Here is a 144179-nt window from a genome sequence, read left to right on the forward strand (position 1 = left end):
TGACACCAAATCAGTTGTAGAGAGTTTCATCGTCTTCACTCCATATGACCATTTTACTCATAGGATCTTAAGAAAACTTTAAACACCGTCAATCCTAGAACGTCATTGTAAAAAACGATATTCAAAGTAGGAACAAAAGCAGGAAACATGTGTTCGAGCAAAAAAGGTTGGCGACTTGACAATGGTGGTCGTCAAAATCTAGTCAAGATGATGAAATTCAAGAAAGGGTTGCTCAAGCAACTATCACATACATGAGATTGAGAATGAGAAAAAAAGATTTTGGGGGCGACTAAGTGAAGAAAATGAAAAATATGAGATTTAAGGTTTTTTGTTATCTTATTCTAATAATAATGATGATGATGATGATAATTATAGTAATAATAATATTATTATTAATAATAACAATAAGAATATTAATATTAATAATAAATTGAACAAAAAATATTTATATATACACGCACATGTTTCAAACATTTACATTTTAATTCCCATTTATATGTTTCTTTTTTAGTACAACAATCCATTTTTATATGTTTCTATATGAAAAATTGAAAATATAAAAAATATGAAAAAAAAAGGATCAAATTAATTTGATAATAATGTGTATAAAATAATTAAAAAAAATATTTAGATACAATTGAATTTGTAATCAACATTTAAACCAATCGAAAGTTAGATAAAATCAAATTCGATAATTAAAGATAAATTCAAATATAAATTGGAGAGAAAAATGTAGAAGTTTTTGTTTATTGTGATTAATTCGATAAATAGTTAAATAAAATCTAATTTGATAATAAAATATAAATTCAAATATAATTCGAGGGAGAAAAAATCAATAAGGAAACTTGTTTATATACAATTACACTGTATTCATAATTCATTTTCATTCAAACTTCAACAATTACATTGTATTTATAACTTCATTAAACACAAAACCTACGAAAGAAGCTTAACTCGTTGCAGAGGCATAGCAAAAAACAAAAGCAAATACTTATTTGCTGGACAAAAACACAAATTAATGGTATAGTAATATAATAAGATGATGATGGATAAAAGGTGATTTAAAAATTTAAAGAAAAATAATGAAATTTAAATGAAATATACAGTTTGTCAGATGATAATATGTATAAAATATTAAATAAAATCATAATTAGGATAAAAAAATTTAATCTGAATTTAAAACAATAAAAACCGAATAATGTAAAATCTAAAGATATATTATAAATTAAAATCAAAATGATGATAAACAAATTAAACATTGATTAATTCTGAATATTTTTGAAAATTGGTTATATCAAAACAAAATAGATATGAAACCGTCAATTCAAATTTTAAAATAAGAGAAAACTCCGACACTCTTATCTCTCTTGAATCCGTTAGATTGAAGTCTCATAATCGACAGTTCCATTTACACTATATTTCTATTGAAAATTGATACATAGTCTCATAACAGACGATTTCCATTTATATTGTATTTCTATTGAGAATTTATACATAGTACAATAATTATATAGTACTTGAAAAAACTTTTGTTATACCATATCAAGAGCAATTTGGGATTAATATATATATATATATATATATATATATATATCATGTGCACACACACTTTTTGCCAAAAATCTTATTATTTTCATTTTTTTTTTCAAAAATCAAAAGTCACACCCCAATTTTACTATTTCCTCCAATTTCCACAAAAAAAGAAAAAAACCTATTGCCACATCACATGAATGGGATTTAATAAGCCTAAAGTCCAAAGAAAAATCCTTAACCCGAAATAATATTTCTTTTCACTTTTTACACTATCCTTTCTTCCCACGCACAACCGCCTCCTCGATTTTGCTCTCCCTTCTCTCGATGTTGAAGTTACACGCTGACCACCTCTCTCTACCATCATCTAAGTTGTTCAACTTCCTCGTTGACTACCCTTCTCCAACATCGTCGTCCAAGTTGTTTAACCTTCCTCCGCCGGTTGTTTTGGAAGGTTTTTGCTCGTATTCTTTCTCTTGAAATTTTTTCTTGATTTTATTTGGGTTTTTAGTTTGAAGCGAGTTGACGATGGTTAAGGAAAGATAACCTAAGTGGGGGAAGAAGATGAAGGGTTTCTTTGTTGATGATGGTGTTCCAGTCGACTGAAGTCCTTTTAGCTTACGTTAGTTGTGCAGCCGAAATAAAGTGTACAAATATATATGCAGTCTTTATAATATATAAATATATCAAATATGAAATTTGCTATAAATAGAATATATGAAATGTTCTTTATTCATTCATTAATTGATTTTGAACAAAAATGAAAAGAAAATAAAAAAATAATGAAAGAGTGTGAACCTCAAGAATATAAAATAACGTTTTCCTTATTTGTATTGGTTGCCAAGGACAACAGGCTTAGTGGAGAGGAAGATTGCTCCGTTCCTCGGTTGATTAATGGAAAGGAAGATCGCCTAATTGTAGTGGGAAGAAGAAGTAGAAAATGGTGATAGCTTGTCTAAAGAGCTAACAAACAAGTGGGAGAGATAGGGTTGACAAAAATCCCTATGCAATTGGGTCCTCTTGAGTAACCGCCTGATGGTAACTGAGAATCTCCAATTTTACAAGAGATGGGGTCAATTTGGGGACAAAAAATGAGTCCACGGTAAGGTATGGGGAGAGTTTTCCCACCTTGTCCTCGACCCTACCCCAACCCCTTGCTATCCTTAGGGAGAGGGTGGGGGCAAAAAGGGACCATGTTTTGGACTAAAATAATTTAATCAATTAATTTTAAAAATATCACGACTTTCAATTTTGTTAGAAATATATATCATGCCTTTAATTAATGTTGTTAATATGTATTTTATAATTTTAAGAAAACAATTAGCAGATTTTTGTGTGTAGCTTTTTCTGGCGGGGTTCCCTCTACCGAACCCTTTAGGTCACGTTTTTTTCCAAATTCCCAGTTTTTTATACTAATTTCTTTTCTACATGAAATGAGTAAAAAAAAAATCTAAATGCACTATGCTTGTGCTCTTGGCAAACTCATTCAATGTTTTTTCCCTCTTCTTTAACTACTAACACAACACCTTCATAGCTTGATGTAGTTGATGTTTGGTCCTTCCTACATGTTATCTGAAGTTTTGTTGATGTTTGCTCGCGATACATGTGGATTTAGTTCATTTCTAATAAATTTAAGGCTATTTTTACTTTTATTATATTTAAAACTGTTTTGGAAAACTTTTGAGTCACTCATTCTTCAATTTCAAACTGATAGGGGTGGGGAATTCAAATCTATTACTCCTTTTCTTCAAAACATGGGACTGAGCATAGACTTATGCTGTTGTGTATTCAAAATGGTTGCAACTCCTTTCCTCTCTTCTCTCTCCTTCTTCCACCCCCTCCGTCACTCTTAGCCCCATATGTTGCATCTTCAGTCAGTTTTTGTCAGCCTTTTCCAGTGAGTCAGCCAGCCTTTTCCGACGAGTCTCTTATCCTCTCGTTTTTTTTTTCTCAATTATACTTTTGGAGGTCTAGTTTATTTGCTGGTTGATTTAATGATGGAAGTCAAAAGTTGTTGCGTACGTGACGTTTTTTTATATGTGTGGAAAGATAAGGAGTGGTTTTCTCGTTGAGGATTTGGCTTATGACTAGATAATTTCATCATCTATCTCTCATCTCAGTTGGTGTGAGAGTTTCGTGGTTAAGTTTTTACACTTCCCGATTAACTCAAGATTCATGAAGAAAAATATGGATGCTTTCGGTACTCTTTGTATAAACAAATTGTGGTCTGATCGGGGATGGCTCTTTGAATGTACCGTTTGGCCTCCTCTAGGGGACATAGGCGATTGGGTGTTCCTACTAGTCCACAAAGATGATCAATAGTGAGTAATTTAGATCTGGAGTTAGGAATGGAAGATTGGGTCCAAGATTGCTTGTCCTCAGTGCTGCTTGTGAGGTTTTCAGATGGATTTTGGTGGAGAAGAAGGTTAGAGTCAAAGGGAGAAAAACTCGTTTGTTCATTCCATAAGGACCTAAGGAAAGAGGTTGGAGTTTGAATATAGGAGAGCTCACTAGGATCTTGCCTTTCCCTTCCTCAGTGCCTGTAACTAGGAAGCGAGAGGTGCCAAAGGGACCCTTGAACTTTGTCAAAACTGTGGGGAAGGAATAAGGGAGGGAAGAAGTTGCATGCAGATTTCCAGTGGTCACGAACATTATGGGTATGGACAAGGAGTATTTTTGCGATTGGGTTTACGATTTTGCTTATCATCTTCAATAGCGATTTAGTTGGAATGATTGAGGAATAAGTTGAATTGGATCTAGATTAAGAAGTCTTTGGTAAAGAGAGTGAGTTAAAGGCATGTCTGTTCCTTTTATTGAGAAGAAGATTAAAATGGTGTTTTTAGGAGTGATAACTCTAAATCTCCAGGTCCGGATGGGTTTCTTTGGCTTTTTATCAAGATAATTGGCCTCTGATAAAAGGAGAATTTAGTCAAAATTTTCCAGGAATTTTATGAAAAGGGAATCTAAATAATTCCATTCTGAAACTTTCATTTGTCTGATCCTGAAGAAGGAGAATGTGACTAAGGTAAAGGACCTTCGACCAATTATGCTAATCATGAGTGTGTACAAAATCATTGCAAAGTGTTGGCTAAACAGCCAAAGATAGTGGTTCCATCAATTATATTGGACCCGTTAAGGGCTTTTGTGGTTGAGAGAAAATTCCTGGATTAAGCCTTATTGCTAATGAGGCGATTGATGGATACAAATCAAGTAAGAAGGAATGAGTGTTATTTAAGATTGATTTTGAAAAAGCCTATGATCAGGTTGTTAGAATTTCTTGGATAAGATTATAGAGAGGAAAGGTTATGGTTATATGTATCGAATGTGGATGTAGGGCTATTTAAGAAACGTGAGCTACTTTTTTCTTATCAATGGGAGTTCTAAGGGCAAAGTGGTGGCGATGAGAGGTCTTAGACAGGGAGACCTTTTTTCCTTCTTTCTTTTCATTCTAGTGGTTTACATCCTTAGTAGAATTGCGAGTAAGTGCATCGAAGGCAATGCCATTAAGCCTTTTGAGGTGGGAGAGGATAGGGTGGTCCTGTCTCATCTTCAATCTGATGACACTCTTTTCTTCTGCTCTGGTAAGGAAAACTCATTTCTTATATTGAATCATGTTCTTGCCTTTTTTTAAGAGATGCCGGGGTTGAAGATTAATAAAGGGGAAGTGTAATGTTTTAGGATTCTAAGTGTTATTAGAAAAAGCTTAAAAGACGGGCTGAGTGGGTTAGGTATATGATATTGTGAGCCTCCCTTCCTCATTCTCTGGCCTTCCTTTTGGAAGTAATCCTAAGTTTGTTTATGGGAGTCTGTGGTGGATAAATTTAGAAGTATATTAATATGTTGGAAGACATGCTTCTTTTCTAAAGCTAGCAAGTTTATCTTGATTAAGTGTGCCTTGAGTGACATTCCAGTTTATTTATTTTCCCTTTTAGGATTGAAGAGGTTGATGTGTGACTTTCTCTAGAATTGGAAATTGGGAACCTCGGGATGCGTTACAAAGCCCTTTTAGCTAAATTGTTGTGGCACTTTTTCTCTAAGCCCAATTCTTTGTGGAACAAGCATAGCTAGTAAACATGACCCATCTTTATGAGTGGTTGGCTAAAGGGATTAAAGGCATTCATCAAACTCTATGGAAACATATCTCGTAGTAAAGAAGTTCATTCAATAAGAAAAGGATGACAAACACCAAAATTGAGTGATGCATATTATGCCATATAGTAGAGAAGTTGGACACGTGAACAGTAACCTTTCTTCTTTCTGTTACTAATTATTTTTAGTTTTTAAAATTGAAGAAAATATATTTTTCTCTCAGCTTATAAAGTCCTCTCTCTATGGTGATTTTCAAAGAATGAAGAAGAAATTATTTTGCATTTAAATGAAAAAGGAAGAAGAAGACATAAATTATAGTGGTTCGGCAACAGAGGTCCGTGTCCACTGTACAGGGGAACAAGTTTATTTGATGATTCTTGAAGATCTTCCAACAGATAAGTCTCTCAATCTTTGACTCTAAATCTTTTTATTCCTCTCTTTTTCAAATTTACTTTGAGCTATATATATAGAAGTAGAGAGAGTTAGTTAGAGAGTATTAAAAGAAACATTATTTATTGATTGCTTTCACAAAGTGGAAAATCCTTCTAATGTTATCAGTTCTCTTTCCGATAGGGAAAGATGAATGTGGTTGCTCTTATTTCTTTACTTGAGAGTTTTCCTTTTAGAATCGGGAGAAGGGATGTCAGATTTTAGGGTCCCACTCCTTTGGAAGGGTTCTCATGCAAACCTTTCTTTCAATGTTTAGTTAATCCTTCTCCCTTAGGTGTGTTGGTCTTTTCGGTGCTTTGGAGGATTAAGGTCCCTAGAAAGGTGTACCTGATAGGTTCTTCACACTAAGTTAGCATGTTGGACAGGCAAGTAAGGAAACTACCTTCGCTAGTTGGGCCTTTTTGTAGTATTCTTTATTGGAAGGTGGAGGAAGATTTGGACCACATTCTCTGGTGCTGTGACTTCACAAGTGGAGTCTGAGATTCTTTTTTCCATATGTTTGGTTTGATGTTTGCTCATCGAAAAGATATCATGGCTAGAGGAGTTCCTCCTCAATCTGTCGTTTGAGGAGAAAGGTCATTTTGTGTGGCTTTCTAGTGTGTGCAATTTTATGGGTTTTGAGGGGAGAGTGTATTAGTAGGGTGTTTACAGGTGTTGAGAGGGATCCTAGGGACTTCGATCTTGAAGGTTTTTTGTAATTATTCTATAGACATGATTTTGTATTACTGGACTCTCTTATTATAAAAGGAGTCCCTTTTTGTGGGTTTGGTTTTTTGTATGCCCGTGTATTCTTTCATTTTTTTTTCTTAATAAAAGTTGTTCTAAAAAAAATGAACACCTTTTTCGTGATTAAACTAGACTATAAAATGTTCAAAGCTTTTGTCTTATTTCGTTTTCTTCGAATGTCATCCTGATTTTTTGTTGTGTGAAGTACAAAACTAAATTTTCCTCGAGGGAACAAACACTCCATGAAGGATTGTACAAGTTTAATCTCTCACCACGATCTTCTATGATTCATACTAGTTTTCAAGCTTCCTCGAAGTCCTTTTCTTCTACAAATTTTGCCACCACAAGTATATACCTTGTGGTTTTAGTACTACTTTAAATTCCTCGGATGGAAATGTTTCTTTGCTTGATACTTGCCACAGGAGACTTGGCCATCCAGATTTACCTATTATACAAAACATTGCTCGGATTTGTAATTTTTCTTTACCTTCTTGAATAAATTTGCATTTTTGTCATGTTTATGCTATTAGCAAATATCATTCTATGTCATTTCCCTCTTCTTTAACTAGTTACAGATCACCTTTACAGCTTGCTGTAGCTAATGTTTGGGAACCTTCCCAAACGTTATATTGTAATTTTTTTTTTTTTTTATATTTTCTTGCGATACACATGGATTTACTTCCTTTCTAATAAATATGAACCTTTTTCGTATAATGTTTAAAATGGTTGTGGAAAAACTTATGAGTTGTCCTATTTTTTTGTTTCAATATGATAGATTGGGGAATTCAAATCTTGCACTCATTTTCTTAAAAAACATGAGATTAAACCTAGACTTTCTTGTCCTTATAACATGTCTATTTATTACTTCTCACTTTTAAAGGCTCCAAATATGGTGATAAAGGAGATGGAGAAGATGAGATTAGAGACCTCATTTAAACTAAAAAAAAAAAAAAGAAAGAGAGAGACGAAACATATGAATTATGAATTAAAATAGACGTTAATAATAGAAATATAAGCCATCACCGACCATATTACAAGCTTATGTGAGAGAGCCCATGTTCTTCAAGAGTGAATATTTTGACTCTAATTAAGAAAACCTTTAACTAGAAGTTCATGTTTAATAATATGCAATGTAAGCCTTCCCTTTTTGCAAAATGAAGATTTGTGGTTTTACTCAAGGGGTTGGTTAATCGAATAACATGAGATTTAATCCACACAGACAAAAAATAATTATCTTGTGTTAAGAAATTGAGAAATAAAGATAACTAAGAAATTTAAATGATAAATAATCGACTTTATTTAAAAATCAAAATTCTAATGGAGTATCTAAATTGATTCACTCGTGTTTTTCTTTGTTTTCCTATGTTCTTCTTTGGAACTCCTTTCATTCTCATCCTTTTTCTCCTCCCCGCTCCATACCAATTATCGTCCTTTGTCGTGCTATGACATGATTCAGATTCACCATCACTTTTAGAGAAGAAAATAAATTAGTTAGTGTAAATATAAATTCTTGGGGGTCTTGGAAGTAAATAATGAATTAAATTAGATTGTCTAGTTTGATTATGCAGTTAGTTCGAATGTTGCTCTCATTCTCATTCTGTAGCATACTTCAACCTCAAGTAAAATAGTTGGAGCGCAAACCTTCCAACAATGATGAAGAAGTGTGAAATTGTGTTAAAAATTGATAGAGAAGAGATTAGAGAAGATGAACATGAGAGTATGAAAGGATGAGGGTGTGAAATTGTTGAAATGCAACGAAAATAATGAAGAAATTTGTAAATAAGATAAAAATATGGGAGTGAGAAAATAAAAATAAAAATAAAATGGAATGTGAACGATTAGAAATCAATTAGAAAGAGAAAATGAAATAAATTAAAATCAAGTATATAAAAAAATAATATAAATTAAAGATGGAGACAGAAAGTTGTTAGTTGAAAAAAAATGGGAGAAAACAATTGTTTAAAACTATAAATGGGGTCAGGTAAATTTAATATAAAAAAGTATAATGGTGACACATGTCACTAACGGGAGAGAAAAGTATGGAAGAGTCCATAGGACTAGAAATTTTTGGAGATTCGTCTGATTGGGTAGCTGGGAACATAGTTACATAAGAAGGAATTCACTCCTTCCCCGATGTCGGGACATGTTGATAAATTGCTCCTTTAAGGGTTGATTCAGGGGCTGGAACAATATAGCGTCACACCCTTTCCTGGCCCGAGAAGGGTTTGGTCATAGTTGGACTATGATTTATTGTTCATTAGAGGGATCAATGGTACTTAAGGAGTTGGATGTAACTACAGGGGCAAAACGGTAATTTTGGTCTAGCTGTATTTACGAGTAATTTTTAAAGGGTCATCGTACTGTTGATTGGTTATATCCAATGGACACAGAAATATATCTGTAGCACGAAGAGTGCAACTTTCGGTCTTTAGTGTAGTGCCCGACGGATGATAAATAATTTAATTAAAGAGTTTAATTAATTATTCACGTACCGTTCGAGCTTCAAGCTATAGGTCCATGAGGTCCCTTCGGTAGCTCAATGGGATTTCACGAGAATAAGTTTTTGGAGTAATTTGAATTGTCCAAATTAATTGAGGGAATTAATTATATGTGATATAATTAAGTTAAATTAATTATATATGATATAATTATTATAATGTATTTGATACATTATAATATAAAGTTTATTTGAGAGGAAATAAATATTTGAATATTATTCAAATATTAATTATGTGAATTGGATTCATATTATTAAATTTAATATAAATGTGATTTATATTAAATGTCATTAGTAAGAGAAAAGAAACTATATGTTATATCGTATATGTTACAATATTAAAACTATAGGTTATATGTTATATTTGATATAACATATAGTTTAATATATATTATATGATACGATAGTTATCATATTAATATATATTAAATTATTTATTTAATTAAATATATTTATTAATATTTAATTATTTTAAATTAATTAAGGAAAGAAGTCGTAACTCTCTCCCCTTTTTCCCTCTAAAAGTAGGAAACTGATTGGTCAGTTCTTCTTCTTGCAAAAGGATAAGTGATTTCAGAGAAGAGTTACAGTCTTACCTTCATCTCTTCCTCTCTATCCCTTTTCCCTCTAAAAAAATCCAAAATAGTCAAGCTTACTCCTCCTGGGATCTCATCCCAAAGAATACCAAGATCTATTTGCGGTGGTGCCCAATTGGCCAATTTTATTTTCTATTTGTAAATTTCACAGAGGAGGAATTCGTGAAGATTGTCTACAAAGGTGAGGTTTACTGTAACCTTTTATTTTTTTTAAAGCATATTGTATGTTTATTCATTTAAATGCATATATGTTTTTTCTTCTCTGTAAGAATTTTTTCTATAAAAGAATCAAGATTTGGGAGATCCCTCACTGTGGATTCTTCATATGGTTCGGAGAATGTTAGAGTTTAGTCTTAGAATTTAGTCTCTATGATCTGATAAAATCCTATAAAATAGTTCTTCTCAAAGATTTTATATGACATAAGACTAAATTCTAAGTATTAATTAATTAGGAAAGATAGGGTAGATTATTACATTGTGAGGGTGAGAGTTGCTTCACCACATTTTCGAACATGTTCTGTGAATAGACTGACGTTGACCATCTGATAAAGTCCAATTCCATAACCCCAAACACAAACATCATTCATTTCATTTTCAAATGAATATATAGATATGGTATTACTTAGGTAAAATTGGAGTAATATTGTTACTTTTAAAAACAATAAGTGAAATATTGTAGTTTTGAAAATAATTAGAGAAATATGCTAGTTTTGAAGATTTAACTTGTATGATTTTTTCCCTAATTGATGTATATCGTGTTTACGAAGCTCGAGTGTCTAAAACTCGACCATTATATAGTCAAGTGTTGAACACTCGACCCTTTTTTTTTAACACTATTCCTTTACCTTCCCTAAACAAGATATTCTATGCAAATTTACCGTTATATTTCTTAATAATAAGAAAAAGTCACCCTTGTATTTCTTAATAATAAGTAAAATTTACATCCTTAACTGTTAACTCTGAGAGACATCATAAAAAACAACAAATTCTCATTTTTTTTTCTTCTATATTAAACCTATTGTTCATAATTGAAAAATTATAAAACGTAAATTGAAACGTTCATATTAATACAACAATTTAATGTTTCTCATTCATTTAAAAAACAATAATAAAAAAAAATCATTGCTCTGGTAGCTCTTGTACCTTTGCAAGTGCTTCATAGTATAAATATTTGTTATACTCTTCGTCGTCATGCCCATGTCCATGTATGTATGAAGACAATGGACAGACCTTTGAATCATAATATCCTAAACCAAAAGCTGGCATCATCATCATTGGACTAGTATAACAAGTCTGGCTCTACGTTTGCATCATAGGAGGTAATTCTTCCACATTATGGTCGATCTCAGCAAATCCATCTTCTTTTACTCGAGCACGTCCCTTATGCCTAGGAATTGATGGAAGAGTAATAGGTATATTGTACATATAATATCTCCTCCATATAGCTCTCGTTATTATTGCATATAGTAAGAACTTGATATGGATCATTTGCAACATCACGAAGGCAATTGTTGCTCGATCTCTGTGAATTATAAAAAAATTAGTCAATATTTAAAATAAACTTAAATTAAAAATAATTAAATAATATTTAATTACGTACCAGATGACCCACAACTATTCCGGGACGAGTAATGTAACGACTTGTAATATCATTGTACCAAATGATGTGATTTAAGTTGCATCGATGTCCAATGCCCAATTGGAACCTCCTTTGCAATAAACCTTGCACAACAGCGCCATTGCACTACCAAATATGGAACTTTTTCAGATCAATCTCCAATTCTTAGGTCGATGTCATGCAGTAGAGATTTGGTATTGCATTCTGATAGGACATCCTGTTGGGACCAAATTTTCTGTTAGAAAAATGTTATTCACCAATGTGAAAACATGTGAGAGGAATTATCGTCTGCCATATGTTCTGACTATTTATACAGAAATTGGACAAAGTATCCATGACAGCTTTATAAGGCTCCCAAATAATCTAAAATATAAAATATTATATTAAAAATGTTAAAGACAAATACACTAAAAGTATGTATAAAAAATTCAATTAGTTTTAGGATTCAGTACCTGATCAGGTTGAAGCAGATTAAATATGTATTTATACTAACTAACTACATGGGAAGCTGATCTAGTTACATAAGATTCGTCTATCCACATATATTATTAAATTAATGTTTTAGATTTTAGATTAATTATACTAGCCATATAAAAAATATTTGTTAAATTAAATTAAGTTTAAATAATATACTGAGAACCGTAGGCTCATCTAGCTAATTGATCATCATTGACATGTCGGAGCTGTGGAGCCATGGTTGGAAATCGTTTCAAGTTCATAATTGTAAAAGTATCAGAGCCCCAACGATTTCACGAACATCAGGTGTTCTTACTTTGTATAGCTGTCTATACAGCCATGCCAAACATGCTCAATCCCCAGAAAATTGTCCCAATTCATAGAGGTTGGCTAACAAAGGTAGAAATATCAAGTGCACAAAATGACTTGATTTGTCAGAAAACAAACTTTTCACCCATCATCTCTAGTATGTATGCTTGTGTATATCTTATGACAACTTCCTCGTCTCCATCATCTGCAAGCTTATGAAATTGTGTCCCTAACCATGTTAAACTTAATATGGATTCTTTAATTTTATTAGTAGGTGGGGCATACTAAGTAACATTTGACAAATATTTAGTCAATCATCATGCATTACTTCAGTAGTTGGCTCGCCATCAACAGGTAACCCAAAAAGACTTCTATGTCCTGTAAGGTGATAATGCACTCTCTAGTAGGCACATGAAACGTAGGCATCTCAGACCTCTATCTCTCAACCAGTGCAATGATGAGATGCCAATATGACTGAATGAATCCTAATTTGGCCACTTCATAAAACTGGATGTACGAAGTAATGGTAGTATTCAAGGTTGAAGTGAGATAGTGCGATGAACAACTGCCTCTCATCGTCTACCGTATATCGCCTGTGTTATGTTCTTCCCATACAATTGATGATCAATGAATAAATTGATAGTACAAAATATCAAGATCAATCGGTCTTGGGTTTAAAGCCATGATCTAAAGAAAAAAAAATATTTATTTCTCGAGTAAAACATAAAAATAGTACACAACTTAATAAATTATAATAAAAAAATTAATTACCCAATAAAATATTAATTTCACAATAAAAATATTATTGCAAGATAAAAATATTAACAATAAAAATCTCTAACTGTCTGGAGTCTGTCTTTGTAACAAAGGACAATTCCTTCGATTGTGACCTAATTGGTTACAAAATCCACACAATCCTTGAGCGTTTGATTCTGTCCAATCCATCTCATTATGGTATCGTGAACTCTTTGTTCTACTAAGTTTCTTAATCAACAATGGGTCAGCATGTATGATAGGCATATTAGGATGCATGATCCAGAATCTTCATGTTTAAATTGAGGAGAGTAGCATGCAACATACGTTGATAGTTTATAGTAGTCCTCAATGAGATTTTCGTAGTTCATGTTAAATCTGAGCGAACCGTCATAAAATGCGAGCATGGAATGCCAAATGCATATCACTTGTTACATGAACAGTACTACTCAGACCTATTTAGCCTCAGTATTTAAACATTTCCTCCTTTAGCATTGAGGTTGTGACGTCCGATTTTCACATGAAACACATATTCATAGTAATCATATGACTATACTTTATGTTTACTAGATCTTGTAACCCATTTCAAAACTTTTTCGTGTGCATACTTGAATATTTACTCATTTAGTATTACAAGTATATTTGAAACAAATTGTTAATTACTAAAAAAAATTATTACCAGGTGTATTTATCTCGACGCTCCAAAGCAACTCTTATTTCTGTTCTAAAATCCTTGTATTGATTGCTAGCCATCATGTCTTCATAATCACAAACTGGTGCAACTGATTTAGGGTTAGGGTCAATACATTTAGTCGGATCTTCAAATTGACTAAAAGGTTGTGCATTTAAGTTTATATACAACACTACCCTATTCACATTAACATATAAATGCACTAAATTCAGGAGTGGCAATTGAGAACATCAGGTTTATTGTTTGTTCATTAGGAATAGGGAATGATATAAACCTTACGGATCCTGATAGTGTTAGATTAAATGTCTATATACTCTTTCTAACTGGTTTGCTCACATATCTACACCAAGTGACATCCCTACCATTTTAATGAATTATTCAAAAACAAGTCCAATGCTCACATTTATGCTAAAATCCTCATACGGTGGGTATAATCAACTTCATCAACACCATCAATCACATTACCAGTTGTAAATAACATAAATCCCAAACATTTGTCTGTCATTTTCTAGAAAAAAAAAAAGATACATTACTAATTATTTTACTAATTATCAAACTTAAATACAAACGAAAACAAACAAAGATAAAAAAAAATATTAAAAAATTAAAAAGATTTCACTTAATTTGAACATCAAACTTATTAAAAAACTAATACTAAAATAATAAAATATTATTAAAAAAAAACAAGAATACTAGACTTTTTATAATAAAAAACTTTGAACATCAAACTTAAATTAAAAAAAAATATCAAATATTATAAGAAATATATATAAAAAGTCACTCACATTAATAATTTTGTATTAAATAATAAAGAAATATTACACTTTTTAAACTATAAACATCAAAGTTTAATTTTTTTTAAAAAATCAAATAGTATAAAAGGGCAATTGCAACTTTAATAAAAAATTTAAAATTTGGCACGTGTCACTAGGTTTTGCTTTTTTGCAAACATGTAAAAAAAACTTTCGCCTGAAAAATTTGATTGCTATTTGATTTTTATGTGATTATTATATGATTGTTATATGATTTATATGTGATTGCTATACGATTGTTACACCTGCAATTAGAAGAAAGCTGAAGTCATGACTTTGGTTTCTTAAAATGTATTTACCAAACAATGTAATCTCTCTAATATAAAAGATATAAAAATTCATTCAATCAGGAATATTTTATTAAAAATAAACAAAAATACTAAACTTTTTAACTAAAAAATCGAATGTTAAGAAAAAAAAACAAACAAACAACGATATTTCTTTTTGTATTAAAAATAATAAACAAGGTGTAGAGAAAACTAGAACTAAAAAAATTATACTAGCAAAATCTAGTTCCTAAAACTCTAATACTAATTTCTTTTTCTCAAAAGAACACTAAACCTTAAAAACTCTCACATTAACAAAATAACTAATACTCAAATAACTAATATTATACTAAAGAAAATAACACTAATACTAACATTTTTTTTTTTAAGAAAAGCCAAATGTTAAAAATTATAATATTAACAAAATCTAATATTATTTAAAATGTAAAAGAATACATTAGCATGGTAGATCTAACATAATATAAATAATAATATTAAACTATATAAAAAAAACTACTAACATCAATATATAAATATTCTTGAATTCGACGACTATTAAAAAAATTAACATGATAGATCTACTAACATCAATATATAACAAATATCCAAAAACTACTAACATCAAGATATAAGGAATTAAAATGGTATATCTAACGTAATATAAATTTCAAAAAGTATTAAAAATAAAAAACTATATTAAATAAAAAGTAAACTCACGAATTCAATAGCAGTTCTATTTTTTTCCTCAAACTAACAACGATCTCTCTTTTATTTTTATTTTTTTGTTATATGTTATCCGATAACAAAAACTGCAAAATAATATATTAGGATGAGAATATTGATCTATAACTTGTTTTTTAATTTAAAAAAATAGAAATTTATTTGAGTGATCGTATACATTTTTTGGTTCTTTGTTTCCCAAACAATAATAAAAACTATAAAAAAATATATAATAGTATGAGAATAGAAACAAAATTTATTATTTTAAAAAATAGAAATTTAGTAGAGTGAATGTACAAAGCTCACAATTTGATGGACAAATGTGGGAAATAAGAAGATTTAATAACAATTTTGGGAAAAAAAAGAGGAAAAACATGTGGGGAGAAAGTAATATGTGAGTTTGTAATAAGTAAAAATCGAAAGAGAGAGAGTAATTACACAAAAGAGAAGAAGAGATAGGAGGAAGAGAGCAATTTGTGATATATGTGATCTGAGAAGTTGGAGGTGTGGGTTTAAAAACACGTAGATCGAGTGTTCAAAACTCGACCCACAGATTAAAAGCACATGTGCCAAGGTAGGTGAACGGATTAAAAGCGGATGTGACAAGGCAGGTGAGAAGCTGCAAGTCGAGACTTCAAGTCTCAAGATGGGCGGACAGTTGGTCGTGGCCGGGGGTAGGTGACAGTATGTCGAAGGTTAAACATTTGACCTATATAGGTCGAGTTTTCAACACTCGACTTAGTTTTTAATTTTTTTTTTACCCTCAAACTTCTAAAAAGGCGACCAAACTATCACAAATCTCTAAATATTTTTAAAATCCCCATATTTGCTAATTAATTTTTCAAATTGCAATATTAAAATATAACATCCTATTACTGATGTACAAATTTTTAATTTTAATTTAAATAATTCAAAATTTGACCTTGCTTTCTTCCATTGCGCAATCATACAACAGCCTTTTGTTCTCTCGTCTACTTCCGGTATGTTTTAACCATTGTGAAACAGCTTCAAACCAAAAAAGCAAACATCACAAAAAACAAAAGAAAAATGGTGTGGCGATTTAAATAAAATCCAATCCAAGTCCAGAAGGATTTCCCAAAGATTTTGAACAAAAATTGTGGAACCAATTGTCAAATCAACACACACCACTTAGATTATATTAGAAGTTATTTAGAATACTCGGTGCTCGATGAGATGATACTCGATGGTGATTATCAGAAATTCTTAAAATACTCGATGACTCGATGAGATGATACTCGATGGTGATTATCAGAAGTTCTTAAAATACTCGATGACACGATGACAAAATACTCGATGAATCGATGAGATGATACTCGATGGTGACTATTAGGAATTCTTAAAATACTCGATGCTCAATGAGATCATACTCAATAGTGAATTAGTAGTTCTTAAAATACTCGATGAGATGATACTCGATGGGTCTAATATGTTTGTTAAAGCCCATCTTCTTGTATAATATATATACTTATTATTCCTTTAATAAAGTATGTGGAGATATTCACTCTTTTGAATGTTGGTTGTTAATATGGTACCAGAGCGATTTTCCCTCTAATTTTTTTTTACTCTTCCGCTTTCTTCTTCATCTTTAACCTCTCGCCATGAGTAACGAAAGTCTTCCATTCAACACTGAACAACCAGTTGACCTTGTAATTATTCCTCCGAATAATTCCTACACATCTTCAACTTCTCAACATGATTCTGAAACTTACCTCAATCTTTATTATCTTCATCATAATGACAATACATGTCTTGTTCTAGTATCGAAACCTCTGACTGAAGATAATTACGTTTCTTGGAATCGAGCCATGGTGATTGGACTTTCTGTAAAAAATAAGCTTGGTTTCATTGACGGTTCTCTTCCTCGTCTAACCAATGAACTTCTTCTGGCGTGGATTTGAAATAACAACATCGTTATTTCGTGGATCTTAAACTCAGTCTCGAAGCCTATATCTGTTAGTATTCTTTTTGTTGATTCCGCACGAACTATCTAGCTTGATCTACAAGAATGTTTTCAGAAGAAAAATGCTCCACGAATCTTTCAACTCAAGAGAACTCTTGCAACTCTATCTCAGAATCAAGATTCAGTGAGTATGTATTTCACCAAGTTTAAAACTCTCATTGATGAATTAATACATATCGGCCTTCTTGCAACTATGGAACGTGTCACTATAGAAGTATCCGTGACATGGCCAATTTCCTTCAAACTGAGTACCTGATGGATTTCTTAATGGGGCTTAATGAATCTTTTTCTCGTGCCTGTGCATAAATCCTTCTAATGGATCCTATTCCCTTAGTTACTCGTGCTTTCTCTTTACTTTTTCAAGAAAATCAATAGAGAGCCATTGGCTCATTTCCTAATATTCCTCCTGCTTGTTGTCTCTACCAATAACTCGAAGAATAATTCATCAAGACAACATAAAGATCGACCTATTTGTTCTCATTGCAAATAATTCATCAAGACAACGTAAGAGTATTTAAATGTTAGGTTAAATATATTGGATATATTTAACACTTTATCCCAAAATCGAATTCGAAAACTTCGAATTCATGCATCACAATGTTCTAAGGTTTAGTCTGATATGAGCTAGTAGGGGAATCTAATGGACCTACAGATCATGAGCTCTAATGATCTGAGATTAACTAGATAAACTCTTTAAACTAGTTAACCAACATTCGTTAACTATCGAGACACTCCATTATAGTCCAGTAGTTGCATTCTCTTCATTGTACATATATTTCTATCCACTTGATATATCCATCATCAGTAAGTGACCCTTCATAGGTCGTTCTAATTACGATTGGGTCAAATATCTATTTTAACCCCATAATTACCTCTTGTTACTTAAGTCCCACTGATTCTCTAATGAAAAATTGGTTTGTGATCCAATCACTAAACCGAGTTCATCTCAAGCCAATGAGAGGGTGGGGCCCCTTGTTCAAGACTTAGAGTCGCCACTTAAGGGAATAATCTCTCTACTATCCCTAGAAGCAGGTAGGAGTAAATTATGTCTTGCACCCTTTGTCCCCAGCTATCTACCAAGTTTTACCCCTGAAATGGGAGGTATATTGAGTTGCGTTGATGAGTCATCCCCACCCATGCAGATCTAAGGATAATCTCGAATAAATAGGAATTCATAGTTAGCTCAGGATTAAGATCATGTTACCTAAGTCATCGTATTTGAAATAGTTAAAGATTAATAATGTTATAAAATAAGAGTGACTTATTTCTTGGTCTAGTCTTATACAAACTCTTTATATTGGATGCCTCCACTCACATGTCTTCACATGAACGATTCAGGATCACATCATCTGTACTAAATACAAAGTGGGGTGCATCCCATAGTGTCTCCAGAATAACGTACCCAGCCTTATCTATGTACTTTAGACTGTTTAGGCTATTTACTCGAAATTGATCCAGTTTTATATCTGTACATAAAATCCAAGTATTCATGTTATACCTATGGATCTTAGTCTATTGGATTTAGGGTTTTCTAAAACGAAATATGCCATTCACATATACAATAAAAACTTTATTAAATAAACCTTAGTAACATCTTTATTAGTAATTGAATATATTTAACGTTTACAAACTATGAGTTTTAGGAAATAAAACCCAACAGTTTTGGCCTAATATCTTGTCGTTCTTGGCATGGAAAGGATGTTTGGAGTCCTTGGAGGATTTGGTGTTACAGTCTAGCGTGGTCAGAGTTCAATTGTGGTAGGTTTTTTTTTGTAAGAATTGTGGTCACAAAGCAAGCCATACCTTTGGTAAATTATTTTGAGTTGATTGCCTGAATTGATGAATGAATTGGACCCTAAAGGTTGAAGTTAAATTTGGGTTTTATAGTTGTAGGTTTTTATTTGAGTATCAGTAATGAATTGATTACTCGGTGAACAATATTTGGGCATAAATCGAGGTAAGAAATTTACTATCGGTTCACCCTTGAACCCATGTAGGTGTTAAGTATGTGTTTGTGTAAGCATGATTTTGTAAGTTGGATTGAGATATGGTGTCTTGCTATGATTGTTAAGATGCTATGGAGTCTTACACTTATGCCATGGAAATTATGACTATATGTGGATGTTTCTGTGTGATTGTGGTATGGACTGTTGAGATTGTTCTGAAAACTATTAGACATGTTTGAGATTATGATTGTATGCTTATGACAAAGTAGATCGATAGTGACTATTATCGTTTTTATCATGCTATGTACATCCCATGCTATGAGTATCAAGTTCACACCTCATGACTATGTTTCAGTGTTCCCTTGGGATCGCCACTTATACTTATGATGGTGACCCTCGGGGATCACTACTTATGAAAGCTTGCCTTTGGGTCTGCCCCATATGCCTATGCCTATGCCTATGCCTACGATTTGTAATGTACATTTGAGTACCGATAGGAAAGTTAACAATTCACCTAGTGGGCTCAGTAGTGGATTGCTTATTGGGTATATTTATACATATTTTTTTCTCTTCACATTTTCAAGTAAAGGAAAAGACCAGACGGTAAATGATAGGAAGAATTCGTGACTCGGCCGATAGAACGTGAGCTCCGTACTTAGGTTTTCTTTTAATTAGACATGATTTGGATAGGAGTCTAGCATTGAAAACTCTTAGTTATTTCATTTATTCATTTGTTAATTTATTTATTTGGTTGATTTATTCTAAATTAGAGTCATCGGTATCCCGAACAATGTTTTTATGAATATATTATTTTAGATTTTGACTTAATATAAGAAAAGTTTTATTTCTTTTAATAAATTTTTCTTCAAGAAATATACTATCAAGCTTATGCATGCATGTAGTAGGGTTCTGGAAGTATAATAGAAAGTTGGGTTTGTACATTTAAACTTTTAAATGGACACCTAAACTCAAAAAGGTTCATTCTTACGACAAAGGGCAACATAGGAATTTACTAAAAATAAAAGGGAACAATAGGTATATAAAATTTATCCCCTTATAACCCATTTTATATATAGAATATATTTTAATAAATAAATAATTATGAATCTTAACAAATCCATGTAGATACCTTGTTGCTGTAATATCTTGGGAATGCTAGAAAATCCTATCCAAATATATTGATTCTTCACCTTTCTACAAAGCATCGAATGAAAATGAAAATTATTCATAAAAAAATACAATCAAATGAAAATTGCTAAAAACATGCATCTAAAAAAACAAAATAACAATAACCATTCGTTACCCCATCACTTCTTAAAACATTCATAATATCATAGACCATTGTCTCTCAACACCCACACAACGTAAGCCACAAAAATTCATTCAATTAACCAAAGTAAAAATTCCACGACCATTAACATTTTCTCGAACAAGTAATTAGAACAAAAATAAAAGAGAGGAAAAAAAATGGAATTTTTCAATTTTGAAATTCAACCTTAATTTTTCATTTTGGAATTGTCATTCGCTCGTATCAGAGATGGCGTAGATTTTGGAGTCATGGTCGCTCTGGTCCCATTTCGATCTCTAGTAATTTAGAAAGGTTACTTATGAACAAGTGAATAAACAAAATCCCACAAATATTTAAATTAAAAAAAGGTTAGGGTGGTTATTGTAGAAGGGATGGAATCTCTTTGTAAAAAGGTGCTTCAATGAAAGGGTTTGATTGATCTATTAGGAAGGTTTTAAGTTTTTGACCGAAGAGATATAATAGGGATAAAATGAGAATTTTAAAAATTTGTAAGGGCAAAAAGGGTAAAGAAAATTTCTCCCCTTGTTGCCATTTTTAATATAGTACAAATTTTCCCTTTTTAAAAAATGAAATTGAAGGGTAAATGTTAAATACATTTTTTACCCTTCAATTTTTTTTAAAAATTGTAACAAATTAATTTGTAGTATTTTTTTTATTTTTTTAAAAAATTAGAAATTTTGTCAAGAGTGGTAGATTAATTTTATGTATATTTTTTAAAAAGATACAAGATTTTTTTTTAAATGCCAAATTATAGAGAAATATACATAAAATTAATTTGTTTATTTAAAAAATAAAAATAAAAAAATACTACAACTCTTGACAAAATGGTGTTTTTTTTTTTTTTTTTTTTAAATGACACAATGGTTGATTGAAATGATAGGCTTTTTCTCAAATGACACAACCTCTAACTAAAGAGATGTAACTATATGTGTTGATGTCAAAGTCTCGATGAGGGAAAACATACTTGAGCTTCACGTGACGACAACAGTATATTTATAGTTTGGGAAAGAACGTGATATGTAAGATGAAAAGATTTGCACACCAATTTGGTGTTTGCACACACGCTCGTAAGTAGTTTCCAAGCCATATTGGGAGCCATGTATTTATCATTCCCTATTAATCAAGTTTGGAACCTCGACCTCATCATCTTTGGTTAAGGAGGTTGTTTGGATTTTTTACCCAAACCATCCTCATTTGAAGGCCCAAATTGGTCGTAGTGTGCTCCCTTCACTAAATCGAGAGTGTCGACCTCAGTCTTGTCTTTGGTTGAAGAAGACTACTTTATCTCAAAGCCAAATTAGATTGAGAAGGTCTCGGTACATTTTGTCACTTGTTACCTTAACATAATAGTTATATTATATTTAATACAGACATAAAAATTTTAAATGTAAAAAAAAAAAAAAAAAAAAAAAAACCAAAAAGGAAAACAAAAATCTTCTTTAGTCTATGAGTTATAATGAATAGGTGCATTTAAATGAATTTATTTACAAATTATTATTAGGAGACGAATAAATGAAAGAAAGCTAGTGTCTAATTGATTTATTTCTCTCTAACTTAAATGAATCTTTGCATAATTAAAGAAATCTTATACAAAAGTAATAGTTATTCATCAACATTTTTTAAGTCGACATTATAATAAAAGATAAAAATTAATACATGAGACAATAGAAGCAATTTTAGAAATGGTCAAAAATAGTCTCCTCAAATTTTCTTCTTTCAAAACCGACACTATTTCTAAAAACTCATTAGAATAGTGTTTCTAATTCATCGATTATTCTGGGCTTTCAAGAAATTTATATCAAAACTTATCTAAATTTTCAAATATTTTCAATATAAAAAATCTAGTATATGTCGGACAAAATTTACACCGAGATTCTATATATTTAGACTTTCTCGGTGGATCCATGGCAGATTAACACTGAGTTATATATATATATATATATATATATATATATATATATATTTCCAAGTCTTAATTTATTTTATTTGTAAAATTTGATATCTTACAAAATTTAAAAATTATGGTGTACTTGAGGTCCATTTGAAAAATTATAATCGGTAAATTCATTTAAAAATTTGAAAATTCATATAATTATGTAAATATAAATTAGGGTAAAGATTTGAAAATATATGATTGTGTTATTTAAACTTGGCTTTGTAATATTTACGTTTTATCAAACTTGATTTGAGAATATTTTGCAAATAGAGCATTGTCTGTGTTAAATTTATAGTCGTACCGGTGCTGCAACTATGATCAGATTTTGAATTTCTTTATGCACCATTTGAGCTCTTAGTTTCATAGTGCATAGTTAGCCATTTCTAAATTTGGTGTTTATTTTTATAAATTTGGCTGTATATGAAAAAGTCTTTATACTCTAAACAAATATCTTCCTACTTTATGTCGAAAAAGGAGGCTCACAAAGCAACGAAATTACTAAGAGTTGATCATAGGCAAGTCAGATTAATCTTGGATAAGAAACTCCAAGGATGGAAACCGGTGAATAGTAAGAAAAAGCCAATAATCATACTCTAAGGCTGGTGGATTTTATGTCCTAAAACTCGTAGATAGTAAATATTATTAATTGACCAAAATCAATAAAGAGTTATGGATGTTGAATCAATAAATGTTATTGTTTGTATTGTTGTCTAATTTGTCTTAATAATCCTAATCCAATAAAATAACATCCAAGGCTGCCTTATGAATCTTGAACTGTATATGGAGACTTACGGGGATCAGTATTCAAGATAACCTAAAGGGTCTACGTATAGGGATAAGGTTGAGCACCTTATCTTGGTAATACTATGGATATGACCCACTTTGTATTTGATACAAACGTAATGATCCAACACGTTCGTGTAGAGGACACGCGAGTGGGGGTATCCTTGGTAATGAGTTTGCATAAGACTGAACCGCAAAATAGTAACCACTAGATATAACACCGTTGACTAGTTTGATTCCTATTTCAATAGGATGACCTAGGTAACTTAGTCTTAATCATGAGTTTATTATGAATTCCTGTTCACGAGGGATTGTCCTTTGATCTGCATGGGTAAGGGTGGCCAGATCATCGATTCAATATGCCTACCATTTTAGGGACAAGACCAAGTGGAGAGCTGAGAACATAATAATACAAGATGAAATTCACTCTTTCCCTCCTTGAGGGTGAGTAGACGAGTTTTTCCTTAAATGGTGTCTCCAAGACTTGAACAAATGACTCTACCCTCTCATTGGCCTAAGAGAAGTATCTACTTATTGATTGGACCATAAACAGGTTGTTTATTAGAGGAGCACTAGTACTTAAGGGACCAGAGATAACCCAAGGGTAAAAGGTTAATTTGACCCAATTAGAGTTAGGGGTGCTAAAAAAACCGAAGACTTGAAAAAACTGAGCAACCCAACCCAACCCAACCCGTTTGAGTTGGTTAAGAAAAAATGGTTTGGTTTGGTTTTTTTTAATGAACCTGAATAAGTCGGTTTGGTTCGCAGGTTCGTAGGAAAAAAAGTTCGGTTCGAACCGAACCGACCCAAGAAGTATAAAGAATTGATTGTAATTTAATTTGTATGTAGACCCAGCGCCCAGTTCAGCTCAGCCCATTACCTTCCCCCTAGTCAATAGATGCCTCACCAGACAGAGATAGACCAGACGATAGGTCAGTGGCGCCATTCGCCCCTTTTTTTCGTCATGCCATTTATCACTCGTCCGTTCCGTCGAGTTGTCGACTCCGTCCGGGTTCCGACTCGTCCGTCCGGTTTGTCCGTCACTCCTAGTCCTCACTCGTCCGTCCGGTCCGCCATTCCCTTTTCCGCTTTTCGTCACTCGTCATGCCAGTCGCCAGTCTCTCCATCCGTCACTCCTCTCTGTCAGTGTCATCTTCTGAGTCACTCCTTTTCGTCACTCGTTCGAGTTCCGACTCTTCCTCTCCGTGAGTGTCATCTTCACGTTAGCCATTAAACTATTATATACATACATACATATATATATAATATTCCTCATGGTTCACCTATGCTCACAATTTTTTTATTTTTTATTTTTTATTTTTCTTTATTTGTTAATATTCTAGATGGAAAATAGTGAGTTGATCGACATCGACAATGAATCACCACCTATAAATATTTTCGTCCCTGATGTATGTTCTGAACCATCGGAAGTCATTGACAAGAGAAAACCAACTAGGCCATCATCTTCAGTGTAGGACCACTTTACAAAGATAGAAAGACATAACACCGAAGGTATAAGATGCAAATGTAATTATTGTGATAAAGATTACGCTTGTGACACTTCTTCATGTGGAACTAGTACCTTATGGAAGCATTTACGAAAACAATGCAAAAATTATCCATTTAGAGAGCAACCTAAAGGGCAAACCATAGTAAAATTTCAACCAAATGAAATTGATGCAAAAGGTGCTATCAATATGAATTTTTTGTCTACTGCTTTTAGTCAACAAAGAGTTAGAAATGCATGTGCTAAGATGCTAGTATTGTCTGAGGTACCATTTAGATTTGTAGAGATAGAGGGGTTTAAAGAATCACAATTGCTAGGGATATTTATCAGTTGTATGTGGATGAAAAAAAATTGTTTAAATCAACTTTAATCAAAAGTGGTCACAGAGTGAGCCTCACAACAGATACTTGGACTTCCTTACAGAACATCAATTATATGGTTCTTACAACACATTTTGTTGATTCTAAATGGAATTTACAGAAAAGAATATTGAATTTTTGTCAAGTGCCCAATCATAAAGGAGAGACAATTAGTAAAGTAATTGAATGTTGTTTATTGGATTGGGGTATTGATAAAGTTTTTTCAATTACCGTTGATAATGCAACTTCAAATGATTCACAATCTCATATATGAAGAGAAAACTAAAGATTTGGAAGTCTCTTATTTTGGATGGTGAATTATTGCATATGAGATGTTGTGCTCATATTATGAACTTGATTGTCAATGATGGATTGAAAGAATTGCATGATTCGATAGCTAGTGTACAAAATGTTGTAAGATATGTTAGATCTTCTCCTAAGCAAGTGAATTTTTTTTTAGATTGTGTTGGACATGTAAAGATTGAATCTAAAGCCCTTGTTTGTCTAGATGTGTCTACAAGATGGAATTCAACATATTTGATGCTTGATCATGCTTTAAAATTTGAAAAGGCTTTTCAATGCTTAGAAGAAGAGGATGAAGATTTTGTACATCACTTTACTAAAGATGAGAATGGAAAGAAAAGGGTCCACCGACCTTAGCCGATTGGAACCATGTTCGAACATTTGTCAAATTTTTGAAGATGTTTTATGATCTTACATTGAAGGTTAGTGGCTCAACTTATGTCACTTCTAATACATTTTTTCATGAACTTTGTGGGATTCAACGACGTTTAATAGGTTGGAGCCATATGTAAATAGTATGATATATACTATGGCTTCCAATATGAGAATGAAATTTGAGAAGTATTGGGGATCTCTTGACAAGATGAACAAAGTGTTGTTTTTAGCTATTGTGCTTGATCCACGTTATAAGTTGGATTATGTGTCCTTTTGTTTCATAAGTATCTATAGGGATGAAGTTGTTAGAACAATGACTGATGAGGTGAAAATTAGTTTGATGCAATTGTATGAATTTTATAAGACAAGTGATTCAAGTGGTCATGCTTTTGAACAACCATGTCACATAGTTGAAATAAGTGAGGATTGTGATGACATGGAAATGGATTTATAGTTGGAATACAAACGAAGAAGAAAAGAGAAAAATTTGAATGAAACAAGAAATGATGTGGAGAGATATTTTTCAGAACCTAATGAAGATTTGATAGAAAATTTTGATATTTTGAATTGGTGGATATTAAATGCTCCTAAATACAAAGTTTTATCACAAGTTGCTCGAGAAGTCTTACCCATACCAGTGTCAACAGTTGCTTCTGAATCAACATTTAGTACAGGAGGTAGAATATTTGACTCTTTTGGAAGTTCTTTAAGTCCTAAGATGGTGGAAGCTTTAATATGTACACAAAATTTGCTACGTGCGAAGCTAACGTTATTAGATCTTACTCCACAAACTGAAGAATTGGAAACTTGTGATCAAGTTTTATCAGGTAGTGTTATCTTTTATATATTTACTCTATAATCTATATTAATATATTGAAATTATGATAGTATTCTTATATAATTTATTGTTTAAATCTTGTTTAGGGTTCTTCAAGGAGCAAGTTTTGTCAGGATCATGAATGGGTCGTTGAAATCTATTAGATTTTGAAGACTTTTGTAGACATTACATTATAGTCTTACTTATGGATTTTGTAGACATTTGAAAACATTGTTGCTTATATTTTGAGTTTTGTAAACATTATGGTCTTTCTTGTGAATTTTGGAGACTTGTTTTGTTATAATAGATTTTGGATATTGTTCTTATGGGTTGTGGAATCTTATGTGTTTTTCATTGGTGATTCCATGTTTTTTTTTTTTTAAGGGAACCGATGGAACCGAACCAACACAACCCATTTTTTATGAGTTGGTTTAGTTCGGGTTCATAATTTAACAAGGGTTAGTTTGGGTTAGAAAAATACACAAACCGAAGCATAGGGTTGGGCCTAAATATCCTTAACCCAACCCAACCCAACCCACGAGCACCCCTAATTGGAGTTACAAAAACTTGTGAACTAACTTGTTGTTATTGGTTTATATCCATGGACACAGAAATATATATAGTGAGATGAGTACAATTGTGGATCTTTAGTGGAGTATACCCACAGTTAACAAATATTGATTAATTTAGTTAACGAGTTTTGCCAATTAACCTCATACCATTGGAGCTTCTAAGTTATAGGTCTATCAAGTCCCCTTATTAGCTCACTAGAGGATACTTAAAAAGGACAATTTGAATTATTAATTTGAGAAAACTATATATGAATGTGATCAATATATAATTAATTATGGATATGATCTATAATTAATTTGGAAAGTAATATTTGAATAAAATTAAAATTAATTAATTCAAGTGAATTAGATTCATAAATAATTAATTAATAGAGATGTATTGTACATATACATGCTATGTATATGATAATTAAATAGTTATTTAATTATTGTGCAAAATAAAATTAAATAAGTGTTATTTAATTGTGCATATTAAATAAGTGTTATTTAATTGAGCTAATTAATTAAATAAATGTTATTTAATTAATTATAGAAAAGGAAAATATATATTAAGAAAAGAAAAATATATTAAGGAAGGGTCACTATGGCCCTTTGTAAAACAACAACTCTCATACAATATCATTGTAGAGAAATTCTTACAATACACAACATGTTGGGGTCGATGCCCTAAATCTCATACTGTCCTATAGTTTGTAAACATTATTGAATAAAATCATATGCATTTAATAAAATATATGATATTTTAATTGCATTAACCACAAACCAATAAACTAACATCCAAAGTTATCTTTGTAACTTAGAGACGCCATTCATATTAGAGACTTACATTTCACTAAGATGACCATAGGTAACATGACCTGAATCCTGATTGAGCTGTGAACTCCTGTCTATAAGAGGAATCCTTTGATTTGTATAGGTGAGAGGAACCAGATCCCCGACTCAATAAGTCTACCATTTTAAGGATCTGTCTTATTGGGGAGCTGGGAACACAGCTACACAAGATGGAATTCACTCCTTCCCTGAGGTAGGGGTAAATAGATAAATTGCTTAAGGGCTGATTCCAGGTCTTGAATAATGTGGCACCACACCTTCTTCTGGCTCGAGAGGGGCTTAGTCATAGTTGGACTAAGATCTATTATTCATTAGAGGGATTAGTGGTACTTAAGGAGTTAGATGTAACTATAGGGGCAAAACAGTAATTTGGCCCAACTGTATTTACGAGCAATTTGTGAAGGGTCTGTTGGGGTTGATGCCCTAAACTCTCATTAGGTTCTGTAGTTTGTAAACACTGTATTGAACAAACGTTTGTGATGTAATAATAGATTATATTTTTCTTCACTATTGTCTATGAAACATGGGATGTTTTATTTGCTTTACCACAAACTAATAAACTAAGATCACTGGCTGTCGTTGTAACTTAAGCATGTATGTGGAGACATACAGGTGGATCATGCCTTAAGTGATAACCAAAATGGTCTGTAGTATATGGATAAAGAAGGAAAACCTTATCCTGGTGACACTACATATGCGACCCGCTTTGTAGAATAGTTACAAGTGTGGTGACTTGCTACAAATGGTCTGATCCTGATCATTCATGTGAAGACATGCGAGCGGGGGCGTCCGACCGGACCACGAAGTGTTATAGTCTCATTATATAACACCGTTCATAATAGAGACTTCACTTTACTGGGATGACCATAGGTAACATGACCTTAATCCTGAGTGAGTTGGGAACTCCTGTCTTTGAGGGCGGTCTTTTGATTTGCATGGGTACGAGTGGCCAGATTGCCGACTCAAACATACCACTTTGAGGATTTGTCTGATTTGGGAGCTGGAAACTCAGCTACACAAGATGGAATTCACTCTTTTCTAGAAGTAGGGGTAAGTAGATAGATTGCTCCCTTAAGAGCTGATTCCGGGGCTTAATGATGTGGTGCCACACACCTTCTCATGGCCCGAGAGAAGTCCACACATAGTAGGACTATGTTGTATTATTCATTAGTTGGATCATTGATACTTAAGGAGTTAGATGTAACTACAGGGGCAAAACAGTAATTTGGCCCAGCTGTACTTACGAGCATCTGTGAAAGGTTATCGTACTATTGATTGGTTATATCCGATGGACATAGAAATATATATGTGGTGAGAAGAGTGCAGCTGTCGGTCTTTAGTGGAATGCCTGGTAGTTAACGGATGGTGGATCTCGTGGCTAAAAAGCTTAGTCAGCTACTCACGTACTATTAGAGCTTCAAGCCACAGATCCATAAGGTCCCCTTTGGTAGCTCAATGGATTCAAGTTGAGAATCAATTTTTAGGTCAGTTTGAAGTGTTCAAATTGACAAGAGTGAGTTTGATTATATATGATATGATTGAACTGGTTAATTATATATGATATAGTTGACATGATGTGTGAGATACATTAACTGGAGGAAAAGGATATAAATATGATTTATATCTAGTGGAGGAGAAAATGACTATGTTTATAAGTTGCATATGATGTGATATTAAAACTATGAGTTATAAATATAATATGATTATATTTATTTTTTATTAAACAATTATAAGATAATTTTTGGTGTTTTTTCTCCATAACCGAACGAAATAGTGGGAGGTTACATTTAGTTTTCGTAACTGAATGATAAAATAAAAATAGTTTTCATTTTGCAAAGAGATCGGATAATCGCTTCACGACTAGTATACTGCCCATCGTCTAGTTAACGAGAGCATACACGATAGCTTAAATTGTCCTAAATGATCGCGTACACACACAGCTTTCCTGAATGATCGCGCGCGAGAGATTTTCTAAACGATCGTCTAAAAGATCAGCCCCATTTTACTAAACGATCGTGCACCCTTTGCTAAACAATCAAGCACCCGTCTATATGATAGACACAAAATCTCTCCCACTTGCTTGGTCATTGTAAACGATCGTAGTTTCCTCCTCCCCTCTACCAAATCCAATAGAGCCCACACCTCATCGATTCTCACTTCAAGAATACCGAGGTTACTGAGTGGTGGTGTCTTCCTTGCTCCTTATTCGTGTAGAAGATCATTCGGTGGTGAGCGACAGCGAGATTTGGTGGACAATAGAGTTGGCGATCATAACGACTGCGTGAGTTGCTGATCCTGACGAGAGCGAGAGATACACGGAAGAAGAGTTCTTCAAAAGGTATATCACTCGTTCCTTTGTATTTAAGTTTGAAAAACATGTCGTAATTTGTTTATAGATGCATAACTTGTTGTATGTTTGTGAATGCAGTATTTCTGTCACAATGAATTTGGAACGATCTTGCTTTCGCTCAAAGGTCCTCTTTGATAAGAGTTCCTTTAGGGTCATCGTACCGTTGATTGGTTATATCCAATGAACATAGAAATATATTTGTAGTACGAAGAGTGCAACTATCAGTCTTTAGTAGAATGTCTGACAGTTAATGGATGGTGAGTAATGTAATTAAAGAGTTTAATTAATTATTCATGTACCGTTGGAGCTTCAAGCTACAGGTCCATGAGGTCCCGTTGGTAGCTCAATAGGATTAATTGAGAATAAGTTTTTGGATTAATTTGAATTGTTCAAATTAATAGAGGGATTTAATTATATATTATATAATTAAGTTGATTCAATTATATGTGATATACTTGTTATAATGTATCCGATACATTATAGCTTAATGGAAGGAAATAAATATTCGAATGTGATTCAAATATAGTTTTTATGGATGGGATTCATAGTTGTTAAATTTAATATAAATTTCTATTTAAAAGAGAAAAGAAACTATAGTTTATATTGTATGTGATACAATATTAAAACTATAGGTTATATGTTATATTTGATATGACATATAATTTAGTACGTATATATATATATATATAATATGATAAGTTAGTTATCATATTTATATTTATATTATTATTACTATAATAATAAGGGAGGGAGTTACAACTCCCTTCCCCTTATTTTCTCTCCACCCACGTAGGTGATAGGTGGTTATTTTTGGCAAGTAGAAAAGAAAAAAATTCTTCTTCTTCTTGCTAAGGCTGTTGGACAATTTTGACAGTAAAAGAGAAATAATAGAAGAGTTCTATGTGTTTGAGTTTTTTAGAGAGTTCTCAATCTTTCCTCCTAAATATTAAGTTTTCCCTCATATCCAAAATAGCCAAAGCCCACCGCTCCTGGGTTCTCACCCTGAGAATACCAAGGAAACATTCGTGGTAGTGTTCAATCTTGTTCAAGGTTAATCTTGAAGAAAGTCTTCAAGTTGTTCGTGAACTGTTCGAGGAAAAACGTGAAGAAAGGTCTTTAAAGGTGAGATTTCTTGAAATTTTTTCTAAAGCTTGTTGTAATTTATAATTTACATGCATATCTTGTTACTTGTTTACTGTAAAATTCTGTATTCAATGAAAATGAAATTTGGTCGATCCGCTTCCGCTTAAGGTTCTCTCCCTCAAAAAGTTCCTTCACAACATCCAAATATTATTGTGGAAAATTTTCTCTGGGCCTCTGTACTCTCCAACACCCCTTAACGAGGTTACTCTCGTGGTAGTGTTCGAGATCGCTCAAGGAGTGTTTCGTGATTAAGACCGTTTGGAGATCCGTTCGTGGGAATCTTGGAGAGGCTTGTTTGTGATATTAGGGAATTTATAAAGGCAAAAATCTTTCTAATCCTTTCCCTAAAAGCATGCTAATATACTTGTTTATTTATTTTGTTTAGTATAATGGTTTTGTTTAATATAAAACCGAATCCTGGGATGCAAGGCATTCATAACGAAACAATTCCACTGTGGGAATCTGATTCCCTTCAAAGATGTGAGTGTTTAAAATAAAATAAAATGAGGTATTTTTTTATGAAATATAATTGAAGGGATCAAATCTCAGTGTAGAAGCAAGTGATCGCCTTTGTGTCAGTGAACTTGTTTTTGGAAAGCAACTTAAAAACAGAGGAATTACAAAACGACAAGGATAAACGTCCTAAGCATGTTGTTCTAAATGAAAAGGGAAGAACAGAAACTTATCCTTAAAGACTTCTCTTCGTGGTGTTTTCTAGATGAAAAGGGAAGAACAAAAACTTATCCTTAAAGACTTCTCTTCATGGTGTTTCCTCTCCAAGTCACAGACGATATGAGTTCTTCCCACGAACTCAACTATAGAAAATCTTCCCTCAAACAAGATAGTACAGTGATTGAGCTTCATTCGACACCACCACTCAGAGTCTTTGCTATTTTCCGGACAAGAGACAAGATGGATATGTGGGCTCTAAAACATTTTTGGCAGAGGGAATACAGAGAAAATTGAGAGAGATTGAGAGAGAACTTTTCTCTTAAATTTTCACGTAGAGTCATTTCTCTTCTTCTCTGGATATTCAAAACAGAAAAACCAATTCCATAGACCGGGGAAGGAAGGAGTTAATTAACTCCCACATGAAAAATAACTCCCAAGGGAGTTACTAATGTTATATAAAAATAATATTTGATATTATATAATTAATTAACTAACCATTAGTTAATTAACTATATACTATGTATTTTAATCTCATTAAAATGTAATTCTCTCTTATAACCTATAGTTTTAATATGAATCTCATTCATATTAATTTTAACCTATAGTATTTATATGAATCATATTCATATATTATATAGTATTATAAATCATATTTATAATTAACTATAATGTATCAATATACATTATATTAATTTGAACCTTATTTAAATATTTATCTCTCTTATTAATTATGAATCATATTCATAATAAAATTTAATATATCAATATACATTATATTAATTCTCTTATCCATTAATTATAAATGATATTAATAATTAACTATAATGTATCAATATACACTATACTTTATATTAATCATATTAATATAAAATTTTCCTTAAATAATTTGAACAATTCAAATTATTTAAAAAACAATTATCTCTCATTTTATCCTTTGTGAACTAGCAAGGGGACCTCATGAACCTACGAATTAGAAGCTCCAATTTTATAAGATTAATTAATTAACCAACATTCATTGACTACTGGTCATTCCACTAAAGACCGACAATTGCACTCTTCATACCATAAATATATTTCTATGTTCACGGATATAACCAACCAACAGTAAGTCGACCCTTCACGAATTGCTCATAACTACAGCTAGGTCAAATTACCGTTTGCTCTTGTAATTACATCTAACTCTTAAATATCACTGATCTCTCTAATGAACAATTATTTATAGTCCAACTATACTAGTCCTCTCTCTTGCTAGTGAGAGGGTGAGTGCCCTCATTATTCAAGACCCAGAATTAGCCTTTAAGGGAGCAATTCATCTACTTTCCTTTCCCTATGACCGGAAAGGAACGAATTCCCTCTTGTGTAAATATGTTCTGAGCTCCTCATTCAAACAATCCCCAAAATGGTAGACATATTGAGTCGGCGAACGTGGCCACTCTCACCCATACAAATCAAAGGATTGCTTTTATAGACAGGAGTTCACAACTCATTCAGGATTAAGGTCAAGTTACCTATGGTCATCTTAGTAAAATGTAAGCCTTTTCAAGTAACGGTGTTATAAAGAAAAACTAATCATTTTGCGGTCTGATCTTTTACAAACTATTTGTAAAGGATACCTCCACTCACATGTCTCCATATGAACGATTAGGATCAAATTGTTTGTTACAACTATTGTAACAATTACAAATTGGACCAAATTTGTAGTGTTACCAAGATAAGGTACCCAACCTCATCCATATACCATAAACCATTTAGGTTATTACTTAAACATGATTCATTTGTATTCTAACCACTAATGGTAAGCACAAACACACGCGTCAAATTATAAAATAGTAAAACGGTTAAGAGACCAGGTATCATTCTCTGAGGAATTTGTTTGACTTTTTTAGCTATTTAGAGATTCTTCTAATTTTATTTAGGGGACCAGATTGTGATGCGAACCTAACTAATCTAATTCTAAAAAAAGTAAGAAAAGATAAAACTGGGGTGAAACTAGATAAAGACACGTCCTAGGGTATAATTTCGTTAAATGGATTAACCAAATTAATTATTTTGACCTTAGATTGATTCATGCAAATTACAGATCTAGGAGTCTTTTATCCAGGTATCCTCTCTCGAGCTCAACCCTTTCTAATGACGAACCATCAACCCGAATCTCTTTTATCGCTTGACTAGCCACAACATTAAGTTCTTTCGTCGACAATCTCTATTAATCTCATATCACTCTCGTGCATACTCGATTAACAGTTTAACATGCTAGATCCAACTCGACACCTTCTGTCTCGAGACAGACATTAAGTAAAGAACATTCAATTAGTGATCAGTTAATCAAAAGCATTAAGAACAAATATGCTAAAATAATTATACATAAATTCAATCCAAGAAGTAACCAAATCAGTTTTTGCAATCCATAAAACTAGATCAACACCCTAGAAACACAAATCAGTCACTCATGGTTACAACACAAACATAAACCATTCATGAGGTTTCCAAACACAAAGGACGGAAAATAAAATAGGGAAGAAACTGCAAGCTGTGTTCTTGACTCTCGTCCTCGAATCTGGATTGTAAACTAACGATCTTTTCAAATCTTCGATCTTTTGAAGCTCCGAGATGCCGCCTCTGTCCAGAATTACACTCCCTAGGGAGGCCTCACCGAAATATTGCTTTATGCTCTCAAAATAGCCCTAAAAGTGCCTCCATTAGCCTCCACGAATGAAATCAGCCATAAACTGCTTATATAGGCAGCAATCGCAGCATTGCAACGCTTCAGGGTAGCCTTGCAACGCTAACGTGAAATCATCTATAGTGTGCCTCTTCTAATTGTAGCATCACAGCGTTGCGCTGTTGCCCTGTTTCCATGAGCTCTCTGTCTTGCATTGCTCTGCTTCCGAATTCCGCATTTTCTTTCCTTTTTCTCTTTGATCATCACCCTAGGTCAATATTTGACCTTCTTGGGAGTATTTTGGTCATTAATCTTCAAAAATTGCTTGTTCTCATTTAATTGCTCGATTTCCTACAATCAAACAATAAAAGCATCAAAGATCTCAAATTAAGCATAAAACTAACTAAATTCTAAGCCTAGAAAACACATTTTTTTATGTGTTTCAACCACATACATGTTTAAGTTACGTTAAATGACCTTGGATCTTGTTTTTTGGATTGAGTTATACAATTCTGAATGTCAAATAAAATAATTCCTTATTTTATTAAATAAATGAACTTCGTTTTATACATTACAAACCACGAGATTTAGAGCATAATCCCTAGCAATAATAAGATGAGGTATTTATTTTTTTTCATTTTCTTTTTATAAAAAAAATTATTTTTGATGAAATATAAGAAAAGAGAGACCAACACACAGTTTACGTGGAAACCCTAGAACAGGGAGAAAAACCACGATACAAAACTTTTTCTTATTATTTAATTTGATACACTGAATACAAGAGAACAGGGTGAATAAATAGACAGTAGAAAGCCCTATGGTAGAAGATAATTACAATAATACCCCTAGGGAAAAAACCCTACTTTCAACACTCCCCCTCAAGTTGATGCATAAATATCAATAAGACCCAACTTGCTAATACAGTAGTCAAAATTTGGTCTAAGTAACCCCTTGGTGAGAACATCTGCCACTTGTTAACTTAAGGGAATATAGGGGATGCAAACGCTCCCTTATCCAGTCTTTCTTTAATGAAGTGTCTGTCGATCTCTACATGTTTGGTTCTGTCGATTTTTACATGTTTAGTTATGTCATACTGGACTGGATTGTTTGCAATTCTTATTGCTACTTTATTATCACAAAACAACTTCATTGGAAACTCACTATCTTGGTAAAGATCAGACAACACCTTCTTCAACCAGATTTCTTCACATATCTCTAAGCTCATCGCCCTGTACTCAGCTTCAGCGCTACTCCTAGCCACCACTCCCTGGTTCTTACTTTGCCAGGTGACAAGGTTATCCAGACAAAGGTGCAATACCCAGAAATTGACTTTCTATCAATGACAGAGTCTGCCCAATCAGAATCGGTAAATGCTTTAATAGTCATTTTTTCAAACTTCCTGAACATCAGATCCTTACCAGGAGTCCTCTTCAAGTACCGAAGAATATGCTCAACCGCAGCCATATGCTTCTCATAGGGAGCTTGCATAAATTGGCTTACCACACTTACTGCATATGAAATATTTGGTTTTGTATGGGACAGGTCGATCAACTTTCCAACCCTCTGATATCTTTCCTTATTAACATGAACTTTGTTGTTTATAATACCAAGTTTTGCATTATACTCCACGGGTGTGTCCGCGGGTTTACACCCAGTCATACCTATTTCTTTGAGTAAGTCCAGTGTATATTTCTGTTGCGATACTAAAATACCTTCTCTTGATCGAGCCATTTCCATTCCAAGGAAGTATCTCAGCTTATCAAGGTCTTTAATCTCAAATTCTCTAGCCATTCTTGTTTTGATCCTTGTAATTTCACCCTCATCATCGCCAAACAGAACAATATCATCAACATACATTATGAGGACTGCAATCTTCTCGGAGTCGGACCTTTTCGTAAACAGTGTATGATCTGAGTGCCCTTGTTTGTATCCCTGTGCTTTAACAAATGTGGTGAACCTATCAAACCAAGCCCTTAGAGACTGTTTCAGCCCATATAATGACTTTCTCAGTCTACAAACCCTGTGCTTGAACTGACCCTCGAATCCATGAGGAGGGCTCATATAGACTTCCTCTTCAAGTTCTCCATTCAGGAATGCATTTTTAACATCTAACTGGCAAAGTGGCCAATCTTTGTTTACAGCAATCTACAGCAAAACCCGAATAGTGTTGAGTTTGGCCACATGAGAGAATGTTTCAGAGTAATCAACTCCGTAGGTCTGGGTGAAACCTTTAGCAACCAGTCTGGCATCATATCGGTCAATTGTTCCATCTAATTTGTATTTTTTGATGAACACCAATTTGCATCTAACTGTCTTGTGCCCTTCAGGTAAAAACATCTGTTCCCACATCCCATTTTTCTCAAGAGCCCTCATTTCTTCCATAAGAGTCGTTTTCCATTCAAAACTCTCCATTGCTTCACGAATACTGCTTGGGACCATGATAGTGTCCAAGCTAGTAGTGAGAGCTTTAAATTCGGGAGACAGATTGTTATATGTCATGTAGCTGTGCATAAAGTACTTCGCACATGAATGAGTACCTTTCCTCAGTGCTATTGGAAGGTCGAGAGAGGCATCATGATTTTCTAACTCTCTAGGTTTCTTAGCATGATTGGTCATCTGTATATTGAGGATTTCAGTAGAATCTTCCACTTCCTTATCAAAAACTAGCATTTTTCCTTTACTGCTATCATTCTTAGTTGTCTCCTCATCTGTCACATTTTCAGTATTGTCACCTCCTTCATATCTTCCCTGCACTTGTCAGTCTCCATATATATATCAACATCATTAGTTTCAGGAATACACGTACCTGGACCAGATGCTGGACCGGAGCCGGCTGTTCAACAGGTGGCATCCCTTCTTTTCTAAGATTCTTCCTATAGTAGGTTATCCATGAAATCTGGGTGGTAGGGAGGACAACACAGGCTTTTTCAGAACTAGGAGAAGAAATCGGGGCAGATTCCCCTAAAGGGATATCATAAAAGGACCAGTTAGGCTTTTCACTCAAGCTCTCCCCCTGAAGATGACTAACGAGGAAGAAGGGCTGATCTTCAATGAAAGTAATGTCTATGGAGACAAAGTACTTATGAGAGGAAGGATGGTAGAATTTATAACCACGTTGGTGGAGAGGATACCCAACAAAAACACATTTCTGAGCACGAGGGGTGAATTTTGTGCGATTTAGGCCATGAGAGTGGACAAACGCGACATAGTCGAAGACACAGAGGGGTACATTAGAAATCAGAAGAGTAGTTGGAAATGATTCTTTGAATAGGTCCAAGGGATTATGAAAGTCAAGGACACGAAAGGACATGCGATTAATGAGGTGAGCAATAGTAAGAATGGCATCTCCCCACAGATAGGACGGAAGAGTGGTAAACAACATTAAGGACCGAGTAGCTTCCACCAGATGACGATTTTTATGCTCGGCTACTCCATTCTGTTGGGGAGTATAATCATACGAGCTCTGGTGGACAATCCCCTTAGACATAAGAAAGTCATGGAAAGAGGTGTTAAAGAACTCTCTTCCATTATCACTCCTAAAAAATCTCAATCTTTGCATGGAACTGGGTTTCAACCATGGTATAAAATTGTTGAAAGATGGAAGACACCTCAGACTTATCAGTAAGTAAGAACACCCAAGTGAGGTGTGTATGGTCGTCTATGAAGGTGACGAACCAACGTTTACCAGTAGAGGTAGTAGTAGGTGAGGGTCCCCAGACATCACTATGAATGAGGGAGAAAGGACTGGACGCCTTATAAGGTTGAGAAAAAAAATTTGTTTGGCAAGAATATATACATCACAATTTAAAGACACTATATTAATATTGTGGAAACAAATATTTCATACGTTGAAAGTTTTGATGTCCTAAACGATAATGCCATAACATAAACTCATTTTTAGAAGTAGAAAAATTTAAAGATATAAAGCTAGTTTTATGATCCTCCCTAGAAGAAGCATCGTCAGAAAGGAAGTAGAGCCCCCTATCGTGTCGGGCAGTATCAATCATCATTCCCGACTTTTGATCCTAAAACACAATAGAATCTAGTGAGAAAATGGCCTTACAATTTAGATCTCTTGTAATTTTACTGACCGATAAAAGATTATATGAGATTTTTAGGCACATGAAGTGTATCACGTAGTACTAAACTATCAAAAGGAGAGGTATTACCTTTCCCTACATCCGGGGCAAAAGACCCGTCTGCTATTTTAATACGCTTATTTCCCACACTTGGACAATATGAAACAAATAATTCTAAAGAACTGGTGAGATGATCTGTGGCCCCTGAATCTACAATCCAGGGTTTCTTGCCATTAATGGTAATAAGGCCAAAAGATGGAAATGTACCTGATTGTGCAATGACACTCACCCCAACAGCCTCCAATTGGTCTTATTATCGGCTGAGGGCTGATGCTGTGTATTCTCATTAATTGGGTCACTTATGAGTGCACGCCCAGAGTTTGATTTGTCATGTGACTGTCGTCGCCTACTGTTTGGGGACCTGCCATACAGCTTCCAACATCGGTCCTTCGTATGCCACGACTTTTTACAATGCTCACAGACAGGTGTGGGCTTTTTATCACTATCGGCACTAGAAGCCTTTGTAACAAAGGCTGATGCATCAGTTGAAACAACTACAGAATTGTTCATAACATGTGACCGATCCTCTTCCAGTCGAACCTCTAAACAAACCTCTCTGAGAGAGGGAGTAAGTCGTTGACCCAATATGCGACTCCGAGCACTGTCAAATTTTGGATTCAGTCAAGCCAAAAACGCATACACCCGATCTGCCTCTTCAAGTTTCAAGTAATGGGCCCCATCTTGTGCGCAGTTCCCGATAACCTCTCGGCAAAGGTCCATCTCTTTCCAATACACTGATAATTTATTAAAGTAGGAAGTACCATCCATGGTCCCTTGTTTGCACTCATGGACCTGTTTGTGTAACGTGTACAACCAAGATGCGTTCTGTTGCTTTGAGTACAGATCCCTGGCTGCCTCTCAGATATCTCTAGCAGTTTCTGCATACACTAAGGGTCGGCCAATCTGTGGCTCCATAATATTGATGAGGACAGAACATAATAGAGAATCCTCCCCTTTCTAGATTTTTTTTAAGGATCGTCTAGGATAGGTTTCAAAATTTCTCCTGTCAAATACCCAAATTTGTGCCTTTCTTCTAGGGCCATTTTGATCGACTGGGACCAGGAGAAATAATTCTTCCCATTCAGTTTTTCTCCTACCAGAAATCCTGCAATATTTTTCATTGAATTAGTTAAGTAAGTTGTATTGGGTAAAATAGAGAACGAATTTACCAGATTCTCTATGGTGACTAATTGAGGGTTTGGGTCAAAGGCCGTTTCCAAATCTGAAATCTGCATTTGAAGATAGGCCAATTTGCGTCAAACATCGTCAGGGTACTGGGCCGAACCACATGATTTGGTGCGGCTGGAAAAAAGCCTTCGACCGGTGGCTGGTTGTGAGAGGAACCAGCTGGGTATGTTGGAATCGAGACGTCGGCCGAAGAGAACACGATCGGAGTCTGTGACGCTTGGAAAGGCTGCAACGGTGTCGGGTCGATAGCTCGGATCCACGCCTGGGAAAAACGCAGTTGGACAGAGGCAGATGCGATCGGCTGCATCAGTTCCTCTCCTCGGGTCGGCTCCCGAAGCGGTTGCGGCTGGGCAAAGAAAGGAGTGGCCGACGACTCATGCAGCATGGTCGGCACGAACGAGGGTTGTTGTGGCCCGATCTCACGATTCTGTCCTTCGAAGGAACCCTCGATCGACATCGACGGCGCCCCCTGCGCCGGCTAGACGACGACTATGGTGGTTGGAAGAAGTTGCAGTAGGGTAGATTGGAGGTATTCTTTTATAGCTTTCATGTCCATGATTGGAGCTTCGTCTGTAGAAGATGTCTGTGGTTGGTTCTCGTCAATGAAAACTAGGGTTTCGTTGCCATGCTCTGATACCATGATGAAATATAAGAACAGAGAGAAAAACCACGATACAAACCTTTTTCTTATTATTTTTAATTTGGTACACTGAATACAAGAGAATAGGTCGAATAAATAGACAGTAGAGAGCCATAGGGTAGAAGACAATTACAATAACACCCCTAGGAAAAAAACCCTACTTTCAACAATTTTAAATGTTATTGGAAAGAAAGAAAATTAATGTACCGAGATTCCAAGTACATAGATATGGTTTTATGGTCTACAATTTGTTTTATGTGTTTGTAAGACTTTTGTACCAAGTACAAGAGAAAAATAGTCTCATGGGATCTTAGACCTTTGTAGTGTTGGTTAAAAGAAACTAGGAAGACTTTGGTGGTGGAACTCAACTTTAGCACATGAATCTTTTTCCCAAAACAAAAGCACAAGTATGGACGATAAAAAAAAGTTGGAGAATGATTTAGTAAATATTTGTTGTGGATGTTGAAGGGATTGAATTCTAGTGTAGTAGCGAGTGATCACCTTTGTGTCAGTGAATTCGTGTTTGGAAAGGACTTAAAAACAGAGAAAACACATAATGATAAACATTATTCTAAGCATACTACTGAGAGTCAAAGAAGAGAACACGAGAAACTTACCCTTGAAGATTCCTCTTCGGGTGTTTGCTCACCAAGTCATGAACGACAGGATCTCTTCCCACAAACTCAACGTACATAAAATCTTCCCTCGAACAAGACAGTACAGTGATTGAGCTTTCTTTGACGTCACCACTCGGAGCCTTTGCTATTCTCCAGACAAGACCTTTTTTGTAGAAGGAATACAAAGAAAATTGAGAAAGATTGAGAGAATTTTTTTCTCTTGAATTTTCATGTTGAGTCCCCCTTTTCTTCTCTATATCTTCAATACAAAAAAAACCATTCCACATAAGGAGAGGGAGGAATGAGTATTTTTTCTCTTGAATTTTCACGTTGAGTCCCCTTTTTCTTCTCTGTATCTTCGATACAAAAAAAACCATTCCACGTAAGGAGAGGGAGGAATGAGTTAATTAACTCCCACATGAAAAACCACCACTATAACTCCCAAGAGGGTTATTAATATTATATAAAAAAAATATTTGATATTATATAATTAATTAACTAACCCTTAGTTAATTAACTATATAATATGTACTTTAATCACATTAAAATGCAATTCTCTCTTATAATCTTTAGTTTTAATATGAATCTCTTTCATATTAACTTTAACCTATAGTATCTATATGAATCATATTCATATGTTATATAATGTTATAAATCATATCTATAATTAACTATATTATAACAACATACACTATAGTAATTTGAATCTTATTCAAATGTTTATCTGTCTTATTAATTATGAATCATATTTATAATGAACTATAATGTATCAATATACATTATATTAATTCCCTTTTCCATTAACTATAAATCACATTTATAATTAACAATAATGTATCGATATATTTTATATTTTATATTAATCATATTAATATAAAATTTTCCTTAAATAATTTGAACAATTCAAATTATTCTAAAAACAATTATCTTTTGTTTTGCTTTTGTGAGCTAGCAAAGGGACCTTATGAACCTACGGATTAGAAGCTCTAATGATACGAGATTAATTAATTGAACTTTTAATTAACTAACCAACATTTATTAATTGTCAGCCACTCCACTAAAGACCGACAGCTACACTCTTCGCACTATAGATATATTTATGTGTCCATGGATATAACCAATCAATAGTAAGTTGATCCTTCACGAATTGCTCATAACTATAGCTAGGTCAAGTTACCGTTTTACCCCTATAGTTATATCTAACTCCTTAAGTACACTTATCCCTCTAATGAACAATTAGTTATAGTCCAACTATAACTACTCCCCTCTCTAGCTAGTGAGAGGGTGAGGGTCCTCATTGTTAAAGACCTGCGAAATTAACCATTAAGGGAAGAATTCATCTACTTTCCTTATGACCGGAAATGAGTGAATTTCATCATGTGTAGTTGTGTTTCTAGCTCCTCACTCAGACAAATCACCAAAATGGTAGACATATTGAGCCGCGACCTGACCACTCTCACCCATACCGATCAAAGGATTGCACTTATAGGCAGGAGTTCACAACTCACTCAAGATTAAGGTCAAGTTACCTATGGTCATCCTAGTAAGATGTAAGTCTTTTCAAGTAACGACATTATAAAGAAAGACTAATCATTTTATGGTCCGGTCTTTTACAAACTCTTTGAATAGAATACCCCTACTCATATGTCTCCACATCAACGATTAGGATCAAATCGTTCGTAACACTTTACAACTATTATAACAATTACAATACGTGGGTCGTACCCATAATGTTATCAGGGTAAGAAACCAAATCTAATCCATATACCATAAAACATTTAGGTTATTACTTAAATATGATTTACTTGTATGTCAACCACATATATTTTTAAGTTACATTAAATAACCTGGGATCTTGTTTATTGAATTGAGTTATACAATTCTAAATGTCAAAAAAAAAAAAAAAAACTCCTTATGTTTTTAAATAAATGAATTTCATTTTTACATTACAAACTACAAGATTTAGGGCACAATCCCCAACAATCTCTCATTCTAAAGCTAGTGAGATGTACATGATCATACATTATAAACCATGAGATTTAGGGCACAATCCCCAGCCCACTTGTTACACAAGCAAAACTTTATTTTCTTTTAAACTTTTGTTTTGTGAGCCCAAGTTGTTGGGTTATATGTTTAGCCCAATTGCGGCTAATTTTGTATTGACCCATCTTGAAAGCCTTAAGTTTTCTTTTATGTGATATGGATATGACCTAAGGAGGAGAAGAGTGAAAAAAAATACATAAAATGGAGAGAAACGGAGGGAGAGCAATGTGGTTCAATTTTTTAGGGACAACATCCACAAAGTTATCGATTGCCAGAATTTCAACAATTGGATTGTGCTGAATTTAGGTCAGCTTGTTGGGGACACATAGGATCTCGTTTTGAATGGTTGGAGCATTGTTTTGAGCTTTGATTTGTCCGTAGTTGCTGTTGAGTAGGATCTTTAAAACTATGTGATATTTTTCATTCTTTTATCTCTTAAGCGTTGATCTCTTATGTATGAAAGTATTGGTGGGTTGTGAATCTTTGTACGACTTATTTGAGTTATTTTTTCCTCAATTTTATCATAATAAGAGAATGTGACAAGGATTGACTCCTCACAAGTCCCATAGTTTTTACTCTTCATATCAAAGGGGTTTTCTACGTATAATTTGTGTGTATTATTTGCTTTTAGTTTTCCAAAATTTTATGGTTTATTGTTGTCCACTATTGGTTGATTGTTTGGTGATTATTTGGTGATTAATTTGTGGTGTATTGGAGTACTATTATTTGGCTGATTGTCTTGAAGCTCTTCCTAGTGGGTTATTAATATATTATTTGGGTCATATCAACTTCTTTCTTGGATTTGCAGAGGAGTTAGAGGAAACAATCTTTTAGGTAGAATAGTTTACCAAGGATAGATGTCAAAGAGCCTTTGAACATAACTTTTTGACGAACTTTCCAATCATCTGTAGCTTCACTATTAATAGTTATAAGGTTGTTGGTTTGTTACATATTTGTAGCCTTGTTTTAGTGGGTTGTTGAAGATTTTATAGATTTTACGTATATGTTTTTTGAGTAGTTTTATGTGTTGTATTTTACCTATCTGAGATACAGAATACAGAAATATACAAAATAATTTTATATGATATCAGAGCCAAACATCTAGGTTGTGTGTAATCTACCTCTACTGCTCACTCACATTATTCTTCATTGTGACAATCGTAGTACTATTTAGATTTCTCATAATGATGTTTTTCATGAACGGGCAAAGCATATCAAAACTGACTGTCACTTTGTTCGTCATTCACTTCAAAGCTCCACCCTGCGCCTTCAAGTAAACGACTGAACAACCGATTGATATCTTCACTAAAGTGCTCTCTCCTGCACGCTTTGGTCAGTTATCTTGTAAACTCAAGTTGGTCTCTACTCTACCACCTTGAGTTTGAGGGGGAGATGTTAATAATTATAGGGTTGTTGGTTTATTACGTGTCTGTAGGCTTGTTTTAGTGGTTTGTTGAAGATTTTAAGTATCTATTTTTGGGTAGTTTTATGTGTATAAATACATTTTATTTTACCTATTTGAGATATAGAATATAGAAATATACAAAATACTAAACTTCAGGAACCGAGTTTTGAAGATCCTTATAGACTCGTTCGTAACCATGCCAAATGAGCCACATGGTTTATTTCAGGGCTAAAAAGTAACATAAAGATTGTCTCGAGTAAGTTTTATTTCCTTGAAAATAGTTAGCTAATTTATGTCGAGTTTTATTAAATGAGTATGAGACTTAATTGGATAAAAGTTGTTTTCTTAGACACACAGCTACGAAGGAAGACATCATAGTTGCCCCTCCTACAAGAACAATAAAAAGTGCAATAGAGTGCACAAAATATTAACCACACTAGACAAATCCCATCATCAAGTATACCCTAAGCTTGCAAAAAGAACAACAAACCAAAAAAGTTCAAATGATCATCCAAAATGGAAAATTCTACAAATTCATTAAAAAACCATTGTTAAATTTAGCAAGAGTTTTGAGCAGGAGCATCGGTTTGGTTCTCTGGAGCTGCATCTTGAAATGCTGATACCTCCTTGTATTCCTCATACAACCTTGATAGAAGTGGAAACTTGGACTGCACAGTTTATTGAGGATGAAAAATTGGTTAGCAACGTCGGTAAAAATTTATCAGTCAGTTTGGAATGACTTTCTAAGTATAAAGAAAAAAGTATTTTTATAAAAGTATCTCATTTCAAAATTTGGTGTTAAAATGATTACGTACTTGATAGTTAATATACTTTAATTGGATGTCGACATAAACATAATTCAATGGATATGGATTTGTACTATTAACTTCAACCTCAAGGTCCAAGAGGTTCGATTTCTCATCCACATATTATCAAAAAAAAAAATATTCCAATTGGACTTGATTTGTATTTATATATGAGTATACCCAAATTTACTATAATTCAGCACATGAAAAAAAGAATTAAGAGAACCAAATAATACCATGTCAACATTGAATGTTTCAATGGCACGGTGAAGTTGAGGTGCCAAAAACAAGTCTGCCTGCAAACAATAAGAAACAATTGATCATCTAATGCCAAAGAAGTTTCAAACATGTAAAGAAAACTCTACATAAGTAAGGGACATTCACGCTTCGGTTCAGTTTAGGTGTCAAATCAAACCGACTCAAACTCCTTCCACTTGGTTTGGTTTATCTATATATGACCAACGTTTTAGTAAAAATCAAATTTTTTTGTTTGATTTGATTTTGTCAATTATTTCAATTTGGTCAGATTTAATGTTCACCCAAATATAAATTTTTCTTTCTAGACCTAAGTAAGATGCAAATCTATGCTCCCAAATGCTCTAGGTTTTATTTATCAACTTTTACAAAAATTTACCAGTAAATAGTACAATAAAAATTTGGGTTCAACTATTATATGTTTAATCATTACACTTTCAATTTTATACCTAGGTCTCTCAGCTTTCAATTTTATGTACTCTTTATTATGTTTTTATCTATTCAACATTTCTTTTAAATTTAACTAACCTATTTCAACATATAATTCAATTTTATATACTAAAAGTTATGCCCAAAGTTGAAAATATATCATAATAATGTAAAGATTAGTGGAGATTCGGTCGTTCTTAAACTATATCTAATAGATCGATTACTTTTGAAAAGACAGTGAATCAAGAAACGATCAAACTTATCATTATTTAACCAATTATCTTAGACATAAAATTGCTCAAAGAGTATTGATACTGACCAGATAAATTTCATCTCCAGTAGCATATTTTTCAGCATGAACTGTTAGCAATTTTTCGAGTGCTGTAACAACCCACGTAAAATGGCGGAAATTAGATAATAAAAAACCAAACACCTTTTCGAAAAAAAATATATAAATTTAAGAGTTGATAGGTGGGTAATTGAAGCTCAATATGATTATCTAATTTAATTAGTGTTAAATCACCGATTAACCAAATATTTAAGTTGATGTGTTATGATAATTTGATTATATCAATACTTTAACCGGTAGTTTAAATCATATATGCAATGCATTTTAGTGTAATGGGAGTATGATTGAAATAGTTAAGGTTTAAAAGCACTTAATAAACTTAAACTTACCTAAAAAACCTTTTCCAATTATCATGTGAACCCAAGAAAGTTTCTCCACTACACCACATTTTTCCTCAATGTATTTCTATAAATTCAAAAAACAATTATGAAATTAAAAAAAAACAAGTAAAAATGTCAAACATTATTTTATCTATGCAAAAAGTGACAGAAAAAATAATAATTAAAGGGCATAATTAAGTTCAACAAAATTCCAAAAATATTGCATATTGTTTAATTAATCACTCACCTCAACAATTAAATTTTGAAGAGGTTGTATGCTTGAAGAAACAATATTTGCAGCCTGTGGACAAAATAAATAAATAAATAAATAAAAAGAAAAAAAAAATCTTACCTACAACACATAGGAATTTAATAAATTTCAGTAACACTTGCAAAGCGTTTATTTATATTAAAGTAGTCTATCTTTTTATTAAGAGAGTGGAATCTCCTTATTTTATTTTTTTTTTATTGGATGGAATATCTGTTTGGACTTTATGGGCTCTGTTATTATATTAGATAATGTGAGGTTCCATTTTAAAACCAATTGGCAATTAGAGGAGTAGTCCATCTATATTATTAAGAGTGTGAAGTCGCTTGATTTTTCTAATGTGGGATCCTCAACATGTCTAAATGGTCTGTAATTTTTAAAAAGTATCTAACAGATCTATCAACTTTCAACTTTCAACTTTCAACTTTATGTTTAAGAAGTCTTTAAACTTTCAATTACATGTGAATTTTTTTTTAATCTTTTAAAAATTAATTAATCATTCTATTAGACATAAATTTGAATGTTATATCTCATACAACTATAAACTTTAAATTTAATGTCTAATATATACATTTGTTAATTGAAAAAAAAAGGGTCAAATAAATCAATGTCCAGTTATACACAATATTGAAACGTCAGAAACTTATAAGATGATTTTTTAATTTTAGGGACGAAATAGAAAGAAACCTATAATTTCTAAGGCTTTTAAACATTCTTTTTAGAGTTCAAAAACCAAATAAACATCATTTGAAAAGTTAAGGAATAAATTTGTACTATCTAACCAAAGAATTAGTAGCATTATCTAATTCGACGAGCCCTTCTTTTTCTGTACTTCTCGACAAAGGAGTGTAAGAATCTTGGTAATTATGATATCTTGACCAATTGAACTATGTTTTCATGTCTAATCTATTATCCCGAGAAGCTTATACATTTACAACTTTTTGAATCGGTTGGTTCTTTGTTGTTGTTTTACAAGAAAATATACCTCGATAATCATGTTTCGTATACATATTAGTCCCACACACAAATTTAACACATGAAAAATACCTGGAAATTAATAGCCCTTTTAACAAGATCACTAGGCAACAAAGGATGTTGAGGATACTTTTCCTCCAAATACTGTATGTTTACAACAAAAGCAAGTGATTAGACCACATTTATAGATAGCTAGGTTAATTAATAACAAAGTTTTGTTCATGAATTTTTATTGTTATATCTATAATAAGTCTTGTAATTTTAAAACGTGTCTAATAAATTTTTAAAATTTTGATTTAAGAGACTGATAATGAGTTAAAATTTTGTATTAAGTGTGTAGTAGATCCCCTTTTCAAATTGTTGCCTAATGGGTAAACAATTTTATCTAAAATTTTAGTCATTGTTTGATAAAATTTGGTTTTTGAAAATTTGTGATTGTTTTCTTACCATATCTTTATCGTAGTTTTAATCCTTTACAAGTAAACACAATTTGAATTCTTAACCCAATTCAAAACACAACAAGTTTTTGAAAACGGTGGCCAACACGTTTTATAATGATTTTGGTTTTACTTTTCTATTTATGAAATTTATGCTTATTTTCTTCCAATTTTTCATATTATGATTTTCATCTGTCTTAAAAGTACCATTTGAATTCTTAGTCAAATTCTAAAAACAAAGATAAGTTATCGAAAAACTTAATTATTATTATTATAAGTTAATTATAGGTCGAAGTAATGTTTATAAACTAAATATTTAAAATAAAAAAAAAATTAAAATTAAATAGATATCAAATGGGGTCTTAAATATCCTTAAAAAGAACGGGGTCTTAGATAGCTACTTATAAGTTATACAATTCAAAGTTGATGAGTTTATTAGACATTTTTCTACCACGGGGATCTACTAGATAATATACTAAAAAGTTTCAAGAATTATTTGTTACTAAACATTTTTTTTCTATAATTTAGACTAATTGAACTTGTTATAAATTAATATGGTGTCAAATATACTTTTAGTTCTAAGTTTGAGAGAAGTTTCTATTCAATTTCCAAATTTAAAAAATTGACAATTTCATCCCTATAAATTTTAGAAAATTGTTTTAAAAGGTCCTTAGAGTTAAATTGTCATTAGTGTTACAAATGAATGTTGACATAGGAGTTTGAGGGACTATATGACAGTTGCTTATATGTTAATTTTAAATAATCTGAGATTTAAATTAATTAAAAAGAGAAATGAAAGCACGAAACTTTAGGACGATAAAAATTCAAATTTCATAAGCAATGTCACACATTCATCCGTTAAACTCTAACGACAATAACGACAATTTAATTTTAAAGGCGTGATCTTAATTAAAACTATTTTTTGAAAAAAAAAATCAAGGACTTAACTGTCAATTTTCTAAATTGAGGGATCAAATAAAAATTTACTTATAATTTTAAAGACTAAAAGTGGATTTTACCATATAAATGTAATAGATAATTTGAAATTTATGAAAAGACCAACCATTATTATAGCAAAAGAGTCAGCGATAACAATATCCCCATCCACAAGAGTAGGTACAAAACCAACAGGATTGAGCTTTAGATAGTCTGAGCATTGCAAGAACAAAGTTAAAAAACAAAAACAATAAACAATAAAAAAAAAAAACAAAAAAAAACCAATGTGTATAATAGAGTTCAACTTTACGGAAAATGAAATATTAAACCTTTAAGCTTCGGTTAATAACTATTTTTTAGGTCTCGTTTGGTAACTATTTGATATTTTTTGTTTTTATTTTTAAAAATTAAGTCTATAAATACTACTTTCACTTTTAAATTTCTTCATTTGTTATCTACCTTTTATCAATTGTTATAAAAAAAAGCCAAAATTTGAAAACTAAGACCCACTTTGCCAACCATTTTTTTTTTGTTTTTGTTTTTGAAAATTAAGCCTATTTTCTCTACATTTCTTACGATGATTTACATATTTCTTAAGTATAATGGTTGAATTCTTAGCCAAATTTCAAAAACAAAAACAATTTTTTGAAAGCTACTTTTTTTAGTTTTCAAAATTTAATTTAGTTTTTAAACAATTGATGGATGGTAGATAACAAATGAAGAAATTTAGAGGTGAAAATAGTGTTCGTAGGTTTAATTTCAAAAACAAAAACAATAAACAAAATGGTTACTAAAGGGGCATAAAAAATTAACTTTTAAAAACTTGTTTTTGTTTTTAGAATTTGACTAAGAATTCAACCATTATATTTAAGAAAGATGCAAGTAAGAAATGGGGAGAAGATAGACTTAATTTTTAAATGTTTAGGAAAATTTGTTTTTGGTTTTCTGTTTTTAAAAAACAAAAAAAACCATATTAGTTACAGTTTTTGGTTTTCTGATTTTCTAAATCAAAAAACCAAAACATGTTTGATAATTATTGTTATTTTCTGTTTTAAAAAAATCAAAATAAATTTTTGATGACTTATTTAGTTAGATATATATATATATATATATAACTTTTTTGGAAAAAAGTTATATTAATAACACATTATCGACATTTGAAACGCATAAATTAATCACAAATGAAATGGAGAAAAATAAACAAAAATAAACATGTCGACAAAATAGAAGAAAATAACAATAATAACAATTTTAATTTATTAATATCTTTGAGAAAGACATAGCATTCCATTAATATTGGATAATTATCAAGAAAACTCACTCTCTCAAAAAGAGTTCGAATTTTGAAATTGTTTACTCATATTTTTCAACTATTTTAACTTTGAATAATAAAAAATGAAAATGGATGCTACGCTAAAGTATAAATAAAATAAAGATTTTTATTATAAAAGGAAAAATAAATAAAAAAAAATCGAGAATTGAACCCATGACCTTAGAGTTGAGATCAATTCTCCTTTTCATCTTAAAAAAAAAAAATGGTTTTAAGAAACTATTGCCCATAGGAGTTTATGGACGATAGAATCTACTTAAGGTAGAAGTTTACCAATGATAGAATCTATATATGATAAACTATATTTACAATTTTTTAAAAAAATATTGTTACACACTTAATTTCATAAAAAAAAAAAAATTTACTACTATGTTATGCTAAATAATAATCTTGAACTCCACCCACCATGGTAGAAGTAGAACATGGATTTTAAGAAACCGACCACATATATTTCTCACTCCATTCATCAATGTCATGATTTGTTCTTTTCTTTTAGTCTTTTCATCTTACTCTCCCCTTAAATCCACATAGTTCAACTAGTTTAATGCACATATCGAAAATTCAAAAATCAAAGATATGTTTGGATTGACTAGTATTTTTCAAAAAATTCATTTTTATTTAAACATAAATACACTTAAAAAGTTGAGTCCTAAATATGCAAATTCTACCGACGCACAAACTCGCGATTCCCAAACTATATATTATAACTTACCAGAAGTCAAATGCTCTCCATTCAAAATATCAACAGCTCTGTACTCAAAGTTTAGCCCTGAAAAGTAAGAAAAACGATGAACAAAATAAGAAAGAAATAAAGAAAAAGAAGAAGAGAAAAGGGAAAAAAATGAATAAAAACGTTTGATGTTGAGGGCAATTCGAACACGTTGGGCACAAGTGCTGGCCCAGAAAGAGTAGAGCTTCAATGGAGATCCTTCCACTGCCATACTCTCTTGTCCCTAACAACACAGAGATGTGAAGACTAAAATCAAAATTGAATTCTTCCAAATTACAATATCAGAGAATTAATTAATTTGTATAAATATATGGACCCATCTATCCATGACTTAAACCAACCACTGTCTCTTCAAGTCAATTATTGTGTGGATGTCCACGTTAGCGCTTACATCAACACTAACATCGACATTAATCATAAATACCTTTTAAATTGGAAAATTGTCAGAAATGATTCGTTTTAAGTTTTTACCTTACAAAATCATACAAAACTAGCATTTTTTTTCTTCTAAAACTTATAAAAATAGTTTTTTTAGGTCCATCCTGGACGAGATTGACCATAAGATTTTACTGAAAAATTCTTTTTTTTCAACTTATCAATTATTTGGGGGTTTCTCATATATTTCGCCAGATTATACACCGAGATTATGTGCATCTTGGTGCTAATCCTGGATAAAATAATATCGAGATTCTATATATTTGAATTTTCTCGATGAAATATTGAGCATAATTAACACCGAAATTCATATATTTGAATTTTCTTGATTGAATCTCGGGTATGATTAACATGGATATTCTATATATATCTCAAATTTTATCCTTTTTTGAAAAATTTGATCTTTCCCAAAATTTAAAAATGTTGAATCAATTTGAAAATTCTATTTTGATAGTTAGAAAAGTCATTTGGAATTTTAGAAATTCATGTAATTGTGAAAACATAAATTTAGTAAACATAATCGAATTTGGAGAAAATTTGAAAATAATATAAGATTTGGTATAAGATTTTGGAAGATTACCTAAAATAATCGACAAATTTTTGTATATACTGAAAAGGTCCAAAACAATCGATAGTTAGAAAAAGTTGATTTTTTAACTAATTCATGGTGGTCGATCTCGTCATGGACCGAAAAAACTATGTTTACGAATTTTCAATAAGTGTGCTAGTTTTATAAGGTGAAAATCTAAACATGCTATTTTGTACCAATTTTCCCTTTAAAATGTTAAAAGCTAAATCAAAAGATAACTTAGATAAATTTCATCTCGAAGCAAATTCCACAAAGTACATCTAAGAATTTTATTCCAAATTGAAACCAAAATTTTGAATAGAACATGACTTTCACCTTGATTTCAATTTGGACATTTTTCAAATTAAACTTGATCCCAAATATTCAAAATATAAAATTTGCTTTGAGTATTTCGTAAGACGAATAGTGAATAAAGTGGTTAAAATCACTTTTTTAATCCCACATTAATTTCCATACTTTTTAAATTTTCTTTCCTATGAGCTTTTAAAAGTATATTCTTATTGAATCAACAATTACTTCCTAAGAAATTTTAATTTCAATTTTATTTTTTTTATAAAATATCATTGATATGCATATTTAGTATATTCCTTACACAACCAATTTCTATATCTTATATTTTGGAGTTGATTAGTTCAATGACACACTTTTTTTTTTTTTTTTTTAGGGAAAATCAAGTATATAACACTAATTACACTCTCATTTGGATAAATAGAAAATCACGAAATTCTTTTGAAATATAGCAAATTGCGTGATATACGTGGATCGATTTTTTGTTAATCCTAAAATACTTTCCCCAGTTTTTTTAATTCCACGGTAATTAATTCTATATCTTTCTTAATTACACTATAATTAATTCATCAAATTTATAATACGGACTCTATTGCTTTCCCCTCAGATTTTCACCGAGAACTAAGTGCTTCTTTCCATGTTGAAAGTTGCCATAAATTTTGTGATTTAATTTGAAAATAATTGAAATATGTATCTCAACGATCTTCTATCTTAAAAAAAATGTTTTGAATTTTTCTAAATCCTTTCGTAAACTGACATTTTATATTTATATTATACTTTTTCTTAATCTAACTAAATCACCTGTTTTATAAATTGTTTTTATAATTACCTTATTTTAAATTTTCAAATCTTATATTATATTACTTTTCTTAACTAACTTTTTAGGTTTATATTAAATTTTCTGTTAAGCATAATTAAATCATACATTATTTTAATTATTTTTATGACTATCTTTATTATAACTTTGTTATAAAGGTAAAATATTAAAAAACATTTCATTTTTATTAATTAGTCTTATTTTAAAATTTTGAATCATATTATTTTTTGTTTTAAAGATTTTGTTGGGAAGAATAGCAAAACAAAAATTTCATCAAATTAATAGCGAATACAAAGTAATATAAAAGATCATTTTCATCTTACATGAACATTACCCATAGCGAAATTGCGAAACAATCATCCTAACCCAGTTTTTCCACCGTATTCTTTCAATCAACTTTTTTGGTGTTGATAGCGGGTCCAAATCTTTTCAATTTTATCTCTACAACAATCTTTTGATTAATATACACATAAATTAAAATAAGACGAGAGATATTTAAAATATGACACTTTTTTTTCGTCAGTTAAGTTACACTCATTTTAAATTTAATACAAAAATATTGATCATATTTTCAATGTCAAAATATATCAAGCTCCCCCTCCCGTTGAGGTTAAGTTTTGGATCCACCACTGTATTTAATTGACATTTTTGGAACGAAATTCAAAATTCAATAATAAAAATTGAGATATTTTAAAGTTTTGGAAGAGTATAATTGAAACAACCCTATCGGCCAAAGTATAAACGTATATATATTTCTTATAACTTAACCTTGATTTTGTTCAACCTCTATATATTTGTACCTACCTTCATTTTTTACATAGTTTTTTAGAGTAATTATGTCTTTTCCATCCAAAAGAGCACGACACAACTAATATGAAGCTTGTACTATCGAGACGAAAATTTCTTTCTCCGACCAAGTATCTCCAAAATGAAATAAAAAGTGGAATCCAATTTATCTTTCTTGCCCTTAAAGGATATATATAGATATATATTCCTGTTGTTGCTCTCAAAATTGATTCTTTTCCCTATGGTGTTCCCATGCCAATTTATTCTTTGCTTCTCCATAGGCTAAGAAACTAAATAGAAAAAGCAGATTGAATTAACATTTGATCAGTAGGTTATAAAGAAAGAGGAAGAAGAAGAAGAAGAAGAAGAAGAAGAAGAAGAAGAAGAAGAAGATTGAAGTGTTATGGATGCAAGAGGGAATATTGTTCATGAAACTCCACCAAATGCAAAGTTTGAATTCACTCCAACATGGATAATTGCTGTTGTTTCATCTATTATTGTTATCATTTCCTTCTCTGTTGAGCGTGGCCTTCATCGCCTTGGACAGGTTCTTTCATTTTTTCCTTCCTTTAAACCTATTTTTAGTCTTTATATAGTTTTAATTTAGTAATATATCTTTCGTTTTCGTTTAATTACGTCTCTTTTTTATTTTTAAATTTTTAAAAAGTGACCATTTTATCCATTTTATTTTTATCTCACTTTTTTATTGAATTGAAAAGAGTCTAAATTTCTTTCAATATTGCCATAAATTTGTATTGAATTATATTTTTTAATGTATATAACATTTTTCTTCTTTACACATGTAGACCAAAATGATCACTTTTTAAAAATATAGAGACTAAAATAAATAATTTGAAAGTACATAGGTCAAAATTAACGAAGGTTGAAAAGACAAGGACCAAAATGAATGTTTTGAGACTTAAACCTACATTTTTTTTTGTTAGATTACTATCTCAGTTTATGTATTTTAAATCTCATCCGTTTTAATTTATGTACTTTGAACAAATCTTAAATTTACTTTTTTTTTTTTAAATTAATTTTTATCGATATTAGTTAAGTATAAATTTATGTAGGAAAAGACGTTATGTGAATAAATTTTCAAAATTTTCAAAATTTATAAAAGAAAGACTAATAGAACTTTTTAGTTAACAATAAACTTATAATGGCAGATTTTTTGTGGCTTTTTTTTCTTTAAAGTGGGGAGATTAAATCTGAATATTCGAAATTAGAAGCTACAAAAAATTAGAACAAGCCAAGAATCCCAATAAAAGTCAAATTCTATTAACAAATAAGTTAAAAAAAGTGACTTTTTAACCTAATTTATTTGTAGAACAAAATTGATTTCCTTTTTTTTTTTTTTTTTTCACGTGGTTCTTTCTTTGCATCAGTTACTGAAACATAAAAAGCAGGATGAATTGAATCACGCGTTGCTGAAATTAAAAGAAGGTTCTTCCTCAAAATTTATTACTTTTTTTTTTTTTTTTTTACAGAATATATAGTTCGCTCTAATTGACTTTTTGTAATTATTTAACTCTACATAATCACATCTTTAGATGCATAATAAATTAAAAGTAGTTAGTGACAAAATTTGAGCATTGGTCAACCAGTTAAAATAATATTAACTTAAAAAAAAAAGACAATTGCAATTTTAATTTTAAAAAAATTGAAAATTAGGTACGTGTCTCTAGATTTTACTTTTTGGCAAACATGTCAAAAAACTTCTGTCTGAAAATTTGATTATCTGATTTCTATGTGATTGTTATATGATTGTCACACCTGTAATTACAAAAAAGTTGAAATCATGATTTTGGTTTCTTAAAATGTATTTGTCATACAATGCAATTTCTCAAAAAAAAAAAAATGTAAAAAACATCTTAGTAGAAAAACTACTTTTTTTAAGGTATTGTACCTAAAGTGTAAGGTGGGGGAATTGAACCTCAAACTTTAAGGTCGATAGTACAAATACTATGCCAGTCGAGCTACACTCTTGTTGGATAGAAAAACTACTTTACTTGAAAGTATTAGATTATCATTCAAGTATTTAGATTAATTTAAGGGTAATTGCAATTGGTAGCATTTTAAAGAATAATAACAAGTGTATAACATCATTTTAAAAAAAATTGCAAATATAGTTAAGTCGATCAGCGATAGACTTCTATCGTTGATAGACTCCCAAGCCTATCAGCGATAGACTTTTATCATTGATAGACTCTTACTAGTGATGATAGACTCCTGCCAACAATATAGTCTATCATTGATAGACTATTTAAATTTAGCTATATTTGCAATTTTTTTTACATTATGTTATATCTACTAATACTTTAAATCTAATGTATATATTTATAACTGTTCCTTAATTTAACATCATGTCAATTTAAACTAGAGTATTTAGCTCATTAGTTAATTACAAAAATGATGAAGTTAGAAGATTGAAAGACTATGGAATTGAAATTCATACAAATTTTAAGAGTACATGACATATCCCTACAAGTTAAACATACAAGGATAAAGAGCTTTTGTCTTGTTTTGTTTTATTATTATTATTATTTTCTTTTGGATAAAGAACAAAGAGTGTTTTCTTAATTTTGTTTTTGACTTCACACATGCACACTAACCCCTTGTAATATATTTAAGATATCCTCTTTTCTAATCGATATGAAATTATACGTTTACATTCCACACTTAATTCAACTCATAAGAATACTACAAATAAACTCATAAAAAAAATTTAAAAATTCACAAACAATCGTCGTCGTAAAGTTTTTTGATGATAAAATCTTAGTTGAAAGACAAAATGAAAAAGAAAATAGAGATGAAATTAGAAAAAAAAAATGCAAACATAAAAGTTATATATATTGAGCTTTAAAGCAACAATCAAAATACATTGTGTTCTAATATTTTTCTCCTCATTGATTATTTTTTGTTTTTTTTTTGGGGGACAGAGTTGATGATTTTAGGGTTTATCTCCTTGTTATTGAATGTGTTTCAAGGGGCAATCGGACGTTTTTGTATGCCCAAAGATTTTGCAAACCATATGCTTCCATGCAAGAGAACTGTATCCGTCGTAAACCATTTTTCATCGTCAAATTTCGTTGACGATTACAATATTCACCGTCATCTATTATCCACGCAAACTAATTTTCATCATTGTTCACGAAAAGTAAGGATTTGTTTGATAACATTCTTGTACCTATTTTTGTTACTGTTTTCGTTCTTCCCTAAGCTTTTTCTCTCATAGTTTTAAATGAGAGTTTTTTAAAAAAAAAAAAAAAAAAAATTGTATGCATTTTATAAAGTAGAATATTTTAGGTTTTTTAAAACAATTTTAGTCTTTCATTTATTGAAAATTACTTTTAAATCTTAAGTATTGATTATTTAAAACTAAAGTTTTTAGTTCTCAAAATTTGACATTTTTTTCATGAAAATACAAGAAAAATTTTACCAAATAAGCATAGTTTTTCAAAGTCAAAAAAATAAAAATAACATTATCAATCAAATCTATAATCTTTTCTTTTCACCCAAAAATATATCTATAATACTTATTATTATTTAAGTCTTTTAATTTTTGAGTGTGAACAATGCATAATAATTAATCAAATATTAATACTAACCAATGTTAACATAAAAAATTAATGACAAAATATCGATAAAAAGTATCTCAAAGAAATATTATATTTATATATATATATATATATATATATATTCGGGTTGTTTTTAAATATAGAAAAATAAACCAAAATATTTACAAGATATAACAAAATTTTAGAACTATGAATGATAGACGCTCTATCAGTGTCTATCAATATCACTGATCTATCAGTGTCTATCATTGATAGTTCTAAAATTTTGCTATATTTTGTAAATATTTTCAACCGTTTTACCATTTGAAATAATTTTTCTATATTCTTTAATCAAGAAGAAAAAGTTTAGTTGGTCTGATATGTTACGTCTTTAATATTTGTGGAAATTTTAATTTTGGAGATTTTGAAATAAAAATAACTTCACATGAAAATGTTTATGAACAGGGAAAGGTTCCTCTATTGTCTTTGGAAGCATTGCATCAGCTGCATATTTTCATATTTGTGTTGGCTGTTGTTCATGTCTTCTTCTGTGCTATAACCATGCTTCTAGCTTCTGCAAAGGTATTCTCTCTCACTCTTAAGATCGAAAAATTATTAATGTGACTGTCCCTATTCAATTTGTTGTTTGAAATTAGGTTTAAATCCTAGTCTATCCTATATACTTTCAAAATATTTATTTTATCCTAATATCTTTAACAAAATGGTAATGAACTAGAAAATGTAATGCAACGAGAATTTAGATCCACGCTTAGCTTCCATATATTTTTTATGATAATACTAGTTGAAAAAAAATAGGGGATCTAACACAGGATACAATGTCAAGCACGATGTCACAAACAATATGTAGGACAAGTGGACAACACGAAAACAAACAGAAAAATAAAGATACAGAAATTAACAACCCATTTCAGTGCAAATTCACCTACGTCTGGGGGGCTGTGTGTCCCAGGGAAAGAAACTTCACTATATAAAGAGTTTAGCAATTATAACAAAAGTACTGATCTAATAGACTCATTTTTCAGTGACTCATGTACAGCTATCTCTTCAGTTTCAACTAAGGCTCCCCCTAAGTTTGAGCTCCCCTCACTTCCACAAAGAAGCTTCTCCAAGCTTTATATGAGATCCCCTCAATACAACATACTTAAGTTTCCCCTAAGAGTGAGATCTCCTTATATTTATCAAATTTAGGCTCCCCCTAAATATAAGTTTTTATTATCTTCAATGTACTTAGGTTCCCCCTAAATATAATATCAAATCAAACTCCTTCTAAGTTCTACAATAACTGTCGAACCAAAAACTTGACGAAAAATACAAGGATTTTCAATAACAATACATGGAGGTTAAAGCTTAGACAAACCCTAAGCTTTAAACTTTTAATACACACCTTTCTAATAAGGCGGCTAACCCTAAAATTGAATAAGAGTACAATATAAATGAGGCTAGCTTTGAGAATATCTTTTAGGAGTGAATAAATATTCTATATTGGATAATAAGGCAAGAAGCAACGAAAATCTGCAAAGCGAGACAGACAAATAAGGAAAAGATATTCTGCCAAATCTGTTTCCAGACATGTAATAATATTAGTAACAATGTCTTTGACACGTTGTACAACATGTTGTTCGAGTTTTGTCTGTAATAAAATTTACCAACCACACTGCAGTAACAATCCCCCCCCCCTCCCTTTGGCTATTTCTTAAGGCAAAACAAACCAATCATTAAGGCATGACAGTGGAAGAAAATTAACCAGACTAGAGCAACACACACATAACCACAAACCATCATAATGATGCTGAACCAAACTTTTTCTCCCATTTTGTTTGGCTTACAAAAACAGCCAAAAGTAACAAGAACCCTAACAATAGAGACAAACAACCAGCCAACAACAAGTAAGAGTAATCTGAAAGCACAAAAGCATTGACTCATCAGTACAGCTACAATATAGTCATCAAAGTGCGTATCATCCAACACAGGTTCAAAGTCTTTAGCAACTAGTTTTGCTTAACACAATAGCCAACATAAGTAGAAAGAGAGAGAGCTCCATCTAAGACAATAATATCATCAATCAGAAAAAATTCCCATCAACCAATAGAGGAATGCCTTGGATGATGACAGGCACAAGATGTCGTGGAGCAGATTAACACCAACATAAGTAACACTGAGATCGACAACGCTTACGAACACCTCTAGAGAGCCTGTCTCTTTTACAAAAAAAAAAAAAAAAAAAAAATTGTAGAACAACTTGCACAACAATATGTGGCTTACCCTAAAACCAAAAGCAATAACACCTTTAAATTCAATATATAAAAAGAAGGAATATCACAGACTCAACAAGAACAAAATCGAAAAGAATCACCCCAACAAATCTGCAACCAAATAAGGAAAGAAAACTAGAGTAAAAAATTCACTCTTAAAGCATAGACAAAAAATCCAACGAGATACATAAGGAAAATATTATCTGCCAACCAAAAACACAACAACCCATACCAAACAAACCAAAACAGAAACATATCACGATCTTCAATTTCACGATCGTAACCTACCCATTCTTCCCCTTTTTTCATGAAGAAAATCAGTCAGTAAAAGGAGCCTGAGATGACAATGTATCATCAGAGGAAGTATCCCTAATGACAAGCTCGATACTGAGAACAACAGAATCAACAATATCTTCAGCATCAAATGATCAATAGTAGGAATATGAGATATACTAACTTCCTTAATCCCTTTAGAGCCTAAATTTTCAATGCCCAAATCCAAAACAATTTTATTGATAACAAAATCAACACCAACCTTTTCTACAATTGATTCATTATTGGCACAAGCATTCAACATTGAAATATCCTCACACATATTCACATTAAAGAGCAATGGATTGGGAATTATAGGATCAATATAGCAAAAGATATCTTCCTCAGAGATAAAATCTTTAAGTACATAACTATTCTTCTTAGAAGGATGAAAGCTATCCTTAGGACTTGAGTCATCAACGTCCTCAATTTTCATCATCTTCTTCTTACTAAAGGCAATCAAAAGAATATCATCATCATAAATATTCTCCCTAGTGCTCTCCAAAAAACTAGGACTAATTTCTTCAATGTCCTCAAACATGTGCTCAACATCAGCAACATTTTCTTTTTAAAAAATTTCTTCAAGATTCTTTTCAATAACACCAAACTTAGAAGAACTAGCTTCAAAAACATCACAAGTAGAGCCAGGGTCAGATGCAATAACATTCTCAGTAACCAGATTCTCATGAACCACAATAAATAAATAAGGCAAATCTCTGACCAGGTCACAACCAACACCATCTTTTTCAGACAACTTTAACTTAGTAGAACTATTCACATTATCAATATCAACATAGACTAAGACTGAGGCAGCAACATTTTCAAGAATATCTTCTAAAACTTCATCAGTCTTACAGAAAGAAACAATTTAAGCACGTTTAATCTCAGCAGAATCACCAACCATGTTTGCAAAAACAACAAGAACACTACTTTCAAGAACCCTAGATTCATCTTGATTAATAGTAAACTTATTTGTAACATCATGCAGACCAATATTTGAGACAAGTCTATCAACGTTCTCAACAACAACATTTTTACTAGAATTTAGACTACAAATACTCACAACTATTTTGTCAACCAGACCACTATCAACAATCAAATTCTCAGGCACCCTAAAAATAGAAGATCAATTTTTAGTAGTAACACGAGTAGATACATCAGTAGAAGCAATGTCATCCTTTAAGACATTCACATTAAAATTATCCAACTGACTAGTTGAAACAACAATAATACCTTTGTTCACCTCATATACACAATTGATGACAGTAGAAGTATTATAAAAACCTCAAAAACAACTAGATCAACAGTTTTTTGGGAATCAAACCCAGTATCAGCAGAAACATTGAATTCAACTTGATCAACAATCAGAGACTTTACATTTTCTATATTTTCAGATGAAATAATAGGCTAACTTATATTTTCAACGCTTCTAGTTGGAATAATAGATTGTATAGCAGTACCAGGAGATAAAAAGACTTTACCCAAAGATTCAACAAGAACAATATTAATAACGTCATCACACAACACATGAGCCTAAACAAATATCTTAACAGCCACAGTATGATCAATCAATGTTTTAGCAGAAGCAACAATCAAAACATCAAACAACTCAGCATGATTAACATCATGGTTAAAATCATCAACGATCTTAATAGAGACAACAATATAATTCACAGACTCTATCACAATACTTTTAGCATCACCAAAATTTTGGTCACCGCTCACAACTTTAGTTTCTTTAGTTATCATAATCAACATTTTCCTACTTATAGAAGTTAACTCAACCCACTTTGATTTTCCTTGATCAAATATCTTTAGTTGCTATAAAAAATTTTGCATGATCTAAAAATGCCTGAGGGATTTAAATTGAACTACTACCGCAAATTTTATATGTTTATTGTTATATCCCAGAGAGTAAGTAAGTTCTCTATTCATAATCATTTTAGGCTCATTCTGCAAAATTTGAAGTTGCATCATATCAACAGTCATCTCTTGAAAAATACTATTCTTGTACTCGACTATTCTGCTTTTATAGGGAGAGAGCACAACTTCATTGTGCCTAGAAATGTTACAAACATGATGAACAATATTAGGAGTCCACAAGTAACAATCATTAGAAGATCGCATACCTGTCATGATAAGAGAATTATCACTATTAGTCACTAGACATCTGTCTTTTGAGAAATTAACATTGAAGCTCTAATCACATAACTGACTTATGTTAATGAGATTTACTATTAAGCCTTCCGCAAGGATAGCATCATTGAGAAAGGGAAGTCTAGAATATTGAAATTTTCCTTTGGCAATAATTCTTCCTTTAGCACCATCACCATAAATAACATGTTCAAGACCACATGACTTTAGATTGGTTAGGAAATTTTCTCTCCTATCATATGCATTGAGCAGTCACTGTCAAAGTACCAATCTTCTTTGATAGATGATCGTAAGGAACTGAGTGAAGGTTTATGAACACCCTAGACGGAAGCGAGATTATTTTCCAATTTTAATTTACACAAAATCATAAAATTCAGTAACCTAAATATGCATTCTACAAAGAAAATTTATAGCATGCTTCAAACCGTAGAGAATAGGAGAAAAAGTTTAAGAAAAATACTAACCCTTGAAGTCCAAAAAACTTCACAAAATCCTCTCCAAACGGTCACGATCTCTTCTTGGATCAACACCAATTCACAAAAATTTCACCGTCATTGGGCACCACCACAAAAGAAACCTCCATATTCTCTTTAAGATTGAGAATCGAAGAGAGAGTTGTGGGCTTCTCTTAATTTTTCAATGAGAGAGTTAGAGATGAGATGAATTTTTGTCAGAGCAAAATGATTTGTGTCACTCATAGACTATTCTGCGTACAAAATGAGGAAGAAGTAGTTCATCCAAAAAACCACCCATGATTTTCATTTGAGAGATATTAGGGGGATGAAGTTAGAATAACTCCCTCCTTAATTAGTTTTTAAAAATCAAATTTAAAAAACTAATTAAATTGATTAATATATATATATATATATATATGATAACTACTTTACTATATATAACATATATCAAACTATATGTTATATCTAATATAAGATATAACCTATAGTTTATATTACATCAAATATAATATAACCTATGGTTTGAAAATCTCTCAATTTCTTATGGTATTTAATGTGAATCAAATTCATATTAAATTTAATTATATGAATCCAATTCATTTATTTCCTTTCAAATAAATTTTATATTATAATATAACAAATACTTTATGTTAATTATATCACATATAATTAATTTAAATTAATTATTATCATATATAATTAATTCCCTCAATTAATTTGAACAATTCCAATTAATCCAAAATTAACTTGATTCTCAATAATCCTAGTTGAGCTACAGATGAGACCTTATGGACCTATAGATTGAAGTTTCAATGGTACTGGGATAATTAATTAAACTTCTTTAATTAAATTACCCAACATTCATTAACTGTCGGTCACTCCACTAAAGAACGACAGCTGCACTCTTCGCACTACAGATATTTTTGTGTCCATTGGATATAACCAATCAATAGTACGACGACCCTTCACAAATTGTTCGTAGGGACAATTGAGCCAAAATTACCTTTTTGCCCCTGTAGTTACATCTAACTTCTTAAGTATCATCGATCCCTCTAATGAACAATAAGTCATAGTCCAACTATGACCAAACCCCTCTTGAGCCAAGAGAGGGTGTGGCGCTACATTGTTCAAGATCTGGAATCAGCCCTTAAGGGAGAAATTTATCTACTTACCCTGACAGTAGGGAATGAGTGAATTCCATCTCGTGTAACTGTGTTCCCAACTCCTCAATCAGACGAATCCCCAAAATGGTAGGCATATTGAGTCGACAAAATGACCACTCTCACCCATGCAGATCAAAGGACCGCCTTCATATGTAGAAGTTCACAACTCACTCAAAATTTAGGTCATGTTAGCTATGGTCATCCTGGTAAAATGTAAGTCTCTACTATTAACGGTATTATATAATGAGACTGTTCATTTCTACTATTAACGGTGTTATATAATGAGACTGTTCATTTCGTGGCCCAGTCTTATACAAACCCTATTGTATAGAACACCCCCCGCTTACATGTCTCTACATGAATGATCAGGATCAGATCATTTGTAGAACTTTACAACAATTATAACATCTATAAAGTGGGTTGTATTCGTAGTGTCACCAGGATAAGGTACCCAGCCTTATCCATCTACTATAAAGCGTGTTCAGGTTATCACTTAAACACAATCTACCTATATGTCTTTACATACATGTTTAAGCTACAGAAGATAACCTTGGATGTTTGTTTATTGGTTTTGTGGGTTAATGCTACTAAATAACAAATAAAATATCTTAGATTTGATTAAATAAATAAACTGTTTGTGCAATACAATTATAAACTATAGAACTCATGAGAGTTAGGGCATCAACCCCAACAGTAAGAGCCACTTGACATCTTGTCTCAGACTGGTGACTCGCTTTCTTAACCCTTCATTCCATTTTGTTTCTAGATAAATACTTGTTAGAGTTTGTAACGAGCCATATTCTTCTTGAATAATTCCAGAATGATGAATGGTAGATTCTTCCATACAAGTGAAAACAATAGGATTTAATGTGTCCTTCTTTTCCATAATAATGAAAAAGCCACTTCGTCATCTCATTATGAATTACATGAGCATGAGACATTCTTCTTGTCTTGGACATAGAAGTCAACATTGGTGAATCCTGGACTGGAACAAAGTGATTCAGAGATGATGATTCACTTTTGTAAAGTTATTTTCTACACGGATTGAATACAATGTCACGCTTATTAGATGATTTTTTACTAGAGGATAGGATCTCGTTAAGTTCATCTATGCTTAAATTAAGCATGCGAACAGACTTTGACATCAATTCAAGTTCAACTTTTGATTTCCTCAACGCTTTCTTCAACTCAGAAATGGTGTTTAACAGACGATGATTATCTTCAATTGATTTTTTTATTCCTTCTGCAACTCCAAAACTAGTAAGTCTTCTCCCAGTTTCCATAGGCTTCTTCTAGTGATAAATTATCAATCTGGATTGAAGTACGATTAGTTACCCTTGAGTCTTTACTCAATTTTATTAGACACCTCAGGCTCTTCAGTATTGTTAGATGCAACACAAACAGTCAAGGAACGAATTTCCTCATTAGATTCACTACTTAAACCAGACTCATCATCTGATAAAGTGACTGAATATATTTTACTCTAGATAATTTAGGAACTCAATTTGGAAGTGGCCAAACCCATTGAATACTCAATGAACAACAATCACATTCATTTTCACTTTTTCTTCTAGAAGGTTTAAAATTTTTATGCATAATATAGTTGTTGTTACTACTATTGTCTTTGACATGTGAAGTATGAAAGTTTTCGGACCCTCTGTCTAAGTGTTTTATAAATTTGTTGAATTGTTTAGTTAACAAGGACAGAGTATCAACAAGATTTTCTTTCGTATCTTTGTCTTTATTTCGAGTTTGATCTTCATTAGAAACAAACTGCAAAGACATGTCACATTTTTTTATCAAAGGTTATCTTTGTTTTTACCTTTCTTATCACATTTTTTATCAAAGGTCAATTCAAAAGTTTGCAAAGATCCAAAAAAATTATCCACCTTCATAGTAGTAATATCATGGGCCTCTTCGATAGTTGTAACTTTCATATCAAATCTTTTTTGTAGTGAACATAGAATCTTTTGAACAAGTTTTTCTTCAGACATTTTTTCATCAAGAGCAAAGGATTCATTTGCAATATCCACAGTACGAGCATTGAACTCAGCAATACTTCACTTTAGAGGTGCCTTCATGCGCCACGACAAGGATCTCCCACACTTCCTTAGCAGAAACACAAGTATTGATAAATCAAAAAATTCTCTTGTCAACTCCAAGGGAAGCCTCATCCTTAACTCCAGTCCAGTCTTTCTCGGGTTTGAGAGAGATCTTGCCATCTTTGTCAATAACTTGGAGATGTGTCCATCTAGAGATAACTGCCTTCCAAGTCTTACTGTCAATGAACTTAAGAAAAGTTGTCATTCTGGCTTTCAAATAGGAGTAGTTAGTTCCATCAAACACAAGAGGATGAGTAGTTGATCCACCTTCCCTGATCGACTCCATTGAATACTCAATGAATAGCAATCAACCTACTCTGATACCAAATGAAAAAAAAATAGGGTGGATCTAACACAGGATACAATGTCAAGCATGATGTTATAGACAATATGTATGACAAGTGGGAAACATGAAAGCAAATAGAAATACAAAAACACAGAGACTGATAACCCAGTTCAGTGCAAATTCACCTACATCTGGGGGTTTATGTACACGGTGGAACGAAACTTCACTATATAAAGAGTTTAGCAATTACAACAAAAAAATTTATTTGATAGACTTTCTCTTTAGTGGCCCACATATAGCTATCTTTTCAGTTTCAACCTAGGCTCCCCCTAAGTGTGAGCTCTCCTCACTTTCACAAAGAAGCTAGCTTCTCCAAACTTTGTATAAGATCCTTTCAATACAACATACTTAGGCTTCCCCTAAGATGAAGGAACTCTTATATGAGAGTACGCGGATCTTTCCAAAAAGTATTGTGACATAATTACTACATTTACATTCAAACATACAAATATGCATCAAACTATAAATTACCGGCATGGTTAAAGATAAACCAACAGGAGAACAAGAAAACTTACCTGTTGAATACTCTTTTCACAGCAAAAATCTCACTCTCTCCATGAACGGAAGGCTATCATTCACCAAAACACCGATCGTTACCACGAACTGCCACCACACAAACAGATGAAGAATGGGGACGATACCACCAATTGGAACACTTAGTATTCTCAAAGTGAGAATCCAAAGAGTAGGCTCTGTTCGGATTTGGTAGAGGTGAAGAGGAAAAGAGATCGTATATAACGATCAAGCAAGTGGGAGAAAGGCGAGTCTATCGTATAGACAATGTGGTTGATCGTTTAGGTGAAGTATATGATCGTGTAAGAAAAGGTAAGTGATCATCTATACGATCATTTAGTAAAAGCTCGGCACTAAGCGATCGTTTAGGAAAAGGTAAGCGATCACTTAGTAGGAAGTGCACGCGTGTAAGCGATCATCTAGTAAACTCAAGCTATCGTATAATCTCTGATTTACTAAGCGATAGGCAGCAAACACACTGTGAGAAATTAACCGTGATCTTTGCAAAATGAAAACAATTTTTATTTTATTCTTCAGTTACAAAAATCGAATGAAACTTCCCACTAATGCACAGTTACGGAGAAAACGGCGGCCTATTATCCCATAATTACCAAATTAATAAATAATAAATATAATCATATTATATTCATTAACCTATAGTTTAATATCATATATCAACCATAGTGTTTTCTCCTCCACTAGATATAAATCATATTTATATCCATTTTCCTTCAAATTAATGTATCTCATACATAAAGTCATACATAAAGTCAATTATATCATATATAATTAACTAATTCAATCATATCATATATAATCAAACTCCCTATAGTCAATTTAAACATTTCAAACTGACCTAAAAACTAATTCTCAACTTGAATCTAAGCTACCAAGGGGACCTTATGGACCTATGGCTTGAAGCTCCAATGGTACGTGAATAGCTGATTAAACTCTTTACCCACGAGATCTACCATCGGTTAACTCCCAGGCATTCCACTAAAGAACGATAATTGCACTCTACTTACCACAAATATATTTCTGTGTCCATTGGATATAAACAATCAACAGTATGATAACCCTTCACAGATGCTCGTAAGTACAACTCGGCCAATTTATCGTTTTACCCCTGTAGTTACATCTAACTTCTTAAATACCACTGATCCCTCTAAAGAACAATACAACATAGTCCTACTATGTGTGGACACCTCTCCAGCTATGAGAAGATGTATGGGGTCACATCGTTCAAGCCCTGGGATCATCCCTTAAGGGAGAAATCTATCTACTTACCCCTGCTTCGGGAAGGAGTGAATTCCATCTTATGTAGCTAAGTTCCCAACTCCCAAATCAGACGAATCCCCAAGTGGTAGGTTTGAGTCTGCAACCTGATCACTCACACCATGCAAATCAAAAGACCGCCCTCAATGGTAAGAGTTCCCAACGCTCTCAGGATTGAGGTCATGTTACCTATGGTCATCATAGTGAAGTGAAGTCTCTGTCATGAACGACATTATATAATGAGACGTTAACACTTCGTGTTCAGGTCTTATACAAACTCTTTGTATAAGACGCCCCGCTTGCATGTCCCCACACGAATGATTAGGATCAGACCATCTATAGAAAGTCACAACACTTGTAACTATTCCACAAAGGGGACCGCATCCATAGCGTTACCAAGATAAGGTTTCCTTCCTATATCCATATACTACAGACCATTTTGGTTGTCACTTAAGATATGATCCACTTGTATGTCACCACATACATGCTTAAGTTACATAATGACAACTAAGGATTTTAGTTTATTGGGTTATGATAAAGTAAATAAAACATCCAATGTGCAAAGTCAAGTAGTGAAAAAAATATCATATATTATATATCACCAGCATTCGTACAAACTGTGTTTACAAACTACAGGACATGAGACTTTAGGGCATCATCCCCAACAATCTCTCACTTCTCCTAAAGTGAGTGGCATATAAATAAAACTAGCATAAAATAATAAACTAGGGCACTAAGGCCCAGTATAATAAAATCTCTCACTTGTCCTAGTCAAACCGCCGGCGGTCCTGTAGACCCATGCTCTGAAGGTGACCCTCAAACATTGTAGCCGTAAGAGCCTTCCTAAACGGGTTAGCAACGTTGTGCTCCAAAGTGATCTTCGTGACGATCACATCCCCTTGATGCACTATCTCATGGATCAGGTGATACTTCCGCTCTATGTGTTTGTCGCGCTTGTGACTACTGGGCTCTTTGGAGTTCGCCACAGCACCACTATAGTCACAATAGAGAGTGATGGGCCTAGACATATCTGGAACAACTTTCAGCTCTGTCAAGAACTTTCTGAGCCAAACGGCCTTCTTAGTAGCTTCACAAGTCGCTACGTACTTGGCCTCCATCGTGGAGTCAGCGATGTACCCCTGCTTAGTGCTTCGCCATACTACAACTCCTCCGTTAAGAGTAAAAATTGACCCTGAAGTGGATTTTCGAGAGTCCTTATCAGTCTAAAAGTCAGAATCCGTGTATCTAGTAAGGATCAAATCCCTAGATCCATACATGAGCATGTAGTTCCTCATTCTCTAAAGATACTTGAGGATGTTCCTAACTGCGGTCCAGGGACCCTAGCCTGGGTTAAACTGATACCTACTGATTATTCCCACAACGTAGAAGATGTGTGGCCTAATACAGAGCATTACATATATCAGATTGCCAATGGAAGATGCATATGGGACCCATCTCATCTCCTCAACCTCTTGAGGCGTCTTAGGACACATGTCCTTAGACAAAGTGACTCCATGCCTGAATGGTAGTAAGCCCCTTTTGGAGTCTTGTTTCGAGTACTTGAGCAACATCTTATCAATGTACGATGCCTGAGACAGTGATGGCACTTTGTTCTTACGTTCCTAAAAGATCTGTATTCCCAGAACAAACTGAGCCTTTCCCAAATCTTTCATTTGGAATTGGGTCGCTAGCCAGTTCCTAACTGCAGTCAGTAGACCTACATCATTCCCAATGAGGAGGATATCATCTACATACAACACTAAGAAAACTATTGAACCGTTGATGATCTTCTTGTAGACATAAGGTTCATCAACGTTTTGGTTAAAGCCATATGGTTTGATCGCAGTATCAAACCGAATGATCCAAGATCAAGCCGCCTATTTCAGCCTAAAAATGGATCGATTCAGTTTGCAAACTTTTTGCTCTTGACCTTGGTTAATGAATCTCTCAGGCTGCACCATGTAAATGGTCTCCTCAAGATTGCCATTCAGAAAGGCCATCTTGACATCCATTTGGTAGATCTCATAATCATAAAAACCAGCAATGGACAGGAGGATGTGAGTCGACTTTAACATGGCAACAGGCGAGAAGGTCTCCTCATAGTTGACTCCCTCCACCTAGGTATAACCCTTTACCACAAGTCGAGCCTTGAAGGTTTGCACCTTTCCATCAGCACCCCATTTGTACTTGTAGATCCATTTACAACCTATAGGTCTTACCTCATCAGGCTGATCTACAAGATCCCATATTGAGTTGAAGTACATCGACTCCATCTCGAGATCCATGGCTTTGACTCATTCATCTCGGTGTACATCCTCCATTGCCTTCTGATAAGACAACAAATCCTCAACGTCGCCATCGGCTACCACAGCCAGGATTTTCGTGAAAACCAGATAGCGAATGGGCGGGTTCACAACCCTTCCACTGCGTCAGGTTTACTCAACTCTTGAGGTGGAATTGACTTACTAGATGAATTATCATCAACAACCCTTGTTGATGAAGCAGGCTTTTCAATAACTCTTGTTGAAGTTTCAGTAGTTTCGTTGAAAAGCTCATGTATCACGACTTTACTATGTGGACTGTGCTCCCTAATATGATCCTCCTCCAGGAAAGTAGCGTTCGTCGATACAAACACCCTATTTTCTGACGAATCATAAAAATAACCTCCTCATGTCCCTTTGGGGTAGCGTACAAAGAGGCACAATCTCGACCGTGGTTCCAACTTCTTGGGATTGGCCTCAAGCACATGTGTTGGGCAACCCCATAAGCGAAAGTGACATAAACTCGCTTTACGCCCATTCAACAACTCCAGAGGTGTTCTCGCAACACTCTTGGAAAGAAACACAGTTGAGTATGTATACTGCAGTCTCCACTGCAAAACCCCAAGACGAGTCCAATAAGGAAACGTAACTCATCATCAAACGAACCATGTCCAACAAGGTTCTATTTCTCCTCTCTGATACACCATTTTGTTGAGGTGTACCCAACGCTGAGAGTTGGGAAACGATTCCATGTTCTATCAAATAGTCCTGGAATCCTGAATCCAAAAACTCTCCACCTCAATCTGATCAAAGTGTTTTAATCCGTCTATCCAATGCATTTTCAACTTCAACCTTGAACTCTTTGAACTTTTCAAAGGATTCAGACTTCTGTTGCATTAGATAAACATACCCATACCTAGAGTAATCATCAGTAAAACAAATAAAATACTCATAGCCTCCTCGGGCCCGCACATTTATAGACACAGAGGTCAGAATGTACTAACACAAGAGGCTCTTTGGCTCGATAATCTTTTCCAGTAAAAGGTCGTTTGGTCAATTTACCCTCAAGGCAAGATTCGTACATTGGTAAATAATTTTCTTCTAACTCACTTACAAGGCCATTCTTTATCAATCTCTCAATCCTATTAAGATTGATGTGCTCAAATCGAAGGTGCTAAAGTTGGGCATTTTCTTTTGGAGAAATTCATTGACATTTAGATTGAGTTACAACAGTTTTAAACATCTTTATATTTTAAAGGAAAAGGTTTAAATGAAGCATTAAATGCCCCAAGTACCTCGCACTGAATGTTCTACCTAGGGGTTAATCAACCTAGACAATCCGGCTACTGATTTTAGTCTAAGTCATTTATTAAGTCCGCTTAAAAACAACTTTTGTCTTTGAAATAAAACAAGTTCAAGTAGTCACATTAAACTCTTTAATGGGTTGTCCTTAAGCTTGCACGCATGCATCAAATCTATCTAATTCACCTTTCCAGGTAGGTTCCCAGGTAGGGGTGTTCCGTTTCTATCACCTTAAATACCCCAGCCTAATAAGAACCCGCCTTAGACAAAAGATTCCTTATAGATAGATTTGCTACACTTTAACCTTTTATTAGTCAATTTAATCCTATTAAACTGATTAAAAGATTAAAGCCTAAGGTTGCTAATCATATTAGAACCGTGATCTTAGGTCTATCTCATCCAAGTTTTAAACATTTTAAAACCATGAATTAAACCTAAGTTGGCATGCATGTCTTTCTTATTGATTTTAGTTCTAATTTCTTTTTATAACCATTATAAAAGAAACAACTAAAACATATAATGCCACACAACAAGGTATTTATAACGCTTATAAATTTAGCCTATGTGTCATACTTCATGCAATGTCCGGTCATTACTATACATAACTTTTATATACAAGTAACAGCCAAGCACACATGCTTTTCATACACCCTTATACTATAACAATTATAATATCAAGATGATGCATGTCAATGTTTTATGCATGCATAAATATAACTCTTATATTATATGATGCATAAGCATGCTCTTATGTAATTTAAATCATGCTTCTCTAAATCATAACATTTATAATAAAGAGATAATGCATGACCAATACATAACCTAAGGTGGGATTTTTTTATATGGCATACCATATGATATATAAATAAAACATACATCATATGTATATTAACACAGATAAAATGGACCGGGATGAACCACCTCTAAAAACGGAATGAAAAATTCTATCTATTACATTTTCCCATCGAGCAAACCGGTTCACAGGCGAACCGAGTCGTGAACTTTCGGGCGAAGCTACCATCATTTAGTAAACGCCTCAAGGAAAACAATTATGTAGCGCATAAGACGACAACACACGGATGCTAAACAATCGCTTAGATGACAACAAAGTTGAGAAGCCCGATCGTCTAGACGATCACTTAACACGTAATAGGTAAATGATTTACTCTACGATCGTATAGTCAGTAACTAAGCGATGAAGTTTGCTGAGCTATATGATTGTCTAATGTGCATGCATAAAATAGCTCCTGAGTATTCGATACTCAACGATTGTCTATTCGTCTACACGACCCGACCAACGCTTGGTCGTCTTCATCCTCGAAGAACAGCAACCCTTGCTACGAAGCTTCTTCACAAATGACTCACAGACTCAATCAACTTTGAATACAGACTCGACAGAAGTTAATAATGCCCAAAAATGCAGGGGCCTTTATAATTAACTTGAAATGTAAAATAATTTAAACAAATCGAGGCTTCATCCCAGAAACTCCATTAATCCATACATCCACAGACAAATTAACGCTTAAAACAGACAGTAGACATGCAATTACCCACCAAGAATATAAATGCAATTCTTTGTATCAATGAATTTGAAATATCAGAAACCTGGCTCTGATACCAATTGAAGGAACTCTTATACAAGAGTACCTCTGAGCGGAAGCGGATCTTTCAAAAATCATTATGACATAATTACCACATTTACATTCAAACATACAGATATGCATCAAACTCTAAATTACCGGCATGCTTAAAGATCAACCAACAAGAGAACAAGAAAACTTACCAGTTGAAGACTCTCTTCACAGCAAAAATCTTGCTCTCTCCACGAATGGAAGGCTATCATTCACCAAAAGACTGGTCGTCTACCATGAACGGCCACCACACGAACAAACAAAGAATGAGGACGACACCACCACTTGGAACCCTTAGTATTCTCGGAGTGAGAATTCAAAGAGCGGGCTCTATTCGGATTTGGTAGAGGTGAGGAGGAAAAGAGATCATATACAACGATCAAGCAAGTGGGAGAAAGGCGAGTCTATCATATAGACAAAGTGCTTGATCGTTTAGGTGAAGTATATGATCGTGTAAGAAAAGATAAGTGATAGTCTATACGATTGTTTAGTAAAAGCTCGGCACTAAGTGATCGTTTAGGAAAAGGTAAGCGATCATTTAGTAGGAAGCTATTGTATAATCTCTGATTTACTAAGAGATGGGTAGCAAACACACCGTGAGCAATTAAGCATGATCTTTGCAAAATGAAAATAATTTTCATTTTATTCTTCAGTTACGAAAACCAAATGGAACTTCCCACTAACGCATAGTTACGGAGAAAACGGCGGACAATTATCATAATTGCCAAATTAATAAATAATAAATATAATCATATTATATTCATTAACCTATAGTTTAATATCATATATCAACCATAGTATTTTCTCCTCTACTAGATATAAATCATATGTATATCCATTTTCCTCCAAATTAATGTAACTCATACAAAAAGTGAATTATATCATATATAATTAACTAGTTCAATCATATCATATATAATCGAACTCCCTCTAGTCAATTTGAACATTTTAAACTAACCCAAAAACTGATTCTCAATTTGAATCCAAGCTACCAAGGGGACCTTATGAACCTATGGCTTGAAGCTCCAATGGTACGTGAATAGCTAACTAAACTCTTTAGCCACAAGATCTATCATTCGTTAACTATCAAGCATTCCACTAAAGACCGACAGCTGCACAGATATATTTCTGTGTCCATAGAATATAACCAATCAACAGTACGATAATCTTTCACAAATGCTCGTAAGTACAGCTAGGCTAATTTATCATTTTGTTCCTGTAGTTACATCTAACTCATTAAGTACCACTGATCTCTCTAATGAACAATACGACATAGTCCTACTATGTGTGGACACCTCTCTGGCCATGAGAAGGTGTGTGGCGCCACATCGTTCAAGCCCTGTGATCAGCCCTTAAGGGAGCAATCTATCTACTTACCCCTACTTCGGGGAATGAGTGAATTCCATCTTGTGTAGCTGAGTTCCCAGCTCTTAAATCAGACGAATCCCCAAAGTGGTAGGTTTAAGTCAGCGACCTGGTCACTCACACCCATGCAAATCAAAGGACCGCCCTCAATGGCAGGAGTTCCCAACGCACTCAGGATTGAGATCAGTTACCTATAGTTATCCTAGTGAAGTGAAGTCTCTGTCATGAACGGCGTTATATAACGAGATGTTAACACTTCGTAGTCAGGTCTTATACAAACTTTTTGTATAGCACGCCCCCTCTCGCATGTCCCCAAACGAATGATCAGGATCAGACCATCTGTAGAAGTCACAAAAATTGTAACTATTCCACAAAGCGGGCCGCATCTGTAGCGTTACCAGGATAAGGTTTCTCTCCTATATCCATATACTACAGACCATTTTGGTTGTCACTTAAGACATGATCCACTTGTATGTCACCGCATACATGCTTAAGTTACATAATGACAACTAGGGATTTTAGTTTATTGGTTTGTGGTAAAGCAAATAAAACATCCAATGTGCAAAGTCAAGTAGTGAAGAAAATATCATATATTATACATCACAAGCGTTCGTACAAACTGTATTTACAAACTACAGGACACGAGATTTTAGGGCATCATCCCCAACAATGTGAGATCCCCTCACAATCATCAAATTTAAGCTCTTCCTAAATATAAGTTTTTATTATCTTTAATTTACTTAAGCTTCCCTTAAATACAATATCAAATCAATTTCCTCCCAAGTTCTACAATGACAAATGAACCAAAAACTCAACGAAAACTACCATGATTTTCAATAACAATACATGAAGGTTAAGGCTTAGACAAACCCTAAGCTCAAAACTCTCAATACACACCTTTTTAATAAGGCGGCTAACCCTAAAATTGAATAAAAGTACAATATAAATGAGGCTAGCTTTGAGAATATCTTTTAGTGAATAAATATTATTTTCTAGAGAATAAGGAAAGAAGCCACAAAAATCTTCAAACCAATGCAAACAAATAAGGAAAAGATATTCTGCTGCCAGACATATAACAATGTTAATAAAAATGTTTATACACGTTGCACAACCTGTTGCTCAAGTTTTACCTGTAATAAAACCAACCAACTATATTGGTTGGTAACACTAGTCATATGTAGAGGCTTGGGAAGAAAATTCCCAAGCCTAACTCTCGCATTAGTATTACATCTCTTAGAATAACAAAAATAAAGACCTTCTTAAAGGCCACTAATTCTTTCAATTAATGTATATATAGAATTAAGCATGTGAATCAACTAAGAAACTCCCTATTCAAAATTGTCCAAGATGATTATATCATCTGCTATTCATAACACAAGTGAAGAATCAATGTTTGAAGTAAAGAATATATCCAAAAGTGTTGGGGGGAAAAAAATGTCTTTCATACCAAGCGCGAGAGGTTGGTTTAAGCCATAAAAGCTTTATTTAGTTTGCACACAAGAGAAACAGAACCAACCATCAAAACTCTGTTGGTTACTCCATAAAAATATAAAACCAACGAGCAAACCATGTAAGGAGGTATTATTCATATGGACTTGCCTTATTGTCCAAAGGTAAGCATGCAAGAGTTAAGAGTTAAAAGAATGTAAATGGTAATAGGCTTAACAACAAACTAAACGTTTAAGTGTAATCCAAATTATAGCCTCTTGATGAAAACCTTTAGCCACCCAACAAGCTTCATACTTTGATATAGAACTATCTGAGTTTTCTTAAAAGAAAATATTTACAATAAGAAAAACAACACTTAAAATATACAAAAGTTACTAAAAAAAAATATGTAGATAAAAGAAAACAATAACATTAAGTATAGATATTATCGAAGTCAAATAAAATATTTGAAGTTCCATCAATTGTGTCAATCTTCTCTTCGGGAGATTCAAAGAAGTCTGTCACATCCAAATTTGTCATATGGGACGGGTCAAATATGTCATTATCCTTGTATGCAAAATTTGCTTCCACATTTTTTCTCTTTTTTCTTCAAAGAGATCAACTAAGTGTTTTAACGTAAGACAGGTACGTGACCAATACCCAATTATTCCGCATTAGAAACATTTATTTTCAACACTCTTTGAACTCTTATCTTGTGAGGTTTTTCCTTTGTGATCATCATTTTGTATGGCTCTTTTGAAATTTGAATGATTAGAATGACCAACATGAAAATAATAATTATTTCTTCCTCTGACACGATCACGACCTCGACCACGACCACCATCTCGACCACATTATTAAGATTCTTAGTATTCATTTGAGGGAATGGTGTTGTTCCAGTTGGTCGAGATTTTTGATTTTTCATCAATAACTCGTTAATTTGTTCAGCCATGAGAAGACATGAAATTAGTTTAGAATATTGTTTAAAACATTTATCTCAATATTGCTACTGCGGGAGCATATTAGAGACATGAAATATAGAAAATGTCTTCTCTAACATATCAACATCAGTAATTTTGTCTCCGCATAATAACAATTTTGAATTGATTTTAAATAATGCAAAATTGTAATCACTTACTAATTTAAAATTTTGTAGCCTTAAATGCATCCACTCATAACGAGCTTTAGGAAGAATAATTGCTTTTTATGATCATACCTTTTTTATGACCATACCTTTCTTTCAAATTTTTCCACAAGATACGGGGATCTTTTATTGTAAAATACTTCATTTTTAATCCCTCGTGAAGAATATGACGAAGGAAAATCATAGTTTTTGCTTTGTCCTAACTGGATGTCGTATTTCCTTCTTTAATTGTTTCTCCTAAGTTCATAACATCTAGGTGAATTTTGGCTTTGAGCACCCATGACAAATAATTATTGTCATTAATGTAAGGGCTACAAATTCTAATTTTGTAAGATTTTTCATGGCAAAACTATCACAAAATATTGTATTTATATTAGAAATTTAATATATACTAAATATGCAAAATAACATTTAATTTATTAATTATAATAAAGAGTAAAAAAAATCGATTTACTTTTAGAACCTATCTTTAGCAATGGAAACAATAGAAGCTCGTGTCGATAACGAAATTGATAAGTGCAACGGATATGGAGAAAATATAATATAATAGTATATAAATATAATATACATACATGAATAAATAAATATAATATAATATAATAATAAAATAAAATAACTAAAATTATGAAAATTTAGTTGAAATTTGTAGTGGATTCTTCACACATGTATGTGATTTTAAAATCCACCAAATGTCATATAGTAAAATAGTAAGACAAGATACATGGAGAACATGAAGATTGACACATAGTGTTTAAGATACTAAACAATCGGTATCTATTTATTTTTATTATATTTATAATATATACAACTTTTTTTCTTAATCTATCTTTTTTTCAATTTGCGTAGATACGAATCTGGAAGTGGTGGGAGGATTCTATTCATCGGGAATCTACACCATCTCAAGATGGTAAATTATTTAAGTTTAAATATTATTTTGGTTATAATTTGTTCCATTTTAATCATGTAATTTCAAATATTCATATTTACTTTTATAAATCTTTAAATTATTTATACGGTTAGTTTATGGTACAAGTTTTCAAAAATAAATAAATAAATAAACGGTCTCTATTATTATCCTTTCTAAAAATTTTAGAAGCATATTTATATTATGTTTTTTCCATTAATAAAAAATATAAAATTGTGTTATTATTTTACAAATTTTGACTAACAAAAAAAATAGAGTTGTTTTCAAATATAGAAAAATAATCAAAATATTTATAAATATAGCAAAATTTCAGAATCTATCAATAATAGATATCGATAGAAGTCTAATAATGTCCAATATCTATCATTAATAGATTTTGAACTTTTGTTATATGTGTAAATATTTTCAGGAGCTTTGTCACTTGAAATCATTTTTCAAAAATTTAGCCTATTATAGGAATTGAATTTCTGATTTATTAAGATATATAGAATGAATTTAAACAAAATATTTAGATCCGTTTAGTAATCATTTTCCTTTTGGTTTTTAATTTTTTAAAATTAAAATGGTTTGTATTTTTCTAATTTTTTTAGATAATGTTATTTTAATATATATTGACAAAAATATGGTAGGATTGAAAGCATTTTTAAAAATAGGTGTTTGCTAAAACTATTGACAAAATTAGGGAAGAGAAATCGTGTACGGGGTACACGATTTTCATGTGGCAAACTCATGTATGGGGTACACAAGTACGGTTTAATCCAGTCAGCACCACGTCGGCTGACTGGTTGACCGGTTGCAAGGAAACTCATGGACCGGGTCCACGATTTGTTTTTCTTTTAAAAAAAAAATATATTGACTAATTATTTTTTTTTAATTGGAGATGTAAAACAATATTAAGACTTTAGGAACGGGTCCACAATTACATAAAATAAATTCATTACATAAAAATTACAATTACATAAAATGAAACAATTACATAAAAATTATAAGTACATAAAAGATACAATTACATGAAATACATAAAAAATACAAGTACATAAAATATAAATTACATAAAAAATACAAGTAAAAAAAAAGATACACCTAATGACCCGAAGACGAAAGACCTAATGTACATTGTGGACAAATGCGTCTGTTATGTCCTCTCTTGCAAATTGTACGTCGCACTTTTTGGCTTGCCTCTCTCCATTTCATTATGAATGCGCGTACTTTTTGGCCCACCCTATTCTCTTAGTAAGTCCGCATTTGGAGGAACTTCCGTAAATGATAATTCTGGCCAATAATCTAGGTGTTGTATTGGATGGAAGCGACCTTCATAACATCGCTTGAAATTGGACAATTTATAGCATTCATCAATAAGTGGTATGTATATCGTATGCATGTAACTACAAACTGCAATTACATGAGAGCATGGAATCTTGAATGAGTGTCACTTATTGCAAGAACATGTTCCTTCTTTCAAGCTCAAAACTTGGGTGTGTTGTCCTTTATGGGGAGATATCATACTTATGCCAGATTGTACTTCAAAAGTTTGACTTTCCTATCAATAGATGTCACCGTATGCGTAGATGCTCATTTTTCCCACCTCTTAAGTTTTTTTAGGGCATATTCTGTATACATGTCCCCACGATCGAGTGTTTCACTGATTTCTTGTCTCCGACGTTCAAAATATAGTATTGTGCGACAGAATGTTAGCCTAACCAAAGAAGTAATTGGTAATATTCTAGCACCTTTGAAAACACCATTCATGCATTCAGCTGCTTGTCATCCACCCATAGCGGTACCCACCATCGTGTGATTGAGTTCATTTTTCCAAGTCAATGTCTAAAAAATATTCAAGACATTCAGGGTGCAATTATTTCAATTCTTTCATGCACCGAATGAACTCGCGCCTTTGGTGTTGATTTCCTGCCTTAAACACCAAATTTTTTAGTTGCTTTGATTTGTATTTCGTATTGAAATTACTGGTAACATGGCGAAGACAATATCGATGGTACGCTCTAGGTTCACTCCAACCAATTGCCTCATTATTAATTGCAGCAAGAATGCCCTTATGTCTATCAGAAATCAAGCAAATACCCTCTCTTTGGCTAACATATTCACGCAATGCCCACAAAAACCATGACCAACTGGACGAATTTTCACCTTCAATAATAGCAAAAGCAAGGGGAAATATATGTTCGTTTGCATCAATAGATAAGACGGTCAATAATTTTCCCTTATACTTTCCATAGAGATGAGTTCCATCCATCTGGATTAATGGTCTACAATGTTTGAACCCTTCTCTTACATGACCAAGGGACCAAAAAAACTTGACCAAGCACATCAGAGGGAAGGAAAAACCAATCTGTTCGTGTTCCTGGATTGTAATGAACAACAGCACTCAACCAATACGAAAGCTATGAATATGATTTCTTCCAATCACCAAACACAGCAATCAATGTTTTTCTCTTGGCTTGTCACACCCGTCTATAATTAACATTATAGCCATATTGTTTTTTAATTGCTTCTTGGAATAGGGCCACATATACCCCAGGATCAGCTCTAACCAAATTTTGGATTTCGATACTCATAAAATTTGAATCAAGTTGTGAATGATTCTGTGTCAATTCTGAAAACAAACATGAGTGTTCCTCTTGAAGTTTGGTGATTTCGAACATCCCATGAGTTTTACGCAGACATGCCCGTAACCTCCAAGCACAACCATCACTCCATGATTTACATCTGATATACCAAAGATCTTGATTTTATTCCACTACAATTTCGTAGTGTTCTGTCACACAATATTTTTTTACAGCAAGCTGTAAATCTTCTTTGGTATTAAACAACATTCTTTTCTGTATTAAACTACAGTTATCTACACTTATATTTCTTTCCTCCAAAGTAGACCCTAGTTCGCACGTTGAATTTATAATTGTCCAATCTATTTGGGTAAACATATCTAATGGTACCAACTCAAGATCATGTTTCCCACTACTATCGTTTCCAATTAATTCATTAACTTCAACGTCAATGTCACTATCTCCATCATTTCTAGGTTTAAGAATAACAAAATCTTCAGGACGCATCAATATATTTATTATGATTTTTTCAACTGCAAACAAAATATTATATATATAAATCAATCTTCATTTTTAAGTTCATAAACATAATATAATTTCTAAGTTCATACACTACATTATAATTACACATTAAGTTCATAAACTACATTAGACAAAATCAGAAAAGTAGCCCAACCAAAATCTAATTTCTAAGTTCATAAAGTACATTAGACAAAATCAGCCCAACAAATAGACAAACATATACATATATTTCTAGATTTAACCCAACAAATAAATCATGGATCCATAAACTACACATTAAGTTTAGCCCAAATGCAAACAATATAAGTACCATAATATATATATATATATATATATATGAAGATTATATATTCGAAAACAACGTAGGAAAATTTTTTTACCACAATCAAAGAGAGGAGAAGCTTTCGGGCGAACGGTTGGACGGACGGTTAAATGGAGGCACACGACTTAAGGTAGAAAACTTTCGGATAATTTGTTTGGATGGACGAACAGAGGAGATTTTCGAACGGAGAAGATAGAAGAAAAGAGGAGGCAGAAGGCTTTCGGATGGAGGAAGAAGAAGACTCGCGGCGGTGTAATGGAGAAGGGACTCGTGTACCGGGTACACGATTATCTCAGTCAACGCTGCAGGACTGCCACGGCAAACTGCGCGTTCCAGATCAACAGGGAATCGTATACCGAGTACACGATTAAGTAATCGTGTACCGAGTCCACGATTTAAAAACCTATTTTTAACAATATTTTCAATCCTATCCTACTTTTGTCAATATATATTAAAATAACATTATTTAAAAAAAAATCTATTTTTCATGAGTAAAGATGTTGAATTCTTAGCTAAATTTCAAAAACAAAAATAAGTTTTTTTTAACAAGTCATAAGTGAGTGATCGGGATCAAGAGGTGCACCGATCATCTCAACTAGGTTTGACACATTCTTAGCACCCTCATAAACTAGTTTTTAAACAAGTTTCTAAAAGCTATATTTTTTTAGTTTTCAAAATTTGACTTGGTTTTTGAAAACGAGTAACAAGTAGATATGAAAGCAAAGAATTTAGAGGGGTAGAAATAGTGTTTATAAGCCAAAAACCAAAAATAAAAACCAAAAAACTAAATGCTTACTAAAGGACCCTTAAAAGGCAGAGGTTGTACCTCTTACCTCTAAGTATATATGTATATATATTAAAACATTATTTCAAATGAAATTTAGGTAACTTTCTAACAAATAAAAGCTAAAATAGAATGAGTGACCAAAAAATAGTATTTTAACAAATAATAATGATTTTCAATTACTATTTCTAGAATTTTATATATAATGTATACTAGATTTTAGCCATGCTTCAATTAAAACTTTTAATTCTCCAATGTTTCTTCTGAAGATGATGAGTTTAAAGAACGTGCCGAAGGATTTTGGAAAAATGCTGCGGTCATAGCTTGGATGGTAATTAAACATTTCTATTATTTGTTTTTTTATTTATTTATTTATTTTTTTTTGATAAATTTAAGAATAAACGATATTTCGACTGTAATTTTTATATCTAACAAATTTACTCTTGATAAAGTTTGAAAAAAAGTTAGAATTTAGTCCTTAGAATTTATAATTAAAATTTAGTCACCGGTTTGATGAAACTCTCTTGAGTAGTCTTTATTGACTATTTGTGAGAATTTTCTTTTTTTTTTTTTTTTTTTTTTTTTTTTTTTTTTTTTTTTTTTTTTAAGAGGGGGTTTCTTCAATATTTTTCCAACTACTTAGTTGGTTTAAAATGTTTAATTGACTTTTTAATATAATAACTATGATATATCTATTTGTTACATTTTCAAAATTATTTCAGAAGAATCAAATAAAATAAATTAGGGATCATCATTAAAAAAATAATTAAAAAGATTTCTCTCTTGTATTTGTCCTTTTTATTATTAAAAAATAATTTATTTATACAATATAAAATAAATATCGAACAACCTCTAAATTCGTTGTATAATTCTTATTTTAGGTTGCATTTGCGAAGCAGTTTCATGGATCAATCACAAAGTCCGATTACATTTATCTTCGACGAGGCTTTATTAAGGTTACAAATAATTTCCATATTACAAAATTGCTAAAAAAAAATATATTTATAACTAATAGCAAAATATCATAGTTTATTTGCAATAGATCGTGATAGATAGCGAAGATATAAATAGTAGTTAATGGCGGTCTATCACAGATAGACTGTCATATTTTACTATTAGATGTAAATATTTTGGTTCTTTTTTCTATATTTAAAAACAACCCTTCAAACAAATTCTATTTATTTATTCTTTAGTTTTCATATTTATTTTGAAGAAAAAAATGCGATGCAGTTGAAAACGGTAATTTAACTAATTAAACATTAATTAATCTAAATTAACTTCTAATTAAATATTAACTAAAACATACTAATTATCCTATAATTCTTCTCATCAAAATGTTTTTACTCTTCTACTTAAATTTGAAATTAAGGTTAAATTATTTGCAACTCCTCAACAATGGAAAAAATCAAATTTCACCTTAAATTTGTATCAGTTCCGATTCGAAATTATCAATTTCATCAAATTTGACCTTAAACTTAAATAAATGTTACAAGTTTTATCTTTGGTTCAATTTCAATTTCAATTAATTTGTTTACTAATGTTAAAAAAGAAATAGAAAAGACTTCTTTTTAATATGTAATTTTTATTAATTCAACTAATAAAATCAAACTTCTAATATCATAAAAGATAACACTAGTCTTATTCGTGGAAAAATTTCTATATCAATTTTGAGAATGAGAGTATGATCTTATAACGAGTTAGTGTTTCAAATTCAATACGATGATACAATTAAAAATTTAAGATAAAAATCAAGTAATTTCAATTTAGATATGTTTGTTTTTTTATGATGCAGAAACATTGCCCAGGGGAACCTAAATTTAATTTCTATGAACACATTACAAAGACATATCAACATGATTTCAAGAAAGTTGTTGGCATAAGGTGAGACAATTTTCATTTACCAGAAACATTTATTAAAAAAAAAATTAGACAATGTTATATTTCCAAGTATTTCTTTTTTTTATTTCTAAAGTTTCTTCTTTTCACTACCTAAAAAGTTTGGGTAGGGTAAAAAAGTAAATGGGACTATTTTTCCAAATAAAAGAAATTTCATTTAGAAAATGGGATCATGGCAAATTTTAAAATAGGTAATTTCAGTATGTTATAAAATTATTGTGTTTCACATCATATGAATATAAATGTTACAAATTTTAATAGAATTGGAATATATAATTCCAAAAATTAAAGTTGATTAAAAATGTTTGTATCATAATTATTTTAAATTGATTAATTGAATGTTAAGTAATTCTAAAAACTAAAAATTGAGTATTAGTGAAAACTCATAGATAAAAGTTTAAATTATTAAAATTTAGAGATCAAATGAAAATCAAATTTAAATCAGATGATCAAGGGTTAAGAATGTAACATTTAAAATTTAAAGACCAAATGAAAACTAAATTCAAAATTTTAAAGATACAATGTATAGAAACTAGAATCAACGTTTTACGTAGTTGATATGTTGGAGCCTTTGTCGAAACTATTGAAATATTATTATTATTATTACTCTTGTGCTTAACTTAAAAAAGGGAAAAAGTTTTTGGCACAATTATTAAACATGAACTCAACATTATTTTGTAGTTGGTATCTTTGGGCTTTTGTTGTGCTCTTCTTGCTGCTTAATCTTGAAGGTAAATATCATGTTTTTACCCTTCCTATCCACCCAAAATTGACCAATTATATCTTACTTTGGATTGCAATACACTTATTTGCAAATGTGATTTACTTTTGTAGGATGGCACACTTATTTTTGGTTGTCGTTTCTACCACTAATTGTAAGTTCTAAATATTAGACTAATGTTTTTTAGTAATATCTAACCAAAAAAAAATTTAATTTCATAGGTAGTTTTATATCTAGCCAATTATTTGCAAAGATGTATTGTAATAAAAGTAATCTTAGTTATATATCTTCCTTAATTACTTGCAAATATTGTTTCTAGGTATGTGTTGACCTCGACCTCTTCTATTTTGTTAGAGATTTGATCGTTCTTTCTTTTCTTTTGAGGATTTGAGATTATCTTTCGATCCGAGTCTGTCCATCTTGAAATTTCTTGGGTCGGTCTCGACCTCTTCCTTTTGGTTGGGGATTTGATCGTTCCTTCTTTCTTTTGAGAATTTGAGATATTCTTCTAATCAAGGTCTACCCATCTTGGAATTCCTTGGGTCGGCTTCGACCTCGATTTCGAGTGAACAAACATGTTTTGGATCCACTTTGCTCTTTTTCCTGTCTTCCTTGTCCATTGCTTCAGCAACTAGTTTTAAAATCTTCAATTTTTCTGGTTTGGGGTCGTGGGGATCTAATTCGTCCACCCCCTGTCCTCGAGCTTTAAATATCTCCTCAGGTCAACCCTCATTTGGTCGAGGCCGAGGAGATTCTTTACCTTGGATTTCTAATGGGTGATTACCTTAATCGATGTCATCTTCTTTGTCTTTCATGGATTGCTTCTCAAGCTGAGGTCAAGGTCGAAGAGCCTCTTCCCTCCGGACTTGTCAATGCTGGTACTCTTGGTCGGATTCGTCTCCATCCAAATTTATATTCATGAACCTTTGACTCATTCTAAAAAGATTTTCCAAGCCTACTCTTGACTATTCTTCCTCACTGACGGCGCCAACTGTTGATGTCAATTTTTTACTAAGCGAATGTACATAATCTCAAAGGGATAACAACAGTTAATTTGTATTTTTTGGGAAGAGAGCTCGCCTGAACAAACAAAAAACTAGACATCTGTGTGGTGTAAGCCACAGCCACTCCAATGCTTAAGTCAAAAGGTTGGAAGGAAAAGATGATATTTTATTTTGGTTGGAGAACTTACTTCATTTGTGCTCTGCTCGGTCTTATTTATAGGTTTTGGCCTTTTCCATATTCCTTATCCAATTAGCACTTTTGACTGGGTTATTTGTTTGGGAAATCTTTTTGGGTCGAGACCGACTAACCCATATTCTTATCCGGCGCTTTTAGGATTTCATCCCTTCTCGATTGAGCCTATGTTGGCCGAACTGGCCTTGGCCATCCTTGATGGGGTTGGCAGGTCTACTTTTCTTTTGGTCTTATTTGACTCCTCTTCATTTGGTGTTTGTTGTCCATTTTATCCTCGATTCCAAGATCCACCCATAACACCATAAATTGACCTAACAAACAAAATCTTGACATTGAAGTATAAAATATTGATTAAAACATAGATGATATATCAAATTTGTTAACTAAACTACTGACATGACTTTTCTCCTATGGATGAAAGAATATAGAGAAAAAAAGTCACACGTCTTCCATCGAATCAACAAATTTTGAATGTTTAATAAGTAATTTAGTTGTCGTCTCAATATTATGTTAGGAAAACGTTCGGTTATAAACCTCAAAGATTAAAATATTTATTTTGAAACGTCAAGAAGTATATATATAAATACCAACTTCTATTTTCTAAAATAGACTATAATAATGATGTAGTTGGGGTTTTTTTTTTAATTTTATGTGAAAGTTTAAGATAAAATAGATGATTTATTAGTGGTGGACAGTAATTAGAGTTGATATGATTGATCAGATGCTACTTCTAGTGGGGGCAAAGTTGGAATACATAATAACACGTATGGCTCAAGAATTAAACTCGAGAATAGAAGACAGAGAAGCACAACAAGACCAAGCTATACATAACAATAATAGATTTCATAGACAACAACGTAAGGAAATAAAAAAACATGGCAGCCGCCATGCAGTGAATCCCTCGGATGAACACTTTTGGTTTGGTTCTCCTTCTCTTGTTCTTGTGTTGATTCACTTCATTCTCTTTCAAAACTCCTTCGAGATTGCCTTCTTCTTTTGGATTTGGGTAACACTCTTTCTCTTTAGTCTTTCCATTCTTTCTTTCTAAAATTATACCCGTCTTTTTACGTTATGGTTCAAAATTATCCGCAGACAACTTATGGATTTAAGTCATGCATTATGGAGAAACCCACGTTCATCATCACCAGACTCATCTTGGGGTAACGCTATTAATCTTCATCTAATTGATAACGATTTCATTTTTACCTACTTTTTTTTTTAATAAAAATAAAATATATGTCGAGAGTAAACTTGCCATTTGTAATTTCTTTATCTATCGTTAAACTTGCCATTTGTAATTTCTTTATCTATCATTTTTACTTTTCAAGTAATATGACTTTTATAGTCAGACCAATGAGTTTATGTTTTTTTAAAATGGTAGTTCCAAATATAGCAATCAAGTCTAAAGTATTAATAGATATATCACAATGCAAAAAAAAAAAATTACAGATATAAAAAAATTTAGATCCAACTTTTGGAGTCTATCAATGACAAACTATATCACTAATATTAATCTATCAGCAATAGAGTCTATTAATGATTGGAAGCGGTAGATTTTGCTATATTTGCAATTCTTTAAAAATATTGTTATACACTTAATTATTAGCTTAAAAATGTTACCCTTTTCAATTTCCCTCTCAAAAAATGTCGATATTTTTGTTGAAAAAAATTTGAGACAGAATATATCTGGATAATCTAAATTTATGTTTTTAGATTATTCAGTAAATATGTATTAATGGACCGGTCTACTATTTTTAGATAGATATTGTAATGTAAACCATGCAATCTGATAAATATTTATTATGTTTCGAGTGATATATCCCGGTTTTGAGCTTTAAATTTTAAGTTTCAAAAATGCATAACTATATTAAAATAAAATAAAATTTTCAATATAATATCTTAGGTTATAAATCTAATTCACTTTTTAAAAATTAAAATATATATTATGCAAGGAATTATAAATCATACAATATAAAATAAATATATTTTTAAACCCTTAATTAAAAATTAATAATAGTTTATATATAACTAAAACTAGTTTTATGGTTTATAAATTTATTATCAAACACAATAAAAAAAATGGTTTAATTTGAATATACTACTAAATAGTAAATATATATTTGAAACTATGGAGTACTGATTCTTTTTTTATATTTAATGTCTTGTTTTCAAATTTTTATTTTCAAACTGACTATCGATAAACTCTTAAATTTTTAAATATTTGTTTATGTAATTAAGGTGACTAACATTTTTCTGAAATTTTTCCACACAGTGCCATTGTCCAAGTGCTATGCAGTTACAGCACATTGCCCTTGTATTCTTTAGTCACTCAGGTTGGTTATCCTTCCTCTTTAATGGTTGAACTAATAAAAATAAATAAAATAACTAAAAATTAATTATTTATTTTCATACTAATTATATACAGAAATAGCAAAAAAAAATAGTGATACATACTGTTAGACTTCTATCAACGTTAATCACAAAGTATCAATGATAGACTTCTATTAATTTCTATCATTGATAGACACTAATAAACTTCTATCCGTCTCTATTAAATAAGATCAAATTTTGTTATTTTATATAAATATTTTTTCTTATTTTTCTATTTTTGAAAATCTCTTTCTTTTTTTTTTTTTCCTTCAATAGTATAGGAAGAATGGTTTGTTAAGGGAAGAAATCAAAATATGTTTCATAACTGTTTTTCTTTTTTCTTTAAAAATGTGCCTAACAATTAGGCATCAAAATTGTAGAAATTTTATATGAAAATTATTTTTTAAAACTAGATATTTAATTTTTTTTTCATATTTAATACACATTTTATATGTCAAATCGATAAAATAAATTTTTTTCTTTATGTTTTGGGATCAACTTTAATCATTATATTTTCGAAATGTCTAGTAGTATCACTTTTTTGAATTTTTGGTATTAGATGGCGCAAAATTTGTACTCAAAATAAATTTTTTCCGACATTTTAAAATTTTAAGTTTTCTTTTACATTTTGTTTATTTCATATCAGCATGAAATTACCAAAATAGTCCACTGTGCATATTGGTTTGGGTCTTGCTCTCATTCTTTATTCTTGCTACTCTCGCTCCTTTAGAGTTTAGGTTTTCTCACTCCTATCTCTCTCTTTTCTCTTACAAGTCATTCTCGCTTTCACTCTCACTCTTTATTTTTTGGCTCTCGCTCTTTTGCTTTTTGCTCTCACTTTTTGTATTAAAAGAAAACAAATAACAAGAGTTGCAAGAATGAAAGTGAGAGCCCAACATGTGTGCATAAAGTCATTTCGATAATTTTCAACAATGGTGATGCAAGCAAAAAATTAAAAACTTACATTTTAAAAAGTTGCCCAAATCTATTTGGGCCTCAATTTTGGATCAACGGTATAATTATCTCATCACTTTTTTAGCAAAACAAATTTCCATTTTACAAACATAAACCAAAACGGTCACGTTTAAAAAGCACGTACATAGACCAAAATTAGCGAATATGTATATAGGAAGTAAAACAAACCAAAATAAAAAAAAATAATCAAATATTTGAATATGGATGGATTTGTCATAGACATAGAAGTTTATTTTGAGTGTTATTTTTTCTTATCAAACTTGAAGATGGGAAGTGAATATAAGAAGCCAATGGAAGAAGATGAGATGTTAGAGGGTCAAGATCACAAAGTGCAAGAAAGAAGCAGCTGAGAATTATTCTTTCATTATTACCAATATTATATCTTTCAACTATATTGATCAATAGGTATATATATGTATCTTTATTCATGAAAGAAACACAATCTTAAGCTATATATGACCAATTCTTTAATACAATTCTTGGAGATGGTCCATGTTAATTGCTCGTTACCTATAAACAAGAAAGGTTTAATCAATGAGATCAATTAAACAACCTTAAAGTGCGTACAACAAGAATCGATCATAACTCAATTGGCATATAGTCAATGTTAATGATGAAGAGGTTTATGGTTTTAATCTTTGCGTCTCTATTATATTAGAAAACGTACAACAATGACGTAATTATGATCTTTTTTTAATGGTGACTTTTCAAGTGAATAAAAATCCGCTTTATATTTGTAAAGCCTTTTCAGACGGGAAGCCCTACATCTTTCCTTCGTTTCAAATTATGAAATTTGAGGAAGTATTATATATTTCGAAAAATTTGTTAAAATAATCTATAAAGTCTCTTAAAGTCTATTATTTGATTAGTCCAAAGAGAACATAGCTTTGATGGTTTACAATAAGGCTCTTTCTTGAGGAAATTTTCAAAATTCAAGAATTGCTAAATATAATTCATATTGATAAATGTTAATATTAACTAATGGTACACGTACCTAGCATGATAAAGTAAAAGACATTTAAAAGAAAAGTTAGACTTTTAGAGAAGAAAAGTCATAATTTTATATCGATTTCTTAGAACTTTTAAATAATACTTGAAAAAAGAAAATTCCTTAATTAGTCTAGTTTATTTTTTAGATTTTTGTAGCTAATAGTTCAAATTTTGATATTTGAGACTAAGAGCGTATCAAGGGTATCTATGAAATATAAAATTATATATATATAATTAAGAATTTTATATATATATATATACTTTATAGCAAAAAATTTTAAAAGTACAAAACACTTTATATATGGACCAATATAAACAACAAACAAATAATTTTTGTATAATATAAATTAATTCTATAATTGATTTTCTTTAATTCGGTGGCAGTATGTATGTACGATGAAAAATTTATAAATTGACGTTTTGCAATTTGTGGAAGGTACTTAAAATTTTGATGGGTTTCTAAAAATAATGAGAGTGAAAATGTGATCCAAGTTAAGATACAACTCAAGGAAGAACTTAATGTATGGTTCAAAGAAGATTAGAAATCGTTCATCATCTATGCATATGTTTTAAGATGGTTATATATAAGTTTTAATTCAGCTTAGTTTCCAATGACTTTTAACATAAAAACATAATTGAAGCAAATTGAAAAAGATCGATGTCCTCTAATAACGTGCCAATATTTTATTGAAAAATCAAATCCAACGACTGGATCGATTTGGTTTGTCAATTTCCTATTGTACCCCTACATTTTACCCTTCCAAAAGTAGAAGATATGTCAATCAATGCTCTATTTGAAACCGCGTAATTTTGGAAGAAATTATTGTTTGCTACCACAAGAAACATAAGGAGTTATTTCAAATCCTATGGTTAAATTACTTATTTAATTTTCAATTAAAAATCATATTGAAAAGTTATATTAGTAAAAACCCTTAACTTTCTTTTCTCTTCCCGATCAACCAAATACAAAATTCTTAAATACATTCAATTCATTTCAAATCTTTCTCGTTCCCGAATGAAATTAAAAATTTATCATTATTTTTTTTAACTTTCTTGTTTTATAAATAGAGAGTAGGTACTCATTAAAAATAAATAAATAAATAAATCTCAAGAGTAGTACAAAGGCAGTCCCTTAGACATCACAGAATTCGTCACAAGTGAAAGGTCAACTTGAGACTCATTCTCATCGGGGCATAGCCTTACTTACAACAACAAGAACCACAGAGAAAAAGATACATAAATTAATTCATATTTTTATTAAGTGTATAAAGTGTCAATTTAATGGAGTTGTTGATGATGGATTAGATATAATACTCGAAAAGATTCTAAAATTAATTTGACACTTTATACACTTTCACTGAAATCACTATTTTACATTCACAGCCACCGTCATCATATGGGCTGCTGCTGCCTTTTTTTGACTAAATCCTAAATACACACCACCCATTCCTTTCCTTTAAATTGGTTCTCATAAAGCTAAATTCACTAAACAAGAAGAAAGAGATCCCCAGGCAGGAATTTTTTAACTTCTCAGAGTACATCAGCTTAGAACTTCACAATAAATTCAGAAATAAGTAGCGTGATATCTACACATGGCCTTTCACATCATCTCCCTTTAATTCAAACCCACAATTTTCAATCAACATCAGCCATTCAATTTCAATCAATACAAAGATTTCAAAAAAGAAAAAAAGGCCCTTCAAGCTAACTACCAAGTCAAGGAGGGGGCAAACCTCTTTCCCTGGACAACCTCTCTACCAAGACCCAGTTTCAAGAATAAAAAACAGAAGGAAGGTGGAAGATGTTAATACCTAAGATTTGGCTGAAAGTCCTATTGATTTGATTGATAGTGTGAGCAATTTCTAGTTAAAGCTTGAAGAGCGGCTGCATCTGCCCTGCAAGTAGTCCTCTATGGAGACGCTTTGTATTCCACTGCCAACAGAAAGTGAGTCATCCTCCAACCCAAGTAAAGCCAGGTTTAGGTGTGATTGGATGTTAGTAGGTAGAGGTTCTCCATCACTTGCATCCAATTCGTCCAATTCATCGATTTGTTGTCTTGCCCATGTTGTTATTTCCTCGTCGCCTTGGAGAAGTTTCAATACCTGCAGTTTTTTTAATAAAATAAATGAATAGGGGAAAGGGAAAACAACATTGATGACACTGACAACCATTGAAGATGGAAAATGCTGAAGGGGTTGCGCATTTAGTTGTCAACTTACCAGGCTGATTTGAGGGCGGAGTCTCGGTGCTCGTCTGATACAAAGGGTAGCAGCCAAAATCATTCGACCTATTTGATCATGGTTGTAATCACTGCCTAGGCTTGGATCTAGTAATTGTGAAACTTTGCCTTCCGTCAAAATTGGCTTTGCCTGTATTACATATGTTACATCAGTTCCATACACAAGTTTTGAACAAAGTTCAGAAGAATTGACTTCATGACAACTCCTACACGCTGTCCCGACCTGGATTGTAATGAATGCTAATGGTAGAAAAGTCGACACTCACCCACATGACAAGGCTCTCCTGCCCCTTGGGACAATTGTTGCTGATTGGTTTTCTACCTGAAAGTAGTTCAAGGAGTACCACACCAAATGCGTAGACATCGATTTTGTCACTCACTTTGCCGTGCATGAAATACTCAGGAGCCAAGTAACTGTCATAAAGGAATGAAGCATGCTCAAAACAATACATTATCAAATATCACGTTTAAGAATATCAAAAGCTTGATAAAAATGAATAAAAACATAAGCTATGTAACATTTAAGTAGCGGAGAAGAACTGCATACCCGAACGTTCCAGCTACGTCAGTACAGGTGATTTGAAAGCACGATGATGCCCAACTAGCAAGCCCAAAATCGGAAAGCTGAAACGGTAAAACATAATCTGTAGTAATCAGATAGAGGAACCCTTTGAAAGATACTACATACAAAAAGGAACATGTCATGAAACCTGTGGTTCGAATTTCTCTGAAAGCAGAATGTTAGAGGACTTCACATCTCGGTGTATCACAGGTTCGTCCCTGCAATTGTGTAGATAGTCTAGTGCTTCAGCAACACCAACTGCAACCTTAAACCTCTCTTGCCAACCAAATGAATCCACATCCTTCTTACAACCTTAAAGGAAACAGCAAGTTGATTGTGAGAATATAGTTAACAAAAATCAAACTAGTCTTCTTCAAAAATAGTACAGATCTTTACCATGAAGATTTTCTTCCATACTTCCTCTTGAAAGAAAATCATAGACCAACAGTAAATTATTGTCCTCCAAACAAAAACCTATTAAAGATATAATATTCTTATGAGTTGAAGTCGCAATGATCCCAACTTCCTGAACAAACTCCTTTAGCACATTCTCGGATGGCTTCAAAATTTTGACAGCAATTTCCTTGCCATCGGGAAGAAGCCCTCGGTAAACATAGCTACTACCTCCTTTACCAACCAAATTCTCTAAAAGACACATACATAAATACTTGTTAGAGAATCATCCAATGCCAAAATAATGAGGATAGAAAGTTGAGAAAAGATAGACACGAACCAGGCATAAAATTAGAAGTTGCCGATAAAAGTTCCTCATAAGTAAACAATCTGCAGGTGGATGAGCATTTATCCTTCAAATCCAATACCTCTTTAGGAAGGCTCTCCCAAATGTGGCTGGACCCATATGGCACAATTGCCCCACAATCTCCATCAATGGTGGAACCCTGATCCTGATCAGAACTGTTCTGTTTCTGATCTGGATAAACCAAAGCTGAGGACGACTGGAAGCTTGGTATGTGCAATACACCTTGGAATGTCGACAATTTCTTTGAAGATTTCTCTGCCTGGTGCTTCGACAAAAAGATCCGTCGCAGAAGTGGCCAACTCGATTTCCAATGCGACGATTCTCGGCTCACAATGGAATTCGACTTCACAATTCCCTGAGGCTTATGAAATGGTACCAAAGCCAATGAATTCTCCACATCATTGTCCTCGGGTAACTCATCCACCAAATCGATTCCCGAATCGTTCCGTTCAAGCAAAGATGGAGCACCCTCAACACAGTCCCTCTCCGTTTTGTCATTACAACCAGAGTCAGATTTCTGTAAACAACGATGACTATCGATAAAGTTTGTAGCCAACCCAACAGCTTTTGTTTCATTAGTTACTTCTACAATGGCAGCACAATTCTTGTCCCCATCCTTGTCTGCTCAGTTAGGCAAAAGAAAAGGAGGGAAAAATCATGACCTAAGCACAAAACAAGAATTCACAGCCTAAAAGCAAAATAAAAGTAAAAAAGTGAAATAATTGCAACCTCGAGACTGGCCTTTATTCGGGAAAGTCGCTAATCTCTGGAAAATAACTTTGCCATTATTAACAGCCAAAACACTGAATCTGCTCGACAATTTTCTAGCGCAGTACTTAGCAACCGAGGCCGACGAACGGATTCTATGGTGAGTTTTAGAAGTACCAAGAATTAGTGAAGCCTCGCCGTAAGAATCCACTTCCCGTCTAATGATTTTCCGAACCGGCGAGCCTCGGCAGACCTTGAGCTTCAAATCAACCTAAACAAATAACAATTCCACGCTCAAATCCTCAGCAAAAACCAAAAGATACTCTCGATTCACAGACATTCTTACCTGCTTCAGGTTGCAGAATCCTTCGTAAGCGGACAACACAGAGTCAAACGACTTCACAAGAGAAAGCAAACTCGATTTTCCCTCAGGAACTACAACAAAAACAAAAACAAAAACTCCACACTCAGCACAAAGAAAACACAAACCACGGAATCAAGGTCGAGAAACAAACAATTACCAGCGGCAGAATCGAGGACATGAAGAGCAATGACGCAATCCCCAGGCTGAGCGACTTTAACAAGCGCCCAAGTGAGCAATTCGCGACTCTGGGAATCCATTTTGACCCCGACGACGACGACAGAGCCGCCGAGGGGAGCGGCGGGGTCAGCGAGCAGCATCATGGGCGCCGCCGGAGGGTGGTGGAGGGAAATGGGTGGGTTTCAGAAGGAGGGAAAATGTTTAGGCGCGAGAGAAGCCATTAGAGAATGAGAAAAGCTTAAGGCATATGTATTATGTAGTAGAAAAGGAAAGAAGCGAATCATGGGGAAGAGAAATCGAGGTTAGTGGTAACTGTATTGGAAATGCCAAGGGCCAAGGGTTTTTTTCCTCTGCTTCATTTATATTTTATCTTTCGTCTTCCATTTCCATCTTAACCGTCTGATTGACCTACTTTTTTTTTTTTTTTTTTCATTTTTCTTTTTCTTCTTTTCCACATGTTTTCTCATTACAATAAATAATACTATTTTTTACCTTATCTTTTATTTATTATCTCTCTCCATATTTTGGGTTTATTTTACCTTAGGTTAAAAGTTTATTCTATTTTACTCTCCGTCCTTTTAATTGCTCTATTTTTAGCTTTTGTTACTATAAATTTTAAGTGAAAGTATATGAACTAAAATATAACCAATTTCAAAATATAAGGACTAAAATGATAATTTGATATTTATTTTATCTAAATTGTAAAAAAACTACTCTGAAATGCCCTTTATTTTTTTTTAAAGTTACAATATAGTCCTCGATCGTTCATAAATGTCTCGAAACTATTCTTATAGTGAACAATTTGTTAGAATATTGAATGAAAAGTTACATGTTTGAACGTCGTTCTTTCAAGCTTAATCCAAATAACTGTTTTAGTCACTAATATGTCTCTTCAAGTCACCACTGTGTCAATTTTTCTGTCCAATATTTTAAATATTTTTATTTAAAATATAATATTATAACTTTTGAAAAAAAAATAGATGTATTTAAAAAGAAAACAAAACAAAGTTGATGAGTATTTCTTTGATGATTTAGCTTTTTATATTTAGTGAATTTCCTGCTTGTAATACAATTTTTAAAAAAAATAGTGGAGTGGTACATGCTAGTTTAAGATTTCTGCTTGCCAAAAAAAACTTTATTATTAAATAAAGTCATTTTTTTTTTAAAACGAAACACATTTATACATCTAAATTTTTGGATTATATTAATAAAAACCTCAAACTAATAAATTTATCAATTTAAATCATAAACTTTTATAAGTAAATGAGGTTAGACTCTTTTATTAACGATTTATAACTATTTTCACTTAATTTAATTTAAAATCACCCAAATAAAAGTATTCTTCTTTCCAAATTATCCTAAAAGTAACGGGACAACTTTTTACTTAGGAGGTGTTTGATAAATGGGTATGAGTTATTGAGTTGAATGGGTATTTATTATCCATGTTTGTGCCCATAAAAAAAACCTATGGATTATTAAAACCACATTTTTTACTCACTCAAAATTTTCATTTTTTATCCCCTCAAAACTGGCTCTAAAAATCAATATATTTTCATTTCTTTCTCTCTTCCCTCATGTTTGCCTGTTTGGATCCAAATCTGTTTTTTTTTTTTTATCATCAAACCTTTAGATTCTATTTTCATTTCTTTCTCTCTTCCCTCATCTTTGCCGTTTGGATCCAGATCTGATTCTTTTTCTTTTTTTTTTTTTTCATACGTCATGACATGTAATTTTTGTATTTGTATTATGACACGGATATTATAAGTATCGAAAAGAACATATATTTTGTGATTTTTTTTTTGGAAACGGCCACATGTTCGGTCGGTTCATATTATTTTTGTGATCTTATGAAAAATGTTATTGTACTACATCACATTCTCACCATCATAATCAAATGAAAGGTAATTATCCTATGTACAATTTCAATTCTAAATATATATTCATATTATATAAAAATAAACTGTATAATATGTGAAATAATAAAGTTAAGTTAGCAAGATTCAATATATATACATACAATATACCAATTAGTAATTGGGATAATTACCTTCAATATATATGCATACATTCAATATATATACATACAATATACAATATACCAATTAATTAAGGAAATATATTTTGTTGGTATGTTTTACCGATTGAAGAGAATTAGAATTATTACAATTTTTGAAAATAATATATGAAACATAATCTATTATGTTCTACAAATTGAGAAAAAAAATTGAGATTGTCCAATTTATGTCATACATGATTTGAGAAAATACGTGTATATTTGAAAATTAATCAACAATAGCAAAGTATAAAACTAAAAAAATAAAAGAATGAAATAAAAAACAAACAGAAAAAAATAGAACTAATCTCATCCACAAAAAACTGCATTAGATCCCCAACTCAACTATGCACAACAAACACAAACAATAATTATCAACTCAACTTAACTCTGCAAACAAACACAGACAATTTAACTCCCCAGATAATTTAACGATAATAATTACCAACTCAACTCAACTCTCTACTTTTATCACGCACCAAATACACCCTTAATTTTTTTATTTTTATTTTTTTGAAATACATAGTGAAAATTCAACAATAACAAAATAATAATAATAATAATAATTTACTTATATTAATGAAAAAATCGTTATTTTTTTTATTCTAGCTCTCTCGAATATTAAGTTGATTTTTCTTTTTAATTCTAGCTCTCTCATGTCAATTTATGTATTTAAGGAAGTTTTACACACTTATGAAAAATATGCATTAATAGTTTTTAAAATGAAATCTTAACAAATAGTGTAAGTTAATTAAATTTTCGACAACTTGTCAAATCCCCTCCCAAATTACCCTCTTAACTCGTAAGGGGATGTGACGGCAGCAGTTACCGACCTACCCACTAGCACTTACTGCCTAACTTAACTATAGACCTGCTTAAAACCTTGTTAAGCAATGAAAACTTAGTAGCACAATAATCTATAACTTGAACCAACAAAAGCAACTTACTTACAAATTCAGAAGTGACAACAAAATATACATCTAACAAAATAACACAAGAACAAATATATGGGTCCCAGAACAATTTCATTAGTCCCATACTTCTTTCACAAACATGTGTACATTAATTACAAGCTTTAACTTAAACTTTCTCCTTCCTAGCCGAGTCTTGAGTGGCAATCAGCAACGAGTTCAACCTCGGAGAATCCGACTGCTGCCTGAAAAAAAAGAAAAATATTTGAAAACGTTGAGTTGGTTGCCCAATGAGTAACTCATAGAAAAACAGTTTGTCTCGTGCCTTTCATACACATATTAAACATGTAAACATGTTTAAATTAGTCTAAAGCAACTTACATAGTAACATACATTAAACATAACATCATAATCATACATATTATCAAACCTTAGTTGAGAACGAGCATTCGTAGCTCAAGCTCCCAACATCCATTCATGGCCATGAGATCCATACTTCGATCCCATTATAATGACTGTGGCTAGGAGGCCCATACTTCAACCTCTCATAGTGAACTACCTGCGTACACGTGGAGTATACTAAGTACCGTCAACACCTTAGGTACTTCCTCGGATACCTTCTATACCTTCGACATCCGTCTTATTAGAATCGTACCATTCATAGAAAATATGTGTAAATAAACCTTTAGGCATAGCATTTACCTAGCTTTCACCATAAGAGCATTGTCACATTTCGACACGCATGCTTCACGAAATATAAATATTTAGCTTTTACAATACTTTAGCTTTCAGCATTGACATGCACTAGAACTAATAAAACTTATTTAAATAGCTTAAAACACCATGCTTAAGAAATGCTATGAAATCTTTAAAATCATAGGTATAAACTTTAGTTGCTTGGAAAACCCATAAACCTTAGCATGAAATTCATTTGGAATGCATGACCTTTTATATATAAATTCTTTAAGACATTTAGTTACTCACGGGTCTTTAGGCTTGGTAGGCTATCCCAGTGGACGTTGCTCCTCAAAATTTCAGCGTAAAACTCCTTGTAGTTTGATTTGGGGCTTTAAATCTTCCTCAATGGCTCTAAACCACGAACTGCCTTAAATTTTTAGCTTGAAATTCCATGTGGTTTGGCCTAGATCTAAGATTTTTCGTTGAACGCCCGAAAATGCTCAAAAACGAGACCCTTCGCCACTTCATTCCTTCTCTAGCCTTCTACCAACAAGACTTCTTTCCAGTGGCTCGGCTTAAGAAACTAGACTCACAGATCTTTCTAATGGTACCAAGATCGCCTGATTTTCCTGAAGGAATCATCCAAATCGGCTCTTGAAGTTTCCTCTCCTTTTTATACCACCGCCCAGCCTTCTGCATGAAATCTCCTTAAACCACATCACCCACTAGTGGAGATTAAGGGCCCACATTTAAAAAAAAAAAAATTAAAGCTAAATGTTTCGAGCAAAACTCGATACTCGATGGAAAACTTGATGGTAATTTGGTAATTACCTGATGGAAAATTTAATGGTATTCTGGAGAATACTCGATGATGGATGGCTTGCTCGATGCACGATCCTTCCTCGATCGTTCATACTAGATGTACAATCCTTCCTCGATCGCTCATACTCGATGCACGATCCTTCCTCAATAGCACATACTCGATGCTCGATGGCATTTACTCGATGCCTACCTTGTGCTTACTCGATGTTCAGCCACCATTTTTCACGATCAACACTTAACCAAAATTCATTTTTACAAGGCTAGCTTAAAAGTACCCGAGAGCCAAGTTTCCCATACTTAAACATTTTCCTTCTTCAAAACTTATTCTTTAACCATTTCCTACAATTCCAATCTAACTTAAATATTTAACCCCCTTACTTTAATAAACTCAACAATAAACACAGACCTTATCTTGCAAAAGTTCATTCTATAAGCTTACTTATAATGATGATAACAATATTACCTTAAATTTTCAGCTTGAAATTCTATGTGGTTCGGCCAAGATCTTGTTGAAATATACCATCGTGCAGCAGAAATGACCAGGAACCATAAGCATTATAATTCATGAATTTTGGCAAAAATGAAAGCATGTTTTAGTAGAAATAAATGGGTTTCAAGATATACCTTTAAAGAACTTCTTCTAAGCTCGAATTCAGCTGCAAATCTCCTCTGAATCTTGTTGTAGTCCACCCCAAGATCTTTGTTACTATCCTCTTGGGGCTCTAGATTAAGTTGTGGGACTTAAAATAAGCCTGAATTAAGAAAATTTAGATATTAACTCATAGCACCAACCCAACATGAAGAACAACTTCTTCTCTCAAATTTTACAGAGAAATTCTTTCGGTTGCGTTCACTTCAAAACACTCTAATCTCTTCAATATATTGCAGACTATCATGCAAAGAGATTTGCTGCATAAGATGCAGCTCATGCTTGAAGTTTAATGAAGTTTGAAGAAGTGGGTTGTTAGTGAGCTACTTCATGAAGAGAATGGAAAATGCCAATTTTCCAACTTTGTGATTTTTCTTCTTTTTCAATTTTGATAAATTGATTTCATAAATCAATTTTATTTAATAAAATTGAAAATATTATTAATTTTACAAAATTAATTTCATAAATTAATTTTCTTAATAAAATTAATAATAATTATTTAAACAATTTAAATAATTCTAATTAATTTAATATCAAATATTAAATTAATTTTTACACAATTCCATCTTCAAATATTTAAATCATATTTAAATATTGTTTCTCCAATTTCATTTAATTCTAATTTGAACACTTCAAATTAACCTATCACGCTACTCTAGAGCTAATCCATTTACGAGCTAGTAGGGGGACCTCGCGGACCTACAGATCATAGGCTCCAACGATCCGAGATTAATCGACTAAACTCATCAGACCGATCTAACCCCCATTCGTTAACTAATGGGTGATTCTACTAAACCCTATAGTTGAACTCCCCTCACTGTAAATATATTATGTCCACTTGATATAATCATTATTAGTAAGTTAACCCTTTACAGGTTGCTCGAAATAACGGTTGGGACAAATCTCTGTTTTACCCCCGAAATTACCTTTTGTTCCTTAAGTCCCACTGATCCTCTAATGAACAATTGATTTTGTAATCCAATCAACAAATCGAAACCTTCTCAGGCCAATGAGAGGGTGAGGTCTCTTATTCTAGACCCAAAATCAGCACTTAAAGGAAACAACCTCTCTACTAACCTAATCGGGTAGGAGTTAATTTCGTTTTGCACCCTATGTCCCCAGCTATTCATCCGGTCTTATCCCCAAAATGGTAAGCTTATTGAGCAGAGGCAGTTGGTCTACTCTCACCGTTTGTAAATTAAAGGATAATCCCGAACAAACAAGAGTTCATAGTTAGCTCAAGATTAAGGTCAAGTTACCTAGGTCATCGCTTTGAAATAGTCAGTCTTAAACAATAAACAACGTTATAAAGTAAGAATGACTGGTTTCGTGGTCCGATCTTGCATAAAACTCATTTGCACAGGATGCCCCCACTCCTCATGTCCCAACATGAACGAATTAGGATCACTTCATATGTAGCACCTTACTACTTTTTGCAACAACTACAGAGTAGGCCGCATCCAATAGTGTTACCAGAATAAGGCACCCAACCTTATTCATATACTATAGATTATTTTGACTATTTACTCGAACCTATTCCGCTTGTATGTCTCCACATAAAGTTCAAGTACTCATGTAATAGTTAAGGGACTTAGGTTTATTGGATTTCTAAAAAACAATATATTCAATAACAACTTTATTGAATTTTCAGAATAAGTTCTATTGTTTACTAACCATGAGTTTTAGGATATAAAACCCAATAGATCTAAGATTCTTCGTCGAATGCCCGAAAATGAGACCCTTCGCCACTTCCATCCTTTTTCAGCCTTCTTCCAACGAGACTTTCTTCTAATGGCTCAACTTCAGAAATTAGACTCACAGAGCTTTCCAACGGTACCAAGATCGTTTGATTTGCCTAAAGGAATTGTCCAAATCAAGCTCTTGAAGTTCCCTCTCTTTTTTATACCACCACCCAACCTCCTGCATGAAACCTCCTTAAGCTACTTCACCCACTAGTGGAGATTAAGGGCCCAAATTAAGCCATCTGTCTGGATTAAAAAAAAAGTTTAAAGTTAAACGTTTCGAGCAAAACTCGATACTCGATAGTAATTTGGTAATTACTCGATGAAAAATCTAATGGTATTCTGGAGAATACTCGATGAAAAAACTCGATGCTCGATGGGATACTCGATGCTGGATGGTTTGCTCGATGCACGATGATTCTTCCTCGATTACTCATACTCGATACACGATCCTTCCTCGATGGCACATACTCAATTTTCAATGACATGTACTCGATGCCCGTCTTGTGCTTACTCGATGCTCAGCCACCATTTTTCACTACCAACACTTAACCAAAATTTCTTTTTGCAAGACTAGTTTAAAAATACCCGAGAGCCAAGTTTTCCATACTTAAACATTTTTCTTCTTCAAAATTTATCCTTTACTCATTTCCCACAATTTCAATCTAATTTAAATATTTAATCTCCTTAATTTAATAAACTCAACAATAAACATATTTAAAAAGGAAAAGTAAGGTTCAGGTTTTACAAATTACCACATTTAGTAAGTAATTGCTTGTTCACCCAACAAATTCCAGACTCAACTTCTAATGTCAATAACTCGAAAACTAGTACTCATTTTAAGAAAATTTCCTTTTCAAACATGCTCAGAATTGTGTTTTACAACGTTACCTTAAAATTCCAGTGTAAAACTCCTTGTGATTTGATCTGGAGCTTTAAATCTTCCTCAATGGCCATAAACCACAAACTGCTTGCTTGTTAAAAAATTTATAGGTTTAATTTTCAAAATGTGTAACTCAAACCCCACACCTTATCTTGTAAAAGTTTCTTCTACAAACTTACTTATAATGATGATAACAATATTACCTTAAATTTTCAGCTTAAAGTTCCATGTGGTTCGGCCTAGATTTAAGATTATTCGTTGAATGCCCGGAAACACTCGAAAATGAGACCCTTCGTGACTTCTTTCCTTCTTCGTCCTTCTTCTGGCGAGACTTCCTTCCAGTGGGCTCGGAGATGACCAATAAAAATATAACTTAATTAATTAATAAAATAATATTAATTACTCATTATTATTAATTTTAATTAATTATTAAATATAAACATATTAGCCAACAAGAGTGTAGCTTAATTGGCATAATGTTCATATTATCAATCTCGTGGTTTGAGGTTTGATTCCCCTACCCTACACTTTAATTACAATACCTCTTCAAAATATATATATATATATATATATAAACATATTAATTAAACCTAATAAATTTCAATTAATATCTTTACAATTAAAATCTATCTTACCTATTTTAGAAATTATTATTAGGAAGATTATCGATATTCTAATTACTTTATAATTATTTTTAGTAATTTTAATTAATTAATTATCTTTAATAAAGGTTTAATATAAAAGTATTTATTTATTTTATTTGTATTAATTAAATAATACTAAATTTATTTGATGAGTATAATAATCGGTCTCTTATATTTCATTAAGTAATTATTTAATTTTGGTTTCTATATACAAAATTGGTAAATTGAACACACATATTTAACTTCTAGATATTAATTATCGTGCATATCCAAATATAGATATTAATTATCTCAGATGTTTAAAACCTAAACATTTGAATCTCATATATTTAATATCTATACCCATAACATAATAATTGCAATCCAATTGAGCCCTAAATGTTGTAGTATGAGGTAATTGTGTCTATAACTTTGAAAAGTTTTGTTTTAGTAATTGAACTTTGAAATTGTTCCAACAAATGAAGTTTTCATAATTTTTCGAGAACAAAAATCGATATAACAATTTTTTTAGGATAAAAGATTTGAGATGACAGTTTATGGTAAAAATAAAAAAGTGTACCTAACATCATTCGCAACTCAATTTCAACTAAGAGAAGATTGGTGCAGATTAATATTGGAAGTGCAACCAAAGTTTCACTCGCTTGGTAAGAAAATAATCGTGGATATAATATAAGTGAGGACTTTTTTATCTCCAGTAATTAATAGTATGAGAGTCATTTGGGTGATTCCAAGAGTATAAGAATAATCATTTTCCCTAACAATTAAGATAGATGTTTACCATTCTTTTAGACTAAAAACATATTGTCAAGTTAATTTACAATATTGTTCAGAAAATTAATTTTTACACCGATTCTCATATCAAATTTAAAAGAATAGTGTTGAGGCTACGTCATATGACTTTACACATAAATTGTTGTGTGCTTATTCTCTTGATCATCATTTTTAAATAAAAATCATCTAAGGTATTTCAAATTTCAAAAGTTAAAATACAACTTTTCAAAACTTAGAGAGTAATTTTGAAACTTCTTCAAAGGTTTAAGGTATTTTATATAGTTCGAAAATAATAGAAATAAAATAAAAAAAAAACCTCGATATGTGCCAATTCAAGTATAATTTAGTAGATAAGAATACCAAGTATGAGCAGTTTGATGGATCTACAATGGTTGAATTATAAAAAATAATAAAAAGAAAGAAACAAAAAACACCACATCAAAGTTCAAGCTAACAAATAAGAATTGAAATGTTTTTGTTTTATTCGAAGTTATCAACTTAGATAGAAGTGTGAAAATTCAGGAAAATAAAAATTAAATAATCATAAAACTAAAGTAACGGAAGAACCAAAGTAGGATTCCAAAATTTATTTGGAAATATTTTAATCATTTTGTTATTGACGATTAATTAAGCCAATTATTTTTTTTTTTAGAATGGGTGATATTATTATACAACAACAAAGAGGATCCCACAGCCCAGGATCAAGGCATCAAAGTAACAAAGCATAAGCAAAGACAGGCAACAAAACCACAACAAACCCAACAGGATAAGACTAGAACAAAACCAACACATAGACACAAACTCGCAAACCACCAGGAAAAAAGGTAGAGAAAATAACCCAAAACTCCACAAACTAGTGGCTATAGCAAAACAGAGAACAACGCAAAGTTCAAAAGGAAAAAACATCCGTACACATACTAGATAAGACTAAGAAGGTCAACCCGCCAGGAAGTAGCACGAGCACGAACCGTAGAGACCATAAGGTGAACTAGAGCAGACATCGACCTCGATCGACCTCCATGTAGCCGCCGATTACGCTCTTGCCAAATGTAGTATATGGACGCACACCAGAAAACACGGAACAACTTACTACGCACCCCCCTTACCCGACCCCACACAATACATCCAACTCAACTCTACATCCCAACCAGCCACCCGATGCGTCGAACCCAACTGATGCAACACACTAGACCATACCTCTCTCCCAAATCCACACTCAAAAAATAAATGATCCCGCGACTCCACACCTTCCCCACACAGAAGACACCCCCCCTGACAACACACCCCAACTCCTCAACCAATCCTGTGTACCCAACCTGTCCCTCACCGCTAACCACGCACAGAAGGAGTGACGCGGAATACCACCCCCCGCCCACAAAATACCAGCCCTAGACATCCTAGGACGACGAGAACATATACTCTCCCAAGCACTAGCGATAGAAAATCGACCACTAGCATCCGACACCAAAATCCAATAATCCTCTCCCCTCACCTTAGACCCCACTGTCTGGATAAGACCCCGGATCTCAAGCAGCTCCCAAGACACTGTAGGCCACCTCCAACCTCCCTCACCATCCAAGAACTCCGACAACTACGCTTCCAAACTACTCCTTGCATCATGAACCATCGTAGACTCGTATGAATCCAAAATCGCGCCCCCCGACAGCTAAAGATCCCACCAAACAAAACAATACCGACCATTGCCAATCATCAAACGAACCAGATGCTTGAATCTATCTCTACTTCGCAAGATAACCCTCAAGCACCAAGACCTCCCAACCTCATTCCGAACAGCCCACAACGACTGTCCACACAAAACATACTCCACCCACGCCACCCATAGTGACCCCGATTTAATTAAGAGAAGCCAGAGCAGCGTCATAATAACAGCCTGGTTCCAAAAGGCCACATGCTTCACACCCAACCCCCCTCTCCTAACGGCAAGCACACCTCATTCCACGCCACCCGTGCACCACCCCAATTTATCACACTACCCTTCCATAAATAACTAAGCCAACTATATTTCTTTTAAAAAAAACATAACAATAAAGATTTCCATTAATAGTACTCCTAAATAAGTTTTAGATTTAAATTAATTTATTACTTAAATAAGCATATTCATAAAATGTGAAAAAGGTTCTTTTTAAATAAAGGAAAATAAATCAACTTATTTATGAATATAGCAAAATATGGCAAAATATCACAATCAATGTATGATAGATGTCTATTGTTATTTATCATCTACTAATAGATGTCTATGGTAGTCTATTGAAGTTTATCACGATAGTGACTTTTACTATACTTGAAAATATTTTCGGTAGATTTACCATTAAAAATAATTACCCAATGTAAAAATATCTTCTTCTTACTTTTTTTTTAAAAAAATGGTTAAATTATTTAATATTGTTTAATTCTAAATTTGTATCATGCGAAGTATTTTTTTTCTTTTTTTCTTTCTGTTTTTTAACTTTAAATATCATTCTTATTTAGTCCTTTTTTTAAAAAAAAAAAAATACTAGTTAATCTTTCTAATTTAGTTTTTTTTTTAGTATAATAGTTGAGACAAATAATAAAAGAATTTTAAAAACCAATAAACCTTTAAGTAAAGCAAAATGCATCCATAGATCTTGATCTTCGAGTCAGATCAAGCAAAGTATAGTATTTTCTTTTCTCATACTAGGTTTTATGCCTTTATAAATTTTTTATTATTAATGTCTTTATATAAAAATAAGAACATGGGACCCAAATAATAATGTCATAATATTTTTTTTTTAAAAAAAAAGATAAGATAAAACATTTTAAATTTCAAAATGTTTCTATAGATTATGGTTACTATTAATTATGAAAAAAAAAATAAGATAAAACATTTTAAATTTCAAAATGTTTCTATAAATTATGGTTACTATTAATTATGTAAATCGTTTTAATCATTATTCCTTGTTAAATATATCTTTCCAATTTTTTTTTATTATACACCTAAAATGAAACAAATGTTTACAAAATGGACTTTACTTTACTTTTTTTTTTAATATATAATTAAACTAAATATGAAGTTTTATATGTTAAGTTATTTTATTATTGTCCAGGTTTAATAATTTAATTAGTTTTTATCAAAATAATTTCGAGTTGGTGGATCCTAATAAAGGGAGTGAAAATGACATACGTAAAAATCAATCATAGAAATGACTGAGGTAAATAGAGTCTTTGCATATTTTCATTAATCCATGAGCAAGATCGATATAGATATATAGGCCCATAGATTAGACATCTCGAACAGAAAATATTCAATATAAAAATAGAATTGATGGATATATTTCTCGAAACAAACAAGGGAATAAAAAGACATTTGATGTTAAATTTATTATATTTAATTATTTTGATGTTCAATTTATTATATTTAATTTCTTGTGCATCAATATGATTTAAATGACAGTTAACAATAATTGGCATTGATATACTTTATGTTTTATAATTCTGAGTTTCTAACTTAAAAAGAAACTATGAAATGATGACACAACATATAGCTCCTCAAAGTTGTTTAAATAAAATAATTGTATTTATTTATGCCTTTATAAGAGTTATGTGGTTTTACAAATTCTAAACTTATAATTGATCATTAAATACACACTAAAAAAATCCTTTAGAAAAAACTCTTAAGAAATAAAATAAAATTAAACTTAAAGTATGTGTCTTTCAAAACTTGTTATATATATATAGTAATTTAACTTAAAACATCTTAAAATTAAAATGCAACAAAACAACACAAGACACGTCTAAATTTATTATGTCTGATAATTATGACATTAAATTCCTGTTGACATGTAGACATTTCATCGAAACTTTCACATTTAAATTTTATGGGTTTAATGTCACACCCCGCCCCAGACTACCTTCTTAGCCTAGAGAAAGGCGTGACTGCAGCAGTTATTAACCCTTTGGCTGATACTTACTGCCTAATAACTCTTGCGGAATAACTCTGATACCAAAACATAACTTATATACAGCGGAATATCTTTAGGCCAAAATTTATTTATTTAGAAACATAACATATTTAGAGTCACTACAACACTAGATTTACAAGTCCCCAAAACCTAAAAACCCTAGTCCCTATATGAACAACAGTAATATGTGTTCAATATTAACAGTAACCACCTAAACAGACGGGTTACAATTCTCTTTATCCTTTAGTGGCAGAGCAAATGTAGAGCTATCTTCAAAGGATTTGACTGCTACCTAGGGGGAGGGGGGAAGAAAACATTTGAAAACGGGGTGAGCTTGCGCCCAGTGAGTGACTTAAGAAAGATAATTGATTCTCATGCAAAATCTCAATAAAGAGTTTAACTGAAATATAAGCTTCTATAGTATTTGTACTGCAGTATAAACATTTTCTAAGCATAAAACAGTAAAACTATTTCTCAGTTGAGAATAACCCTTACTGTGGATAAAACAATCTCAACACCAACTGCTAGTCAAGAGAGAACCCTTTTGCTCAATCTCTGACTCTAACTACCTACGTGCACGTGGCCATACTAATACCGTCATACCTTAAGTACTTCTGTTCAGATACCTTCTCAAACGTCCTTCAGTATCTAGTTAGTTTGGTACTTTCTCAAACGTCCTTCAATACCAATAAATACCTTCTCAAATGTCCTTCAGTATCTAGTTGGGCGGATACCTTCTCAAATGTCCTTCGATATCACGTTTTAAGTAAAACTAGTCATAAATGACTTTCTCTTTAAAGCATGTAAAGTATAACACATATAAAAACATGGCTTTAAAGATACTAATGCATGCTAAGTATATCTAACACATATAAATCGTTTTTCAACAATTTCTCACACATGCATGCGTTTAAAACATAATTCATAGTTTGCTTGGAAATTACTTTGTAAAACTAGCTGGCATGAGAATAATCTTCTTTAAAACATGCTTTCCATAACACGTTGTAATCAAATATTTTAAGAGAATGTTTTAGTCAAAACGTTTTAGCCACTCACCTTGATTGCTTAAGAGCTTTTTACTTTAGTAACTCCCTTTTCTACCTCAGGCTCCCTTTTCACCCCTAGAATCTAGATTCAACTTACAACTCAAATTACTCATAGTTCTAAATCTTATTTTGAGATACTTCCTTCTATAAACATATTCTAAAATGTCTCAGGAAGATTACCCTAAAATTTGAACTCATAACTCCTTGTGATTTGACCGAAATCACAGAATCTTCAAGACTGGCCCAAACTGATCTGATAGCCTGACCCTTCTGTCTTCTTCTCAGTTTCCAGCCCGACCCCTTTGAGCTTTTCCTCCGGCAACCCTACCTTGAAAACTAGACTCTCAGACCTTTTAGGCGGTTTTAAAATCACTCTAAATGTACGAGTAAATTGGGAGAACTCCTCGTCCCAATTTAATGTGTCCTCTTCAGACCTTACTGTCCAATGCGTCCTCTATGACTAACGCATGGATTTGGCTCCAACACAAGGTTTGCTCACTTTCTGAATTGTGATCTAAAAATGAAGTCTTTTTGTCCTATTTATAGGCATCCAAACCTTCTTCAGAGTTGACACCACCTACTTGGCTGCATGGCCAAGTGTCTCTTTCTCACCTCATCAACACAATATTGTGATCATCGCAAGCTAAGTGTCTTCCTCCCACGTTGCCAACGCATGAGCCTCCAATCTGATGCCACCACCTCAAATTCTTAAGGCTTAAGGATTTCCTCCTAAGAAGACACATGGTTTTGATGATGTTCTTCTACTGATCTCATCCTTTGTATGCGTCCAACTCTTGGATGTTCAACACATAATCCATACTCAATGCATAGCCTATCATCAACGCATAGCAAGCCAATTCACTCTCATTACAATTCAACTTAGCCAAAGCAAGAAGCTAACCATCACCAACACATAGGGTGACCGTCCATCCTCGACGCATGGCTCACTAGGTAGCATCGCATGGCTTGCTTGGCATGGGCGCATGGTGCTGGCCACCAATGCATAGGCGCGCTGCATAGGCTGGTCGCTCGACGCATGGGCGCGTTGGCCGCTCGACGCATTGGACGTGCTTGGCCGCATGGGCTGCACGCGGCACCTTGATGCTTGGCCGGGTGCTTCAGCGCATAGGCGTGCTACTTTGACGCATGGGCGTACGGCGTATGCTGGCCATCGCTCGCTCGCTCGGCTGCATGGGCGCTGGTCGAGGCTGCTCGACGCATGGGCTGCCTATGCCTCACCTACTCGTGTGCCTTCCAACGCATTATCTCCTTTTTCCTTCTTTAGTCGCATGCCTTCACCAACCATTGTTCCAACGCATCAACACACAAAATTCTATACTTAGCCAAATTTCCAAATTTTTCCCAAAAGTTAACATTCCAAATTCCCTCTACCATTCCACATTAGTTTCCACATCAACCTACTCATCACACTAGTCTTAGTAGGGAACATACTCAAGTAGAGAAATTAGGATTCGGGGTTCACATTTAATATGGATATATATGGTGAATTGGTATTTTTCATTATATATGGGGTGGAAAAATCGACACTCAGACTTTGAAATGGATAGTACAAGCATTATATTAGTTGGGTTGATGAAAATTAATAAAATAATTATGAACTATTAGAACTACTAGATAAACATAAGTTTCATCTCAAATTGATCAATTCGTAATGAGTGAAGTAATCAGTGTATTTTTAAAAAAAAAAAATTGTGAAGTCTTTTCATATTTTTGTCATGTAAATCCTCGATAAAAATAGTTAAATAATATATATTTAACATATATATATCCACGCATATTTAGATTCACTAATTTTAGCTATATCTTGATATAATCAAGAAGATCAAACCTTCAATCTTTAAGAAGAAAAATCGTGACAATTATCATTAAGCTAAACTATCTCAATGTATCAAGTCCAGAGATACAAATCTGAATGGGAGTGAGATTGAATTTTCAAAACTATATATATCAAGATGCATTTTTTTCCTTTTTGGTCATTATCTAGATGCATAATTATTGTAAAAATCTTAAAAGAAAAATTTCCAGGGTTTCATTAGCATTTATACCTAATCTAGATAAAAGATTTAGTTATTGTTGATGGCAAAATTCGTTCAAGCAAACTCATGTGACTGTTACATGCCACTAATGGTAAATTTATAATTTGGAGAAGAGGTTACTGTTGGGATTAGATTAGGAAAGCTTTGTTTATTTATTATGGACGGATGGATGGGGTTGTACATGAAATCATGCGTTAGACATGGCTTATGTGTTTGCACCCATGCGTCTGAGGTCATGCGTCAGAATGATGATGCGTTAATCTAGCATGCAATGATCACACGTTCCTATCACAAGTTTTCTTACGATCGCGCCAAGTATAATGCAAACGTAAGTTTCTTGGGTAATTCGAGGTCGAACACAGGGACTTGTCACTCAATAAAGCTTGTGAAGCGATGCGTTTGAGGCGATGAAAAGAAAAATAAAAAGAAGTTTAATGGATGTACACACTATTACTACTCCTAACTAAATAGATTGAGCAATAAAAGACTTACAATGAGAATAAGTAGAGACACAACAACCATTAACACATAGTAATGTTTATTATCTTAAATCGCCCGAGTAATCCCAGCTCATTGCACTAACGCATTGCACACAACAACCATCTCTATAGTACATGGTTGCGTCGAGCATAAGATTGTGCCTATCTTTAGGAACAATGTGAACTTTGCTTAATGCATTCTATCTCTTACCTTCTCAGGCAGTTAGACGCGCCTATTTAACTTATAGACAAGCAATGTAACATCCCATAGACAGACGTTGCTATAGCTTTTCACCAAGCAAAGAGGATTAACTCACTATACTCGCACAACACATACCTCTCGGTGGGTTGCTTCATGCGTCCTATCTCTAGGCTACACAATTAAGCATGCGATTGTCTTGGATAAATAAACGATGAAGTTAAACTATGATAGAAATGAAGATTATGAAGAAGACGACAATGAAAGAATCAAGATTTGCATTGATCACAAAATGTCTTAATATCTTAAGCTAAAATGTAATACAATACAAAGATTAGAAGAGAGATGAAGGATTGTGCGTCAAGGCTGTTGGTGGTGCCATGGTTGAATGGTGGAGATGTTTCTCTCGAGATCTATCTTCAGCGAAAGCTTCGGTCGTCACTCGGTCTGGTTTGTGGATATGAAGAATTCTCACTGAAAATCTCGTTCAAGCTCTCATCTATGATCACAAACCTCTGTCTTGAGGCAGAAGTTCGGATGTCTTAGAATGAATGTCCTATGGGCTATTTATAGAGTTTGAACACCGACAACTATAATGATGACGGTATGGCTCACTGCTGCTTTTGTCGCGGTATGGGCATTGTCACATCGCCCTTATCATGTTGATACTCCCAAGGTATGCGCCCGAGCTTAATTTAGCTGAAGTTATCAATGTGTTCTACCCATCTTGCGATCTTCTATTATGGCTATCACTCCGTGGTCACAATCTCCATTTAGTCACCGCAATTTTCATGCATTGGGCGCATGCGATTACCGCAACTTCCATGTGTTGGACGCATGTTATTACCACCTGCGTTCGTCCTTGTGGTAGCTCGGCTTCCAACACATGTGTTTGTCTTTGCGATCGCCTAGCTTCAACGCATGCGTTTGTCTTTGATTTCTTATTTCAAACACATGCATTTGATTCCTGCGATAGCTATAAAAATAAATACTTTGGCATGGAGTAACGCATAATATTGGGGTCAGTGAGGATTAGGTGCTAATTGACGCAAAACTCAATTTTTCGCAAATTCTAAGTATTATCAGCACGTTTTCTACTTATTAGCCCTCGTGATTCTAAATAAAAGGCTTATAATAACTGGCATTTCTGCCAGTTATTAGTTACCTAAAAAAACAATCAAACAATAACAAACTAGTATGGTGCTTGTCACAAATACTCCGATGTTCAAGTCAAATCTCATATCAGAGCAAGCTATTAGAGCAGAAAGATGAACTTAACTTTTGTATGACTATCATGCTCTATTTATAATGGAGTTTAGGGTTATTCCTTATCCTTTAAGGGTTAGGATTCTATTTTCTCTATTCATGTGGAAAACTAGAAATTCAAGGGCTGGATTGGGTTACTTTTGGATGTTCCATACTAGACGGCCAATCCGTATTGGCCTCTCTCGACGGGTTTATTGACCTCAGTCCCAACCTATTGGCCTCTCTCGATGGGTTTATTGACCTCAGTCCCAACCTCCTAGGGCGAGGTGGGCCCATTGTTGTGGACGCCCTGTTGGCCTCAACCTCGGCCCGGGGCGGGGGGGGGGGCAATCATGTATTTTATCTCAATATTATTTTTTCCCCTATTTGTAGGATCTCCTAGTCTTATTTTCTGCCTATCTTGGGTCCGTTTTTGAAATTAGGTAACTTTCCTGATTTTACTTTTACCTTATACTTTTACTGATCCAAAATTACCCATAATAATTATAATAAGAGCATGTTTGAATTTTCCAATATTTATTGAAATGCCTCGAGTGTGTTAACATAAGTATTTGCATATTATTCAAGTGACGAAAATGATTTATATCATGAGAAGATTAGGGGAAAAAATCTTTTTTAAAAGTCATTTCTAATAATTTTTTTAAAAGAGTAATAATCCTTGTATGTTTGGCAACTCATTCTCAAAGGTGTTTTTATTACAAGTATATTTGGTTTGTTATATATGAAAAGTATTTTTATTAATGTTAAGTTACTATAAATGATGGCTACAAAATATTATGAACTAAAATTTTACAATAATGGTCGACGAAGATGGTGGAGGTGGTCAATGGAGTAGGCCATCAACAACAATGGTGGGCGTCCAAATTGGTCGAAATTAGGTGCTAGTGGTTGTGGCCAGTGACAGTGTGTAGTGGTGGTTGTCGGAATTAGCCACCATTATGGCGGTAGGAGGTAGTGGCCGGTGACAATGGTCGCTAGAGTTGGCTGGCGTCGGTAGTGACCAGGGATTGGTGACCGAAGTTGGGCAAGGAAGGGTGGTAGTAGCCACGAAAACATAGTAGAAGTGAGATAAATGATTTTTGGAGACATTTTGGTACTTTTAAGAATTATACAAATTAGGGATAGATTTAACCATTAAACACTTAAAAGTCGTTTTTCTAAAAGTTAATTTCAAATATTTATCTTAAACTAACTTATTTTATAAACTCATTTTTTAAAAATCTATTTTGAGTGGTTGTTAGATACTTGAGTTTTTTTTTTTTTTTTAAATAACTTATTTTTTAAATTAAATACTTGAAAATGTATTACAAATTTAACACACACCACCCTATATTAATGGACTTGTATGACATAGATAAGACTAGACACACAAATTTAATTTCATATTTGATAGATCAATTCACATTTTTAAAAATTTCAAATAAATGTTAAGGATTTATAACACACAACCAAAGTTTCATGACTTATTAGAGATTTTAAAGTTTTTAAGAACCTATTTGATACAATAGAGAAACTTTAGAAGGAGGGAAGGGTTAAGAAATCGTATTTGTTCCTATACGTTAAATACGATTCAAGCTCTTATACATTCAAATATCCAATTTTAATCTAAATTATTTTTTTTTCTAAATTAGTTAAATAACAACAAATTTCATACAAGAAAAAAAGTGTGTAGTGGATAAATTCATAGAAGACAATAAATTGTTTTTAGAAAAATCAACAATAAACTAGTTTTAAAGAATAAATGTAAACCAAAATAAACATAGCTCAATTAGCATAATATTTATATTATCAATCTCAAAGTCAAATGTTTGATTTTTTTATCTCATATATTGTCCCAAAAAGAGAGCGAATGTGAGATTTATTAAAAAGACATTGACTAAAATTGAATATTTAAAAATACATAGACTAAAATTTAACAGATACTTGAAATGATATTTTATCTAATTATATATTATTAACTATTTTCTTTGGGCGTGAATAAAGATGAACATTCTCATCCTCAAAATAAATAAAAATTAATTTGAATGCAATAATATTAAATTGCACCGAAATGATGAATGAAGACCTTTTATGTTCGCATGTAATTATGAATATAACAATAAGAACATGATTGCACACCTCATTTTAGGACCCCTAAATATTAAATTATTATTATTATTATCTTCACTTTGTTTTCCTCTTTGTTTAGGAATGTAACGTGAATGTGGCAGAATTTGTCTAGGTTGAGGTTTTATTTTTTTGGTTAATTTATAAATTTAGACCACGAATTTCAAATTTGGTGTGTTGCTTCCTAAATTTTTAAATTAATAAATTTAGTTCTTTTAGTTTTCAAAGATTTTTAGATTAGCAAATTTACTACACATAAAATTGATGTTTATAGTTGCTCTAGAAATGAAATTAAATTTTATATGGAATAAATCGATTAATTTTTAAAAAATTTTGGATTTGTTACTGTTAGACATAAAGTTAAAAACTCACGATCTATTAAACCCAAAATTTAAAATTTAAAGACACATATAGACAGTTGGGATCTTTAATATTAATATTGTTGTTTTCAAAACTTATTAGAGAAATATTGTTGTTTTGAAACTTATTAGAGAAATATTATTGTTTTGAAACTTATTAGAGAAATGTTGTTGTTTTGGGAATTCTAGGCTAGAAGTCGAGGGTTGAGGATTCGATTAATGTAGAGGTCGAACGTTGAGAACTCAACAAACAAAGAAAAACTTGGAAACAATATATATATTAGGGTTATCAAGGGTTGAAGTTTCGACTTATGTATATCGAAACTTCAACCCTCGACAATGAAAAGGAAATCTCGCTAATTTTGTGATGAGGATCTCGCTCTAGAAGGGAATCTCGCTAATTTTGTATATTAGGTTGTCGAAGGTTGAAGTTTTGACATACATAAGTCGAAACTTCAACCCTCGACAAGGAAGATAAGTGGGTGAAGCTAATTTTGTGATGAGGATCTCGCTTTAGAAGGAAATCTCGCTAATTTTGTGATGGGGATCTCGCTTTAGAAGAGAATCTCACTAGAAATTGGGCTGAATCTCATGAACATCGCTAGGAAGACAGTTTGTTAAAGAAATGCTTGAGGATCTCGCCCTAGAAGAAAATCTCGCTAATTTTGTGATGGGGATCTCGCTCTAGAAGGAATTATCACTAGAAATATGGGTTGAATCTCGTGAGCATCGCTAGGAAGACAGTTTGTTAAAGAAATGCTTGAGGATCTCTAGAAGGAAATCTCGCTAATTTTGTGATGGGGATCTCACTCTAGAAGGGAATCTCGCTAGAAATGTGGGCTGAATCTCGTGAGCATCGCTAGAAAGACAGTTTGTTAAAGAAATGCTTGAGGATCTCGCTCTAGAAGAAATCTCGCTAATTTTGTGATGGGGATCTCGCTCTAGAAGGGAATCTCGTTAGAAATGTGGGTTGAATCTCGTGAGCATTGCTAGGAAGACAGTTTGTTAAAGAAATGCTTGAGGATCTCGCTCTAGAAGGAAATCTCGCTAATTTTGTGATGGGGATCTCGCTCTAGAAGGGAACCTCGCTAGAAATGTGGGCTAAATCTCGTGAGCATCGCTAGGTAGACAGTTTGTTAAAGAAATGCTTGAGGATCTGGCTTTAGAAGAAAATCTCGCTAATTTTGTGATGGGGATCTCGCTCTAGAAGGGAATCTCGCTAGAAATGTGGGTTGAATCTCGTGAGCATCGCTAGGAAGACAGTTTGTTAAAGAAATGCTTGAGGATCCCACTCTAGAAGGAAATCTCGCTAATTTTGTGGTGGGAATCTCGCTCTAGAAGGGAATCTCACTAGAAATATGGGCTGAATCTCGTAAGCCTCACTAGGAAGACAGTTTGTTAAAGAAATGCTTGAGGATCTCGCTCTAGAAGGAAATCTCGCTAATTTTGTGGTGGGGATCTCGTTCTAGAAGGGAATCTCGCTAGAAATGTGAGCTGAATCTCGTAAGCATCGCTAGGAAGAAGTTTGTTAAAGAAATGCTTGAGGATCTCGCTCATGAAGAGGATTTTGCTCATAATTGTCTTCACTTTATTTACTTTCCATAGAAATATATATATATATATATACACACATGACCAATGAGAAAAAAAGCTAATAATCATTAATGAAAAAATAACAATAATAACAGAATTTTGTTACAACTAATAATTATAATTGAGTAAGTTTAATGAAAGTGCATATGTTAAAATTGACTATAATTGAATAAGTCTGAAAAAAGGTGTGAGGTCCTATCACCATGCTGTCACTGCTCCGATTCCCCTGCGCGATTCTCTGCATGCATTGACCGACTGATCTGATTCCCCTACTTCAATTCCCTGAATTCATTAACGCATTCATGCCCCTCTGCCATAGCCTTAATGCCTCCTCAACCACCCTAAACCCGTGGGTCGAGTGTTCAACACTCGACCTACATCCTTTTAAACCACCATCCTCTTCATTTTTGCTCACTCATTCCCTCGATAATTTTTAGCTCACTACCCTTGATTTTGCTCACTCCTCTCCCCTTGATTTACTCACTGCCCCATCACTGCCTTCGAAAATAAGCCTTCAAAATCATCTTCCTCTCCTCCCATTTCCATTTCCATTTCTCTTCTTGTATTTCGTTTAATACAAATTATTCTCACACAACTATACTTGTTCATTACTCTACTAAATTTTTATTTTTTTAAGAATAATTATAAATTTTATTTTTATTCTTATATTATTATTTTTTTATAGATTCTAATTATTTTTTTATTTTTTGTAGTTGTTGTCAGATAACAAATAACAGGAAAAAATGGTGAATGTTGTCACTTTGAAGGAAAAAAGAGAACTATTGTCGAATCTGTGAGTTGAACTTATGATATTTGAAAAGTTTAGTTTATTCTTATGATATTTGATTTATTTAGTATTAACTTTGATGTTTATAGTGTTAAAATGTTTAGTTTATTGTTATGTTTAAAAAATTGATATTTATAGTTTAATACAAAAATATTGTGATAGTTAACAAGTTTAGTATAGTTTCAAAAGTTTAATATAGTTTGAAAATTTAAGTTTATTCATATGAAAAATATTGTTGTTATGTTTATTATGATAAGTTGATATTTTCTAGTATTAACTTCGAAAATATAGTTTAAAATAGTTTTAAAAAGTTTAATTTAATTTAATTTTTTTTATTTTGTATTAAATTTGAAAACAAATAGTTTTAAAAAGTTTACCTCATTTTAATTTGAAAAGTTTAATTTGTTGTTATTTTTAAAAATAGTTATAAAAAGTTTAATTTATTATTATGTTTAAAAATAGTTATAAAAAGTTTTAATTTATTGTTATGTTTAAAAAGTTGATGTTCATAAAACTTAAAAAATTTATGTTTATAAACTTAAAATAGTTATAAAAAGCAGGATCTCGCTCATGAGGACCTCATGAGCGAGATCCTCATTTTTTTTTATTGTATATTCAATTTCTTTTATTAAAATATTCTTTTAATTAAGTTGTGGAATTTACTAGCCTCAAAAGAACATTATTAAAATATTCTTTTAATTAAGTTGTACATTATTCTTTTAATTAAGTGGTACATTATTCTTCTAATTAAGTTGTACATTATTCTTTTAATTAAGTTGTATATTATTCTTCTAATTGAGAAACAAATATTTTTTTTAATTGAGAAATAAATATATATTTTTTTCAGATCATGGCTTTAAACCCAGGACCTGTTGATCTCGATGTTTTGTACGACCAGTCCATTCATCGATCATCTGTTATATGGCGAGATCGTACTACTAGAGAAATATCTTGCAGGTGTCGAGAGGCAATTCTCCAGCGCAATATCCCGCTCTACCCTCGAATACTACCACTACTGTACACATCTGGATTCTATGGGATTGTCAGGTTAGGATTTATTCAGTTGAACTGGCATCTGATCACAGCCTTGGTCGAGAGATGGAGGCCCGAGACGCATACATTTCATATGTCTGTTGGAGAGTGCACTATCACTCTACAAGACATAGAAGTGTTGTTGGGGTTACCTATTGACGGTGAGCCAGTCACCAGAGTGATGTACGATGACTGGTCAGAAGTTTGTCAACTGTACCTCGATGCGACCCCACCTGCCGACAAGATTAAAGGATTGAGGTTAAGTTTAATATGGTTAGGAACACAATTTCGTGAGCTCACAGATGATGCAGACGAGGAAACCGTCATAAGATATGCGCGAGTATATATACTACAAATGATGGGTGGAAGTCTGTTTTCTGATAAATCAAGTCATTTTGTTCACTTGATGTTCCTGCCACTGTTAGTTAACCTCCATGATACGGGGTGGTATTTGTGGGGTATTCGTGGGGTGGAGCATGCTTGCCATGGTTGTATAGACAACTATGCAAAGCAACAAGACCTGAGGTTCGAGAGATAGTTGGGCCTCTCATACTTTTGCAACTATGGGCTTGGGAGGGATTTCCAACAATGGCTCCACAGCTACAACATGTTAATGACGCTCAGTTAGTTGGACGAGCCTACGGTTCTCGGTATGTTGTTTTAATTCAATTTAATTTTTATATCACTGATCTAGTTAATTTAAATTCTAAATTATCGATTTAAAAATTTAGGTGGAGAGACAAATTTTGTGTGACTAGGACAGCCATACATGTAGTCAGCCAGTATAGATACATGTTTGATCTGTTTCAACCTGAACAGGTACATTACACTGAACCTAATTGATTATTTTATACACATTTTTATTGTATTTATCTTTAATATTCTCTAATATAATATTTTATGTTTCAGGTTATTTGGGAGCCGTACAAAATTATTATGCATACTTTGCCTAATTTTTGTACGAATGATCAAAACATATGGCAGACGATGAGTCCTCTCATATGTTTTCACATTGGTGAGTGGCATCTTCCTGAAAGGGTGATGAGACAATTCGGTTTTCAGCAGGATATCCCATCGCCTTGTAATACTGAACCCGTACTGCATAATATTGACCTAAGGATTGGAGATTGGTTCGAAAAAGTTGCACATTTGGTAGTGTGATGGCACTATCGTGCAAGGTTTATTGCAGTGGGGGTTTCTCTTGAATAGTTTGACACAGATGTCACTCCAGAATATATTCATTGGTATAATAATATCACAAGGTGCTATGTCACTCGTCCGGGAGCAGCTGTGGGTCATCTGGTAAATGAATGAATATTATCTAATTATTTTTAATTTAAATTTATTTTAAATATTGTCTGATTTTTTTATAATTCACATAGATCAAACAACAGTAGACTCTGTGAGGTTGCGAATGATTCGAACCAGGTTCTTGCTATATGTAGTGACAACCAAAGCTATATGAAGGAAATTCATTATATGTACGATATACCTATTGTTTCTCCACCAGCTCCTAGACGTAGAGGACCTGTTCGGGAAGAGGATGAGTTTGATGAGGTTGCACATAATGTGGAAGAGTTGCCCCCTATGATGTAGGACATTATGACTCAGAGGCTGGTCCTTCGTCTTCATACGTGCATGGACATGGTCGGGGTTGTGGAGAGCATAATGAATATTTATATTATGAAGCGCCTGCAGAGGTACCAGAGCAACATCAAGAAGAACCCGAACAACCTCAAGTTCAAAGTCGACGACGACAACCAGCTCGAAATCGACGACGTCCGCCTTGTGGGACACATTGATTTTTGTAATTATTTTTATATAAATGAGATATTTAATTTACATTTTTTTATTTTTATGAGATATTATTTTTTTAATTTATTCTTTTTAGAGTTTAAATAAATTAATAAAATATTTTTAGAAATTGTTTTTATAAAATGGAAATTTTTTTTAAAAAAAAAAAAGAAAGAAAGAAAGAAAGAAGAAGGTGGAATGTGTAATAATTAAAAAAAAAAGAAGAAAAATTTGTACGAATGACCCAAAAATTGAAGTGTACTCTCGCTCTCGCTCTCTCATAATCTCACTCTCTCAAACTCTCGCGCTCTCTCAAAATATCACTCTCTCTCATAATCTCTCTCTCTTACTCTTCCTCTTTCTTACTCTCTCCCAATACAAAATTATTTTTAACACATCAAATAATTATGAGTGTTATGACGAATTTGATTGGGAAGTTCAGTGGCAAAAAGAAGGAGATTCATTAGCTCGTTATTTAGTCAGATTTGCCGAGATGACAGAATCTGTAAAAATTATTCAACAAGCTTTGGAAGGAATTCCAGGGGGACCTTATGAAAATTTAGAAATACGATCTTTTGATAGAGGAAGGTCTCCGGAATGATAATTAAACAGACTCAAAATAATAATGTTAAATGAAGGGCAAGGTCGAGGGTTCAAAGTTCGACCTACAAATGAAAAGTGAAAGGGCAAGGTCGAGGGTTCAAAATTCGACCTACAAATGAAAAGTGAAAGGGCAAGGTCGAGGGTTCAAAATTCGACCTACCTTGGTCGAATTTTCAACCCTCGTGTTATTAAAAAAAAACAACAACAATATTTTTACAAATAGTTTGAAAACAACAATATTTTCCTAAATAGTTTTTAAAAGGATAATATCCTTTTAATTTTCCCTAGACAGTTGTTCATAAATCATAAGAGTCGTTTGGTTTAAGATTTTATAGACGTCTGGGAATAGGATGTTTGAGAATAAAATATTTGGGAATCAATGATGATTGTGTTTGATTATATATGAGAATAGAAATAGGATGTATGAGAATGTGTTATACATTTTTTATACAATTATAAAGTATAAAATTAATCAAAATTATTTTTTGTTTGTTAATTTATTTTTATTACAATAAGTTATTAAATCAATTTTAAGCTATTAAAATCTAATTAAATTTACTCACCCACCCTCCATTTTAATATGTTTATTATCAATTCAATTTTTTATATTGCACATTTATATTATCAATTTTTACTAAAAAATATTATTTTTTCCTTGTAGTTTTGTTAATTGAAGAGTTAATTAACTAATTGTTTAATGTTAATTATAAGCCTTATATATATGCAAAAGAAGTTAATATAAACTCAAACAATATTTTTAATTTTAGAAAAATAACTATAACTATATATAGAGGATCATCAATATAATGTAGATATGTATTTTTTATATATAGACATTGATTCTATATTTTGAATTTTTTATCATAGATTTATGATTTTTAATCTTTTTATTAATTTAGGTAATTAATTTTGATTAGTTTGGCATTTATTCGTTTGGAGTGATGTATTTCACTTCGTTTCTTGATTTTCCCTTGCAATTACACCATAATTTGCAATTTGTCCCTATAGTTTTGAAGTAATAATTCTTCACTAGTGGATTTCTTTTTCATCATGATCTCTATTTTAAAATTTTTTCATGTAAATATTTTTATTTTTTTATTTTTCAGTTTATTTATGAGGTAATAATGAGAAGTTTTTTTCTAACAGTCGAGTGAGACATCTGAAGATTTCAGTGTCTTTATAGACCATTATAATATTTATATCATGGATTCATTAAATACAACATATGTGTAAGATGATAATCTTAAAAAGACACAATAATATATAAGAAAAAACTTAAATTAATGGATTTTATTGACTTTAATTTTGTGTATTCAAAGATGTCCTTGGATGAATGTTCTACTTTATAAAGTAAATCAAAGCTGAAAAAATTTATATATCTACCTTAAACTTTAATCAATCTTCAACTTAGGATAGTTACATCAAACGTGAAGCCATACCCAAAATGGCCTCATGGACTATAAGTCCAATTTTTTAATAATAATTTTTTTTTAAAAAAAAATAATATAATAATTCGCTTTAAACAAAATGGTAAGGTTCATTCTTGAATAAAAAAAAGAGGAAAAAGAAAAGGAAAAGATTATGAAAGAGATTAGTGGGTCTTTTTATTTTAGGGGTATATTGACCGACCGACCTTTTTATTTGGACCCATTTTTTGCTATTTTGAAAATTTTCAACTTTTTTTTTCTTTTTTTAAAATTTAGTTTGTGGTTCCCAAAATTTCAGCCGCCGAAATGGGGGGGAAAAAAAAAAGAAAAAAAGAACAATGGGAATGAGAGTTGGAATTGACTGAGAATCTTTCGTTTGGGAAAGATATGAAAAATGTTTTTTTATTGTTCAATAATAAAAATAGATTTCATTTTAAAAACTCATCTCAATAGAACACTTCTATTATTATTATCATTATCATTATTATTATTATTATAGTTGATGTCCTTGGTTATCTTTATGGATTTTTTTAAGGCTTTCTTTATAAATCATAGTTGTAACGTTTTTTTTTTCTTTCTTTCTAGTTAATTCTAGCTCACTTTACTTTGGTTTGTTTTGTTTGTATTCTAAATAAAGAAAAAAAAAAGAATAGATATGAGAAAAGTGATATGACAGTGACAGATCTATGAAGGGGTCAGAGGGTACGTGTCCCCTCAAATTGTTACCGTTTAAATAAATATATACTAACTTTTTATTTGTTAAATACAAAAAAATTTGTAACCAATTTTAGATATAGTTACAATGGTTTTCCTTTTAAATTACCTATAAGATGTCTTTGCTCTAGAGACTAGTGAGAGGTCAAAATTTATCTTTTAGGAGATGTTTCAGGGGCTTATTTGAGCTCTCAAGTCTGAAGTTAATATGTCTATAGAGTTAGAAAGTCTGTGTTCGGGGTGTATAATTGTAATTTACTTTAGAATTAAGAAATTTGTGTTTAGGGTGCATGGTTGAATTTCATGTGATTATTTTTATTTATTTAAATTTTTGTTTTAACCCTTCAATTACACATATATTTTTCCAATTTTTAACATATAATTGAGATGTCAATTTAAGAACTTCACATTTTAGATTAGAGTTTAGTATGCATGTATGTTAGTGTTAAGAATACGATCAAAGTATTGCATCAATATCAGCTAGATAAGGGGTTGATCATAAGTATATAAGGGAGAATATTTATTACAAATGGTGCGAGACATTTTGGGTGAAACCAAAAATAAAATCATGAGGGTATAAACTACTATATAAGATGACATGAACTAATTAATAAATTCAATTTTGTATTTAAAAACACTTTTACCAATAAAATTATTTATTTTTGTTTTGTTCTTTTAGTTTATGATCGATTGAGTTGGTCGTTAAAGTTAGTCGTTGGAGATGATTGATGGAGTTGGTGGTGGAACTTGGTCACTGAAGGTGATCATCAAAGTTGGTGCCGAAGGTGATAGTCGCATCGAGTTGGACATTAAAAGTGGTCGCTGGAGATGTTGTCGAAGGTGGTTGCCAAAGTTTGGTCATGGGAGGTAGTTGTCAAAGCATGTCGCCACTGGAGTTGACCACTAGAGGTGGTCGTCAATGTAAGTCGTGGGAGTTGATTGGCGATGGCGACCTACGAGTGGAGTTATTTGTAACATTGGAGGAAGAGAGAGAGGAAAAGAAGGAGTCCATCTATTAATGTACAAGCTTCAATATTAAACGCTATTAAAGTTGGTAAAGTTGAGTTATTTAATGCTAATTTATAAAATTAGTAGGCCAAACATTGAGTTGAGTTAAAAATTCAAGTTGACGCCCACACCTTTGTAATGTAGGGATGCTGGTTCAAGTCTAGCATATGCACTTTTTTTTTCTTTTATTATTATTATTATTATATATTTATTTCCAACTTTGTGTGCAATAACTTCATACATATTTCTAATATTTTCAACATTTATCATTATTAAAATTTTCCCCACATAGCTATAAAAAAAATCCATATATATTTATATATTATTTTAATTGTATAAATGTATGTTAATTTAATCTTTTATACCTTTGAAACAGGCTGGAAAAACATAATTACATTTTAATTTTTCGCACATGTCTATTGCAATATACAAATATTTTTTAATTCTGAGTAAATTTTACGAAAATTGATTGAATGAAAAACTTAATTCTATTTAAAAAAAAAGTTTTAAAGTTACAACTTTTAATTAATATTACTTAATCATATCATATATCAATGCTTTTAAAGTTATATTTATATCATTATATGAAGGTTGATTATAAGTTTAATCCCCAAATTTTGAAATTATAACTAATAAATGTTTGAACTTTCAATTGTGATTAATAAATGCCTAACTTTCAATTGTGACTAACGAGTCAAAAAAATTGTCTAATAAAACTACAAATTTCAATTTAAATCCAATAAATATGAACAATATTAAAAATGTTTAAAAAGTAACAGTTTTATCAAACAAAATTATTTTTGTTAATTGAACCTAAATTTTAGGTCCCGTTTGGTAATCATTTGGTTTTTGTTTTTGTTTTTGGAAAATTAAGCCTATAGCATCACATTTTTTTTACAATAATTTGCATATTTTTTACGTACAATAGTTGAATTCATAGCCAAATTTCAAAAGCAAAAATAACCTTTTGAAAGTTATTTTTTTAGTTATCAAAACTTGACTTGATTTTTTTTAAAATAATTAGTGAAAAGTAGATAACAAAAAAAGAAATCTGGAGGTAGAAATAGTGTTCATAGTTAATGCATATATTAATTTTTTTAAAAAAATATGTCCATTGATATTCATTAGATAAAAAAGTTAAATTTAATGTCTAATATAACCTTTAATTTCTAACATTTTGAATATGTAAGAGATTTCTTAGACACAAAATTGATATAAAATCAAGAATTCAAGGACCTATTAGAAACTTTTCAAAGCTCAAGGAATAATATGCTATAGTTCTACTTCTATCCTTATATAAATTTGTGTCCTGTTACATGAACTTTTGCATTCGCCACTAGTGATACATGTCTTATTTACTAAACTAGTATCATTTGTTGTGAAAGGAGATCTATTGAGGGGCTTGGAGGGCGCGTGCCCACCTAAACTAGTAACGCTTTGCATATATGTATAAAAAAATCTGTAGGTATATACTTTAATATATACTATTTTGTTTTATTAAGAACAAGAGATTAGACTATGCTTCAAATGGTTAGAAGGTGCACGGCTAAACAACTAGTTGAAATTCAGTTTTGACTATAGTCTTTAAAAACTTTAGATAAATCTATAAATTATAATTTTATATCTAATAGATCTCATAAATATTAAAAATATTTAAAGATTAACCATTTCATAAGAAAAATTGTATCTAATTAAACCTTAAATATAAATCTTGTAGATACTAGATATATTGATTTTAGAAAGACGTCTAAATGTACCTATTAAACACAAAGTTGAATTTGATGTCTAATATAATATTTAATTTTTAACATTTTCATATACGTAAGAGACCTACTACATGCACAATTGATATATTAAAAATTTATTAAACATAGAAATCGATAATTCAATGAACTATTAAATTCATAGACTAGACTTCTAATCTAATATGCAAAATTGTATCTCTAATATGAAGGTATGAACTTTTTCTTGTGTAGATCGCACTGTCATTGATACTCTACAAACACCACTTTGGTCAATGGTTGGTCCCTAAACCACAACGTACCACAATGAAATGATGACGGTCATTAGTTGTGAATGGTACCAATAAAACATGAGGAATATGGGCTCGACCAATGGCATTGGAGTTGCCATTGTCCTTAAAAGAATAAAGGTGTGACATATTCCGACATGACATCCATTAATATTAAAACAGAAAAAGGATTTTTCATGTTCTTGTTTACGTGCAATAAATGCATGGACATGTGGGTCTGTCTCCCATTATAAGGAATAATAATGGGTGGACCCAAATTTTCCCTTTCTTTCTCCTAAATTTTAGTGTGTTCTGTTTTATATCCATGCTGCAAATTCCAATTGCAAAGCCAAACCTTAGACTAACTTTATAATTTTTAAAAATATTGTGTTTTCTTCTTTGCCCTTTTTGCCATTGTGGAAAGCTTTTTGGCTAAATTTAAAGGGACAAAAACACCACCAATTTGGGGATAAGTCTTTTTTTTTTTTTTTCTTTTCTTTTTCCTGTGATCTTGAAAAGATCTAGAGAGAAATACTTGTCCAATTAATCCTTGCGTTTTAGGATTACCCATTTTATAGAAGTTTTGGGTGATTGTCTTGAGTTTAGTAGTAAACTACAAGTGTGTCAATCCAAGTGATTATGTAGTAAGAAGCACCGTAGATATTGAGTTGTTCCTCTAGATCATCTTGAAATGTTATTAGTTACCTGAGAAGAGATTCCTATACTTAAGGGGAGTCTAAGTGTTTCAAGTGAAGCAGCCTTCATTTGAACACAAAAAATATTGAAGTGATATTTGAGAGGAAGTCTCACACTTAGAGAAGCTTAAGTATTCTTTATCTAAGTTAGATTGTTCATTTGTCACTGTTGAAGTTTTGTATTTATAGATAAGTGCAACATTATAAATCCTTTAATTATTTATCAATGAAATTATTTTCCTGTGGACACACTGTCCTCCAGACATAGATGGTATTACATCGAAATAAGTTATCAAACTCTGTGTTTTATTATAGGTGTTTATTTTCATGTTCTTGGAATTATAATAGCATCGTGTGTAACTTAATACATGGTGTGTCAAATAACCCTTCTTTCAACAAAAATTGATGGGTTGGCTAATATATGCGTAAAAATTGAAATGCTTATTTACCATTCAACTTCAACTTTATTAGAACGAAACAAGAATCAAATAAACCCTCAACCGGACTTATTTTCTTAATCTCACTCAAACACTTGCTGCCACACAATTGTGCTAAAAGAACTACACATTAAAAATCAAGAAACAAATTGACCCAAAAATTTTAAAGTCACAAATATATTTGGTCACATTAAATATTCGGGTCGAAACTTAGCTACAAATATAATGAACTTGTAAATCAAATCGATGGTTGGCCTCATTTTTTTTCCTTAATAAGTATTTTATTTACTTAACTATATAGGAATGAGGAACAAATTTGTGGTACCTAACCCACTCTCAAATCTCAATAGCCATCTCTTTTCAAAGTTGGTTTGCATTTAATATTTGACATTTCCTTCTCTACTACGCTACAAAACGAGTTCCTTACAGTTTTATAGGTCTTGGATATTTCTCTACCAAACAACGACACGTGTAAGCTTCCTAAAATTTGTTTGAATAGGATTTTTTTAAAAGGGTTTTTTTTTTCCTCTTATTTATTATTATTTTTTTAAGATCTTTGCTACCAATTTAGTAAAAAAAAATGTTTAGATAATTGTCTTCTAAAACTGATCTTCCATTGCTGTCTCAAAAATTTATTTTCTTTCATGATTATTCATTTTTTAGGTTAATTGAAGTTCTTTTTCTTTCAAAATTTCTTAGAAAACTAAAGTATGAGATTGCAATAATTTCGGTTTTTCATTTATTATAAGAATATTTATTATTGGGGTTGGAGAATCGAACATTCAACTTCGAAGTTAATAATGTAAATTTGATACCAATTAAGCTATACCCATTTTGACTATAAAATAATAAAGTTTTGAAACTAGCGAGAGTTTGGAGCCTATCACAACAATTTATTCACGAGTTAGTGAGATTATTAAAGAGAAGCTTGGAAAAAGATTAACAAAATCATAAAATTCATTCAAAAAATCATATAGATTAATTTAGAAGGAGATTTGAAGTCATTATTTGTTTTTTGTTTTTTTCCAAAAAACTTCATGATCTATGTTGAGTGTACCTACTTCAATGAAAGTTTTTCTTAATCGAGTGAATCTCAACTATATTAGATAGATTTCATCTGATGTCTTTGATCATATGGAGTTTTACGATAATCTCTTCTTGACATTGAGATTCAAGTTTTTTTTGTAAATTCACTACGTAATTTATATTATCGTGGTATTATTGAGAGTTTCTACTTTGTTAAGTGCCACTGCAATGTAGATCACAAGTTTGCTTCTCATATATGAAGATATCAAATGTCGTTGATTTGGCTTGAAGACAATCTTCTATGTATGATTGGACTCATTGTTAATATTGATTGACATTATTCTCAGTTATATATATAGATAGATAGATAATTGTTCTAAATAGCAAAATATATAAAAACTTAGAATATACTTAGTCGGTTGGGCACCCAATATTTTATTTTGCCTTATTTTTTCTAGGAACTAAAATATATATTATCTCATATTTAATATAAGAGAGAGACTCCACCATGTGTTCCACCATGTGCCCATATATTTTCTTATGGAAACTTTTGTGACACATGATATGACAATTTATAATGTGATCCCAATGCATTAATAACTCCTCTCTTTTTTCTTTACCCACATTTTAATGATTCTCTCGGTCGAAATAGTTTGGTAAATAATATACGATAATCAATGTCTCTTAATTAACGAATTTATTACACAATTGTATATTACAAGAATTTTTATCTCTGCCAACGTAAAAAAGCATCGACAATCTTAAGAAATGCATCGTCAGAACTTCTGCCGACATTTTTATGCATGGGCAGAAGTGCATCGACAAAACTTTTGTCCACGCATTTGATATTGCATCAACATTTCTACCAAAAAAAAATTTGTGGCCAAAAAATCATTTCTACCCACACAATGTATGTCAATTGAACGTTTTTTCTGCAAAGACGCATCTGTTTTCGCTTTTCTGTCCACGCAACTTTCTCCGTGAGCATAATACGATTTTTGCATGATATGTCGGGAGATAGTATTTTCTATTGATACAAAAATAATCGTAGATAGATCTACAATTGCCAATGTATATAAGCGTGACCATCATATATTTTTAACGACACAAAATAGCATCCGCGGAAACTTAGTCAATTTTTTTTACCCACATTTATATGTTTCGAAAACTCAATATTTTTTTTTTAAAAAAAAAAAAATTGAACAAAATATGATCAAAATTATAACAAACAAATTCAATATTATGAAAAGAAATGTATTGGAGTTTAATTCCTTAACATAAATATATCATAATAATAATAATAATAAAAAAAATAGTGTTTGTTAGCATGTTTTCCTGAGTAATTAGTTTTCAGTACACAAAATTAACAGAAAATATTAAATCGTATCTCGTTTATACATGTGAATTTTTTACATATTATTATAACAATTTTGGATAATTTTATCCATCAGTATTTTAATCTCACTCACTTTCAAGATTTGGTAACATGTTTGGGATGATTTGAAATATTAAAATCAGTTTAAGGGTTTGATTATTACAAATTCAAAATTTATAGTGAAATTACAACCATTACCATATTTTGGAGATGGTTTTTTTTCTGATTTACCTTGAATTTAATAATTTAGATGCGAGAGCAAGATTTAAGCCTCAAAATAATTTTTTACAAGAAAGATTAAACTAAACCCAAATTAAATTCAAAACATTGACCCCGTTTGGTAACCACGTCAGTTCCGTTTGATAGCTATTTTATTTTTTTGTCTTCGATTTTTGAAGAATAAGTCCATCTCTTCTCATTTTCTTACAATAATTTGTATTTTTTTTAAGTGTAAGAGTTGAATTTTTAACGAAATCTAAAAGAATTTGGTTTGCTTTTTGAAAACGCTAGTAAAAAGTAGATAACAAAGTAAGAAATTTAGAGATGGTATAGAAATATTTATATGTTTAATTTTAAAAAACTATTACTAAATGGGGTCTTAGTTTTTCGTATTTGGTTTTTAAAATTAAGCTTATAAATACTATTTCTAGTTTTCACCTCTAAATTTCTTCCTTTTTTATTTACTTTTTTACTCATGTTTTCAAAAATCAAGCCAAGTTGGTTTTTGAAAACAAAAAAAAGTAACTTTTAAAAAGTTGCTTTTGTTTTTCGAGTTTGACTAAGAATTAACCATTGCACATAAAAAAGATGCAAATCATTATAACAATAAAATAGGCTTAATCTTCAAAAATCAAAAACAAAAAACAAAATGGTTACCAAAGGAGACTTCAATAACTTTTTTTTTTAAGTTGGCTAAGAATTCAACTATTTTACTCAAGAATTAAGAAAATAAATTTATTTTTCAAAAACTGAAAACCAAATTGTAATCAAACGGGAGCTTAATATATTGAAAACTAAAGCAAAATAAATATACAAATATAAAACTCAAATACTAAAATAAATTAAAAACGGAAAAGAAAACTTCGGAAAATGTTTTAAAATGTGAAAATTAAGTGGTATGCTTTTAAAGGAAAAAAAAATTGTGGGCTAAAGGAGAAATATATTGATGAGTAAAGTGCGTATAAACTATAAAGGAACAATATAATGATGGGATGGGACCAAAAAAAAGTGAGAAAAGTACACAATGGAACATAAAGAGAATCATTCAAACTTCAAACATGCTTCAATGACCAAACAAGTAGCGGTAAATTAGAGTTCTCGTCACATTTATGATTGAAATTCAAATTAATAAAAGATAGTAAACACGAGTAACGAGTATTCGAACTTCTAACCACTTAATCAATTAATTAAAATGATCAAGTGGTGAGCTGTTCGAATATCAACTCTCGCATATTATTGATTAAAAAGAATAATAATAAATAATGATTAGTAGAGCTGGTAGCAATGATTGCTTTATCGTAAGGTCACAGATCAAACTATAATATCGATGATTGAGAGTGTTGATACAATTACTCAATTTTATTTTAAGAATTTATATAAAGTGAGAATAAATCGATAACACTAATAGGAAAGAAGTTTTTAGGAATTTGATTTTACTAACGGGTCATACAAGGTCCATAAATTAATAAGGTCAAGAAAGTTTAGCCATTAGTCACATTCAAGTCAACTAAGGATAAGATTATGAAGGGAATCCTTCAAACTTCAAAGTTGATTCAATGGTTATTAACCAAAAACAATAAAAATAAATAATAAATAATAAATAATAAATAAAAACTAACATATTAAGCCACTAAAGGGGAGAATCACTTTGGCTAAGGAGGGAAAATTCCTACTCCTCAAGAACCTTTCGTACTTGAGTGACAACGACGAACGTGAGAGAAGAAAATAACTCTGCAATTCACAACCTCAGATCTTACATCAAAAAGAGACTTATTGGTTGCCTTGTCAACAGCCTCCAAGCAATCATATTAAATCTAAGATTTGAAATATGGAGCGAGTAAATACTCTTGATGCCAAGATATACAACCATCACTTCAAGAACTTTCACCCCACAATAACATTAGAATCATTAGTCCTCCTCCCGTAGATGATTCTATAAATATTTCTAATCATTTGAAAAGTAGATCTAATAGGAGAGAAAATTGCTTTCCTATAAGTATTATAAGGGTCAAATAAACTTTAATATAGATTTTTTTTAGAATAATGTAGTAATCCATATGTATGAGAGTGTTGCATGAGTTAAGTTTCTAGTTCACTACGAACACAATTATTTTATTTTATTATTTTTATAAAAAATGAACTAAAGTCAGGGAATAAATAAAATGAAAATAAATCCATAATGTTATTGAAAAAGTGAAAGAAGTTCATAGAAAATAATTAGTTTCAACAGTTTGGTCATACAAGATCCATAGTCAAGAATAATGTGTATACAAGTCCTTTGAAAAATGAGAATATAAAAGAGAATCATTTAAACTTGAAAGTTGGTTCAATGACCAAACATGTAATGTCAAATTTGTCCTTGTCTAAATAATTCAAAATTCATCTAACAAATAAGAAGCAGACAAACAATCAAAACACTCTCAAGAAAAGGGGGAAATGTGTGACTTGACAGTGTCAAAATTGACTTTTTACTCTCTTTCTTCTTCTTTTTCTTAAAAAATAATAATAAAAATGAGAAGAAATCGAATTTCTACCTTTAAGATTGGTACTACATACTTTATGTTAATCGAGCTAGACTCATTTTGACACTTTCGACTTCTTTTTTCATCATTTATTTAAACCTCAAAGAAACTTTTATTTATATGATGGTAAAAATTTATCATGAATTAATTAATTAAAATAGTTTAAAATTATCAGATTTTTTTGTACTATATGTAAAGTGCAGAAATTGAACCTCAATATTAAAAATTTTGTGTTAGTTGAATTATACTCATAAAATATTTATTAATATCAACTTTTAATCATCGCAATAGACTATTTCATAATTGTTCAAATTTGTCAAATAATAATAATACTAATACTAATAATAATAATGATGATTTTTACCTTCAAAATAAAATTAATAATGATGGTTTATTTCCATCCGAAAAAATAACCTCATTAAGCAAATGAAGTAGAATCCTTTTCTCTATTAAATACCTTTTGAAGTTAAATTATAGAAAATACACTTAAACTTTGATCATGATTACAAAAATTCTCAACTTTCAAAATTTTTCACTAATGCCCTCAAAATTTCTGAAAAAATAAAAACAAAAAATACCCTTAACATTAATCTTGTTGTTTAAAAAATACCCCAACCTTACAAAATTTCATTGACCCTTAAATTTCTATTTTTTTTTTTTGAAAAGATATCAAGAATTCTCTTGCTCTCGGTATATGGATGAAAATGATTAGCACTAACTTAAGTTGTATCCATACCTATGACCTTTCAAAAAAAAAAAAATAATAATAATAATAATAAAAAATATCCTTTTAACTTTAGTATATAGATTAAGATATGAAAGAAGTGAATCAACAAAATGAAAGAGGATAAACAAAATGACATTTCTCAAAATTGTTTTTATTCGAAAAGACCCTATTTTCAAATAAACTAGTGATAAAAGATATATTTTAACTTTTTTTTTTAAAAAAAAAGTTTAAAGGTATTAATGAGACTTTAAAAGTTAAGGATTCTTTTTTTTTAAAAAAAAAAAAAAACTAACAGTTATCCTTTAAAACTAATGATCAAGATATTTCTAAACTTTTTTTTTAAGTTCAAAGTATAAAATTTAAGGGTATTTTCTATAATTTAGTCTTTAAAATATATCCTCATATATCCTCAAATAACTAGTGGACATTGTGATTAGTTGAAAGAGATAACAAGAAATATATTAAGAATAAAGATGTGGGGGGAGAAGACTATGCAAAGATATCTCTTCTTCCACTTGCAAAAGTGATGCATTCTCATGTGCCTAATTAATACAATCACATCTCTCTTCATTATCAATAATCATATTTTTCATCTCTCTTTCTCTAATGGGGCAATCAAAAAATAAATTGTGGGATTTGGTCAAAAAGTTGAAGATATAATTTTGTAATGGATTCATTGCCTGGATCTGCTAATCAATTATGATCTCAATTGTGATTTCAAACATAACCACCCTTAAATATTCCAGTACTAAATCACAATCAATGTTCATGTGTTGCCAGATGAGATCATATGATTTAATCACAATGAAAAGTTAACATTCCATTCATGTGCTGGAAAATTTAGTAAGGATATAAGTATAAAGTATGACAACCTTTTCAAAACCACTAAATCATAGTTGTTAAAATTACTTTAGAAACGATTGATTAGAAATTGCTCACCTATCTTTGTGTGCGTCCTACACGTGTCACGTCCAACTCCAATGTGTTGCACGGTCTGTTCATGCCCACATCTCGTCTTGCCACCCAACAACCATGTGTTTTCGGCTAAGCCATCTTCATAATCGAGCAGCTCACGTGGGAGAGGTTTGTCACGAGTTTATTTCATGAGATGTGGAATGCTATGAAGTTCGAAGGAAACACGAGACAAGCAAGCGGCAAAAGGAGTATAAAGAGGACATAACTAAGTTGGAATGGTGGATGGGTGGTCAACACCCCCACGACCATGAGGATGGCATAATCGAAAACAAAGCATGGTGCAAGACGATCATCGCTAGTGGGAGGCACAGCAAGATATGTGTGGATGAGCAGGCGTGAGCGGACGCACAACACAATGGTGGCAACCATGGGGCACGCGCAGGTGGACGAGTGCACGGACACGGTGAGGGTGACACTCATGGACTCTTCACGGATTTTTGGACTGTGGAGAAATTGTCAAGTGTTGGAATGGAGTGATAACTGAAGTGAAGACAGTCGAAGTGGGCAGCAAGTTTTGGCCAAGTCAAAGGGGCGGTGTTCCTAAAGAATAGGAAGAAGACTTGGACGAAAGTCAAAGTGTGGAGCAAAAGTACATGAGTTAGGTACTCCAACAACCCTACAACAGTGGAATGGTGGCTGGTGGATTGTTGTATAAATCAAACAAAATAGTCTCTTGTGTAAGTAAGCTTAGAGAGAGAAGAAAAAATTGAGGATTTATCCCCTTTGCTAATTGTGTTTTCTTGTGTTGAGTATTTGTGTTTCTTCTAGCAATCAATCATGGATCCATTGAGCAAAGATGACTACTAAGAGAAACCTCTTGAGCCAGGCCGAAAGGTAAAAAATTTGGTTCAAGTTAGCAAAAATGGAAAAGCAAAAAAAAAAAAAGAGGAGGTTTTTCAACAATGAAGATAGAATCAAAATTTTGAAAAATGAATAAATTCTAAAAACAATATTTTATTTAAACAAAATATAACAACAAAGCTTTAAACCTTAAGCCGTTATTTCGACACCTTGAACTCTTTGCCTTATAAAAAAGAATCGGAAATGAATGGATGGTAAGAAAAAGACCTCAACCCTATACTGAAATAGTAAAATAAATAAATAAAGTATTAGAATTGAAATGCAAAGATTAAAAACGTAAAAATTAAAAAAAATAAAAAAGGAACAGAGGAACAGAGGAAATGTATCCACAGCTAAAATGTCAACAAAAATGGAGAAACGAAATGCAAATAACATGAAATTATTTACTTATTATTATATTATTATTTTTGGAAAAAAAAAACAGATAAGAAAATAATCTAAAACTGTGACCAGTCCATCGAGTTTTTGCTATTAATAACATAACAGTAAAGAAATCCGTTCCGCGAAAGTACTTTGGGAAAATATATAGTAGATTCTCTACTGAAAAATATGAAAGAGCTGTAATTGAAACAGACACCTGAACTGATGTTATTGGAGCGAAGGGATGCTGAGGGAACCCATATGAAGCACTCTGGGCATGATCTGTATGAAATGGCAAAGCAAATTATAGGAATATAAACACACGGGGAGGCATCTTTCAGAGAGAGAGAGAGAGAGAATTGTACCTCACCCAACCTAGCATTGATTTTCAGTGATACAAAGTCATCAGCCCTTGTAACACCTACATTTACAATTCCAGTAGCTGCACCTGCCTCGTGAGCGGCTCTGAGATATCCAATACCAAGAGTTAGAGAAGCTCGAAACATGGAACAGAATGAATCGAACACAGATTTGACTTGATCCAAAAGATTACAACTCTTTACTTCCTTAATATATTACCAACATTTTCGCTTACATTCAAGTTCCAAATATTAGTTTGATGGGACGTAGTTTCAATTTCGATACTAAGATTTTAAAAGTTTCAATTCAGTCTCTATAGTTGGGATTTAGTTTCAGATTGATGCCTATGATTGGAACTTAGTTCCAATTTAGTCCTTCCATAGTTTTTCGTTTCAAACTTAACCAATTTTCAAGACCAGAACTATCGACCACTGGAACTGTCACTGTAAGAAGATAATTTCTATTCTATCAATATACCATTCCATTCAATCAAAATCTGTTTCTTCATTAAAAGAAGGATACCTTAAACACTAATTCCCAGAATTTTAATTTTCCAATGAAATTTTCAAAAAAGTGAAAGCAAAGAAACTAAGAACGTACCTCACTAGCCGATAAGCAGACATGGTCATCACAGATGACCCCAATACGAGGAAAGCATCACAATTTCTAGCAGCTTCCATCGCCTTAGTAGCCCTATCCTTTGGGACATTATCACCAAAGAATACGACCTTCAAATGAATTGGGAAAATAAAGAACACACAACATTAGGAAATAATTTAATAATATGAATATACCATTATAAACATAAAAATTTCATTGAAAAGGAGAAAAGAAAGGGAGGTGAAGAATATAGACTACGCACGAGATTTTCCAAAGAAATTGTTATTGTTCAAATACATGCACGTAAATATGCAAGCAAATACTGTAAAATCGTAGAGTCCTAAGAAGTATGAAAAGTGAATAGATATTTCCCGATGAAACAATAATCACAGGACATTGACAAATGAGAAATATTTTCCACACCAAAAGACTGTAAGTAACTAAGCCATAAACGCATAATAAGCTAATACTGTAACTCAGTGAAATTAGTATGAAGGATAGTTTTTTATCTCCCCTCCTATGGCCATTTGCTCTGTAAGTGCAGAAGAGGGAACTAGCAGCAGTATCACACTGCTACCATGAGATTGATCCTTTGAAGTTCATGTAAAAATTTAGTTTCCAATAACAAGACACGCCTTCAACCATTTACTTAAGCTATATCATGAAATACTCTATTTTCTAATAATAACCTACACATTATAATCTCAAGTAAATGAGGCAGTATGCCAGTATAATGCAATGCGACATAGCTGATATGGATTCCTTTCCTCAATGGATGATATAGCCGATATGGATTAGTAAGGAGATTCAAGTCTCTTCACAGTATAAGGGTATGTTTGCTATACAATCTGGATTCTGTTTTTTCTTTTTTTAGATTAATCTCTAGATTCAGCAAATATCCATGGATTAGCTGATATGAATAAAAACAGTTTTTGACTTTTGTGACAAATATTATCAAATAATGAAAGAAATAATCTTACATCAGGCTTAAGCACTCCATTGCACTTTTGGCAGGTTGGAATACAGAAGTCATGCTCCCAATATTTTTCATCGATTTCAATATCACCATCCGGCCTTTGCTTCATGCCAAAGCTCTTATCTGATCCTGAGCCTCCAACATCCAAACTTTCGATTGCTTCTGCCCACTGAAGCAAAATATATTTGCTGAAAGCTCAACCAGAAGTCATTCATAATCCACAAATTTTCACCTCTGATTCAAAATAAATGATATAAAATAGGGAGTGAGGAACCAAAAAATACTTAACTCGGTAAATCAAAGTTTCCAAAATTAAAAATAAATAAGGTGAAAAGCAGTAAGCAACAAGCTTTGATGTCAATCACCAATAACAATAATAAATCGAGTTTGCTATGGAATTTTAGAAAAATGTTTTTGAGTAAAGCACTACTCTTACAAGCACTTTTGGAGAATCACGACTTCAGTGCTTTCCTTAAATCAATTTAAAGTGTTTTTCAAGTACTTGTAGAATTTTCAAGATCACTTTTGACTTCGTGAACGAAGTCTATAAAGTGATTTTAACCACTCCTCACAATTCCAAAAGTCATCCCAAACTCATCCTCAAAGTTCAAGTTATACTACTTCATACGCCTATTTGCAGAAATATCTAAAAAAGATCAGCAAACATTTCATTCCATATTCTGGAGTCAGAAATATAAGTAAATCGGATGATCGTTATTCGAAGATCAAATAGAACAAAAACAAACCTTGGGGTTGAGAGCTTTCACTTGGTCCTGAAATGAATTCCTACAAATGGAAAAGCCACACTCTAAACAAATTACAGAATACACTGTTCCATGTAATTCAAGTGGATCACTACCCGCACGGTGGTGCAACCTGATATGAGAGTAAAAGTTTCAGTCTCATATAACTTCTTCAACATGATGCCAGAGTTCATTATGTGAAGAGTGGGTAGCTATCTCATTACCTATCAACGTTTTGAGTGACCATTAAATTGATTCGGCCTACTTTTTCTAGAGATGCCAGAGATAAATGTGCAGGCCCAGGCTGTGCATCTGTAAAACGTCTCCACCCTGCATAACTCCTTGCCCAATATCGACGACGACTCCGGATTGAACGAACAAACTCCTGCTTCCATGAAAACCAAACGTTTAACCTTATGAATACAAAACAAATGTCAAAATATGATGAACTATGTCATGAGTTCAAACCAAGACACCTTCCATTGTTGGTTATAGACAAAATAAATAAGAGGATGCTTAAAGACGACTTTCTTTGAAAGGTATCCCCGCTGTCTAATTGTCTTCAGAAACAAAATGATAGGGGTGATATTTCCCTGCTTGATTCCTCACATCTACCATAACTCTTCACCTTGTATTTGTGAGGAAAAAATATTTGATTCAATGCTAGTTGCTAATGATATGGTTGATCATTGGAGAGAGAAAGGTTTTGGTTATTTCGCAAGACCTCGAGAAAGCTCAAAACAAAGTGGATTAGAATCTCTTCAGACTGGTGTAATGAAGAAAGGCCTGAGACATAGGTGGAGTTGCATCTAGGCGTGCCTCTCTTGTGCTAACTTTTCCATCACAAATTCACAATGAAAGTCAGGCCTAGAAATAAAATCAAATGCTTGCTACTAGAGGCCTTCAGAGGGCAATCCTTTTCTCCTTTCTTTTTCACGACGGTGGCTGGTTGTTTAAGCAAGCTTCTAGTCCTACCTAAAAGTTTGGATGTCAGTTTTGAGGATAAATTCAAGGTTGGTAAGGATCCCTTTTCCTGTTAATCCCCTAAATTACATATCCAAGGACCAAGGGGAGTCAGACTTTTGTTGAATTTAGTCAAGTCAGGAGACCTAGAACTAATTCTCTCACAGGATGATATTCAAGAAGTAACCGATAATTCCTATTGTGGAACAGGTCAATGGCTGATCTCTTCCTTTGGCCTCAATTAGGCAACCTGATTTCTAAAATTTTGAAGATTCAATGCTAGAATACTTCTTCACAATATATTTTATTGAAGAAAACTTTAATAAAGAACAATCAACAAATGAAGAATACATGAGTGCATTAGAGAAATGGGCTTTCAGTTAAAAGAATGAGAGGTGGAGATAGTCACTGAAGTCCTTAGTAATGGAAGCCCGATGCAATTGCTAGCTAAGGCCCAAATCTTCTCCAAGAACTTTCCTTTTCACTAAAAATCCGACCATTTCTCTCAAGTCAAATATTCCATGAATCACAAAGAAAGCAGCCTGCCCAAAGAAAGTCCTCTCTATCACAAAAGGCATGGAATAAGAGCTCCTCCACAACCCTGCACAAGCTGTACAAGCGCTCTTTATCAGTCTTTTTTCTTTTTTTTGGCAAGGACCTCAATTGGACAAAGAGAGGCATGTTATTAATTGGAGAAAGGTATTTTTTTTCCCTTTGTAAGCAGGGGACCATGGGTGATGTATCCAAACAAAACACCTCGTTCCTAGATGTGGCTTTGAAGATATCCACTTGAGGGATGCCTCACGAAATTAAAGTTGTTTCTTTAATGCCAAGCACACTTGCATCAAGATGCACATCAGTACAAGAAGCCCAAGTCAGATGAAAAGAACAGGGGTACAGGCAAAACAGAAAGCAAAAAAAGAAAGAAACAAACCTACAAGGTCATTTGATAACGGTCCTATTTCACATTTCCTCTGGTCATTTCTTGTTTCAAGTTTTGAGAAACAGAAGTATTGGTAATGGTTTTGGTTTCTCACTTCTTATTTTTTTCATAAATGTTTTAAAGTTGTGTAGAAATTTTAGAAACAACAAAATCAAGTTTATTATTTCTCGTTTCCATTTTGCACTTTTTCTCCAAGATATAAATAAAATCATTATTTGATATTCTTGACTTAATTGATGATAAATATATAAAAGTAAACATAACATAAAAAAATAATTTAGTTTCTAAAAAAATAATTTTCATATAAATATTTTACATTTTAGAGAAAAAAAACAAGAAATAATCACCAAACAAATTTCATTTTTTCTTAATATAAAAATAAAGGAGAAAAACAATAAACAATTACCTAATGCAGTTTCGTTCTTCATTTAAGAAGAGAAAAAAGAAACAAATAACAAGAATGTTACCAAATCTGTATCAAACATAACCAAGATTCAAAGATCAAAAACATCCTCAGTATCAAACTCCAACCTAAAATTCTCAATATCCAGATGCTGACCATCGCTTCCAAAATTTTCAAATAGAACCAAATATCTAAAATAAAAAAAATAAAAAAAAAATTATGAGTATCAAACAGAACCTAAGATTCTCAAAATCCAGATGCCCACCATCGCTTCCCAAATTTTCAATCACTTCCATTGCAATATTGATTCTTTTATCTAAAAATGCAGATAAGGTGCTACTATAGATATTTTGTTTTTAAGTATCCAGGCAATATTATCAAAACAATGCAAAAAGAAGGTGTGACACCTGCCTTCAGATCACCTGATGTGTAATTGGTTTGAAACCAGAACTATAAGCTCCATTTGGGCTGCAGGATAGAGAAACCTTCGCGTTAGAAAAGAAAGGCAGGTGTGTATTAAAGCAAAAGAAAAATTACATGATAACATTAAAAGGTGTTAACCCAAATAATATAAAGCATGATCATCAACTAAGAAACAGAATGTGGTCAGCTTGAGAGGCCAAAAATGAATTAACATAAGTCTTAAAGACAGCAGATAGAACATTGGAAATTGACAATCTATATATACAAAAGTTTAGTTTGACTGGATGCTAACCTAACACAAAAGCATGTGCATACAAGAATTTACTTGCCAGTTATGTGTTCATAAAATGTGTTCAAACTAGAAATCCTTTTCTCATTGGATTAATAGGAATTAGGGTATGAATGTTCTGAATCGGGAGGGAAAATGGATAAGAAGAAATTTTAGTAAAGTTAGTTTGCAAAGGGAAAATGAGCAAGTGATGCCTTTTTTAGGGTAAATACTGAAATGCTGAACATCAGTGCAGTTCATAAATGAGAGTAGAAACAAAAGTAACAATCAACAAACACACTTGTCAATCAAGCAGCCATTACATGCTACAAAAATTATATGGTAATAAAATTCAAAAGCTGAAAAGGTTGCTTTGATCAGTTGGCAAACTTCAAACCGTAGAAAGTAAGACAGCATACAATAACAATGTCTCTGAACTGTAATATGCCATGCATGAAAGTTTTCCTTCTATGTATCAAAGCTGTGTATGAACGAACATGAGAGTTGGCTTTAAGTGAACTAAGCAACATTTGTATACAGGTCTAACTCTCAACGTCGATGTTTAATCATCTCACAATTGAAACGAACACAGAAGAAAAATAAATAAAAGCTGAAATATTAGTATTAGAAAGGAAGGGAAAAATGAAACCTTCTATAATCAGGAATTCCAGATTCCGTACTTATTCCAGCTCCTGTCAATACCACAAGCTTGGAACTGCAGAATGCATAATAGCATGAAACAAATGACGTGTGATGTTAAGGATTTATCATCCCCAAAGAATGGTTGTTGATTCAAAAATATTAAGATACCAATAAAGGTATGTAAATAGACCTTCGATCAAGAAAATTATATAAAAGATCAACATCCTTCATGCTAGGGGGATCTGAATCAGGAACTAGCTTCTTGTCCCTCATAAAGTTTTGGTGAGGTTTTTCAACATTGATTGACGAGGAACTAACTGAAATTTTACGTGATGTTTGGACATTCCTTGAGGAGCAAAAAAAAGGTATCAACCATCTGCCCTTTCTGAGCAATTGCCAACCTCTAGATTGAACAATATCTGTTATTGTTGAGAACAGAATAAATTATAAAGTCATTTATGTGATACTGTTAAATAGTGAAATCCACGAGATTAATTTTCTCATGAAATAGAAGCTCACTTGCCTCCCATGATGTTTCCAGGTAGCTTCCTTGTGGTTGAAGAAGACTACCGTTTAAAAAGAAATGAAAAAAATAAAAATAAAAATAAAAATAATTATTTTTTAAGAATCAAAAAATGAAAGACAAAAATGAAAACCAAACAGGAAATGTCAGTGGCAACTTAGGAGAAGATAGGTTGAGAACTTGAGATGGAGATGAAAATGTAAGAACATAAGATGGAAGAAGACAAAGGAAGTACAAAACTTCAGTGACCTTTTTTATATACTGTTTTCCATTTCTTTTTTCTTTTTTCTTTTTTAGAGAAAAAAATGAAAGAATGCATCGGACACAAAAAAATGTTCTACAAAAAGAATCCGGACAGGACAGAC

General features: G+C 32.2%; 4 protein-coding genes across 15 annotated transcripts in view; 1 reads left to right on the forward strand and 3 right to left on the reverse strand.

Moving 5' to 3' along the window:
- Positions 1-45372: 45372 nt before the first annotated feature.
- Positions 45373-52239, reverse strand: LOC120088295 (glutathione S-transferase 2-like). 2 transcript variants are annotated; one of them, XM_039045494.2, is made up of 9 exons: positions 52050-52239; positions 51909-51965; positions 49994-50079; positions 48566-48637; positions 47498-47551; positions 47260-47335; positions 46901-46962; positions 46134-46193; positions 45373-45759 (listed from the first exon to the last, which is right to left on the reverse strand). In XM_039045494.2, exons 1-9 carry the CDS (start codon positions 52135-52137, stop codon positions 45649-45651), a joined length of 666 nt encoding a protein of 221 aa, XP_038901422.1. In that variant the 5' UTR covers positions 52138-52239; the 3' UTR covers positions 45373-45648. The 2 variants fall into 2 exon arrangements, with proteins under 2 accessions (XP_038901422.1, XP_038901421.1); XM_039045493.2 differs by having other exon boundaries at positions 51909-52225.
- A 2862-nt stretch (positions 52240-55101) lies between these two features.
- On the forward strand, positions 55102-90932 carry LOC120087936 (MLO-like protein 13). Of its 2 annotated transcripts, XM_039044949.2 has the most exons (14): positions 55108-55388; positions 56230-56287; positions 57784-58001; positions 58867-58983; positions 78972-79032; positions 83509-83570; positions 84121-84195; positions 85032-85120; positions 85817-85866; positions 85970-86010; positions 87775-88059; positions 88146-88213; positions 89326-89386; positions 90665-90926. In XM_039044949.2, the coding sequence occupies exons 1-14, from the start codon at positions 55245-55247 to the stop codon at positions 90746-90748; spliced, it is 1413 nt and encodes a 470-aa protein (XP_038900877.2). In that variant the 5' UTR covers positions 55108-55244; the 3' UTR covers positions 90749-90926. The 2 variants fall into 2 exon arrangements, with proteins under 2 accessions (XP_038900879.2, XP_038900877.2); XM_039044951.2 differs by lacking the exons at positions 56230-56287; positions 57784-58001 and having other exon boundaries at positions 55102-55388; positions 90665-90932.
- A 1764-nt stretch (positions 90933-92696) lies between these two features.
- On the reverse strand, positions 92697-96533 carry LOC120088821 (protein kinase STUNTED-like). Of its 2 annotated transcripts, none has more exons than XM_090305586.1 (10): positions 96179-96533; positions 96004-96092; positions 95691-95928; positions 94923-95570; positions 94586-94834; positions 94338-94501; positions 94175-94251; positions 93894-94041; positions 93608-93757; positions 92697-93490 (listed from the first exon to the last, which is right to left on the reverse strand). In XM_090305586.1, the coding sequence occupies exons 1-10, from the start codon at positions 96339-96341 to the stop codon at positions 93251-93253; spliced, it is 2166 nt and encodes a 721-aa protein (XP_090161712.1). In that variant the 5' UTR covers positions 96342-96533; the 3' UTR covers positions 92697-93250. The 2 variants fall into 2 exon arrangements, with proteins under 2 accessions (XP_090161712.1, XP_038902194.1); XM_039046266.2 differs by having other exon boundaries at positions 95679-95928.
- A 40440-nt stretch (positions 96534-136973) lies between these two features.
- SRT2 (sirtuin 2) overlaps positions 136974-144179 on the reverse strand; it is an 8392-nt gene continuing 1186 nt past the window's right edge. For 4 of the 9 annotated variants that reach the window (XM_039046632.2, XM_039046633.2, XM_090306118.1 and 1 more), the window contains 10 exons: positions 143815-143857; positions 143482-143710; positions 143299-143364; positions 142381-142426; positions 139874-140034; positions 139653-139782; positions 138911-139075; positions 137931-138058; positions 137336-137435; positions 136974-137252 (listed from right to left, as the gene is read on the reverse strand). In XM_039046632.2, the coding sequence (XP_038902560.1) occupies positions 137199-137252; positions 137336-137435; positions 137931-138058; positions 138911-139075; positions 139653-139782; positions 139874-140034; positions 142381-142426; positions 143299-143364; positions 143482-143710; positions 143815-143857 (1122 nt within the window). In that variant the 3' untranslated portion in view covers positions 136974-137198. Of the gene's footprint in view, positions 137253-137335; positions 137436-137930; positions 138059-138910; positions 139076-139652; positions 139783-139873; positions 140035-142380; positions 142427-143298; positions 143365-143481; positions 143711-143810; positions 143858-144179 lie in introns of all 9 variants that reach the window. The other 5 variants (XM_039046636.2, XM_090306120.1, XM_039046637.2 and 2 more) reach the window with 3 other exon arrangements.

This window comes from Benincasa hispida, chromosome 10, assembly GCF_027475165.1.
Source record: "Benincasa hispida cultivar pf3 chromosome 10, pf3_genome.v1.1, whole genome shotgun sequence".
NCBI classification, from domain to species: Eukaryota; Viridiplantae; Streptophyta; class Magnoliopsida; order Cucurbitales; family Cucurbitaceae; genus Benincasa; species Benincasa hispida.

Excerpts from the sequence above, each read along its gene's own strand:
- LOC120087936 (XM_039044949.2), top strand. The coding sequence starts at position 55,245 with ATGGATGCAAGAGGGAATATTGTTCATGAAACTCCACCAAATGCAAAG. Across the intron at positions 56,288-57,783 it reads GTTGCTGAAATTAAAAGAAG|AGTTGATGATTTTAGGGTTT; the intron begins GTTCTTCCTCAA and ends TTTGGGGGACAG. Across the intron at positions 58,984-78,971 it reads TGCTTCTAGCTTCTGCAAAG|ATACGAATCTGGAAGTGGTG; the intron begins GTATTCTCTCTC and ends CAATTTGCGTAG.
- LOC120088821 (XM_039046266.2), bottom strand. The coding sequence starts at position 96,341 with ATGATGCTGCTCGCTGACCCCGCCGCTCCCCTCGGCGGCTCTGTCGTC. Across the intron at positions 94,042-94,174 it reads GACGTAGCTGGAACGTTCGG|TTACTTGGCTCCTGAGTATT; the intron begins GTATGCAGTTCT and ends CCTTTATGACAG. Across the intron at positions 93,758-93,893 it reads AGGAGAGCCTTGTCATGTGG|GCAAAGCCAATTTTGACGGA; the intron begins GTGAGTGTCGAC and ends TATGTAATACAG.
- LOC120088295 (XM_039045493.2), bottom strand. The coding sequence starts at position 52,137 with ATGGCAGTGGAAGGATCTCCATTGAAGCTCTACTCTTTCTGGGCCAGC. Across the intron at positions 46,194-46,900 it reads CTGGAGATGAAATTTATCTG|GCAGACTTGTTTTTGGCACC; the intron begins GTCAGTATCAAT and ends TATTGTTTGCAG. Across the intron at positions 45,760-46,133 it reads AAACATTCAATGTTGACATG|TCCAAGTTTCCACTTCTATC; the intron begins GTATTATTTGGT and ends TAAACTGTGCAG.